Source organism: Nannobrachium achirus (assembly GCF_963921795.1).
Source record: "Nannobrachium achirus genome assembly, chromosome: 14".
In the NCBI taxonomy this organism is placed as follows: Eukaryota; Metazoa; Chordata; class Actinopteri; order Myctophiformes; family Myctophidae; genus Nannobrachium; species Nannobrachium achirus.
The window spans coordinates 40,691,252-40,835,430 of NC_137821.1; the positions used below are offsets into that span (position 1 = coordinate 40,691,252).

The 144,179-nt window shown below is 41.7% G+C and overlaps 3 protein-coding genes across 3 annotated transcripts; all 3 read left to right on the plus strand.

The window, feature by feature from the left end:
• The first annotated feature begins 12,947 nt into the window (after positions 1 to 12,947).
• On the plus strand, positions 12,948 to 26,772 carry kiaa0232 (KIAA0232). Its single transcript, XM_080742103.1, has 8 exons — positions 12,948 to 13,097; positions 17,261 to 17,854; positions 18,098 to 18,238; positions 21,721 to 21,790; positions 21,913 to 21,997; positions 22,128 to 25,476; positions 26,128 to 26,233; positions 26,647 to 26,772. Exons 2-8 carry the CDS (start codon positions 17,615 to 17,617, stop codon positions 26,661 to 26,663), a joined length of 4,008 nt encoding a protein of 1,335 aa, XP_080598229.1. The 5' UTR covers positions 12,948 to 13,097; positions 17,261 to 17,614; the 3' UTR covers positions 26,664 to 26,772.
• Positions 26,773 to 32,756: 5,984 nt separating this feature from the next.
• On the plus strand, positions 32,757 to 103,705 carry tbc1d14 (TBC1 domain family, member 14). Its single transcript, XM_080742370.1, has 16 exons — positions 32,757 to 32,947; positions 37,728 to 38,014; positions 39,077 to 39,306; positions 40,296 to 40,664; positions 59,812 to 59,935; positions 82,243 to 82,370; positions 89,025 to 89,107; positions 92,004 to 92,121; positions 93,382 to 93,488; positions 95,742 to 95,828; positions 96,735 to 96,823; positions 97,377 to 97,448; positions 98,467 to 98,595; positions 99,325 to 99,434; positions 102,406 to 102,664; positions 103,525 to 103,705. Exons 1-16 carry the CDS (start codon positions 32,896 to 32,898, stop codon positions 103,579 to 103,581), a joined length of 2,301 nt encoding a protein of 766 aa, XP_080598496.1. The 5' UTR covers positions 32,757 to 32,895; the 3' UTR covers positions 103,582 to 103,705.
• A 3,735-nt stretch (positions 103,706 to 107,440) lies between these two features.
• ccl36.1 (chemokine (C-C motif) ligand 36, duplicate 1) lies at positions 107,441 to 110,115 on the plus strand. The gene is made up of 3 exons (XM_080742021.1): positions 107,441 to 107,582; positions 108,308 to 108,419; positions 109,670 to 110,115. The coding sequence occupies exons 1-3, from the start codon at positions 107,510 to 107,512 to the stop codon at positions 109,755 to 109,757; spliced, it is 273 nt and encodes a 90-aa protein (XP_080598147.1). The 5' UTR covers positions 107,441 to 107,509; the 3' UTR covers positions 109,758 to 110,115.
• The last annotated feature ends 34,064 nt before the right edge of the window (positions 110,116 to 144,179 follow it).

The following is a 144,179-nucleotide window of genomic DNA, read 5'->3' on the forward strand; positions in this document are numbered from 1 at the left end:
GACTAAAGGTGCTGTAAGTATGTGAGCCATCCTAATGAATGGAAATCACTTTAGTGTTGTTGACTGTGTATTTTGAGGACTTCCCGTGAAAACAGCTCTCAAAGTTGTATTACAGCAACGCTTAACTGTCAAAGTCACAGGGTTCTCTCTCGCGCGCTCTCTCTGTCTTCTGGGTGTTTCGAAAGCTGTTGTGAAACGTGCCAGGCCTGTAATCGGCTTGCAAGGTCATTAAGCACAGACTCTCCTCTCACATTCTCTTTCTCCCTCTCTCTCTCTCTCTCTCTGTCTCTGGTGCATTATGGAGGCTTATCTGGGGATTAGGCGTCCAGAGGGGGGTGGAAGGCCGCACAGGTGGTGTTAGGGTGGTGAAGATGAGGAGGAAAGGAAAGGGGTACGATGGGGGGTCTCATAGCTGTATGGGATAGCGGGGGACAGACACATTGGTTGGGGTTGGCACGCCATAAAATCTGGAGTGTTTACAAAATGTGCTGTAAACCACACACACACGCACGCGCACGCACGCACACACACACACACACACACACACACACACACACACACGCACACACACACACACACTGACACACAGTTTCTCCTGTCCCTGGCAGTGTGTGGTGACAGTGGGTCACTAGGGCCTCGCATTGTTTTGCCTGGGAGCCAAACATAGTGAAAATAGCAGATCTACAAGTGCACGACAGGTCGCTTCACACCACGTTGTGAGCTTGTAGATTGGCTATTTTCACTACTTCTTAATTATTATTAATATTTTTACATTCCTGGAAATTGTTATATGTTTTACAGTAGTTTGTTTGTTTTAAAATGCATAAATGTTTGTTATTAAAAAATGTTTTGGGTAGCGGAAAATCTTTTGAAATATATATATATATATTTTTAAATTAGGAAAAGAAAATTTTTACTCGAGTCGAGACCCATAAACATTGGTCTGTTACCCACAAATGGGTGTTGTCCGGCTTCTGTGGCAGGAGGTCACGGCCGGGCAAAGACGAGGACAGGATGGATCTACTCTACTTTAACGAGGACAAGAGGAAATCCTGGCCATGCCTTGCTCTGCTGGATCGCTGGGTCCTGTAATGCTCTTGTAAGAAGCTATACGGACTAGTCTTGCGTGGCCCAGACTGTTGCCTCCCACAATTTTCAAATGCTTCCATCATACAGTCTGCTCTGATCATAAGAGATGAAGCGGATGAAGCCTCTTCCCTCCTTCCGTTTCTTTACAGTGACGCGAAGTTATCCTAATATAAATCAAAATCATCTAAGCACATATAGATTAAATGAAATCAATGTAAAGATATTTTAAAATATATTTTCTTGAATGGAAATGCCAGCTTCCTCTCTCGGATTTCTGGCAGTGCAGTTCCAGTTCTAGACTCTATATAGCATTCAGAGATTGTGGAATATTGTGGAATTGTGGCTATACGCAAGACTATATACGGACAGACTTGTACAAACTGTGCAACATTACAAAAGCAGGCCTATGTGGGAGTGGGCTTGTGAAACGATGTATTATGCAGACAGAGTTTCAAAATAATGGATAGATTATGCAACAGAGAGGACCTCTGTTACCTATATTTGCCCAGTTTGATTGACCGTTATTCATGTATTTATTTATTGAAGTATATTTGTTTATTGATTCAATTTTTTACTGAACATTTTCTACTCTCAGCATTAGTTCCACCTGTGGAAACAGACATGTTTGGTGATAACATGATGGGCAGGACTCAGGAGCAATGTGTATTAGTGCAATAGAGACCAAGTGCAATATATACAGTAAGAAGTGTAAGATATACAATGTTGAGTGAAGTTTGGAAGCTTAACAGTTGGGAGGATGTACGTCTTTCCCAGCCGGTGTTTACTCCAGGGGGAAAGGGGTTTGAGGTTAGGTTTAGGGTCAAGGTTAAGAGTTTTAGTGAAGTTAAATGTTAGGGTTCAAGCGCAGTCAAGGCGAAACACCAAAGAAAGAGGGAGTCTCCTGTTCAAGTTGTGCTATTCTGTTCCAGAGCTGGACCAAGTCACGATAGCAAAGCGGGGTTGTGATGTGTTTTAGAGTTGCTTATGGTTTGTTTGTGAAGAGTACTTTTGTTGTCAGCAATACTTTTAATATACTTGTGTGGGGGTTAAGGGTATTCAAGTATTTATGGTGTGTGTGTGTGTTTATTTATGCTCATTAGTTCAGCTAGAGTTCAGTAGAGATCTACATGGTGAATACTAGGCTAAATACAACCTTCTGGTTGCAACCAACTCCATGGCTCTCTACTGATTCCAGACAGTCCCCCCAACAGATATGGATGGCTGGATGGACCTATCTATGAATATGAATGCCAGGTGGCCTTGTTTATTCACAATAGCATTTGCTCAACACAAACAAATTAATTAGATTGGAAGTACAAAAGGCATTTATGCAAGTAAGCAGTGAAATGCTTGTGTGATATGCTCCGCATGCTGTGCTAATAATATTATATATCAACAAGATTGAATACATGTCTTCCTGGTTGTAGCCTACACTGTGTTGCAAGGTTCATTGGTACAGTAATATGTGTTTATCATCATGCCATGTTGACCTACGCAGCAGTACAGGAGAAAGCAAGACTGACATGAAACCTTGAAACGTGACGTCATTTACAGCTTGGCTATCAATGTAAAGAAAACAAGTGCATCCGTGTCACGGATGTCCTTTGTGTGCGTGCGTGTTCGTGCGTGCGCGCGTGTGTGTGTGTGTGTGTGTGTGTGTGCATTAGCATTTTACTGCACGCCAAAGATGTCTTGCCATCCCAGATTTGACCATTCTGGTGGCCCCATCTTCACTGTTGTACTGCGTTCTGAGTACTGGAAGTATGCTCGTTTTTGCCAACTAACCTAAGCACAACGGTGGGGGCACGGGGGTGTGGGGGGCAAGCAGGGGTGACAGAGGCGACCTTGATCCATGTGAGACACCGCCGAGCGAGCGCTAGCGAGTCGCTTTGTCGAGCGTTGCGAAGGTTGCATGAGGCGACTCAGCGCCGCAAGAAGTTGTAAACCAGAGTGCCAGAATAGTATGCCTTCATCCCCCTGACTTTCAGCCCCCACCGTTGTGCTTAGGTTCGTTGGCAAACACCAGGTCGCGTACGGGAAGCCCTTCCCATACTCTTGACCCCTCATTGGCTGGCCTTTAGCCAATAGGGAGAAAGTGAGAAAGTAACAAGTAAGTGACGACTAGTTGCAGCGTCTGTTTATTGACAGCTTTGCCAAGCAGTAACAAGGTGTAAACTGGGAAATTGCAAGAAATTGCACTAATAATAAAGCCCCTTCCCTGTGCATTTGAGACTGTGCGAGAGAGCAATACTTTCTGTCCCCAAAAAAACTACTCATGCTCAACTTGCTCATGCGTTTCCTTTTATACAGACATTCCATGACAGTGACTGTCGTAGAAAAAAGGCACGTCATGTAACATCTACAGTATGTGTTCTATTGTTAGAACAACAGATAAGAGGCCCTTTTACCTCAGCTGTCGCCGGTGTTGTGCGGGCTTACTGTTGAATAACAGTAGCTAAAGCCATACAGGGCGTCGACTCTCATTTTAGAAACATTTGCCAAGTGAGTCACCATTATCTGCATGACTGCCGTCAGTTGTGCACAGCAAGTGTCATTATCAAATCAAAATAAAGTTAGGCTCTGTGTTTGTTTATTGTCCTTAAAAACGTGTACCAACACCGGCCTGTTGTCTGGCTCTGTCTCTCTCAGTCTGTGGAGGTAGTTGTGTATACATTCTTACAAGAGGATGCAGGGAGATTAAGTCACCATGACACGACAGACAAACAAAGTTCCACCCATACCATACATTCCATTCAACTGGGTGTCGACATGGCCATCGCTGTTAAACAGGCTCCAAAGTATCTGTCTGTCTGTCTGTGTCTGGAAAAAGAAAAAGAATGCAGAGTACTGCATTCACCTTATTAGCAATATCAGTCTGCCATCAAACATCACTGCCTGCACGTTTCACATTGTGTGTGTGTGTGTGTGTGTGTGTGTGTGTGTGTGTGTGTGTGTGTGTGTGTGTGTGTGCGCGCGTGTTTGTGTGTGTGTGTGTGTGTGTGTGTGTGTGTGTGTGTGTGTGTGTGTGTGTGTGTGTGTGTGTGTGTGTGTGTGTTTGCGTGCGTGCGTGCGTCCGTGCGTGTGTGTGTGTGTGCGTGTGTGTGTGCGTGTGTGCGTCCGTGCGTGTGTGTGTGTGTGTGTGCGTGCGTGTTATCAACTTGGCTGGTAGCCCAACGCGTCTCTTTGGTCTAATAGTGACGAAAAACAAACATGACAGCCCCGTCATGCATCACCTTTGACCCACATTACATTATAAATGGGATCACAGTGCAGTCAACTATAACTAAGGTTAGATAATTCACTCTTTTAGATTTAGATTTATTTTTTCCCTTTTCCCATCAAGTCATCTGTAGCCTACATGTAAAATAATTCTAGAAGTCTATAATGTGTAGTGTAATCAGTAATATGATCACTTTCCTCTCTGACATCACACTCATGTTTGGGCTCTCACAGCATATCTCCATATACAGTACATGGATCTCTATATATGGGTATCAGGGGTCTCCTTATATGGGTAACTGGTCTGATGGCCAAGACATGACCTCGCTTGTCGCCCTGAGGTAATGTTGTTTCTACATATATAATGTTGGCACATTATATACCTAAATGTATATCTACGACGAGGCGTTACGTATATTTGACATCGTTTCTTTCTCTCTCATGAGAAAGAAACATGAACTATATCAGGAGCTGCCACTCTTTTACACCTGCTGTGTACTTGTGTTGTGGTGTGACAATAAAGTTGAAGTTGAAATACATAAAATATAGCAATATAGCAAAAAATAGATCTATACACTCGATGCATCTGCTGCGCTGCTTGTAGATCAGCTGTTTTGCAATTTTCGTGTGACACCATTTCAACTTCTATCCCTGCCATGCATGTTTGAGCCCTGTGTAAACTCAATATGTTGAGCTTAATACAGCCAACCACACTCCTTTGATCCTCTCTGAACTGCAAATAGGTTGATATAGGCAGATAGAGAGCCCTGACAATATTTGCATTGAGAGTAATGCTGAAGCTTGTCATGCAATAACAACAGTGTCACTGTAGCTATGGCTCTGTGTAAGCAAGACCACAGCGGCGTGTGGAGGCCGGGCTGTGATGCAATCACAAGTAGCAGACAGTCTCTATCTCTGTTTCACCCCTCCCCCACGCCCGCACGCTTATTAACACTAGACTCTAACATTTCGTCACTGTCGGGCAGAAACCTTGTATCTCCAAGTTTCAAAATTGTATGTTTTTTTTCTCAGAAAGTAAAGCCCTGCCTCATCATACACAAGTCTGTCTCTCAAAACTAGTGAAAATAGCAGATCTACAAGCACACAACGCCTCGCGGTGCGAGACGTTGTGTGCTTGTAGATCAGCTATTTTCACTAGTTTAAATCATTTGTAAAATGATAATTACAGAACTGACCGTTTTGGACATACAAGGTTTCCACCCGACAATAACGATTTGCATGCGTAAACGCACGCACACGCACACTGTGCACACGCACCGTAACATCAGAGAGAAGTCAGTGAGAACCCCACGACCTCATGTAGACTTTGTCCTCCTTTTATCACCAAGAGTCCTCAGAAGGCCTCCAGTACTAACAGACACATTTACATTGTAGACCAGAGATAACACACACACACACACACACACACACACACACACACACACACACACACACACACACACACACACACACACACACACACACACACGAACGAACGAACACACACACACACACACACACACACACACACACACACACACACACACACACACACACACCATGGCATTACATCACAAGCACATATTGAAAGTCAGCCACCGCCACCACACCCAAAAGACTGAGGTCAGTGTTTTAAACAACGCATTTCTCTGCAGGTCTGACCATAGAGTTATAATATTAAGGGTCTGACTGGTTCGAACCTGGGATGGAATGATTAGGAAGTGGTAGTAGGCGTATAATGACCGGTGGTGCAGGAGGACGGTGTTGGCAGCCTGCCCGTGTTGTGACAGCAATAATCAAACCACTGTGCAAAGACAAAAAGAGTTGCTGTATAATGAGACGCAGTGGATGTTTAGGTCCCTCCAGGTAAAGAATTGGGTTGCTGCCTGGGTATTTTGAGGACAACACTTGCACTCCTCCAGAATTTAATTATGCAAAGCTCATCGTTATATTTTTCACTTCCTCACTGATGGGGTGGGTGTGCGTGTGTGCGTGCGTGTGTATGTGTGTGTGCGCACGTGCACATGCGTGCCTGCCTGCCTGCTTGAGTGTGTGTGTGTGTGTGTGTGTGCGCGCACGTTGCTTTGATATCCCCAGCACCCAGCGGTTTGTGTATGTGACTGCAGGCTACTTCATTCATCCAATCCGCTTTAACCGAGAGACTAGAGAAACAGGGAGAATCAATGACCAACATCACGTCAACTCCTTTTTGATCATGGAGAACTAAGCATTTCTCTATGGTCCAAGAAGAAAAACCTAGAATGAGAAGAACTGTTTCAAAGAATGTAGCTTTATCAAAGCTGACAAGCCAGTCTGAGTGTACTCAGTGACCTTGTATGTGAACAACTCTGACCTACATGTACAGAACACAGAGAAGAAACAGATTATTGGATCTCTGGCACGCACAATAAAAAAAAAGGCTCTCACTGACATTGCTAGAACATAAATACGTACATGAACTTAACAACAGAGGTTGTGCTCGAACATTCCACCATTCCCCCTTTTATTGATAGCTACTAAGCGCACCTGACACATACAGTAGTAGCATGCAGTATAGTGCCTCTTTTCTATGTGGAGGGGGGGGATTCCCTGTTTATCAAAATCATATGAGAGACATGTGAGAGGGTGATATTAAAAGCATTGTGAATTCCTCCCAGGACATATGGGGCGCCTGCCTTACAGATTACTGTGTGGAGTTTGTGTGAATATAACGTGACGTGACATGGGTTCACATTTGTCACGCGTCCATCCACTGTATTCAGCCGGTCAGTTGATCCAACATCTGATCTCATAATAGATGGTTGTGTTCATTACCAGCTAGGGCAGGGGTGGGCAACTTTGATGATGGCGAGGGCCACTATATTTCCACCTTCACTCCGGAGGGCCACATAGCATATTGCTATGTCCTACTTTGTCATTCTAGCATCTCATAGGCCTACAAAAGAAGCAAAAATAGCAGATCTGCGATGCGTTATGAGCTTGTAGATCGGCTATTTTTTGCTTCTTTTGAATTGGAATCCTGAATAATCTTTTGTTATTTTTTAATTGGAATCCTGAAATGTAACATTTCGATTTTTTATTTCAAACGCATTTAATTATACTCATGTTATCTTTATGAAATTGAATACAAATACACTGAACTTAAAAAAAAAAAAAAAAAAAAAAAACATTTTAATACTACTATAATAGTCATTAAGCTACTGATATAGACTGAAGGAATTAAAGCAGGTCATGTTTGGAATTGTAACAGCTGAAATCAATACTATATCAGTATTCCGGTATCAACCTGCAGGCCGCATTAAGTGAAGGTGGGGGCCGCATGTGGCCCCCCGGGCCACCAGTTGCCCATGTATGAGCTAGGGCAACGAGTCTTGATAATGTTGTAGTTAGTTATAGTTAGTGTTGAACTTGAAGTGTGACTATTACCTCAGCAAGACACAGCGGGCTGCAATAACAGGTTAAAGAATGTTGGAGAGTGAGTTGGTTTGTTGGCAGTGCATGTAAAATACAATCAATCAGTCATTGAATTCAAAGGGTTTTTTCATTTTTATATATCTGTGTGTCAGTTTATCATTCTTTCTTAGTGCCCTGAGGTAGGTCTGGTTGTGCCGGGTGGGTGCCAGATGTGGTGATAGATGTCTTGCGCAATTACAAGCACAGCAAAAACGAGAAGCAGACAACTTCCTGCAAAATAAATCATGTGTGCACACACAAAAAACATAATGCACATGCATACATATGCATTGCATGCACACACAAGCATGCACATGCACGCACACACATACAGTACACACACGCACACACCATATAAAGAGACACACAAACTCAGGGTGCAGATAGTAGAAGCACTGGCACCCATCATGCCACTGGCACACACAGACAACACACACACACGCGCACGCGCACGCACGCACACGCACACGCGCACACGCACACGCACACACACACACACACACACACACACACACACACACACACACACACACACACACACACACACAGACAGAAGGAAAAATAACCACACAAAAAAACATGCCTCCTCTCAACCCTCCCAGACTGCAAGACAAGAACTGGTCTCAGACAAATCTCATTTGCAATTGGTGATCTTCTAGTCGCAGACTGCAGTCATATGACTTTTAGGCTGTGTGAAATGACTTGTGACCTGTCAAGTCAACAACAGGGGAGAAAGGAACCAAGTGGTGTAAAGTAACTAAGTACATTTACTCAAGTACTGTACTTAATTAAGTACAGTTCTGCTTTTATTTCCACATTTCAGTACTTTTACTTCTACTCCACTACAATTATTTGAAAACTTTAGTTAGTAGTTACATTATAGATTTTGATTAATGTTACAAAACGTACATTAAGCACTTCAGCCCTATACATTTTGGCCACTTGAAAATAGCAGATCTACAAGCTTGTGACCTGTGAAATGACTTGTGACCTGTCAAGTAAACAACAGGGGTGAAAGAAACCTATGCTGGTGCATCCCACTTCCAAGCCCATTCACGCCCACTTTGCATCCACTTCAATTCAACTTCAACTCAACGGTAGGGAGAACGTAGGGAATAATACCGCCCATAACTCTATCATTGGCCCCCCGTTGCCATGGTGACCGGTGACCGCCGTCCATTGGCTCGTATTCCCAGCTATGGGACCGGCGGATCCAATTTCAACCGAGGGGGGCGTAGCCAGAACACACACACACACACACACACACACACACACACACACACACACACACACACACACACACACACACACACACACACAAAAATAGCTAATAGTTAGCTCACAACTTTCCACTTTTCTCTTTCACCTCAATCGCAGTAACATCCGTATACACCACTTGGCTAGGACTGATCACGTGGCACACGGAGTTCTTAACCGGAAGTGCGTCCGGCGGTCAAATATGTCCGACACAATTTATTTTATTTTTTATTTTTTTTATTTTATTTTTTTTTATTTTTTTTTATTTTTTTTAACTTTAAAAAAAAAAAACTTTTTTTTTGGAAAAAAAAGTTTTTTAGTAAAGAAGCGGGCGTGGACTCTAGATGTGAGCCGCGAACCTCTAGTGTTATCACATCATTCCTATTGTGTGCTGGGACATGTGACTACAGTTAAAACAAGGACGTGATCAATGACTATAGTATCATCATTCATCAGCCATGTACTGTATCACAGGTTACAGAGCAGAGCTGACCCAGAAACCCCCTCTTCTGAAATGGCATCAAATCTACAGCGATCAAAGTTTTATATTTTCTTTTTCTCTCCTCTTTTTCTTTTCTCAACAAAGATTAAGTCATTTCTAGTTTCAACAAGGCATGGCATATTATATATAGTGTCCTGAAATAACCTATCCCCAGACACCACACAATTTTGCATTTCTGGATTTTGAAAAGAGACTGCTTCATTTATATTTATGGGAGAATGTTAGTCGTCATTCGCAACTGACAATTTTGAGCACATAATGTTAATCGCTTGCTGTGTATAGCACTACAATATCGCTGTATTATTTTCTAACTCCTGACATTAAGGAGAAGAGTTTCAGCCATGTTTCACTCTCTCTGCAGTGGTAGTTAAAACCCCTGTGGCCTGACGATTCACACGCCAGGAGAGAGGATTATAGTGGGATCCTTTAACTGTGCCATCTGCTTTGAATTGACTTTCAATTAACAGGGAAACGTGCTGGAAGTGTGGGCGGGGCGGGCGGGGCGGGGGGGGGGGGGGGGGGGGGGGGTCAGCACAGGACAGAATTACACTGTTTCAATCCAAAGTGTCAAAACAGGTGCTAAAAGTTGAAATGCGATTTCATCAGTCACAGCCAGGAAGAAGTGTGTGTGTGTGTGTGTGTGTGTGTGTCGTGTGTGTGTGTGTGTGTGTGTGTGTGTGTGTGTGTGTGTCGTGTGTGTGTGTGTGTGTGTGTGTGTGTGTGTGTGTGTGTGTGTGTGTGTGTGTGTGTGTGTGTGTGTACTGTGTTGACACACAAACTTCCCCAGTTTGTGATGGTTGAATCAGTGTTTGTGGGCTGTTGGCTGCAGTACTCTGGTTTCAGGTCAGTTGAACCTATGCTGAGAGCAGCAACCTCTGTAGCAGTCTAGTTCCCTATATCACTGGTTCCCAAACACTGGGTCAGGACCCATTTATGGGTCGCGGACACATTTTTATGGGTCCTTTTATTTTTTGTCACAGCCAGGTGTTCCAGTGGTTCCGGTGGTTGGTTCCAGCTACCTGATGATGACTACAAGAAATGACAACCTGACGTAAAATTATAAGTTTATACATTTTAAGTAAATACTATTGATCCCGTAGCCTAGGGTCCCTTCACCTTTCGGGGTTTGATCCGGTTGGGAGCGGAAACCAGTGACCACTTTACGTCATGTTGTAGTCCTAAACGGACTACACTTTTGCCGGAACTATCGGAATCAGTTTTAACCCAAAATATTCCCCTGCACTCAAGGTCATACTTTTAGGGCCTACCTAATGAACCCCTTGATGCGGCGTAGTTTTGCTTTTGGAAAATTTGTTTGGTATATGCATTGTTTAGTCCAACTCGTAGCGACTGGCAAGACTACACTACATTTTAATAGGGATTGTGGAAACAAACGGGGGAAACAAAACAAAGCAACACCGCTTCTTCTGCTTGTGGTTTCCGCCTAGAACGGATCAACGGCCTGTTGTAAACGAACACCAGGCTTTCTCGGGGGAAAGCCTGGTGATGCGAGGTTATTGATCCCGGGCTACAAAAAGTCGACGAACATTCGACCAGGGAGCCATTGGGGGGGTGGGGGGGAAATGGATGGACATTAGGGGTTAATTTGACTTATTCCCAGGGGCGTCAACCCTGCTGGGTCAGAGGACAGCTGTCACAAATGTGCCACCCTGACCCCAACATACCTGCTCGGACTAACGACGGGGGAAGGTGCTCAATGCAAACTAAAAGCAGCACAACACCACCCCTGCACTGAGATGGTAACACGTTTCACACCCATGGCTGCTTTGACATATTAATATCATGGATGATACACCCCAACCACCAGCACCACCCCACCATGAATGAACCCAGAAAGCTGCAGCAGTTTCCTTTTCCTGGGTTCACCCAACAGACAGAGCCACACACAAAAATGTCTCTAAAAGATTAGGATATTTCGCTTTCTGCTCATAGGCCAACTAGCTTTGTAGTGGGAAATGGACATTTTAAATAATAGAGTACAGGATGTTCTACTTCAGTTAAACATGTTAAACCCTGTTTGGGTTTGTGTACAGTGTCTGAATGGATGCATTTATCCCTACTACATGGACAGTAGAATTAAATGGTATACTGCTAACTACATTATCCTCCTCTCCTCTGTTCTATCTAATATTTGAATCTGGCATGCCAGAGCCCAGTAATAAACATGTCATATCTATCAGTTTGTGTCATTTGTGACCTCTCTAAGTAGGAACAAATTATGTATATATACTTCCTCAAGATTAGATTATAGTCCTTCCATCTCAGGAATGTGTGCCAAATCTGGATGCATTGTTTCATCTATATAATATGCCATTCTTCTAAAGAATAATTAAGGTATATTCAGTAGCCTAAAAGCGTCTAAAACATTAATATATGTTTTAAAATATCATTTTATGTTATTATGTCTACTTTTAAATTACCGTTTCCTTCCACTAATTAATGTTTATGATTGTTATTTATATATTTTAATCACTAAATCCCAGACTGTATCAAAAATATGAAAGTAAGTACTATTTGAGCTTCTGATCTGATGCAATACCTTGCGGAGGAATAAAACCTAGTGCCAGTAGAACGTCGGAGGTTTGTCTTGTTGCCTAGATACCAACGGAGAGGGGAGGGCGCACTGCTAGATATTTTTCTGAATGAAACAGACGTCAGCCGGACGCCATGTTGGCTCCGGGAGACCCCATATAACTCTATGAGGGAGACCCGTCCCCTATCCATGGTTTGTTACATAATTATTATCTCTATTTTATAAACTGAAACTATTGATCATTTTGTATTTAAACTTCGGCCTAATGGTGAGATTTCAGGAGGACGGCTATATTATTAGCGTTTTAAATAGTAAATAAATAAATCCTACATTATTTCAACTCAACAAGACAATCAAATCATACTGTATGGAAACTGGAAAGAGGTATCTAGATGGAAAAAAATTAGCCTAATATTAGCCTAAAAATGTATTTATTTTTAAATAAATATTTTTTTAGGCTATGGCATGCCATCTGCATCCACTTTATAAATAAAACTATTTATCGTATTTAAACGTTTAGTGTGTGTGTGTGTGTGTGTGTGTGTGTGTGTGTGTGTGTGTGTGTGTGTGTGTGTGTGTGTGTGTGTGTGTGTACCGTCACCGCGAATAAACCCAAAGGGAGACCCTTCTCATTAGGAGCCGGAATGTCGTCCAGTTTCCCCCAACTGCCTGGGACGGCTCGATCTCGCGAGTGTCACTACGCCATAAAGAACCCAAACTCCCCCTCCTCCCCTCCCCTTTCAACAGATCTACATCATCGACCCGCAGGCGAACGACGCGTCGCGCGAAGCTTGTAGATCGGCGATTTCCGAAGCCCAGCGACACCGTCGTACCGCACACATCACAACTAAAAAACAGCGCCATTGCCCGTCGTCGGTCGGTCGCTGGCGTCCATGATACGTGATGTTACCGCAGCGCCGGAGCTCAGGCGGCTCGGAAGGAACAGCGGCGGCGGCAGCGGGAGAGAAGTAACCGCTCCCCCTTCCTTCTCTCCTCCTCCTCGTTACTTCAACTAAACGGCAGGTAAGAAGCGAACATAACAACAAACAAACAAACGCACACCGGCGGGGTGAAGGGAGGGAGGGGACGGGCTGGTTTTTGTTTTTAAGCCGGTTGGGACGGTTTAATGGCGCACATTTTTGAAGGGAAAGCGTCCGAGGCGAGCTAGCGGACGGTCGGTCACCGTCGCTCGGCTGGCTGGCCGGGTCTGGTCCGCTCTGCCCCGGACCGGCTCCCTCCCTCCCGTCTAACGACCACAACAACCCCGGCAAGAATTATAGCTAATGCAAGGTGCCATGTTTTATTTATCTCTATTTGGAAGTTTTGCTCATGTCAAGGAACAGGGCCGTGTTTAGAAGAACGAGTAGTTTGCATGTTGTTGTCGGTTTGAGCTGAGCTGCCGCTCGGCTCGATGCTATCTCTGGTTGCTGCTCGCTTATGTTTAAACCCCGTGCAGTCGTACCGTACCGTGGTGTTGCGCGGTGGGGCGGGGGCAGATCTATATGCTCACGACTCTACGCCAGCACGGGACGCGCGTGAGCTTGCAGATCGGCTGTTTTCGGCGGCTAACGTGCTAATAACGCTAGCTCCGTCGTTCTCAACGAACGCAGAAGCGTCCGTGTTATTTGTAATGTTGCCGTTCGTTTCACCTGCAGCCCCCTGCCCCAAAGTATCCCGACGTTTAATGTCAACGTTATTTATTTACGTGTTCGATTACATTGCATATGAAAACACCCCGAATGTTTGTTGCCATCAGTTTTATTTACTGGATTCATTGAAGGCTGTTTGTTGTGATCGTTACGTTCAATGACACTGTAATGAGCCCGTTCTCTGCGGTTAGCTCGTTAAGCTAAAGGTCGGTGCTTGAGCTAACCTTGCCGACCCGCTGCTTACTGCTAGCTGACTGTTGTTGTTGGGTTTAATGATAACTGGCGTTGTAGTTATCATGTTATGAATGCGTTTAGCTTGTGATTCTTCAGGTCAGTTGAGTTAAGTGTCCCGAATATACCGTTCTAACTGGACCCCCAAAAGCCTAGCGAGTGAACATCAGCTTTAGTTTCATCGCATTTGACATATTTATCGTAAATGCCCATGCTAGGTAGTAGCTGAGGGTATGCATTATGCTGTCTTATTTTCTTGATAAGACATGGCTATTTAATGTGTTATAACTACAGTCTTTTGCATTGGTTGAACTTGTATGCTTCAGAGCCAGCCTTGTGTCCCATGATCAGAACAAGTTGGAGTTGTAGGTTATAGCCCGTGTATAACAATATGACATACTACATATTATTCGGATTTTATTGAACAACCTTTCAGGTGTGGTGGCGGTGCACTTTGAGGGTAGAATGATCAGAATTGTCATAATTTAATGTGTGTGCGTTCTGCGTGCGCAATCGCCGGTTTTGACAGTTGAACCGATATGGTCATGGAACGGGTAAAGCGCCTTTACTGTGCCCTTTCGACGCCTGTAACTGGTAGCTCGTAAAATGCCACCGCTGAGTGACACGGGCGTCAGCCAATGGGATGGGTGCAGCCTCCATTTGCTCCTCACGTTGGTTGCCTGCCTAATCCACCGACTACAGTACAGGCACTATGAAACACAGATGCATTTGACAGCCAGTGGTCTTACTGTGCTGCCTACAAAACTTTGATATATGTATATTAGAATAGCATTTATTTTGACTTTATGCTCGACTACACTGTTCCACAGCGCGTCTGGACTGAAAAATGCTACCGTTGACTTTGTACATTTCATGTAAAGTACATCTGTCTGTTGTCACTCTGTAGGAGGGAAGTACAATGACATTGACAACTTATTTATACAGGTCCTTGTTGGAAAGACCTGTTTTCTCAGCACCTGCACAGTTTCACATCTCAATATACTTATACAAGTATTATACTTTAGAGTATTTTCAGTTAAAGGGATACTTCACTTTAAAAAAAAAAGTTTGTCTAATCAGACTTTTAGGAATACATGTGACAGTTTTTTAATTTGCTCGATTCAGTATTTAGATATTTGATATTTATTTAATCAGACACCCCCTTCCTATACAAACCTAGCTCTGGTCCATCGCGTCACCTTCCGGTGACGCTCTGACAGACCCGTCGGGAAATGGCTAGACTCCAGTATCTCAGCCCCTCCGAGCACTCAACATCAGTCAAAATAAACTAAACTACTTCAGTACTCACCAAACCAAAGGTAGTTTTGCGTTGTTGAAAATCTATTCTCCGCGGTGGTAAACCTCTCTGCACCCCACCGACTCTGTAAAATACATTATTTTTGTCATGAAATAAAACGCACCCACCTCGAGCCACCTAGCGGCCACCGCAGATACAATGGTTCACAACCCGGAAATAAGCGGCGGTCGAGTTGGATGCACTTTATTTCATGCCAAAAATAATGTATTTTACAGAGTAGGTGGGGTGCTGAGGGGTTCACCACCGCGGGGAATAGACTTTCAACAACGCAAAACTACATTTGGTTTGGTGAGCAGTGAAATAGTTTTGTTTATTTTGACTGATGTTGAGCGCTCGGAGGGGCTGAGATACTGGAGTCTAGCCATTTCCCAACGGGTCTGTCAGAGCGTCACCGGGAGGTGACGCGATGGACCAGAGCTAATACAAACCATTGTAACTTCAAACTTCTTTTTAACATAATCGATTCATCAAAACACCTGATCTTGGTTCCAGTGACTCATACTGTCCTCCTAATCCATGAGCAGGCTGTTTTTTTTTTTTTTTTCCTCCTCCAATTACCCTTTTCATTTATTTTTTTATAATTATTTTTTTGTATTTTTTTTTCAAATAAATCATTACAAAATACAAATAAATGAAAAGTAATAATAATAAAAAAAAAAGGCATGCTCACGTTGTCGCGTATTAGGAGGACAGTTTGAGTCACCAGAACCAAGTGCGGGTGTTTTTGATGAATCTATCACCGTGGTTAAAATGGAGTTTGAAGTTACTATGGGTTTTTATAGGAAGGGGGCGTGTCTGATGAAAGGAATGATCAAATTATATCTTAACTCATTTAGTGCCACCCTTTCACCACTAGAGGGCGCCCAGTGGCCATAGAAAATCCCATAGAGATATGCTGGTATATGCAGAAGCCCTGCAGCCATGACTTGCCTGAACACTTTCCTTTGTGCATGTACAGGAAGAGGATGAAGTTAGCTTGAAGTTAGCTATTGGCTACCAAGCATTTTAGAAGCCTTATTTTCGTCAACTTAGCCATGATTAAACCTTGCACACCTCATGCATGGGAAAAAAACAGAGAAGAATGAGCTCTAAAAAGTGGATTTGTGCAGTTTGTTCACAGCTTTCAAACAAAAAAATCCGATTGGAAATCCGTTCAGGCATTCTTGAGATAATAGCCATTATGTTTTACATGTTATGTAAACAAAAATGGCTGCCCTGTATGTTAGATGGGGTTGTATGGGGGTGGAACATGCAAAATCGCGATTGAAATCATGTTCACCAGATTTTGATGGGGTCCAATCAAAAAAAAAAGTTTTTCAATTTTTTTTTTTTTTAAAGCCGAACTAGTTCGGGATCGGCACTCTGCGATACGCTAATAAAGCCGAACTAGTTCGGGATTGGCACTCAATGAGTTAATACTTAATCGAGCAACTTAAAAAATTGATGAAATATCCCTTTAAATGAGACGCTTAACCCTTTAGTAGACTGGCATTTTGACAAATCATAAATGGTAACATCCTATTTAACCTCCAAGTCGGCCATACCACCCATGACCAAAATTTGCATTTTAAAACAAAATGCCAGAGAATTAACTGTTCATTCCACTTCTATGGCTGCTAGCTTCATTTGTAACAGAGCGTATGCTCTGTCTGCTAGGAGCCTACTAGTTTACTCATGTCAGATAGTGGCATTATCAACCCAACTGCCATCAAAAACTCATTGGGGACTCAGCAGAAGGCACATAACTTGTTGACAGCTCTAGGAGGGCCGTCGTCATCCAGATTTATAACAGTAAAGTATAATATGATTTTTGTTGCTGAAACTGGTGACTTGGTTGGAATACCTTGGCAATCCTATTTTCTGCCGTTCTTCTGTGGCATTTTTGGACAACTGAGGTCATTGAGTGTATTTTGGTGCTGTGGGATACTGTTTTCTGAAATCGAAAATGTTTCACTTAAAGTGACGAAAGTCTTCTTTTTCCATTTCAGGTCGTGCCGGAGAAGTACGCTGTACCCCCACAATGGACCCCTCTAACTGAGACGCAAACACAATTTGTGTTTTGCACAAGAGCTTGATGGCTTTCATCAGCCTAAACCATGCCTGACGAGTAAACTTACCTTTTTTTTGTTGCTAAAAGCAATTAAAAAAAAATAAGCAGAAAGGAAACGGAGCATCCCACATGCCTCCCCATGTAGAGCCCCGTCAGGGCGTCCTGCTGGAGTGACCCCCATCATCCAGATAGGCTCTGCCTGTCTTCTCCCCACCCACCCCCCCCCACCACCCTACATCAACAACCTGTCATGATGTTGCGCCACCTCAAAATGGCCAACACCTGAGGTCCCATGCGCCCAGTGAGCGCCGATTCAGACGGTCCCGCTCCTCCTGCAAACCTGTCTACTCACCCCAACCTTCCCGTGGGCCCCCTGCCTACCTCAGAGATGTCCCTGCTTCAGTCACTGGGCCCAGTGCAAAGCTGGCTGGGCCAGGAGCTCGAGAAATGCGGGATTGACGCCATGATCTACACCCGCTATGTCCTTAGCCTTCTCCTGCATGACAGTTATGACTATGACCTGCAGGACCAGGTGGGTCCCGGCAGTCACTAGGACACATTCCCTTGAATTCGCTTGTCATCTGTGTGTTGCATTATGAGTATGCATGCTTGTGTTAATATTTAGGAAATATTGCATTGTCTCTTCTTTTAACTTTAGTTACTTTTCTCTTTTCCATTTATTTTTCTTTTTTTAATGATATAGCTGAAATGTATGTGTATATTATTGCAGTAGCTTATTCTTAATGAGTGATTGATTTTGCTTTGTATTTGGCAGGAAAATGACATCTTCTTGGGTTGGGAGAAGGGAACCGGGAAGAAATGGGGCAAGAGTAAGAAGAGAGGAGGGACGGACCTGAGCCTGGAGGAAATGAAGAAGCAAGCTGCTGTGCAATGCCTGCGTTCTGCATCTGATGAAGTGAGTATGGTCCTGCCCTGGTGTTGAACCCCATTAATGTGCTATATTCACGTGGGGTTGAAAAAAACCTGCAGGGCATGAAGATACAATGGCAAGATGGTGCACAGTCATGAAATGACGGTAGTGGTTTCTAGGCAACCACAGACAAAAAAAGAAAAAACACTCACATGGTCCATACGCCATATTTCCACTCAGTTTGAAGTAGGGATACAACTATGCCAAAAAAACCAAATAGCAAATAGTTATAGTTTGATTGATTGAATATATTATTAGACAAAAATGGAGAAAAGTACAAGTATAGTCAATACAATAAAAAATGTTGTACAGTACATGTACAGTTAAACACCCTTTTTCTTTTGTATACTTTATTTTTTAACGTGGGCACCACAGTGATGCAGTCATACAGTCAGTCAGACTACAAAGACAACACGAAATACAAAACAAAGCAAAACATTGAGAGACAAAATATGACCTCAGTAAAAAGGAAATGAAAGAGAAATAAAGCTAAAGCAAATTACAGAGGCTCAAAAACTAACCCATGTTTTAGTTTATATTCTTTACAGCTCTTTTTCTCAATGTGTTTGTTTGCTGGCCCCCATCATCTGTCCCACCACAAAATTGGACAAATAGAACATTGTTGTGAATCACTTCAGCTATTTTTGTCCTAAACTTTGGAAGTTTAAGTATGTTCTGTCAAGTGCATAGTTTGGTGCACATTGTCTTGATTGTGAAGACAGCAGTTGGCTACACTTTACATATCTGTGTATTTACGGAGATATAAATAATCAATACTTTCCAGGGGTTGACACTAAGGTCTCAGAGGCACTTGCCCATCGGGCAAGTACAAGTCATGTTCTACTTGCCCGAAGGTAATGCCCACTTGCCCGAAAAGTAAATCGTCCATTATAAAATGATAGGTACGATTTTAACCTCCAAATCCAAATACCAAATACTTTAGCTATGATTGAATACGTCTATGGTTTCACACTTGTTATTTTATATTTTTAAATGTAGCAACAGTAAAAACAGCACATTATAGGTAAATAGAGCTCTTATTTTACATTCCACAGACCAGAAGACACTGCGCACTGGCCACGTTCAGGTGTTTAGACAGATATCTCGTGTTGTGTTTATAGACATTTGTGTCCCCTCTCAAATGAGCCCTGTCGGGCAACCTGAAATGCCCTGACGTTTTATTTACCTGCCGAGGGCAGGTGGGCAAGCCTTAGTGTCAATGCCTGCTTTCTATATTCAGATTTTGGGTGTCATGTTGTCCTTTCGTTTCCTAACATTACAATTGAATTGGCTGTGGCCTGTTTGTTTGAAGCTTGGGCAAGTGATCTTCCACATCTTGCATCAGACCTTTTATGAATTGCATTAAGAATTGAGAAAGGACTCATGTGAAATGTGTCAAAATGTATTTCTGTCAGAACATGCTACTGTATGTATGAATTGTTGCTTATTGATGTTCATCCATGCAGTTTGTAATTGCATTATAATAATTGCAGATGGTAATTGCATTTATGATGAATAGTCTCTGCCTAAAGCTGAGCGTATTTGAGAGGTTAAGTGGTTGAACTAGGGAAAGACCTTCATAATGTTTGCAGGGTTTTCATATGACCTCATTACACGGGTCGCCTCATTTGGGTGTTGTTGTGCTAGATTGTCAAGACATATAATTAATTCGTTATCACTGGCAAGGTTATAAAAAGGTCAGCTGAATAAAGTTTTATTTGATTATTAACAATTACTCTTTCCAGTGAAATATGGTATGACCTGCTAGCGTCTTTTGCATCAAAGCGATGATGAGAATTAGAAACTTGCATTGTTTCATACCCTTCTATGTAAAAAAAAAGGGGGAAGAAAAGAGATTTGCTGACATTCTAGTGAGTGTGTCAGTAGTATGGTAGGCAGTCCGTAGTGGAGCTGGAGGGTGTGTAGGGGGAAGGGTCTGTTGGAGGAGGAGTAAGGAGTGTGCGCCCCTCTCGGGGGACTGGACGCTGCGGTCTATTTTTTAACCAGCACACCCTGCACGGGATTGCAGCAGTGAGCAGCAGAGCCGCTGTCGGCCTGTCAGCTGACCGGCATTAGCACAACGATGCAAGAGGAAACGGCAGGGCATGGGAGAAAACTTTGCTTTGCTTTTCACTGAGCGGCATGGTAAGAAATCATACTTTCCGGCAGGGGAACGGCACGTGTTGGTTGAGGATTCCGGCTGAGCTGGTACTTGAGAACATGGCTATGACGCTATGTTGTTGATGGCTATCCCACGAGCATGTTAGCTTTGGCAGTGCCTACATAGTCTGAGGAAGCGTTTGGACATGGCTGCCTTACTTCTTTGTGACCCTAGTTGTTTACATAAAAACAGGATCATGTGTTTTCTTTTTATGCAATACATAACAAACTTTAAAGAAAGCGGTGGGATATATAAGACATTGTAGTAAATATTACATGTTTAAATTTCATGCTGAGGCTCTAAATAATTTTTCCTTTTTTTTTTCTTTTTTTTTGATGGCATGTCTCTCCCATAGCTAAATTTAACACACGGTCATGGTAGAGCGTGTCTAAGCTCTCTGAAGTCAGCTGGTTTGATTTCTGTCTACGCCATTCCTTTCAATCTTACGATGGGATAGATGTTTGAAACATCCACTCGTACCTTTTGACGTTGCATATTTACTTTGACGCAGGGCCGTTGGTACTTGTGAGTTGTGTCTAGTCTACTCTATACCAGTGATGTTGCTAGGTTTTTGATGTAATAATGGGTCCTGGCACCCGAGGATGGTTTTTCGGATGGGTCCCAGGGACATTTTACGAGTCCCACAGAGTCATAATGTCATTTTTGACAAAGTGCAGCGTTTAACTCGTTTTTCATCTTATATGGTTATAATATGGTTATAGTCATGTAGAAAATGTGTCTGAAAGAAAGTTAACTGTTTTAAATCTTTAGACTTTTTATATTACACAATACATAAAAAATAAAAATGAATGAAACCATCTAAACTATTATAGTACCTTGATATGAAAAAGAAGCACGGATAGATCATCATTAGAAGTACATACATTTTACTTGGGTTTAGAAAATAGGCTTGCTATTTTCTGTTGCCCAGCAGCAAGCCAGCAAGCTTCTAAATCTTCTTTATTCGTATTTTAATATGGTGGCATTAGTGGCATTTTACACCACTATATTTTTAATTCAAGACATTTTCGGCGACTGCAACTGGTTTCAGCACTCAAATGTTTACAGTCAGGTCTGCACACGACTGCAGACGACACAGAGGAGACACGTTCAGCTTTTTGAGGAGGCATTTTAACGTTTCACAAATGGTACAGGATGGACATTGTTAACTAATGGTTAATTCTATTACAGGTATCTGGCCATGCAGGGCTGTTAAAGCTGTCTGAAAGTACAGTTAGGAGTAGACATTTTAACGGTTAGCAAATGATACAAGATGATTGATTCGTTCCTTCCTTCTTCTATACAGAACTCTGGAATTGAGAGCCTGGTGGAGGAGCTATGCTCCAAACTCAAGGACCTCCAAAACAAACAGAAAGGTTTGATTTGATCCTGTTTATTGGCACATTTAATGCTAAACGTTTTACTTCTAACTAGTGAGAGAACATGACATAATACCCTGCCTTATATGTAACGTTGTTGCTCTACAATGTCTCTGCAGAGGAAAAACCAATCAGGAAGAAATCTGATGGCTCTCAGTCTCCAGAACGAGCAGAGTCCCCCTCATCAAAGGATCAGGTTGAAATGTAAGCGCCATCATGGCTATCAGTGTTAATAAAATGTCATGGTCGTGAATACTTCTGGAAATAAAGCATGGCCATGTACTGTTATCAATACCACTGCATTTCATTCACGGTTCTCTCTTTGTGGCTTTAGGTACTATGAAGCCTTTCCTTCTTTGTCAGAGAAACCTGTTTGTCTCCAAGAGATCATGACGGTGTGGAACAAGGCTAAAGCCTGCGCATACTCCAGTTCCTCCTCCTCTGCTGCGCCACAGACCAGCACAGACACCTCCTCCCCAAAAGATTGCAATAGTGATGGTGAGGCTGTGAAGGAGAGAATCCCAGAGTCAAGCAGCAACGCCGCCGCCAGCAACGAGAGGGCCCAGCAAAAACGTAGTAAGAAGGAGAAAGAAAACCGATACCATGGCGCCTCGACAGCGGAGGACAGATCTACCGTCTACTCCAAGAGACAGACGAGACACAGGTCTGAGGGCAAGTACCGGCCCCGCTCCTGGTCGTCGGGCTCTAGTGAGGCAGGCTCGAGCTCAAGTGGGAACCAAGGCGACTCCAAATCATCCAGCAGCAAGGCAGTTAGAATCAGGCACAAGTCCAGGGAGGCAGTAAAGGGCAAGAGAGTGCGCAACAGCGGGCAAGTAAAGCTAGCTCTGAAGGTCATCGACAAAGACGAGCGAAGGAACACAGGAGGCAGCAGCAGCAGCACCACTGGCGGACCTGCCAAACATTCACAGCTTTATAAGAAGGGGAAGAGACCGCTGAAGGAGATTCGTAAAGATCCAGGCTGGGGGGAAGTAAAAGAGCCCGGCGTTGAGGCCAAAAATGAGTACATGGAGGAGCCCCTGTGGTACACAGAGCCCATCACAGAGTATTTTGTACCCTTCAGTAGCAGAAGAAGTAAGCTGGAGACAACGTATCGTAAGGCGGACTCTCCAGATGACTTCACCTTGTCTACAGACATGGAAAGGCTTCCAGAGAGAATCCAGGGAATCTGCATTGCCAACGAGAACTACCAGAGGACGTACCTAGCAGCAGGCTCATTTGTGGACGGGCACTTTGTGGAAGGGCTGGTCGACGCAGAGGAAGAAGCTGCCGAACTCACTGGGACCTCAAGCTGCCCTCAGCCAGAGGATAGTAAAGATTTAGATGATGAGCATCTGTCTGAATTCACTCACTTCTATGAAGTTGACATTTATCAATCCATATTGGATACTAGTGCCTCAGACTCGATACAAGAGAGTCGAATCCTGAGCATGATTCGACAGAAAAGCAATGAGCAAATAGACCTTGAGGCAGAATGTTGTTTAGTGTTAGATGGCCTTGAGCTGCAAGGGGAAAGTGCAATAAGGGCAGACTCACAGGAAGCTTCAGGATCCGAAGGATTCTTGATGCAGGATCTTGAAAACATAGCTCAAGTCTGGGGATGTTATTCACCCTCTAGCTCTGAAGACATAGACGGAGAAAGCTTTGTAGGAGATTCTCCCATTCGGCTCTCCCCCCTGCTAGACAGTGTTTCGTTCACCCTGAGCAAGTTATCCGGAGACCTGGAGGAGGCACATGTCCCTGAAGCGGCCAGTGAACCACCCGGTCTGAGCTCGTCCTGCTTCTCCCTTTTCGAGCTGCAGTACGAGAGCCCCACTTTTCCCTTTCCCCGCGACTCACTCACAGTTGGTCAAGAAAACAACACCGATTCAAGTAGCTGTCTTGATCCACATTCAAACAAGCAGTCTCGTTTGCTGATATGGACCAAAAATAGTGCCTTTGATGAAACTGAACACTGTTCAAACCTTTCGACGCGAACCTGTAGTCCATGGTCACATTCGGAGGAGACGCGGTCCGACAACGAGCAAGGAAATGCTCAAATGGAGGATCCTGCTCAAATTGGCAATGAAGAGATTAATTGTATAATCCCGCCGCTCTCTGGTACTTATCTAGAGGAAGAAATCCTGGAGTTTTTGCAGGAAGACACTGGCTGTCAGTGTGAAGAGGTCAAAGTTCAGACCTTAACCAAGAAATCTAAATTGGAGTCTATTTGTGGCATAGCTTTGGAAGAGGATGAAAGCAAACAGTATGACACTGGCATGTTTTCAGACAACACAAACCAACAGAGTGATGAATACAGCTCAGGGATAATAAAGGATATTTGGACTGCGATTGGAGATGGCCATTCTGAAATGTCACAGCAAGGGGCAGAAAAGTCAAGCGAGGGACTGTTCTCCGAGGAGGCGAGCAGCTACCATTGCGGCTGTCTTGAGGTGCACGCAAAAGGAGGTCCAGCCCAGGGTCCCCAGACAAAAGCTGTGCAGCGGTCCGAGTATCACCTGTGGGAGAGCAAGAAGGAGGAGCAGGGCCTAGCCAAAAACAAGCTCTCCAAGGTAGACGGTGCTGGTGATTACATGACTCCGTCCAAGCCCTGGGACATGAACGCCGACAAGGACAGCACGTCATTCATCCTGGGAGGGGTGTATGGAGAGTTGAAGACGCTGAGCGGCGACAAGAACTGGGCTGTCGTGCCGCCCAGTGAAACGCAAGGCAGCCTGCTTCAGTGTGCTGCTGCAGCCGCATCTGCTGCCGGCACGGACATGGTCACCATCACTGGCACGGACGTGTTCATGAACGCCGGCAGCTGCTTCGCCCCTGGACATAGGCCCCTGTGGAGGCCGCTCGTCTCCTTTGGGCAAAGTGACCAGGCCATTAAAGGAGGTGCGGACGCATTGAATAAGGGATTTTCTTTCATCTTCCATGAAGATTTACTTGGGGGCTTCCACGGCGATGAACGAGGAGGTTTAGACTACCCGTTCTCATCCTTCAGCCTGAACAATCCCTTCTCGCAAGTCCTCCACGTTGAGTGTTCTTTTGAGCCTGAGGACATGGCTTCATTCAGCCCGGGGTTCAAGCCCAAATCGATACTGTGCTCCGACTCTGAGAACGAAGCCTTCCACCCACGACTGTATGGCATCAATCGGACTCAGTATAGGGCCATCCGTATTTCCCCCAGGACTCATTTCCGACCAATATCGGCCTCGGAGCTGTCTCCTGGTGGGGGGAGTGACTCTGAGGCTGAGTCTGAAAAAGAGGAGATACGTCTTCCCGTCCTGGCGCCGGTGGACGTCTTTGATGATCCTCAGGCGGACCTCAAACCTCTGGAGGAGGATGCAGAATGTGAGGGCCCTTATTATGGCAAGTCAGAACTGGAATCTGGTAAATTCTTACCCAGATTAAAGAAGTCTGGCATGGAGAAGAGTGCCCAGACCTCTCTGGATTCACAGGAGGGCTCCAGTGCTCTCCTTCCAATAGCTGAGCAAGAGATATGCTTAGACTGCGAAATGGCCGCAGCTGCATCAAGCGCAGGCGGACGGATGGAAGTTCCTGTCGGCAAGATTCGAAAGGAGGAATCTCCAGGAGACGAGGAGACCTGTATATGCGCCCCGTCAGGTCCAGCCCCCAAGTATGGGATTGCCTGTGACTTTGTTGCAGATGTTGCGGAGGTACAAATTGATAAACAATTATGGTTTTAATTTGTTAAAGTGTGTGAGAATGTTGATTAACGACTTTTTGTATAATTTGGCTTAGGGGTGGGCGATATGGAAAACCACAATATCACAATATTTTTCCAAGCGGTATCACGATACACAATCTTATCACGATTCTTTCAAGTTACTTAACAGTACAACCACCTACAAGGTAACAAAAACTAAAAGAAAAAAGATCCTTTTGGGAGGTCTAAATTGACCCTTACAAGTATGTAACTCTGACAGTATACAAATGAAACCAAATGGACCTGTAAGGGTACATTTGGATTCATTTGTATTCTGTCAGAGTTAAGTGGAGACCTTGACATTTAAAAGTTTTGAGAACTACTGATTTAGACCAAAATGCAGATTTAAATCAATTCTGCAATGAATCTCTGTATTAACAATTCAACAGAGTTTTTTTTTTATCAGGCTCTCCTTCATTGTATCACAATATATAAGATATCTCTGAAAAGGTATATTGTGGAGACATTGTATCGTCTCAACGATATTTTTCACCATATCGCTCACCCATAATTTGTCTGTAAAATAATTTGTTTAATACAGATTTTTCAGATTCTCTCTGTTGTAAATCACTTGACGTTTTCTCTCCCCTCATTTCCCCAGTTCCCTGTGAACCTAAGTTCACATGGAGGAGCGAGCGACCAGCAAGATGAGTCCTGGTGGCAGAACACGCTGTGTTCCCCCCTTTTCCCTGCATCTCAGTGTACAGGTAAAGATGACAACTATGATAACATTAAATTAGTGCAATGGCATTCCTATTGATGATTAGGTCACTGTATTTACACATTTACAAATGTGGTATAACTGCATTGCAGTGAATTTCTTTCCCCTGAGCTTCCTTATCCCATTTAGGCCTAACCTATAGTTGGGCCTAAATCAGAATTTAGCCTACAAAAACAAATATGTTGCAACATACTGTACATGTACTGTAAGCCCCTCCCATACACTAAAATGTGTACCCGGCCTGAATGGGTTATGCTACCAAAAATGTCCATAAGGTTGCATACTCTCTACTAGTCTGCATCAGAAACATCCTGGGTGAAATCTCCCCCCTGAATGTTTTTCTTTTTTTGGTTAAAATAATTTGTGCTTAATGTAATTTCATCTTGTATTGCTGTACAGGGAGAAGCAACATTTGAATACTCCAGTTTTGCAGTGGAAGCCTGTCATATGTCATTGAGAGGAAAGTGCCTCTCCTTTTTTTTGTGTGACTGGACCTCTACCAGCAAAGATTCAGGGGTACCTCAGATCGAGATCACCTACCGTAGGCTTCTGTTCTGAGCAGCACCCCTCCACAACCCACCCTAACCCTGCTGAGTTTCATTTACTAACTTAAAAACATTGTGTAATCAACAATCAGATCAACAAATAAGTGAGCAAAAATAGAAAAACTCATGTTCTCCATGTTTTTTTTGCGTGATGCCATGTGAGAACATGCATTTTAGATTTGTTTCAGTTAATTCTTCCATACATTGATCTTTGTTCAAGACTCACAGTTATTATTAGGGATGATCTGTTTTGTCAGTTTTCTTGCCACTTTTTTTTCCTCCTCCCCCAACTTTTGAACTAGGGATACTGGTAGGTGGTGGTGTCCGAATTGTTGTGCATGTGTGTTTGTCTTAACTAGTCTCACTCCTCTTTTTCTAGTTTAAGCTGCAGCCATCTCTGTGACCTAACTGTGATGTAGCTGCTCTTGTTCATAATGTGTGAAACGACTGCTATTGCATCCTCCATTTTTCATCTGCAGTTCAGAAAATCAGCGTAGGGATGTGGGGTATTTGAGTTAATTTAAATAGCCTGGATGCCTTTCTGAATGTGTAGTACAGAATGCGTGCAGCTTTCTTTAAACGAAAAGGAGGGAAAAAATCAATTCCCCACAAGTGTGAAAAGTTCTTCTTAATGAGTCTGATTTTGAATGGCGATAGTCTTTCAAAACCTAATTGTAGACATAGTATGGGTTGTGAGGCAAAAAATATATAAAAAAAAGTTTGTTGGCAAAAAAATACTAATAAAAAAAATCTACTTAAAATGCAATGCTATAAAATAATGAAAAAAAAGGAGAAAAGAAGTTTGCATTTTGAGGAGAAAGGCCCATCACATAAGACAATTATAGCCATTTCCGCATTGACATGAATGGCACAATTGATTGGAAGTTTTTGTTATTTCCATGATACAAACAATTGGTGCTATGAATATGTTTAAACCTTTTTGAAGTTGCAGTTACATTATGGCTGTGATTGAGTAGATCCTATAGCCTAGTTTTGTTTGTAGCCCAACAGTCGAGATCCATTGATATTTATTTTTGAGAAATTCTGAAAAAAAAGGTTGGCCTATCACAGTTCTTGCTTAATGTGTCTTGGTTTTTATTTCAAAATAAATTAAACTTCTTAGTTGGGAGGCCTGTCACATAGCTGAAAAAATAAATACTTGCAGATATTTGAATTTCACGTTTCCCAAAATTCTTCTAGGCAGTTTATTTTCACGGTCAGTCTGTGGGTGAAAGGATAAAATAATTTGTTTAAAATGTATTTCTCTTGTCAATGAAGATGCAACTAAAATATGTAACAAATTGAATGATAATAGTTCAAACCAAAAACATGACAAATACAATAAGATAAAAGTGTTTTCTTTTATTTCTTTTTTTTTCTTTTCTTTTTTTTTTGAGGTGAGGTGTGTTCTTTTTTGTTTTGTTTAAAATGTAACCAGTTGAAATATCCAGTAATGTCTCACTGTGTGTGCGCGTGTGTGTGTGTGTGTGTGTGTGTCTGCATTGAACTCGTAAAGACACTGGTTCAAAATGGGTGTGCTAGAACATGCAGTTTATCTTTAAAAGTGAATGTATACAACATGTACATTTACAAAATGCATTTGTGCCCTGCTAAATTAGTGATGCACCTGAAAAAAGAGGGGAAAAAGGACGTTTGTTCCCTCAGGCATCCCTTGAAGTGTGTCTGGATTAATGGTTTATTTTGTGCCCTGTGCATCAATAATTAAATTATTTAGTTGCATATCTGCAGATAAAGGCATTGTGCATTTCTTTGTGCACATCTTGTAATCCCTGCTCGTTCCAGCTTTCCCCCCTTTACTTTTTTTAACAAGTTATGAGGGCGACAGCAGGGTAATGTTTTGCCTCATACCTTGAAATTGAAGCACAGATGACAAAAGTTAACCATGCCACCATTTTTATTGTGTTCATTGAGCAGAGCAAAATTTGTCAACAATGTATGCAGACTTGCTGCAATGCACTGTCGCAGGTCATGGTTTGTTAGCATGGCATTCGAAATGTTAACCCATTCGAAAATCTTGGCTGTAATGTGCAAATGGACGGAGTCCAGTTTAACTCATAAAGGACCTCATGTCTGCCCCATAGCTATAGTGTTTTTCTTTTGCTTAGTTTTCTTTGGTCAACTGCTGTGTAAAACTAAAACATGAATGAAAGATAACTCTGACTTCAGGCTTTCTTTATGTCAAATACTCAGGAACACTTTAATACAACTACAACTTGAGCTACTCTCAAATCTGTGACAGTGCATTCAAGCATTAGTGCAAAAATATTTGATCGTAGAGCTGAAGTTATGGACAGTTCATTACTGTTGAGCTAACCAGAGTAAAGCGATTCATTTAGAGGTAGTTTTAGAGCAAACTAAGCCATCGGAGATTGCATAAACAATGTGAAGGGGATTTTTGGGGCCCTCAGTCCTATGCAATACCGTGGCGCATGTAAAACATTCAAGAGTAAACTCATTCAACCTTTTGCATGTAGATTATTTTTTAATCAGGGAAGGCTAGTGAGAGGGAGGAAAATACCTCATAAAAAGCAGCATGCAAACATCACACTCCATCTCCTTATGTTAAATACAACACACAAAAAAAAAAAAGATTTATTTTAAATAAAGGACGCGTAAATTTAAAGCAGCAATTGAAAGAATATATATTTTGTGACCAAGTGTGTACATGAGTGTGTGCGCATCTTTGAGTCAGTGAACATGCGCAAGAAGCAAAGTCATTTTACCAACACAACTAGCGGAAAGGAATGCATAACACCTTTCTCCATAATAATCTTCCATTGTTAGGCTGCGTTCTTTACAACCGCGTGATGAGTGCATTCAGCATCGGCAGGGCCTAAACAGTTCTGAGCACTGATCTGAAAGTACATTCTCCAGCACTGACGAACCTGACTTTCCTCGTCTGTCCATTAGAAGTCACCCCTTTCAACCCCCCCCCCCCCCCCCCCCAATGTCCTATCTAACCTGTGTCCCAAGTGGTTGTGTTCTGACTTCATGTACACCCTGAGTAAATTATTTTGTTTCATTGTGGAGTTTAACATCTAATAAAGGAATAAACCAAAAGCCTGACCTTTTTTTTTCTCCATCTAAATTTAGACCCATCTATCTATATTTATCTAGTGGTCAAAAGTTTACATACACTTGTGAAGAACATGGCAGTTTTGACTTTTCATTCATTTAAAAAAAAAATCATATTTTTCTGAGATAATTTGATTAGAGCAAATACTTTATCACACACACACAAAATAAATCACAAAGTTGATTTATTTTCAGGAATTTATTATGGGTTTTCTGTTTACATATAAACTACATGTCCCCATTGAGAAGAGTCCACGGTGCAGAAACCTGCCCACCTGCTTATTTGGCTATTCATTGCTGTAAACGTATAGTAAAGTGTTTGGTTTTAGTAACAGGGCATTCCCTGTCTCCTGCTCTTTTGCCTAAAGAGAAAATACATATTCAGGTGGGACACCCAATGGCAATTTCATCCGGACAGAACCCATTCATCAGCCTCAAATGTATCGTGTTCAGTTCTAGTTGTGTCTGCTCATTAGTTTAATCATCACTTCCAGTTGCACTTGTTTATCCTGTGTATATGAATTCTTTCTTCTTGGATGAAAAGTGTTATCCCAACCTGAAGATATTTGATATTTACTAAAAGAGCTGTGGAGACTATAAGAGACAGTTGTAGAATTCTGGATCAATCAGTAATCAATGAGGCAATTAGGAGACCAGACAATATTCTAGGTGGTGATGCTTTATGTACATGATATCATACACACAGAAAAATAATGGTTCTTAAATGGTTCTTTAAAAGGCTATATGGTTCTTTGAAGAACCATCACCTACTAAAGAACCATTTTATTTAGCAAATGGTTCTTCAGGATCCTCATATGGTTCTTTGGGATTTAAAAGGTTCTTAGGCCTATATGGGGGTTACAGTATGTATTTTGCAACTGTAAATTATAATCTACATAAAACAATTACAATTTTCAATTTAGGCATTCAGCAGATACGGAGATGGAAAGATTTATAAAAAACAATATCCTATAGGAAGAAGTACAGTAACACTCTTGTCAGTGGTACGGTAGTTCTGCCAGGAGGTCACAGTTATACTGCTGCTTCAAGGACAAACTGAACCATAACAAGATAGGCAAATTGTGATCCCAACCTGGAAATGTATGTATGTATGTTTACTAAAGAGCTTACTAAAGAGCTCTCTAGAATTTAGTGATTGCTATAAGAATGTAGAAAGAAAGAAAAATCACTTCCATCACCTTTAAGGTAGGCCTATACTACAGAAATCATGCTGTTCTCTCTACACTTAGACTTCCTGGTTATTTAGTAAGACAAAAGAGCCACATTTGTACACATTTGACAGATTTATTTGAGTTATAGGCCTATGTCACTGCATGGATACATTAGTCTCTCCACTCGCCATAGCCTCACTGGTGACACTAGGGGGCATGGTGGTGATACCTAAATCAACTATAGGCTGCTACCTTCTGAAACAAACTAGGCCTACATGTAAAAATAATTGTACATGTCATATTTAAATATAATAATAAACAGGGGAAGGGGGGGGGGGGGGGGGGGGGCATTTTGGATGGGTCACCAACATTCTCTGGCATGTGACATCTGCCACATTGACTACTTCCCAATGTTATTTTTCATTTAATACTGTATATATTTATTGATTTTGACTCAAACGAGAGTAATTTATTTAAATATTTTTAAAATGTTTTCTGTAGCTTAGTTATGGTGTATGTTTCTTGCCTGAGTTCATAAGCCTACTCATTCCCAAATTAACTTGGTAGAATAACAAAGTTGTATTGATTATTATTATTATTATTAGAAATAAAATAGCTATTCAAATGGAGGCTGTAGCAGACTGACCCCTATGAGACTGACAGACAGTGTGTAAATAATAATGACTGGAGTTGATTATTTCTGCCTTCGGGGCAGCAGCATCATCATCATCCTCATCATGATGACAGCAGGTGAATCCATCGACTCACGCGGACCATTCTTGGCTCGATTACGCCGCACTGTTGTTAAGTTTGTTTTAAGATGGCGGCGGATGCATCGGCTCAGGTAATGTTTTTACACAGTAGTGTGTTTGTTGATGGGGGGGATACGGACTCAAGTCTAAAGTGTTAGTTTAACTAAAGAAACAGAACAAATACAGAGAGAATAGCGTGAACGCATTTCGTCCTCCGCTAAATAAAATAATGTAAAGCGTGGTGGTTTCTCATGGCTGCGATAGAACAGGCAGTTATTAACCGTTTATAATTCAATACAGTGCTGCTGATTGAGGAAGCGCTGGCCGGTGTTAGGAGGAAACGACGGGGGGAACAAGTGCACTACTTTTACGTTTCTTTTTATAGCTTTTATTATACACACCTGGGGGCTTTTTTTTAGTGAAAATTAATTGTTTTAGCCTACATTGCAGTGGTTCTCAAACTTTTACATTTCAAGGTCTTCCCTATACCTCTGACAGTATACAAATGGAACCAAATGATAAATATGCACCCTAAAGCAGTGGTTCTCAAACTTTTAATTTGAAGGTCTCCCCTTAACTTTGACAGTGTACAAATGGAACCACGGGTCCATTTGGTTCCATTTGTAAACTGTCAGAGTTACAGACTTGTATTGGTCCATTTAGACCCCCCATAAAGGAACCCACATTGTCCCTGGAATCCACTTTGAGAAACACTGCCCCTAAAGGGTCCATTTGGTTCCATTTGTATACTGTCAGAGTTAGAGACGTGTAAGGTTCAATTTAGACTCCTCATAAATGAGTAATGCACATTGTAAAGCGCTTTGGATAAAAGCGCTATATAAATGCACCATTTACCATTTATATATCTTTTTTAAAGTCATCCCCTTTTTCCTTTGCACCCTCCTAATACATCTCTAAAAGCTGCCCTGAGGAGGAGGTGAGGTTGGTGCAGCCACAAGCCGCCAGGCGCATCACCGTTATCATCATCTTAAGTCATGATCATCATGGACCCTGAACCATCATCATCCAGCCTGCAGCAGCTGCAAGCTTCCCACCTGTAGCGTCATAAACCAGCCTGCCAGCATGGCACATCACACTGCCAAGGACCGGGGAGAAGGAGAAGAGACACAAAGTGGTAGGCTATACTGTCTGTGATTCTTAATCAACAGTAGGGATGGGACGATAATTATTAATAATTATTATTAATAAACGATCATTATTATCGTTTATCGGGTTTAAAAAACACTCACAATAATCGTATTGTGGAGATTTTTATTGTGAAATTGTCGTCATGCACTGGGGTCAATTCACGTTTTTATTTGCCCAGCTGCATATCCGGTACCATTTAAACCCTCTACAGTCTAATTAGTCAAACAGACCTGAAATTTAGTGCTTAATACAGTATTTCTTTCACTCTCTAACAAATCTCTTTGCCAAAAAATAGCTGATCTACAAGCTCACAATGCGTCGCATTGTGGGCTTGTAGATCTGCTATCCACCCCAGGATAATGGATGTTGGGGATATTTTGATTATTGTGATAATATCGGACATCACAATTTCTTTGGTAACAAAGAAATTTTCAATAATCGTGACATGAAATTTTCATGTCGTGCCATCAACAGTAATCAACAGTTTACATTTCAAGGACCCCCTGATTTGATAATGACACCATTAAGACCAGAGGCTGATTCTGCACCTGCCTTCTTAAATACATTTTTGAATAGCCAACACCAAAATCTAAAATGACACAGATGCTCTCCTGGTTTTTAATGGGATAAATAAATACAAGTATGGAAACCCCGATCTAAGAAATGTTATTGTTTAAAGACTTGGATTTCGTGTGATATAGTGTTTGTGATATCAATTGTGGCCAGGAAATGCACCCAAGCTGTTCCCTAGCAACGCAATTCCACAAACAAAGGTCTATAAAGACAGCATTACCAGAGTAGTCTACTACTGAATCTAAAAATGACGTCAGACGAGCATGGATCACAGCAGTATAACAAGTTACTTTTAACCTCTCCTCTCATTCATTTTCATGATTGAAATCCTGAAACCTCCTCGGTTTTCACGATTTCACAAGAGTTTTCACCTCTGTTTTTATGATTGAAAAAATACTGCAGGGATTCCGCGAAATTGTTGCTTGATTAAACAAGAAAATATTTGTAATCTTTAAATATTTTTAAAACCATTTCCACATATGTAAAAAATGTATCATGACTCTAAACATTTTGAATAGCTTGTATACATGATTACTGTTTGTTCTCAGTTAATAAGGCATGTTTAGAAATAAATGGCAGTGGTACGGTCGGCCACCCTACTAAACATAGCATGAATACCCCCCACCACCACCACCACCATACAAGGTGGTAGGGGGCTTCTGCTCCATCTCCCCATCAGTTTGGGGGTCCCTGGCCTGAAAACATTGAAGGCCCCTCCTGGCCAGCAGAGGTTACAGCCTTGTTTTTGTAGCAGTGAAGGCTTTCTGAGTGATACAGGGAAGATGTAACTGGAGTGAGACAAGTGTCATGATGAGTCATGACATTAAAGCAGCGTGTGGTATGTGAGCCACGTAACAATTACAATAATTGCTAATGATGAAGATAATCGATCGCAGGCGCCGAGTCCGACCTTTCCTGGCGAGCAGAAACCTTGTATCTCTCGTATATTTCAACTTTTCATGCTGTTCTGTAAATTAAAGCCGTACTTCATTCATCAGTGTTCTACAAAAGTAGTGAACTTCTGCAACGGGTCACAAAATTAGGCATGACACAGTCAAGGCCTGCCAGAACACATTTTTGTCGACAAAGTCAAGTGCAGATTTAGTCAACTGAAATCATATAATTAATATTTAGTCGACTAAAACAAAAAACTTTTCAGACGACCAAAACATGACTAAGACTGAATTAAATTTGATTGAAAGACTATGACTAAAAAACTAACAAAAGATTTCTGTCAAAATGAACACTGTGACATACGAGGTTTCCACCAGACGCCAGCAACAATATATTCCTGGCATCTTGTGCTGCGGTGCAAAGTCTACCGTGGGGTCACATGACATACTGCTGCTGCTCAGGGTATAAAGCCGAGACCACAGCTGACGGCTTAATTCCCTTAATCACATGAACCCCAGTGTCCCTGTTCTGTGAGTGTCATGATGGGGGGGAACATGGCCAGTGGTGGAAAAAGTATTCACATGCTTTTCCTTTTAAATGGAAGTATCAAGGCCAAAAACAAATAAAAAAATAAATAAAAAATGGAAGTATCAATACTGCAGAATGTAGAAGTACTCTGTTACAAGTAAAAGTCCAGAATCCAAAAGAGTTACTGAGTAAAAGTACAAAAAGTATTGGTATCAATCGAAATACATTTCTGACTGTTACCACTTTATATATTTATATAAATATATCACATTGTACTTTAGATAATCCACAACTCTGTTGCTCTCTTGCTTCTGAATGGCATGCCCCCCCTGATGTTTGGAGCTTCTTTCCACTTGCAAAGTACCCCCCCCCCCCCCCCCCCTAACTGTGAGGCAGAGGCTGCGTTTCATATCCAGCTGTAAGCAGCAGGTGGTGCAGTCAGGAAGCGTCTGTGTGTGTGCACGTGCGTGCGTGCGAGTGCGTGCACGAGTGCATGTGCTGCTGAGTGTGGATAAGCCATTGTATCCCTGCTGGAAACTCCCTTGTAGCTCATCTAGATAAGACAGAGACCCAGCCACTGTGATGCTGCAAGCAAGCATATAGACAGTAAGCTTAACAAGTCCACCAAGTGTGTGTGTGTGTGTGTGTGTGTGTGTGTGTGTGTGTGTGTGTGTGTGTGTGTGTGTGTGTGTGTGTGTGTGTGTGTGTGTGTGTGTGTGTGTGTGTGTGTGTGTGTGTGTGTGTGTGTGTGTGTGTGTGTGTGTGTGTGTGTGTGTGTGTGTGTCCGTGTGTCCGTGTGTGTGTGTGTGTTGACAGGCTATCATCCTCCTATGTTTTGTCTAGTGTATAATGATCCTGTCAGATGGATTTGACTCGCATTGAATCGGGGAAAAAAACTGAAAGGACACCCAACTATTCCCTCTGTGAAGCTCTCTGTGATATCTTTATCAGCTAGCTGTGGCCTCATGCTTCCCAGCTGGTGTTAAACGCATAGGCCTGATGTAGTGTAGTAGGCCCACTAGGGACATGTTCACATTTCAGCCCGGGTTCCAGTTACAGTCTGGTTGGTTACTGCTGGATCAGCTTTCAGCTCCGTGGATTTCCGGCTGCATTGTTTGGCCCTTTTTACTGTCCTGGTGTGTGTGTGTGTGTAGCCGGGGTTTTCCGGTCCAGACCTGCTTGAACTGTAGAATAAGCCTAGATGTTGAAACTCAGACGTTCTGTGAGTCCACAACACACAGAATGAAGCCCCCTGGTCAATTCATTATCTGTGGAACATTTCAATGTTTAACACACGCACTGTGCTGAACCGTATATGAATGACACGTCAGCTGTAAAAGCATCCTTTACAGGAGGTTGCAGGAGGTTTCACATTTCCCTCAGACTACCCTGTAGTTCAACCGTAGCCATTTAAACCCCATACATACTTCATTTAACGGAGTCCCCCAGGGGTCTATACAAGGACCCCCTCCTTCTCAAACGTTCACACCAGAATAGGGAGGCTACTCACGCTGGGGCCCATGTGGTGGTTAATGGTATTGGTAAGACATATATGCAGAAATAAAAAAGACATACATTTATTACAGATTGACTAGTCAGCTACTTAATGCAATATATCCGGGCAACATACCAACAGAACTTTGGAGCTAAAGACATTAATATCTTATTCACCATTTGTTTGCAACTAGAAGGGTGATGATGATGATGATGAATACAAAGCCCTGAAAAAGATCACAATGTGTTCTCAGGAGGATCCTACATATGACTCCTGTCTTGAGAATGAGGAAAGGAAGTGGTTGACATTAATTGACTAATATCGGTGGACACTACTGGGAAAAGGCATTTATCACAATGGTTCTAAACCAGTGGTCCGGGGAACACCAGTGGTCCTTGAGGGGGTTCCAGGTGGTCCCCAGCTAAATGATGGGGAGTTGGTAACCAAATGGACCTTTATAGATCTTGAACTATTGAGAGCGTGAAATGAAACCCTCATGAGTTAAATTATGGTTAAACTTCTGCATTACTTAATTCACGTCTACAAGTAGAGAATGTAGAAGATAACGTTGGCCTGTTATCTCTCCTATGGTACCAACATCAATACAGCATGGAATTCTGAACAAACTCTTATCCAAAGATAAAAAAATATTCCAAGTCATGCTGAGAGGTCTGCAAGGTTAAATCTCATCAAACGATGGTTCGTGCCGTGGCTCAAATGCAAAATAAATAACGTACCTTGATATGAAAAGAGTTGAAAACCACTGCGTTTATCATAATGCAGGGTTCCCCAATTAGTTTTCCCCAAGGGCCAAATTATGTCTTGGGTACCAAGCCGAGGGCCACAACATTGCAGGAGGCGACGGTGGCGTTCCCGCTACTCCAGCGACAGTTCAGATATCGTCGTTGTCGGGTAAAAACCTTGTATGTCCAAAACCGTTCGTTTTGCAGTTATCATTTTAAAAATGATTTAAACTAGTGAAAACAGCTGATCTACAAGCACACAACGCCTCGCACCGCGAGGCGTTGTGTGCTTGTACATCTGCTGTTTTCACTACTTTTGTGCGACGGCCTTGTTTGATGAAGCAGAGCTTTACTTTGCGAAAGAACGTACACATTTTGAGATACAGGATTTCCACCCGACAATGACGATATACCAGTGTTGTTGCTGCTCTTATACCACCATTATTACTGGGGTTGGTGGAGGCCAGACAGTAGCCGGGCCGCCTATTGGGGAACCCTGTCATAATGCTTTGAGCGTTTGTCGTCTCTTTCAGGCGCGTCCGGAGGAGGAGGGGCCATCATGGAGAATGGCTCGGCGGTGAAAGAGCAGACCCCCGCCGCCGCGCTCCCCGGCCCCGACACACACAACAACCACGTCAACCAGCACCGCTGCCCCGCCGAGCCCCCCAGAGCGTCCCCCGCCTGCGTCCAACAGCACTCCCGTCCCAGCTACAAGCCCTTCCCCTCCCCCACGCCCATCTACTACTGCAGCCCCCAGAAGAGCGGCGGCAGTGGCGACCAGAATGCCACCGACCCGGACAACCACAGCCTGGCCTCCCAGGTAGAGATGGGACGATATGAAAATGTCATGTCAACGATTATTGCGACCAAAGAAATCGCGATAATCAAAAATATTCCCAACATCCATTATCCTGGGGCGGAACATTTGGCAAAAAATTGGCCGATCTACAAGCTCACATTGTGAGCTTATAGATCAGCTATTTTTTGGCAAAGAGATTTGGTACAGAGAGAATAAAAGATTGTATCAAGTACGTTATTTCCAGGTCCGTTTTACCAATTAGAAGTTCTAAATGGTACCGGATATGGAGCTCAGCAAATAAAAGGTGAATTGATCCCAGACCGTGAGTAACGCCTCAATGTCTATAGCTACTGACCTGTTTGTTGACATTGTGACATCACATTGTTGTGACATCACCTTATCAAAATATCAAACCCTGGATATCCATACATGGAGACGACTACAGAGACCTCTACATCTGATTCCCAGATATGCCCTGTTAGGGCAACCACACTAATAGAATCCCCTGGGAATGCCTTACAATAGAATCCCTTTTATGCCATCAATATTAAGCCCATGCTTTTTGCCCTTAGGCATCTTACTGGTTATTATTATTTATCACAATAAAACAGGGTTCCCCAAGGGCCGAATTATGTCTAGGGTACCAAGCCGAGGGCCACAACATTGCAGGGGGCGACGACGTCGTTCCCGCTACTCCAGCGACTGCGACAGTTCAGATATCGTCCTTGTCGGGTGAAAATCTTGTATGTCCAAAACCATTCGTTTTGCATTTATCATTTTAAAAATTATTTAAACTAGTGAAAACAGCCGATCTACAAGCACACTGCGAGGCGTTTTGTGCTTGTAGATCTGCTGTTTTCACTACTTTTGTGCGACGGCCTTGTATGATTTGCGAAAGGACGTTCAAATTTGGAGATACGAGATTTCCACCCGACAACGACGATTTATTAGTGTTGTTGCTACTCTTATACCACCATTATTACTGGGGTTGGTGTGGGCCAGACAAATGGCCTGCGGGCCGCCTATTGGGGAACCCTGCAATAAAACATTAATAACGATTATGGTCCCCATCCCTGCTCCCAGGATTCCGGCATCCCCACCCTGGAGATCAACAACCCGGAGCCGCTCTCCCACCCGCACCTAGCGGGTGCTGGAGGCCTGGGCCGGGCCTCCTTCCTCCCAGCCCCCCCTGGCGGCAGTGACAGCCCCCCCGCCACCCTGGCCCTGGACCAGCCCACCGAGGCCCTGCGCAAGTCCTCAACCTTCCCTCGCAGCGGCTACGACTCCGCTCGCCTCTTCAGCCCCGCCCCCAGGTACTAGGGCTGGCAGTGTTGCAACATTTTAAGTTGACCATTAATTGTCACGCGAATAATTGCGATTTAACTGTTTTTGACACATTTTATTTCGTTTTGGTTTTCGAGGCTTCATAATCACAAATTGCACAGGGCAGGTATGCATATTTGCTATTTTAGCAATTTTCTCTAGAAATGGGCAATATAATCGATATCATTCTTGCCAGAATACCCATCCCTACTATTTTTGGAGAATGTTTGAATGTGTGTGAACTGTGAACATTTTTCGACACAGAAACAATTGTGACAATTATTACGGTTATGCAACACAATTGCCATTATCTCAAATAATTGCAGGCATTCGCACTAAGGGTGGAGTTTGTTTTTAGGTTGCCCAACCGGGCAAATGAGTTCTCATTTGAGAAGGGCTGCAACCACCTATAATAAACTCAACATGAGATATCTTTCTAAACACCTGATCGTAGCCAGAGCGCTCTGTCTTCTGGTCTGTGGAATGTAAAATAAGATCACTGTTTTCTTACAATGTGCTCTTTTCACCGTTGCTACATTTAACACAAAAATATAAAAATAACAAGTGTAAACCCATAGTCATATTCATAGCTATGTGTGTTATTGGCCTAAAAATTGAGGTAATTCAAATTGAACTCATAATTTTATAATGGAACGATCTACTTTTTGGGGCAAATGGGCATGCCCTTTGGGCAAGTAGAACATGACCTGTACTTGACCTGTAAGTGCCTCTGAGACCTTAGTCTCAACCCCTGATAGCGATTAGGCCAGTGGTTCTCAAAGTGGATTCCTGGGACTCTGTGGTTGGGTTCCTTTAGGGTCTAAATTGACCCATACAGGTCTGTAACTCTGACATTGTACAACGGGTCCATTTGGTTCCATTTGTACATCAGAGTTAAGGGGAGACCTTGTAATTTGAAAGTTTGAGAAACACTGGATTAGGCGATATCATGTGATAACTGTGACGGGCCCGCCCCCAGGTCGTCAGCGGCGGTGACAATGGCGTGTGCGGTGGCGGGCGGAGCGCTGAACCGCAGCGACGACATCTCGGTGGGCAGCGTGTCGAGCCTGAGCACGGAGCTGTCGGCCACGCTGTCCGTCTCCAACGAGGACATCCTGGACTTCATGGTGACCTCCGACTCCAGCGCCATCGTCACCCTGGAGACAGACGACAGCGTCGGTGCCGACCGCGACCACTTCTCGGACGTGACGCTGACGTCTCTGTCGCCCGGCGGAGGAGGAGACCTGTGGAGCCCCACGCGGTCGTCGTGGTCCGCGGGGGGGCTAACGCACTCGGAGGAAGACGGCAGCCGGAAGAGGCTGGGACCCCTGGCTAGTTTCTTCAACAGGTTAGTTTTAAAATGACTACAGTGTTTGTTGTTCTTTTGTATTTATTAGTGTTGTTGCTATACACAACAACACACTACCTCAAGGATCAAGGATCTCCAAATTAAATTAAATGCATTTGGACGCTGACCTGCATCTCAAAATATCTTGTTCCAGGGACCCCCCAGAGAAAAAGCTTTGAAAATATATTCAAATATTTGCACGTATATATGCTATCTTTGAATAGCCAAAGTAGAAAATATGTTTAAAACGAGAGCAGAGTCAGCAGACCAACAGTATGTATTAACATTTGACAACGGACAAATACAATGTGAGCAGTCAGCTGACATGGAGAAGTCTGGATCCTCAGGACAACTGCAACGTGAGTCAGACAATAAATGAGCTGTTGGCACTGTACATCAGTGGTCCTCAACCAGTGGTCCGGGGACCACCAGTGGTCTTTGAGGGGCTTCCAGGTGGTCTCCAGCTAAATGGAGATATGGTAACCAAATGGACCCTTTTAGATATTTAACTCTTGAGTTTAAAAATGAAATGGTCCATTTGGTTTCATTTTACGCTCTGAATATTTAAATTATTGTTAATCATCTGTGTGAAGTTGGCCGACGGCCTAGGCTCCAAGAATGGCTCAAGATGTTCTTTTACAGCTGTTTATTTCACCAACCTCCACCTCCGATGCAGTGTTGTACAGTGCAAACCATAATTCCAAATGCAAAAATAAAGTTGGCCAAAAATCAAAAATAGAGAACTCAAGAACAAAAGGCAAAAATCAAGAAAAAGGGAAAATAACAAACTGCACTAGACTATGCCCATGAAGGGCCCTGGCAGCTCTTCCACAGAGGTGTTCTCACCTCGCTCTCCCGAGCATAACTGAGTTGCCCAGGTTAGCAGCCTTCCTCTTAAAGGAGTGGATCGTACCACTAACCCGGGAACTAATTAACAGCAAATAGCTGATCTACAAGCTTACAGTCTCTTCTGAATACATTAACATACTAATAAATGTTCAAGTGTGTTACACTACCCATCATTTAGGTTAGAATTCATATATAGAGACAATAGGAAACCTTTGCTCAATGTTACAGTCAAACACCCCCACTGCTCTACAGTACTGGCCCATCCCCCCCCTATTTATGTGGAATGGTACAGTCCTGATCTGTTTGTCTGCCCCACATTCAACAGAGCACAGCCAGCACTGCAGAGGAGCTACAGGTGACCAACAATGAGCTAAATCACAATAAGCATGTTCAATAAACATTTCAGAGTCATTTGTGAAACCACACCGTATCGACATTTGTTTACATAAGCCACGCAGCACATACACCTCACAACAGCGCTCCCAAACCGGCCGGTGTTCTTAATTAGTATTTGGCGCAGCTGTGTGGTGTGTGTGTGTGCGTGCGTGTGCATGCAATGTCTTTAAGCAGAGCGCATCTTCCTATAGGGCACGGGCTGCCCCGTGACATTTCCCCCCCCCTCTGAAGGCGCCCCCTGTGGCGTCCTCGACAGGAAGTCAGCGGTGCAGTTCTCGGACCCCTTCCTGTACCGAACCACAAAGTCATACGGCTGCATAGCCAAGAACCACCTAGTGATTCGGGAGTTAGTGTCCTTCATTTCTTTCAACCAGGCCAATGCCCGGTGGTCCGTCTCCAAGGTGAACTCTCTCCCCAACAGATAGTACTTCAGGGAGTCAAGTGCCCATTTTATGGCAAGGCACTCCTTTTCCACCACCGAATACCGCACCTCATGGTCCATGAGCTTCCTGCTGATGTAGACGATGGGATGGAGGTTACCTGCTTCCCATTGCAGTAACGCCGCCCCTATGCCCACATCCGAGGCATCAGTCTGGACCATGAACGGCTGTTCGAAGTCAGGGCTTTTCAGAATGGGTTCTTTGCACAACAAGTCTTTCAGGGTGTTGAAGGCCACCTCACAGCGCTCCGTCCACTTCACCTTGTTGGGCAAGTTCTTTTTGGTGAGATCGGTGAGGGGAGCTGCGATGGTGGATAGCCTGGGAATGAACCGGCCATACCAGCCAATCAGGCCCAATACGGACTTGACCTGAGACTTGGTGGTAGGTCTCTCAGCCAACCTGACAGCCTCGAGCTTCCCAACCTGTGGCCGAATTACCCCATTACCCAGCACATACCCCAGGTACTCCGTCTCATGTTTGGCAATGGCACACTTGTCTGGACGGATGGTCAGGCCCGCCCCCTTGAGTCTCTGGAACACAGCTTGTAGATGGACCAGATGTTCTTGCCAGGACCTGCTGTACACCACCACATCATCCAGGTAGGCTGCTGCAAAGGCCTCTGTGCCCACCAGAACTCTGTCCATCAACCGTTGGAAAGTTGCAGGTGCCCCATTGAGACCAAAGGGCAGGACAGTAAACTGAAAATGTCCAAACGGCGTTCTAAACGCGGTGCACTCTTTGCTCTCTGGGCTGAGGGGGACCTGCCAGTAACCCTTACACAGATCAAGGGTCGTGATGTAGTGTGAACTGCCAACCCTCTCCAGAAGGTCGTCAATTCTTGGCATCGGATACAAGTCTCTCTTAGTGACCTTGTTCACCTTCCTGAAGTCGAGACAGAACCTCAGAGTTCCATCTTTCTTTGGGACCAGGATGATTGGACTGCTCCACTCACTGGACGATTGCTCGATGACACCCAGCTCCCTCATCGCCTCGATCTCCTTCTTCAGGACTGGCAGCAGGCGTTCTGGAACCCTGTAGACAGGCTGGCGAAGGGGATCTGTCTCTTTCAAGGCGACACGGTGTTGAGTGACATCGGTGCGGCCTGGAGTTAACCCAAACAGGTGCTTGGGCAGGATCTGAAGAAGCTCCTTCCTCTTCTCCTCCTCCAGGTGGCTCAGCTCCAGCTGTGGCTCCCCCTCTGGCACTGGTAGGTACTGCTCCGGTGTCTCCTCTTCCTCCCTCACAGCCTTCACATACAGAGTGTGGCTTGCTGGTGGCGGTGGGGTGGGACGAGGATTCCATTTCTTGAGCATGTTGATATGGAATGTCTAACGGCCGTCCGCGGTCAGGCATGTGGATCTGGTACGTCACCGGACCCATTTTCTGCTTGACCTTGAAGGGACCCTGCCACTTTGCCAACAGCTTCTGCTCTGAAGTCGGCAACAGCAACAAGACGTCCTCACCCGGCTGGAGACTTCGCTGCCTGGCTGACCGGTCATACCACTCTTTCTGCTTTGCCTGGGCTTGGAGTAGATGTTCTCTGGCAATGGTGGTGGACCTCATGAGCTGCTCTCGCATGTTTAGGACGTAGGAGAGAATGTTCATGTCCTGTGCTTTAGCGGGACCCTCCCAGGTCTCACGGAGCACATCAAGAGGCCCTCGAACCTGGTGGGCGTAAAGCAGCTCAAAAGGTGAAAAGCCCGTCGAGGCCTGAGGGACCTCGCGGTAAGCAAACAGAATGTATGGCAGCCATTTGTCCCAGTCTTTACCAGTCTCTGATACAAATTTCTTGAGCATGCCTTTCAAAGTCTGGTTCAGGCGCTCTACTAGCCCGTCAGTCTGAGGGTGGTAAGGGGTAGTCCTTATTCTCTTAATCCCTAACAGCTGATAGGCCTGTGCAAGCGTACGGCTCATAAAGTTCGGACCTTGGTCACTTAAAACTTCCCGAGGAATGCCCACCTGGGAAAAGAACTTTAGCAGAGCCGATGCTACTTGCCTAGCCGTCACCTCTCTCATCGGAATGGCCTCAGGATATCTGGTGGCATAGTCGCTGATAACCAGAATAAACCGGTTTCCTGATTTGCTTCTCTCCAGGGGCCCCACTACATCTACTCCTATTCTCTCAAATGGAGTACCAATGACAGGAAGTGGAATAAGGGGTACAGGGGCTGTAGCTTTCCCTGCTGTTAACTGGCATTCTGGACAGGTTTTACAATACTCCTTGACCTGGGTGTACATTCCTGGCCAACAAAACCTCTTAGAAATGCGCTGCAGGGTTTTCATAAAGCCCAGGTGACCCGCCCAAGGAATCGTGTGACCCACCCTTAGCACTTCCTCTCTACAGGATTTGGGGAGTACTAGCTGTCTCCCATCTTCACTGACTCTGTACAGAAGATCATTTTCAATGACATAGTGCTCACGGTGGGACAAAATGCCTGTGTGTTCCTTCTCTGCTTCTTTGAAACACTGCCCCAGAGTGGAGTCCTCATGCTGACATTTAGCAAGATCACAGGGTAAGGTGTCTAACTGCAGCTCTAGCGCTGGCACTTCTGGCTCTGCCTGCTCTATGAACTGTGGCATAAGACCCTCTGCTTGAACTTGCTGTCTGCGCCTCTCCAATCTGTCCTCGTGTGTAACTGTAGGCTCCCCTACCTCCTCCCCATGCAACGGCATTAACTGCATTAACATGCCTGCCTGCGTGTCGGGTGTACCAGGTAGGTGTGCTGTAACTGACACTGGCTCAAGTGTAACAGGGGACCCTGCCTGCTGGATTACAGATGAAACTAGTGGCTGTACCTCCGGCAATGGAGCCTGCCTGGCTCTGGCACGTGTCACTACCCCACAAAACCTTTCCCTGCTTTCATCAATGAGGTCATACAGGACTGGAAAATCTGTACCAAGCAGGATGGGGTAGGGCAACTCTGGGACAACACCCACTTTCATCAGGTACACCTGCCCTTTAACCTCAATGTAAATGTCAGCAGTAGGGCTCCGTTCTTCATGGCCATGGACACAAATGACAGGGATTGAGTCTCCATCATTCCACAGTTCTTTAGCAACCAAGTGAGACTGTACCAGAGACTGTGAACAACCTGTGTCTAAGAGAGCAGTGTAAGGCTTGCCATTTAGCTTAACAGTGGTCAAAGGGGAGTCTGGCTGCTCTTCAGGGTGTACCGGGAACTCAGGCCTAGGGACATAGCAAAGACTGGTGGACTTGGGCTTTTTGAGGGGGCACACGGGGCGTGTATGTCCTACTTTACCACAATTATAACACACAATCTCTGGCCTGACACCTATCACGTAGGTGTCAACGAGATCTGCTGCCTCTTCCGCTGTCTCAGGATCCCGCTCTTTGACCCAGACCTTGACTTCTGTGTAGAGGACCCTGAGGTATTGCTCAAGGACCACCTTCTCAAGGATGTCCTCTTTGGAGGCAGATGAGAAGTCAAACCACTTGCTGCATAGGTCTTTGAGCCGGGTGTACAGCTCATGAGGTGACTCGTCTTCTGGCACATCGAGGCTCCGGAAGCGCTGGCAGTACAAGTCTTTGTTCACCTCGTACTTTCTCAACACTGCCGCTTTCAGCCGGTCGTAGTCTTGCGTGTAGACTGGGTCCATCGCTACAAACGCCGCTCTTGCTTTGCCTGTCAGCAAGGGAATCAGCCGGATGGCCCACTGCTGTCGTGGCCATCTGTACACCACCGCCAGCCTCTCAAAGGTTGTAAGAAAATGTTCAATATCATCGGAGTCTTCCAACCTCACCAGCCTGGGGTCCCCCATCGGCACTGGTGCTGACCCTAGTCCTGCTGCTGCACCTCCCATCACTGGTCCCGTTGGCGCTGGTCCCGTTGGCGCTGGTCCCGTTGGCGCTGGTCCCGTTGGCCCTGTTGGCGCCCTCGGCAGCGCCCTGGCTGCCTCCATATCTAACTGGATCTGGGTTATCTGGTGATTAATGACATCGAGCCTCTGCTCCTGTCGTTGCCGGTTGTTGTCCTCCCTTCTTTCCTTCTCCATCTGAGATTGCATGTACGTTTCGAACATTTTGGCCAGGCTGGAAAATGTTGCCTCTTGGGAGGTGGTGGTGCTCACTCCGCTGTGGACTGGTTCCTCCACAACTCCTCCTGTGGCACTTTCTTCATCCTCTTCCGAGAGCGCTGCTTGCTGCTGGTGGTTTCGTAGCACTGGTTTTGGAGGCATCTTGAACTTTTCTTCGCTTGCTTCTGACACCACATGTGAAGTTGGCCGACGGCCTAGGCTCCAAGAATGGCTCAAGATGTTCTTTTACAGCTGTTTATTTCACCAACCTCCACCTCCGATGCAGTGTTGTACAGTGCAAACCATAATTCCAAATGCAAAAATAAAGTTGGCCAAAAATCAAAAATAGAGAACTCAAGAACAAAAGGCAAAAATCAAGAAAAAGGGAAAATAACAAACTGCACTAGACTATGCCCATGAAGGGCCCTGGCAGCTCTTCCACAGAGGTGTTCTCACCTCGCTCTCCCGAGCATAACTGAGTTGCCCAGGTTAGCAGCCTTCCTCTTAAAGGAGTGGATCGTACCACTAACCCGGGAACTAATTAACAGCAAATAGCTGATCTACAAGCTTACAGTCTCTTCTGAATACATTAACATACTAATAAATGTTCAAGTGTGTTACACTACCCATCATTTAGGTTAGAATTCATATATAGAGACAATAGGAAACCTTTGCTCAATGTTACAGTCAAACACCCCCACTGCTCTACAGTACTGGCCCATCCCCCCCCTATTTATGTGGAATGGTACAGTCCTGATCTGTTTGTCTGCCCCACATTCAACAGAGCACAGCCAGCACTGCAGAGGAGCTACAGGTGACCAACAATGAGCTAAATCACAATAAGCATGTTCAATAAACATTTCAGAGTCATTTGTGAAACCACACCGTATCGACATTTGTTTACATAAGCCACGCAGCACATACACCTCACAACAGCGCTCCCAAACCGGCCGGTGTTCTTAATTAGTATTTGGCGCAGCTGTGTGGTGTGTGTGTGTGCGTGCGTGTGCATGCAATGTCTTTAAGCAGAGCGCATCTTCCTATAGGGCACGGGCTGCCCCGTGACAATCTGCATTACTTAATTTTTGATCAATGTTTGCCTGTTATCTATCCTGTGATGGTACCACATCAATTCAATAGAGCATGTAATGTAATTGTGTTCAAAATCTTATCCAACAACAACAAAATATTCTAAGTCTTGGGTCTGAGAGGCTAAATCTCATCAAACGGTGGCCCAAATGTTGAATAAATAATGGACCTTGATACGAAAAGGGTTGGAAAAACACCGGTGTACTTGATGAATAGAGTGGCAACAAAATATATGAACATTTCTCAATCCAGTGGGCAGTTTGCAAACATGCACAAGTGATGTAACCATCCAGGAATCCACTGCACTAGTAAGGTGGGCACTTGCATGGAGAGGAAGGAGAATTGGCAAGCTGGCAAGTGTTTGCCACCGCTGGCCGTATATTAGACTAATTGCCAACATCACCACGTACTCTTTACTTTGTCATGGTTTACTTTGTCAGTTGTCGTTGTTGATAAACGATCATGTTTCCAGTTTGAAAGTCCTTGTTTTTCACAAAACAATGAACTTCTATTCATTATGTAGTGGCAAATCATTGAATCCCTGAATGCGAGTCATTTTTATTACCAGTAGGCCTGACTGTGCAGTATGCCGTCAACCGCTCCTCCCCCCCCCGCCCCCCCAAATGAGAGTCAGTCATGCTGCACTTAGCCTTGTTTGTGTGCAAGGTTGGACTCAACTTCACTATCCAAGAAGCATATTCTTGGATAACTATTGCAGGGTTACATTTATTGCTCTGTTACAAAGAAACTGCAATGCTTAAGGTCATTGAGTTTAAATGTATAAATCGCTTGCCTTGGATATGAACCCCTTGCATGTGTCAGCATAATGACACTCGCCCTGTAGGTCTCCTCTGAAGCAGCAACGCTTCAGTGGGCTACAACAACTCTGCCACTCCTTCATGTAATTGGCCCTAAAACAATGGGAGGAAAGCTAATGACTCCTAAAACCAGGTTCAAAGGAGGGTACTGGTTTTAAAAGGACAAGAAAGAACTTCACTTACAAGGGTTGGGTCTTTTAAAACCCTACAATAGCCAAGGGATGTAAATCATTCTCTATATGTTAGGTACACAAGCACCCACGTGTATGAATGCAAACGGCTTGCGAATGAAGCAAGCCTAATGCACCTGAACTTTGTCCCACAAATCACACTGTGCGTGCAGTGCACAGTGACCACGCTACATGCACTATAAAGTAGACATTAGTACAGTGGTTCCCAAACTTTTTAGCCCGTGACCCAAAAGGGAAATTAGACATTTGCCTGGGACCCAAACTAGTGAAAATAACAGATCTATGGGCTCACAACGCACCGCTTCGTGCCACATTGTAAGCCTGTAGGTCGGCTATTTTCACTACTTCTTAAACATTTGTTTTCTAATTTAATTCGATTTTTATTTGATTTATTGATTAAATTAATTAGAAAAATCACCGCATTCTTTTTAAGCATGAAAAATGTTGCTTTTTTGTGGAAAGGTTTTTGAAAATGTTTTGAAATAATTATTAAAAAATCAAACCTCGGTTTGAAGTGGAGCGGTGAATCTGAGCAGCTATACCCTGTGTGTGTGTGTGTGTGTGTGTGTGTGTGTGTGTGTGTGTGTGTGTGTGTGTGTGTGTGTGTGTGTGTGTGTGTGTGTGTGTGTGTGTGTGTGTGTGTGTGTGTGTGTGTGTGTGTGTGTGTGTGTGTGTGTGTGTGTGTGTGTGTGTGTGCGCACAACAGCGCCCCTCCTTTAACTTGTGTGGCCACTTAAGGTATTGCCAGGCTACAGACATAGCCAACCACATAGCCACATAGCCAGCCACAGACATACCTGTCTATTGGGAGCGCTTTCACCGCTCCAAAAACTAAATGTAGGAAACTATGTGTTTGGAAACCAGTGCACTAGTACATCAGAGTGCCCAACAACACTACAGCGCCTAAGGCTATGCATGAGCTTTGAGTAGGAGGACAGACACCTGTTTGTAACCGCTGTCCCAGGACACTGGAGGCAACAAGGGAATTCTCTTACGAAAAACACTTCCCTATACATGAGTCTGGAAAGTGGAGATGGACAGGAACCAGGGAGAGAATGAACGGAACTCGAACGGGACGCGATGCGTCAGGCTACCTTAAGAGCCAGGTGCTCGGATCGCTATGCCCCACGGTCCGGACTGTACATCTGTGCCTGTTTACTTTCAATAAAGCTTTTGGTTTTTAAGTTGCTGGATTCAGTATTTAGATTTTTGATATTCATTTTATTAGACACGCCCCTTTCCTATACAAGTCCATTGTAACTTCAAACTCAATTTGAATCATGATCGAGTCATCGAAAACACCCATCCTTGGTTCTGATGACTCATACTGCCCTCGTGAGGAGGATTTGGTTTCATTTTTAATTTTTTATTTCACTTTTCATTTATTTGTAATTCTTTTGGATTTTCTTTTATACAATACAAATAATATTAAAAATAAATGAAAAAAGGAATTAAGAAACCACGGCCTCCTCACGTATTGAAAGTGAAATATCCCTTTCAAATGTTAAGGGAAATGCTTCAGTTCCCTTTGCTAAACAAACTGAAAATGAAATGGCCAGCATGCAGTTGAGTCACTAGCTTGAGCAATATCCCAATAACGGATCTCTCTACAGTAAGACACCTTCCTCACATGAAATTGGGAGGAGGGCTGGGGGTTGCATTGAAAGTGTGCAGGGTGCATTTCTAAGAGTCATTGTAAAGGCTCCCTCCAAGTCCCAAGTAATCAAGGAGTTGCCTAATCATTCGCATATTTAAAATCCATATGTATAATCAGCTAACCCTTGGAGCAGATTCGATTAGTTCTCCTTTTCTTGTGTAATACAATTACTGTAATCCCATTACATGCTGTTCATTCTGCACATTGTGTGTGTGTGTGTGTGTGTGTGTGTGTGTGTGTGTGTGTGTGTGTGTGTGTGTGTGTGTGTGTGTGTGTGTGTGTGTGTGTGTGTGTGTGTGTGTGTGTGTGTGTGTGTGTGTGTGTGTTCTCTTTTTTCCTCTCACAAGGGTATCCAAAAACCACTTATACTTTGTTGACTGGTTTCCCAAGGGCTCTACACTAAGCGTCTCCTGTTATCTCACTCACAACGGCTGCTATTTTCGCAGAATATCCCCCCAGATCCGAGACGCTGTGGTTCATGATGTGGCACTGGGTTTGTTTATGTTGGAGTGAGGAGGGAAACGGTAGTGTAGCCTGTAGGGAGGGACCAGTCAGGTCCCAGCCCGCGTTCACACACACACACCTCATCCTGCCTGTGATCACATCAGTGCGTCAGCCAGCTGTGGCCCCCCCCTACCCTTAAATTAACATTATTATTACATTAGGTTGACCATCAGTGAGTTTCAACGGCTGCTAGTAGATACCACTGTGTGGCCGCAGGCATTTACTGTACATATAATTCAACAGTCACTTGTCTTGACCACTGTTTACTATAAACAGTGGGTCGGGACAGATTTTTTTTTGTGGGACACGACGGGTAAATGTTTCCTACATTTAAAAAGATAGCTTGTTTCAAAAGATTTTAAAACGTTTTATAAAAAAATCACAACTTTCCATCAATTAGAAACGAGCGCGTGTGAGCCTGTAGATCTGCTATTTTCCCTAGTTTGGAGTTTGGACAAGGCCAAACTTCTAATTTCTCTTTCGGGTCTCGGGCTAAAAAGTTTGGGAACCGCTGGTTCTTGACCATCGCTGCTTGTAATGAGTTGAGTTTATGTGCGGTGAGTGGCCCATGATGACCTGTAGAGTTTTAGATCGGGTCAGTCAGCTGCCCGTACTTACACGCAGTGCCAAAGTTGACATGAGGCTATTTCAAGCTCTCTGCACTTATTTCTGCATAGCCAGCACTCGGACCGTGCCAGCCAGCTGATCTTTTATTTTGCTCCTTCTTAAGCTGTGCAATCATTTTTTTATTGCTTTCATTTCCTCTCACTTGTATTTCACAATTCCTCTCTTCCTTTGGAAGGGGCTTCCTCCCCACCCCCACCCCCACCCCCCTGTCAGCTCAGCGCTTTACAGGGGCTGGAGGAGGAGGTGGTGGTGGATGGTAGCTCTGCTCCGTCCACCTCTTGTTTGACCAGGCGCCCGGGTGAAAGCCCCTGTAACTGTAACCTGATCCTCGCTGTGTGTTGTTTTTATGACGCGATTGCGTGTCTCAGCCATTACGATTCAGAGATTTTCAAGTGTGTGTTTTGTAATTCCAAGAGGTTCAAGGTTTCATTCAAGGTTTTCCCAGTCCCAGAACACCGTGTTACCGTGCCCTCCCTCCCTCCACCATTGTTTCTCCCGTATGCTCTCATCCTCCTCCCTCTGCCGTCGCTCACTCATGCACGTGCACACACGCGCGTGCGCGCGCTCTCCGTCCCTCCCGTTCAGCTGAACCTCCCACCCTTTCACCCAGGAGGGAGGCGGGCAGAGGCCAAGTAGCTGTCTGCCGTTGACAGTCTCTCACACAACACACAGTTTTGCTCTGAGCTGTGAACTGTTTGACTGAGTGTGTGAGAGTGTGTGTGTCTTCCAAAGGTCCTACTTTTCCAGGCTGTCCCCAGCACTACTGCTACGGGGTGGATGGGGGAGGGCAGGGAAGAAGGGGGGAGGAGGTATGGGTTTAACTTTGAGTCTCTCAGATTGAGTTGACAGTTTTGACTTCATCAGGGGTTTGTCATCTTTCTTTTTTTTCCCGTTCTATTGTCTGAGACTCATAGAGAGTGAGTTACTCCCCTTGGATATCTTGTTTCTCTCCCTCTTTTTACTGGATTTTTCGTGGATTAGTTTGGGACAATAAAAGGATGGCGGCCCCTTCACTTCTCCTCTATATTGACAGGTAGGCTGGCAGAGGAATTTATTTAACCAGCTTCTTGTAATAGTATTTGTTTGTTGTGCCTGTGAAAGTTATGCTAGATCATTGACGTTGTCAACGTATATACAAGTCTCCTCCTGTGCTTTTGCCGAATGCGTACGCACGCATGCGGGACGGTGCATGATTATTAGAGGCATGCATGTACTGTAGTATACAGTATGTGTTTGTGTGCAAGAACTAATCACTATTGTTCTTGTGATTGTCCCATGTGTTCAAGAGCATGTTTCCTGGAAAGCTTGAAGCAGAGCATCCTCCTGGTTTGCTAGCTGCATTGTTGTGGTGCAGACAGTTTCAATCTAGATTAGGAGACGTCCTGGACAGGAAACGAGCAGCTGTACTGTACCTACCTCGGCTCCTCAAACACTGAATGATCCCGTCTGTCCACTTTTATTTACTTTTATTTTTTTGTATTCTTTATTTAGTGCAAACAATCAAACAGCTCAATTATAAAACATCATATTTCCATTGCAGACAGACAACCGCCGTCTGTCCTCCTGATGTCTTTCACAGCTGTGAATCTGTGTGCACTCTGTTGCTGGAAGTGCCTAAAAGTTAAAATGCTGAAACACAAACGTGTTCACATCCCTAAGTTCTAGTACTTAGAACTGGATGGATGGATGCTCCAATGGTTCAGACACAAACACAACTCACCCAGACCTAGGGTATTGGTGGCCCTTTTTTATGGCGTGGCTCTGCAGGAGTCTAGGCTATCTTTATAAGAGGGTCTGCTACTAATCTCGCATACTTCTGGACTCTGGACTGATACGTTTTTTAAATGAAAGGTCACTCAATTGCTGCTGCCCACAGTGTCCTGTTAAAAGAACACTTTTGAACGAGATTGCTCACAGATGTTTAACCATAAACCCTCTGCACTGCCCTGAGAAAGGACTAGGTTCTCAAACATTTTTGGCTCTGGTCACTCCTGTAAATAACCTTTTCATCCATGGCACCCCTGAAATACATTGTTATATTACAATACCTTACATTTATGTCAAATATGTTGACTCCTTCCCCCTAAGATACAGTATGTCACTAGGAAAATTTGAGAGTATATCTGTTTCCATTAGGTCAGATCAAAAATAACTTTTATACTTTAAAGCCCAGCATCCCTATTCACCAAAAATAGCCGATCTGCAAGCTCACAACGTGACGTGTTGTGAGCTTGTAGATCTGCTATGTTTGATGAAGAGACTTGGTGTACTGTAGGCTGAAAAAGAAAGTACAGTGTATCTTGGGAGTAAGTGTAAAAGTATAAGTGCTGAAACTGATACATTCTGAATATTATCAAAGTATCCTGCGGCACCCACTTTGAGAAACCCTGGTCTAGGCTAATTCAGTGTTTTCACTCACAGTCCAAACACTGTTGCACGTGTGCAGAGTTGCATTCAAATAGATGACTAGTCAAATGGTTGTAAGATGTTTCAGCCTATGCAAAGTGTTTGGACTGTCTTGGTGACTTGCACCGTGTGCCCTTGCGTCGAGCAAGGTTTACTTTACATTTACAGGGCAATAATTCACTTTATAGTAAACAATTGTACTTATGTTGGTCCCGTGAAGGTTGTAAACCTTCCATTTGAGTATTGTTGTGTGATCACCAGGGCCATTCAACAAACACGCTAAGAATGTTTTTTTTTCACATCTACGAAAAGTCTTAAACTTAAGACCGCTGTACTTTGTCGTGCAATGAATAGCGAAAATACCGTTTTAATATATAATGACATAATGCCTGGCTGAATGTGAAAGGAACAAGTAGTTCAGTAATCTGGCTTCTGGCCTAATCTGCCACGTCAAACCTTTAGTCCTTTTACTCAAGTTTCCACTCAGCAGTGAGTGAGCCATGTCCTCTATATTTCCTCTGAGTGGCATTCCTTTATGACGGCTCACAGGGTTACTGCCGTTCAGCAGCGCTATGCACAGTTTAACAAGGGGGCTTGAGGCCCTGTGGTTACACTTTAACCCTCCTGTTTTCACATCTATACCGTTTTATTTGTTTCCTCTTCACTGCTCTCATATATACTGTATAACATTTTAACTGCCTTCACATTCTCGTCATGTGTCCCTCACAAGGTTCGAGGAACCTCATGCTTTTTCAGTTGTTTGTCTCTCTTTTTTTGACTGCCGGTGTTGGCTATTTTGATTAGGTATTATTTATTTTTACTCGAGTTATATCTTATAGTAAAGAACGTACACACACACACACACACACACACACACACACACACACACACACACACACACACACACACACACACACACACACACACACACACACACACACACACAGTTTTGTCAACTGCTGAGTCAAGTGACTCAAGTCAGGTTCACACAAGTTAAATGTTCAGCCATTATAATTATGGCTTCTTTGCAGACTCGGTTAAAACGTAGTCTACGCCACAAAAACATCTATTAACTTGCAGCTGTCTGGATAGTTGCTAGACTAGACAAGCGAGATCTGTTACTAACGTGATGTTTGGTTTCTTTGTGATTTAGATTTGTGATTTATGGTGCAGTTGCCTCAAGCCTATTCGTGCTCGGCTAATATTTGCAGTCTCACTCTGTGTCGCCCTGTACTGTATGCACTGTACACAATCTGTACAGTAGGTGCTGTTTTACCACACAGACTGGTTTGAGTCTCTCTTCCCTCACGTTTGTAGCTTTTAACTCATTTCCCCTCCATTCAGATCCTCTCTCGCTTCACCGTCCATCTGTTTATGTATTGCTGCCTCCTCTCATGCCCTCAGCTTAGAAGAGAAGTGATGGAGAGATGCTTTGTTGTGGCCTCCCGCGGTGTCTGTTTGTGTCTTCTCTGGCCAGTCCACATCAATGCAACTCCATGCAATAAAGCCGCTTTAACACATTATTCATTTCCCGCCGGGAAGTCTTTATGACATGCTTTATTTTATATCCCATTTTTCACCCAGTGCCAATTGCCTAAGCTGTAATTCTGGGCACTGCTCTCCCTCTGCCAAACTGGAGAGTGCCCCGAACTGAGCTCATGCTTCCTTCAGTGCATGAGGAGTGAGCAGGCCGCTTCTTTTCATCTGACAGGGGGAGCTTCCCCGGTTGGACGTGGCACGTGGAAGGAACACATTATTCCAACCAGTTCCATTTCCCTCCATCAGGCGCCCTGGCTGGCCAGGTGGAGGCATTATAGAGACCAGGATTACTGCATGTTTTTGTGAGTCTATCTACCCGAGGAGACACAGGGAGAACATGCAAATTCCACACAGCAATGTCCTTTCGCCAACCCCACCTAGGTTATGGGCATTGATGGCGCATAGGAGAGACCACACCCCTGGCACCCACACTGTCCCCTAGCTGTGACTGTGAGACGACAGCACTACCGACTGCAACGCCGTTCCCCTGATGATTTTACCTTATTTTGAAGAACCCACGGAAGTCACGGGTGTAACCACGATGAGTGTACACGCATGTTTGTAACATCCAGTGATCATGTCTTCTTTCGCCTGGTAAAGAAAAATTGCGACCACGACAATCCGTTCTTTGGTTATGGTCGGTTGAAAAATAGCGTCTACTCCAGATCATCCGAGATAAATCCACTTTTCTGAATTCTCTACTATTGGTCTGAATGGAAAACCGGATGTCCGGGTGGCCTCATTTCCTGAAGGATCATGGGAAATGTAGTCCCTGCATTATTAAACCATGATGTTAAACAATGAAAGTAAGCCATTTACCAAGTGAGGGAGTGGGTTGTTGAAAGAATGAAAGAAAACACAATTGTAACTTGCAAGATCTTGGAAATGTTACAACTGCAACACAACAGTGGGCGGGGTCAATGAGCCAACTCAAGGTTGTTGACTGATTTACCACTGTTTTAAGCCAATCAGAATCCAGTATCTGAACATGTGACCACAAAAAGTGGTAGAAAGACATATTTACGTGTTTTGGTGTGTATCGCGGCCAAGTGCGGCTAAATCTGAAAACATGTTTTGGTGTAGATGGCGGCCAAAGTGTTAAGGCCAGTCCAGTCCACACCAAGGCAGCTCCTTGCAGCTGCCATTATTTGGGATAATGGTTGCAAGTAGTCGCATGTTTCGAGTAGACACGGTGTCGCAAATCGTTGTTGTGGGCTGGCCTTAATTAGTACAATAGATTACCACCAGTAATCCCTTTTGCGTCATTCACATCGCTCCATTAGCCACTGACTGGGTGAGCTGGGTTTTGTTTCAACAGGCCCCATCTCTGGTTTTGACATGTTCTAGTTGAGTATTGCATCAGGCCTGTTCCCCTCACCTCCAGAGGGGCTGGCTGACCCTCCCCATGGGCTTGCAATAAAGACATGATGGACTCTGCCTGGACCTGATAGTGTTTGGCCTTTCATAATGAGATTTTATGGCTGCTGTGTGCAGAATTAGCCACCCACCCACCCACCACAAACAGATGCTTTTTTCTATTATTCTGATTGATTGTACTGCTGCTTGTTTTCCAGCAGATGTGATTGACGATGGCGTTCGTTCACCGGTGCTCCCACGTTCTAGGAGTATCGTTTCCACTCCCAGTCCCTTGTGCACAATACGGCTGCCCCCTGCTCACATTAAACTTTTGAACTCGCAAAACGACTGTACCGCTGTGTGCATTGATTCAGATTAGATAGCATGTGTTTGAGCACTGAACGTGACATTCTTTAGGCATTTCTTGGTGTGCATGTGTGTGTGCGTGCAATCCGTGCATACCCTTTTTTCATAAATGAGCAAAGTCACCAGCAAGGAATTCCTTTCACCTTTTTTGCTCAGTCTGTCAACAAGACGAGAGCAAGCGGCAAATATGCAGGTGTCTGTTTTTACATGGGGGCGACATGTGCCACCATCTGATTCCGATCTGTATGAACATGGGGGTGGCGTGTGCTACTACACGGTGCCATGACATCTGTATGAATACGGGGCAACGTGCCACGGTGCGACGCGTTTTTAACGTTTGTGCCGCCAGCCATGATGTTTTAATGTTGGGGAAGAATCATTTTTCACCACCGTCTCATATAAAAGCATTGTGGTCCAAAAATAATAAACAAACTGGCCCAGCAATTTGTCTGTATCTCTGACAAGTTTACGGTAGTCAGTCAATCATATTTGATACAGACTGTTTCTCACGAAAGTTGAACTAATTTGGCGGCATTAACTTTAGCGCTTGCCGTCAATTCATTATCATATCCATATTAGTCTGAGGCATTAGGGATATAAAATGGTCATTTCGTGCTAATCAGTCTAAAAGCGCCAAATTTTGCACAGATGTAGCCCAGGGCATGCTCTAATGATTTAGCTAGGGCGCCTGAGTCTGCGACCTTCGAGGCCGCCACAATGGTCAAATCAAGTTGGGCTCTCATTGACTTTCTATACACTATACTACAGGAAGAAAATACCCAGAAACAAATCTGCTTTAAGTAGCAAGTGAGGGGTCTACCTTACATTTATATCATATTACGGTACGCAAATTTGGAAATATTCCTCCCTAAGATAAAGTATGTGTCACACGGAAGACTTGTGTGCATTTGTAGTTTCCATTAAGATAGCTTGAACATAACTTCATACTTGACATTTAACCACTTGAACCCCAGCATTCCTATTCTGGGATTACAAAAATATATATTATTCTACAAAAATATCAGATCTACAAGCTCACAACGTTGTGATGCTTTGTGAGCTTGCTGTTTTTGGCAAGGAGGTTTGGTGGTCCGCCATACTAAGTATAGGGGGTTTAAGTGGTTAAACTGAAGTGATATTGATGAGTTTAATATTATCGAAGCATTTTGCGGCACCCGTGGACTTGCGTCACAGCACCCCAGTTTGAGAAACCCTGGGCTAAATGTACTGTAAGACTCTTCATAGACTTTCTGATTACCATGCATTGTTTATACCATACCATCTCTGCTTTGCCTCCAATTTATACTAATATATACTAGGTATAATTATCATTTTGGTCATGTGTTAGGCATTATTTTTACACTAAATTGTTATATACAGTTATATATCAACAACCAAATTAAACCAATTAAAATAAATAACTATCATTTGGTTGTGCACACTGCCCTTCAAACTCCAGTAGTCACACAATGCCTCAGACCCGCCCTGTTTTTGTTTTGTGGTGTAACTTGTTATTTCCTCTGTAGTATAATGCTTTTCCTGTTGAGTATGATGTTTCTGATCAAGTAGTATTTTTCTGTCCACACCTTGAAATGGAATTTGGTCCAGCTGTATACCTGGATATGGATGAATGACTAAACTTAAAACCTGGTTTACCATTTTGTTTATGAAGCAGTTTTTTCCTTGTTAGGGAATAGGGACGTTCATTGTTAGCTTAATAAGGCTGTCTATCACACTCACTGCAAAGCTTTTAACTCGACAAAAGGCAAACCGGTCCTTTTTAATTAGTGGACAAAAGCATTAGTTCATTGAGCGGAACCTTAGTGTGACTCCATTGACAACTCAAGGTTGAGCAGGGAATCAATTGTAACCATTATTGATCCGATGGGTCTTGGCAAATGATGGCTTAAGCAGTAATGTAGTCCGTGGGAATGGACTGCCGTACTGCTGCTGTGAAATCACCACATCACAAAATTAAATATACAGTACTAGTAAATTACAGGAATTTCATTATGTGTGTGGGGAAAAAGGAGTTGCTTGAGGTCTCTGCCCGAATCTCAGCTGTGACTTGTGTGCAGTGGTGTAAAGTAACTAAGTACGTTTACTCAAGTACTCTGTACTGATTGTAACATTTTGAGGTACTTTTACTTCGACTCCACTACATCTCAGAGGCAAATGTTGTACTTTTACTCACACTTGTAACTGTAGTTAATATTTACTTTGTAGATTTTGATTATTATTACGAAACATACATTAAACACTTCAGCCCTATATACGTTTCCGCCATTTGAAAATGTCAGATTTTGAGCTTGTAGATCTGCTATTTTCAAAAGATTGTATACATGTTATACATTTGAAAACGTGTGAAACGGCACATTCTGCATAATGAATACTTTCTGCTTTTGTACTTTAAGTACAATATTTTTTATACTTTTACCCAAGTAAATTTTGAATTCCGGACTTTCACTTGTAACAACAGTATTTCTGCATTACAGTATTGGTACCTTTAAAAAAGTAAAAAAAAATACAGTATTTTTACCACCATTGCCTGTATGTGTGTGGGTCCTGGGACCAGGCTGGCTGCCTGGTCTCCCTGCAGACTGGGTGGTCTCTCTCAGCCAGGCCCAGGGCTTTGTTCCTAAATCCAGATTCCTCTTGTGCACTTCTTATCTTGCCAGTGCACACGGCTGGCAAGAGAGACACGCACTATATTGTGGCAGCTCTGGGGGCCCCGCAGTGACCTGGAGGAGGCAACCACAGTAACAAAATGTGTTCCACTTTTTGGTTCTGCTTATAATGTCCTCATTTCTGTCTTTTCTTCTCCTATTGTTCTCTCTCTCTCTCTCTCCTTCCCCCCTTTTCTTTCTCTCTCAGGAACCTGTTTGCTAAGAAGGTGAAGGACAGTCGGCCAGTGGAGCAGAGGGACCCAGGCTGGAAGCTCTTTGGCAAGGTCCCGCCCCGCGAAGGGCCCGTCAAGGATCCCAAGAGAATCCAGAAGGTACAGGGAGACTTCATTAGCATTCTGCTGTTCTGACCTGACATAATGGAGCTTGTTAAGGTGTTCTGACCTGAAATAATGTAGCTGATAAGGCGTTCTGACCTGAAATAATGTAGCTGTTAAGGTGTTCTGACCTGAGATAACGTACAGGGGTGCACAATGCACATAACAGTAACTGGTGCGCATGCGTGGTCAAAATAAATGTTGCGTCGCAGATCAAACTAAATGAAGCGCTCTTGCGCACTGCCGCCGGTGCCCAATTTGTTTTTAAAATGTCGGTTACTAGCTCTGGTGTCACATACGTACTTCCTGTAAGTAGACTTACAAATACAACTAGGGTTGTTGACTAATCATTACAAGTGCCGTTTTTAGAGGAAGTCAGTTTGCTGGCTTATATTTGCTAGTGGCTACCAAGCTACCAAGCTGCCATGACAAGTTGTAATGATGCCAGGCTCGTTGGGAAAGTAAACAAGAACCCACGTGGATTAAACACAAGATTTTAGCCAGAGTTCATATTTACAATATGAAAACCATGTACATACATTGGAATTACGTTAAACTCTCGGAACCGCCGCAGCCTGTGAGTAGTTCATTTCATCTGTCTCATGCTGGTTGATGTAATGTTGTGGTCGAGGAGAGGTGTCAGATCAGAGCTGTAGCTTACTGTCTTTTCTCTATTCTCTTCACTATTTTATATTTTGTCTCTTGCACGAGTGACTATTGGATGTGCTCAACATATCTATTTGATACAGTTGCATTTCTCTCAGAACTGCATTCACAGTCTGTAGTCTGATAGAATTTCGTCAATTAATAATACATTTGTCTGCCGTCATATGTAGTTCTCTATCTATTCATTGCTTTTAAATGTGCCAAAAAAACGTAACTATGTAGCCTCCTATTTGGTCATGACTCATGATGACCTATATATTTGTATATAAAATGTCAAATATTCTGCAAAATCTTAGGGTGCGCACCAAGCTACATCTCCAGGTGCTCCCCTGAGTACCAGCCCCAAAAGGTTATGTGCACCCCTGCTAATAATGGTGTGGCCTCCCTTTGTAATCTGTAGCAATGGATAGCAAATGACTAGGTGTGCAAAGCTTGGCCTTGTGGTTCGTTGAATGCATGTAGCAGCTTGAGGAGAGCTGTGATTGGCATAGCAGCATCGGCTAAGCTGTGTCTGATTTGCTGTGTAGTTCTTTGTGATTGGTCTAGATACAGAGGGGCAAAGATTCAGACAAATCCTGTTCTTGACGTTTGGCCCCTTCAACACTAAGCTGTGAAAAAGTGTGCGTTGTCACACTTTGGCAGGACTCAGCACTTGCCCAATAAGAAAAGGGTAAATTATTTGGACGGCACACAGAGAGAGAGAGAGAGAGAGAGAGAGAGAGAAAGATGCATTGAGGCAGAGAGCCGAGTGTGTTTGTGAGAGCGAAAGACAGAGGATGAGAAAGAGACTTCTGTCAAAGGACTGTCACATTTAATGTCAATCTTATGTTTCGAACAAAACTCATTTGTAAAATCCTGGCAAAGGCAGGGGTGTGTTAACCAACTAAAAGAGCTGCATTCATTACAGAGTCATTACATTACAGAGAATTGCCTTTTTATGAGGAAAGGTGGGATATAACATTCATTCATATTATATTATTTTCTCTCAAAGAGGTGCAGAACATCAGCTGATAGTCAACTGTGGTCTAGTCTGTGCAATGTGTTTTTAGCATCTTTTACTACAAGATGTTCTCTGTCGTCAGACTCGTCACCCAGTCTGGTCTGCTGTGTATTCAGGAGATATCAGGACAAGACAGCTTGGACTGCCTTATGTTGTACTATCTCAACTGAAGTGTTGCTCTTGTACTATGTCAACACCTGATGAATGTCTATCTGACCCTAGTATGCCTATTCTCTGACAAAGCATTCAGCGAAATACAAGATTGCTCTTGTGAAGAGTTGTGAGCTTGTAGATCAGCTAGAGTGTAGAGGGAGAAAAGGTGCTAGGGACCTGATGGTTACATAGGTTTTGGTTAATGCAACAAGCTGGCACAGGGGTTGACACTACAGACTGCCCGTGGAAAGTAAATAAAATGTTTGGGCAGGTGGAGTTTGCTTTCAGGTTGCCGGCAGCCCGATGGGCAAGTGCATTGGAGTGGGGAAGCAACTGTCTTTAGTTTGCTATAAACACAACACAAGATATCTGTGGTATGTAAGTCATATTGTATAGCTATGCCTATTGAGGCATGCCCTGTCCAGAATTTGCAAGTGTTTTTTTTTTCTTTTTTTGTAAAGTGATAAAATGAACGGTAATTCAAATTTTACCTCTCTATTTACTTTTCGGGCTCATGACCTGTACTTGCCCGACGGGCAAGTAAGTGCCTCTGAGTTCTTAGTGTCAACCCCTGTGGCATCAGTTTAATGCATTCAGCAGCAGGGATCCTGTGACCCTGCGGTTCAGGTATGCAACGTACAGCTGGCCTAACTAACACAGCATCACAGCCATCTCAGTTACACTGAGGCACTAGACTAGACATTGATGTGTTTGTTCACTGTTCAGTGCATGTCATCTCATAAATCACCATCGCCTTTGGTTGTCCTCCTTAGACCAAGTTGCAATGAAGCTACAATAGATTTTATTCACAGATGTTACTGTTAAATTGGACGCTCTGAACTAACTCATTCATCAGCACGTCTGTTCAATAACCTTTATTTAGTTACCACCGCCCTCTGACTTTCTCTGGTGCCGTATCCACTTAGATCAGTGGTTCTCAACCTGTGGGTCGGGACCCCCAGGGGGATCCCCAAATCATTTTGGGGGGATCCCCAGATGATTAACTTAATGTGCAACATTGTTTTCGCACTCAACAGTAAAGAAACCAACATAAAGTTTAAGTGTATAGGTATCTGTACATTTCTAAAGTGACAATTCAAGGACCTTGCTCCCAAAGCGAGGCGGTGTGAGCATGTAGATCTGCTGTTTTCACAATAGAACCGTGTTATACTAAATGTAATGTAATGTTCTTAGTGCTCGTCAGGGTGGGGAGGTGGTCACAGTTAAAATATGATTATTTTGTGGGACGCGGCCTGAAAAGGTTGAGAACCACTGACTTGTCTTAGATCATCAGCATTTATATAGGCAGTGGGTCGGCCACAGTGGCACGAGTTAGTTTTCTCTTATCTTTATTGTATCATGTTCAATAACCTAGCTTGGTGCAAATATTGATTCAGCATTTCATTGATTTTTGAAACAATCATGCTAGATTAAAGAAATCTGTAAAAAATGTTGTGCTTTGTAGTACATTATTATTATTACCACTTGGGTGGTTTTGGTTCTGTCTGCTGAAACGGCACGGTCGTGGTTCAGAGGTCATTCGGCTGAGTGCCCATCAGCTATAGATGTGATAAAAGCTTTTAGTGTGGGTGGCTGAGCTTATGTGTCTTTGCACCATGCTATACTGTTGCTCAGTGGTTCTCAACCTTTTCAGCCCGTGACCCGCAAAATAATCATATTTGAACTGGGACATCCCCCTCCCCCACCCTGAAGAGCACTAAGAGTCGAGGCATTACATTTTGTATAACACGGTTCTATTGTGAAAATAGCAGATCTACATGCTCACAACGCCTCGCGTTGCGAGGCGTTGTGAGCATGTAGATCGGCTATTTTCACAATTTCTGCCTCAAATGTTAGACAATTTGGCCAATGTTTAATTTGTCATTTTAGAGGCTAAATTATCACTTGAGAAATGTGCAGATACACTTGGTTTGTTTAATGTTGAGTGAGAAAACTACCTGTTGAGTGAGAAAACTACCTGTTGAGTGAGAAAACTACCTGTTGAGTGAGAAAACAATGTTGCACGTTAAGTTAATCACCTGGGGACCCCACAAAATAATTTGGGGACCCCCCCTGGGTCAACAACCCGCAGGTTGAGAACCACTGCTATAGATCCACATAAAGGAGAGCGGCTATTATAGCCAATCTCCTCTTCTGTAGGGCACAGATGCTATCTGCTGACATGTCTTTTATGTAACACGACTTAGCTGTAATAGGTGTGTGCATGTTAGTTCAGGGTGTGTTTAGGGCAATTTAACCCTACAGCTTTATTGTTATTTTGTAAGAATACCATTGGGCTGAAAAGAAAACAGTGTTTTTTCCTGCAATCTTTTTCTATTCTTTTTGAGAATGTGTACAGCGTTCAGGGGTGAAATGTGACACGTGCAGGCGTTCCATATGAGCCATACTTTTGTTTGGAACAAAGATGCCCCCATGGCGTTTCCTGGTACTTGTCTCTTGTGCAACGTGTGCGAGTGTGTGCGGTGCGTGTGTTGGTGTGTGCACGTGTGGCGGTGTGTGTGTGTGTACACAATACAGTTTGAATGGCAATCAAAGCCTTGTCCAGCTGCACGATCAAAGAGAACACCTGTCCTGGCCTCAGAACGACAGAACACACAGTCAAATAACGCGGTGTTTAATTCACTGAGAGTGTACACACGGAGCCTTATTATTAACCCCCATTCTACTTCTATCTACACATGGCTGTTTGTTTACGTCTGCACCTGGCGTGAGCCAACGTGAGCCATGCCGTTTCCTCTTTTTTTCCTTTTTGGAGCTGTGTGGAACACAAGCTACCCTATACGTGGCCGTGTGTGTAGGTATGTGGGTATGTGGGTGGGTGGGTCTGTGGGTCTGTATGTAGCCTGTATGTAGTAACCCTGGGTGACCAGAGAGGTGCTGTTGAGTCTAGCCTGCCCTGAGCATCAACTGCAATACACACACACACACACACACACACACACACACACACACACACACACACACACACACACACACACACACACACACACACACAGCTCCACTTCGAACAGAGGTTCGATTTTACATGGAGACTGGACACAGAGCTTCTTCAAAGATTTCCACTCTGAAAGGTGGTTTCACTTTTTTGCGGATTCAATCCCTGAAAACGCTGTCGTCTAAACTTTAGACGACAACTTTAGTAAAATGTCAGATATGCAGTCCCTTTAGACTCTAAAGGACTGCATATCTGACATTTTACTTTGCCGTTTTCTATTGAGACCGTCACAGTGTAAATGTGGCCTTAGAAGCACACAGGAGGCAAAAGCCCAAATAACGTGGCTTTTCGTGCCGAGTCAGATTTCCTGAGTTAATGGTCAATACAAAAAATTCTGCTTCATATTCTTTATTACACTGGTTAGAGTAGCTACCGTAGATATAGCTTGACTCAGTGACTGACTGACAATGCCTTAGTACTTTTCAGAATCTTGAAAGGAAAATGTTAAGTTGCACTAGGCTCCTAACAAAAGGCAGGTTGAAGTATGCTCAAGGATGGAGACATCAGGGTGTGTAATCAGGGCTTGGAGAAGCCCGTTATTATACAACCATTTACCCAGGGAACTCGATGACACGCAGGGCCGGCACATTCCCCTCTCTGCTCTTTGTGCAGTGTGTGACTTGTCTGGAAGGCCTATTATTAGGACCCCTCAGCCCTTCTCCATTGCAATTTGCTGGATTGATCAGAAATTGAAACCCGTCGTACGCTGAAATGTTTTTCCTTTTTTTTTTTTACTCCACGGATGCGTGGGGCTGTGCGAAGACGAGAGGCACGCACGCCTCTTAAATCCTACGCCCGCGTTGTTTGTGGTGGAAACCTTATATGGGGCCTCGGGGGTCAGTTAACAAGGATAGACTTACAGTGCCTTTGTCTCGCCATGGCAACCGCTAGCAGCACGACTACCCTGCAGGAGAACACTGTGTGTTTGCCTGTCATGCTTTATTGCCTCCAGGAGGAGGAGGAGGTTAAAGGGATAGTCCCGTTTTTTGTTTTTTTAAATCGGCACTTCAGTTACTGAGAAATGCCCACTTGAGGCTTGTTGGTATTTCGTGGCAATGCTAAATATGGGAGTCTGAGCTATTCTTGAAACCACCACAAAGGATGTGGTGTTGCCTGTTACTTATGGATATAGCCTCGCTAAGACAGGAATTCAAGTGTAAATATTAGAATCTAATTTTGCAGGTTGCACCCGTATGACTGGATTGTGCGTCGACCACATAATCCGCTTCTGTCTAAATAAAGGCAAAAGACTGCCTACATGTGTGGTTGGAAAAACAAATAAATAGATTCTGTTACGTCCTGGTCCGTCACATGAAATCAGACAATATATACCCAGCGCCAGTGCAATTCCTGGAAGCCAGTGATGTTCCACAGCCCACCCAACATCCCCCCAGCCACCCCCAATGTGGACCGGTCAGTCACAGGACCTCTGCCTTCTATGGAACTCCCTGGGGAACTGTATGGGAAATTGACTTGCTGACGTCACTATGTATGATAGAAACTGGTGGCCATGCCTTGTCATCTATGACGCATTTATGACATATCATTACAAAGCTGGATAAGATTTCAGCCTGAACTGAGCCCCTTTGACTTCCATTATAAAATGTATATTAAATATTAGCAAAAAGTGTAAAACGTGGGAAAAACTACTGTGCCCAAGAAATCTGGCACTGATGGGTGCAGACCAGCAGTTTGCAAGATTAGCTCCGGTCAAACACTCACACAGACCGCCCCTCTTGGCAGAGCCACGCCGTAAAAAAAAAAAAAAAAAAAGATGACTGGGAGAGAGAGAGACGTGATCTGACACACTGCCAGAGCAGTCCTATTCCTGAGCCCAGACAGAGGGTAGATTATGGCACAGAGCAGAGGGCTAAGCAGCCGGCTCCACAACATCCATTTCTCCGGGGTTGATTTAGAATGGCTGGCATCGCACGCACAGGAGGAGAGCACCGAGCTCGTATTATCCGGCGCAGCGATGGTGACTAATGGTGCGCGGCGGCTCTGATTCGCTGACACACTAGTGCTGGCGTCTGCACACACACACACACACACACGCACGCACACATCCCAGCGAGAGCTCTGATCCGCTGCACTCTGCGCTGATGCGGAGCCTCTCAGTCATAGCGTCGTTGTGGAGAGGGAGGGAGGAGGAGAGTGCTAGAGTGCAGAGACAGAGACGGAGGTAGAGGGAGCCAGGAAGAGAAGAGAGGAAGGTATATCATGCTGTCGCATCGCCCCGCCGTCGGACGTCTCTCCGTCCCCCTGCCCGCGCGCGTCTCCTCCTCCGCCTCCTCTAGTCCTCCACGGTCGCCCCGTCGGCAGGAGTGAGCCTGGCTGAAGAAGCCATGACGCTATTAGGCTAGACTTGGAAACAACCCCCGCACCACCACAGACACGCACGCACACATAACCCCCCTCCCCACACCGCAATATACCGGAGAGGTCTGTCTGTCTGCCTGTACGGAATCGCAGCTTTCATGGTGAGTGAGCTTCCACTCTGCGTGCGTGTGTGTGTTTGTTTGTTGGGGGGGTAAAAACAAGCGTGTGTGCTCAGTGGTCTACTGTCCTCGCACGCTTGTCTCCTTCCCACAGAAATGGAGCTAATTGACAGTGTGTCAGAGCGTGAGGAAGAGAGGATGGCCTTGGGGGGGCTTGCTTGACATAATAGCCCCCTTTCAAGTCAGTGCTCTTGAAAGGGGTGGGTGGGTGGGGGGTGGCATGGAGGATGCCTGCCTATCTTTGTCCGTTTCCTCTCAGATAATTAACAGCCGACGGAGAGAGGTCGTTGTGTTCCGTGCGCAGTCAAATATGTCTCTGGTGGATTGCGGTGTTCCGCTGACCCCGTGGGGAGTGCGAGCTCAGCGGTGTGGGACACCGCCGTTCAGTCTGGCCGTCTCGTTTTAAAGTTTGGCATTATTATATCTAGGTCAGCGCTGATGGGTTTTCCATCTCGCCCTTGTCTCGCTGAATATTGTATGATTCTCTCATTGTTGCCTCCACGAACCGCTGCAGCGGATCGCCTCCTCCTCCTAGGCTCGCTTGCTAATCTGTCCCTGCACGATCCTAACGTAGAAACAGTGTTTATTTTCTTCTCACAAATTCTCTGTCTTCCTGTCCCCGGGCCAGAATGATGATGTTGTATCCTCTGCCGCCCCTCCAGGGAGAGAGCAGTGACCTTTACACCGTCGGACACCACGCGACAGCCGGGCTGTGACTTCTGTCTCACTCTCTCTCACGCGCTCTGTTGCACACAGACACTCACTTCATACCGATTACATTTTTACCTTCTAAAATTGTAATCGTGTAGTCTGTCAGTCAGTCAGTTTAAGCTTAAGCGTTTTATATTTAGTACAGTTTTTTTTGGAACAGTGGCACATTCCACCTAACGATGATCCTTGGACGTGTTTTGGATTGAATGAGCATCGTTGACCACCAGGCATGTTGAGGATGTAATGTAGTGGAAACAAATGATTTTAAGAGGCAGGGAAGAAGCTGATTTTAACATGAACTACTACTGCAGGCTTTCCACCACCAAGCATCTTTGCACACGCCATTTCAAGTGAAACTTAGCCTGAGGCCAAGTTATTGATAAATATCTGCCTGGGATATTTCGACCAACCTCATGTCTGCCATCGACGAGTCCATTTTAGTTGGGTAGATCGGCTATCTGGTAATCAGCTGGATGAAGCGTCTCCCCGTGGGATTATAAGGTATTGATCGTAAAAGTAGATCTCTGAGGTTGTGTCAGTGAAAGTAAGTGACATGTCTCCAGGACAGTTTAGCTTGGTCTCACACACAATCATGCACACAAGAAAACAACAACGGCTGACTTGCATTCTATTGTTCAATGTTGCTATCCTGGTTCTATCCTGTGGATAACCACAGGATATAACCTCATGCGGTGTTGAGTTCAAATCAGCGGTGAGTCGTGAGTAATTTAGCGTCTTGTAAAAGACCCAGGCAGAACGCCATGTGCTTCTGCCTGTGCCGTTATTCAGTTTACACGAACAACAAACCTTAATGTCATCTTCACAAGGCCATGTCGACCAGGCAATACGTTGCCCCAAAGCTCTTGTACAATTTACATCGAAATGTATTTAAAAACATAGTATTTTGTCATCTGTGTAGTTTTGATACCATCTGTGAAACTTAATCTAAATTGTCTGCTATGTATGCATTCTGCTAAGGCTTTAAAAATGTTTCCATCTCGTCTTGTTGGTGCTTTTGCAGAGTCCCGTTTCATTGTCGACTTAATTTATTTACTGAGTTCTGGTTCGCGGTGTCAAGTCTTTTTTCCCTTAAAGGTCAGTCAAGTCAGTTTGTCAGTCAGTAAAGTCAGTCAAAGTCAGTCAAAGACAGTCAGCGACAGTCATTGAATCATTATCAGGAAAGCAGAGAGGTTTTCCTAAACCTGGCATGACAAAGCAGACTCCCATCGGTGAAACGTTGCCCTGGGACACAGTTGCCACCCAGAGCAGCTAAAGGCACCTCCCCACTGTATAGTTAGTTAGCAAGAGGCTAATGTAGCCTTACTATTAGGGTCCTTTAACGATTCCTATATATTCCTAATATGTTCTTAAAGTGAAGTACAGGGGCCCTCTAATGCAGGGTTGTCAAACTCATTTTGGGTGCTGGGCCACATTGGCCAAAAGGTGACTTGAGCTTGGCCGGCAGTGTCTGTATGACTAATGTCTGTAACTCTGAGAGTGTACAAATGGAACCAAACCTGAAAAGTATCCACCTGTTTCCAACGTCCCATCGTGCATTGCGCAGAAGGCGCACGGCATTTCCGGCGTCGCAGCCGAGTGTGATCTACAAGCTCACAGCGGTTGCATCTGTGACGCGACGTGAGCTTGTATGTCTGCTGTTAACTCAGCGGGTGCCCACGCGTCAAACTCTTTGATGTCGCTGGAGGCCCACAACGTGTTTGCCGCGTTTACTGTATTTACAGTATTAACTTTAAATCTCAGCGTAAGGTCGGGGCTACGCCGGGATGTAGCCCATTCACAGCGGGTTGCTTCGAATCGACGCTGAGAGCATCCCGCGGCCGTTTTTTCTCCATATACTCCAATGCATTTCCCCATCTTTAACGCCCTTTATCTCTGATGTTTGTTTTATGGCTAAAACTGTGGCAGGCTGCGGCAAAATGACCAACTTTTGATCGGCAAACAACAGCTATGATCAACACTAGCCCATACAGTATGTTACACAATTACATCCTGTCTGCGGTCATGTGACCAAGTGACGTCATGACGCATGCATTGACGCAGCAGGGCCGTATTCAATACAATGGTGGTGGGCCTGGGCATCGAGAGGGGATAAATGGGGCTCAATCTTGGGGCACCCAATGTGTTAACCGGATGTGTCCCACTAATAATTCTACAGTAAATTCTGGCGGAAACAGGTGGATACAATTTGGTTCCATTTGTACACTCAGAGTTATGGTAGTCCTTGAAATAAAAATGTCTGAGAACCACTGGTATTGAAATTGTTATAGCCTGCTCTCTGACATTGTGGTTAAAAAAAAAACAGATTCCAGAAACGGTTCCAAAACAAATTGATGTGACTGATTCCAGTTCCTCAATGTTGGATCTGGATCCCAACCCTACTTACTACACATTCACAGTCTCAACACTACTAGCCAGTGCCAGGGCTTTGCAGAGCCACCCGTTTGGAAAATAAATGGCCTGAAATTGCAATATAATTATACACTAATGCTTTTCTTAAAGAGAGAGACCCCCACATAGCCCACTACAAGACGTCTAGCTTTGTTGATGCTTTAGTGATGGCTCGGTATGAATTGTGCTGAATGGCAGTTGAATGGGATTGTGGTTGTCTTTGGCTGGACTTAACCTGTGTCACAACCTCCATCTGTAATGAATATATTTTACAGTGAAAAGGTCGACATGTTGAAGAAGTAGTAGCAATAATAATATGATCTTAATGTATTGATTCCTCTGGGTGGTACTGGGTATCCCGATCCGTGTTTGGTAAATGGGAGAGATTTCCTCACCATAGCATAGCATACCCAAGTGCTTTTGATATAGATGTGATTGTGTACTCGTCGTGACTCACAAACATGACTCACACTCGCACGCCCTTAAATCTGTTAGAGTGCAGCACGTTCTTCTTATCTTTAAAGAGCCGTCCAGACCAAGAATGATGACCAAAGATAAATACACGCACCGATGAACGATAACTTTCTGTAAACGTGTGGAGGTTGAACACGAACATTTTAACTAGTTCACAGCCAAATCGCCTTCCATCGCCATTTTGAGGAGGGTGAGGCAGCCAGATCGCCAAACGTCGCCTTGGGGATCATTTTCTGATCATTTTGGTATTTTCTTGACATTTTTTGAGCTATAAATGACCTTTCTAGCTTAATTTTAGTCTAAAGTTACATATTCGAAGGAAGTGACATCATCGATGACGTAACCCGGAAGTCGTTCGGCCATAACATAGAATGGGCCTTTTTACAGCATTGAATGTTGACGTTTTTCTTATCAAACTTTACCATATCTAGACCGATTTTCATTCGGAAAAAAATGGCTGGACTGACAGATTGGTCACTCAAGAGCAAAAACGAGTGTAAATGGCGTGTGCACGACGTTCGGATCGTGTTTTATAGCTCCCGTTCGGCGGACCGGGAGACATAATGGCCGCCAATGGGCGCCGCCATTATGGGTCTACTGCTGTCCACTCGCTAGTCCAGACTCTAGGAGATTATCGTTGGGCACACTCTAGTGGATAGTACTATTACTACATTCTACAACAATATGATCCCTGTTGGGTTAGATTAAAGCTAACTTGGAAATTAATAAAATTCCTGGCAGTATAGGCGCACAAGCCTATTGTAAATGGCTGGGAGAGAGTTAAGATGGCTTTTTTATCGGCTGTTTTTGTCATTCATCAACTTGCTCAGAAAGTGATCCTATAACGTTATCATTCGCCACTGTCGTCGTCGTCATAGTTGTGGTGTGTTCTATGATAGATTTATAGTTATCGTTCCTGGTTTGGGCAACCCTTAACAATCAGACTGTTCCTTAATTTACACAAGGCTCCCACATACGTGCTTTGTTCTCATTCACACCCTCGAAATGTAGTAGCATAGACACGCACAAACAGCTTTTTGTTCTGTTTCACCTTGCTCTAGTGACACCTGCAGTGCTGCTGAAGTGCCAGGTTTCACCCCCCACTTTACTGCCGTTCTCCTGCTCTCTCTCTCTCTCTCTCTCTCTCTCTCTCTCTCTCTCTCTCTCTCTCTCTCTCTACACTATGGCTCCAGGGCCGTCGAGAGTATTTTTGGCAAGGGGGTCAATATCAAAGAGCTGGCCGGGGCCCCCCTCCACGCGGGCCCCCCTCCACGCGTGCCCGTATTCGTGTTTTGGCCCGCGCGCAGCGCGGGCCGAAATAACGTGTATTTCACAGGAAATTACTCATTTTCAAAGTAAAAAAATGGTTAAAAGTGGTTCTACATGGCGGCATAACCGTTCAGAGATTGTGCTAGGGTTTTAAACTGGGTTTTAAACTGTTGATCACTGTAACTGGCATGGTTAAAATTTACCGGACATCTGATAAAAATATCGGTCATAGATATTTGTATGCATTAATGACAAGCAGGTCTGTGTAATGTGCCAATGTGAACCAGAGACATCGGTACATGTTGGATTGTACTGTTTGAACATAAGTATGTACACAAATGTTAGGGCCATCTTGCACAAATACATTAATTAACCATGTTACCATTTGCGCATCGGCGTGCGTAAATGGTTGCTCAATAACCTGAACATTGCATTACTTTGAGAACACATTTCCTTCATAATAAGAAACAAAGCATATAGCCTGCTGCACATAAATATGTATTTCAGATTAATCCTTCAAAATATGGCTCAGCTTTCAGCTGACATAAGGTAATAAAGTATATAGGCTTAGGCTACTCACAAGCTACTGTAATAGATAAAGGTGTCCCTGCATCTGGTTTAGGACAGCTGTTTGGGACAATTCAGTTGATAAGCATTTGTGCCTCCTCGGATATATTCCACTCAAGCCACGGTGACATTTTAACGTGTCCTCTGTCCACATGATAACGTGTTTCATCTTTCTGGATGGAACAGCCCAGTCCATTTTTTTCCATCTTCAAATAGGTGTGCAGTGGCTGGACAACTTAGCCAACTTTACTCACACAAGTGCCCTCTTGTTTCAAAGTGTCTGTAACATACTCTAACTAATAATACAGATTTGACTGTCCATCGTCCACGTGCAACTTAAACTGTGCCCTATTTCAAAGCCTTATTTTAGCTTATTTTACTCAGGTTAATATTAAAAGGAAATATGTACTGTATAACTTATTTTGTGCAACTTCGCTTCGCTTGCGTCTCTCTGGGAGGGAGAGAGAGAGAGAGAGAGAGTGAGAAAGAGAGAGAGAGATGTCGCTGAACTGCCGCTCCAAACATGTACAATTATGCAATATATAAGGTGCTCACCGCATTGTTGAAACTCTTTCTACCGACCCGCAAACTCCTCGTCCTCGCCATGTGTTAATCCATATGTTTCCAATAAATTAATGTTCACTCAAACTTGTCTCGGAGTCGGCAGTCGGCACTGTAGCTTCTTCCGCAAACAAAGCATGTCCTAGTATGAGAGCGAATAGCGAAGGAGATAAATGTCATGTGGGCCATCTTGACCCAATGAGATTCCAAGATTCCTGCCTACCGTAACTGACAGTGTAAGTGCGCCCTCCAAAGGCCCGGGCCGGAGGGAGGGGGCCCGGGCCGGGGCCCCCCACCCACGGGGCCCCCCCACTCCCGGAACGGGGTAAAGAGTACCCTTTACCCCCCCCTATCGACGGGCCTGTATGGCTCTGTAATATCTGTCCTCAAGCCTTGCTACTTTCATAATAAAGGCATATCTTTTACAACCTGTGCACGCTGCTGCCGGCTGTTGAGCGAGTTATGTCAGTGTTCCTTGTCCTTCCTGGTGTTTGCATGCACGCTGGAAATGCTTGAAAGTGATTGCTAGAAATGGCGCGATTACACGTGTAAAAGAGTCGGGTGAAATGTTTCTTTTTGTGTGCAAGCTCTCAGCTATAGGAACATTAGCATAGGAAAAGAGAATGGAGAAGAAAGGAACACAGAACAAATACAACAGGAAGGCGCAGTCAAATCAATATACCAAGGCCGGTATACCTGGTGCATGGGTGGGGGATGTTACATGGTGCATGAAAAATTATTGATGGATAAATGGTAAAATGGTGCATTAATTTATATGGCGCCTTAACTCTTATTCTGCCAGATGTTGTTATTTATTATTGGGTTTTGTGCCAGCAAAAGCTCCTTACCTTTGCGATGATATAGACAAAGGTGTATTATTTTTTTTTTTGAAATGTTCTCTTAAAGAGTGTGCCGTGGCTCTACCAGCAGTAGGGGGCAGCCTCATGCAAGAATTAATGTGAAAATGGTCTCAGCTCGACGCTTGCTTGTCAAGGCTGTTCAAGGCTGATGAGTCGCTACAGAGCAATAGATCCAGAGAAAAACACATGGAACAGTGTTGTGACTCCATTGATGTTAACGTCCAGTTGGATTTTAAGAGTACTTTTATGGGAGCTGTTTCAACGGTAGACACCCGCGCGACACCTCAACAGGTTACAGACATCAAACCAAGGTACAAAAGAACGAGCCAAAGAACGTACAATTGGCATTATCGTGCCGTCAAAAATGGGGCGAACGGGAACGTTCAAAGCAGTATAAGAGTTAATAGCCGCTTGACTTCCTCCTGAGCTTCTGCCGCCACCGGCAGTGATGGCAGATGACACGAAATGTGGAAAACATATCCAGCCTTATAAAAAATCGAACCTCTGTTCGAAGTGGAGCTCTGTGTGTGTGTGTGTGTGTGTGTGTGTGTGTGTGTGTGTGTGTGTGTGTGTGTGTGTGTGTGTGTGTGTGTGTGTGTGTGTGTGTGTGTGTGTGTGTGTGTGTGTGTGTGTGTGTGTGTGTGTGTGTGTGTGTGTTGCAGTTGATGCTCAGGGCAGGCTAGACTCAACAGCACCTCTCTGGTCACCCAGGGTACTCAGGCTACACCAGAGGCTACATACAGACAGACAGACACTGAGCGGTGGTTTACCCACCTCATAGATCATGTGTACCGATTTTTGTGACATTTGAAGAAAATATGTAGGAAAAGGAGCAAAAAGTGTGTTTTGGAGAAAATTCAAGATGGCGGAAAATCTATCCTGGCGCAAATGGGCGTGGCCTATATGGGGACCCAAGGAATCCAGGGAAAAAATAATTTTAATTTTCCGATCTACGGTTCAAGAGTTATGGGGCAAAACTTAAAGTGGGCCGTTATAGCGCCACCATGAGGCCGAGTGATGTAATTATTTTTCGATTCATTCTTAAAATCATTATGAACCTCATTATGAACCTCCTCTCCAAGTCTTGAAACTGTAGCCCCTATGGTTTGCGAGAGAAAAATAATTGAATGTGAGTTTTTGCGATTCCCATTATAAGTCAATGGGGAAAATTAATTCACTAATAAATTAATATCAATTAAACTATAGAACCTTTCTCTTAGCAAGTTACTAGCACACGATTCCCGAGTAAGCCGGTCGATTTGACATATGGCGCGAGTGTGTGGTGCAAAAACTGTGGGAGGAGTAGCGTGCCAAACTTTAGGCTACATACAGACACGGACGGACGGACGGACGGCCACACACACGGCCACGTATAGGGAGCTTGTGTTCCACACAGCTCCAAAAAGCAGCAGTTAAATGAAAAACGGAGCATTGCCCACCTAACCTTCGCAGGTAAATAAAACCTTCGGGCAGGTGGAGTTTGTTTTCAGGTTGCCCGACTGGGCAAGTGCTCGTTTGAGAGGGAACGCAAGTTCACGCAACCGTCTATTCACGATATTCCTGGCCCCGCCCCCGGCTTCCTGTTCATATCCTGAAAGAAAATAAAAAACATCATTTGGTTTCCTGTGTCCTTGCATTAAAGTGTCAGTAGAGGCGCTCTGGGCTCTTGGCTCTGAATGAACCGGTGTTGCCATGTCTGCTTATAATAAGCAATTGGTGTCGTTGTTTATTGGGCTTACTTTCTAATATTTTTTAATCCAGTGGTTCCCAAATCTTTTCATATCAAGGACCCCAGATTAACAGATTTGTCCACAGTCGCAGACCCCCATCTGAAAATATGTGGTGCCAGGGACCGCCACACTGATTTGTGTTGTTAAAATGTTTCAAAAATATTCAAATTATTTTCGTTTTTTCTTTCCTCTATATTTTTTAAATAGCAAATATACAAGCTCACAATGTGTCACAATGTGACACATTGTGAGCTTGCTGATCTGCTATTTTCAAATGTAAATGTAAAGTAGTAAAACTGAACCTAGTTAATTCTATTGGGCTTATTATTCATAGACCTGGCCGCTTGTCTCTGGCAATATCTGGCAACAGACAATTCCCTGTCACTTCCTTGGGATCTCTTGTTCTTCGACTTGGGAGGAAGTGAAAAGATGTTTAAAAATGCTCCAGCGCCCTCTGTAAAAGGAAAATGGCAGCCTCCATAGAATGGCCAGGAATATCGTGAATAAACGAAACACAAGATATCTGTCTGAAGACCTGAACGTGGCCAGCGCTATTGTGTGCTGTTTTCACGGTTGCTACACTTAAAAATATAAAAGAACAAGTGTGAACCCATTGTCATATTCATAGCTACAGTATGTAGGTATTTGGCATAATATTGAGGTATGATATTTTTTCATTGCACAGCCCCAGAAGGTAAAAATATGTACGGTATTAAAATTTGTACCTATCATTTTATAATTTTTATAATGACAGTTTACTTTTCAGGCAAGTGGGCATGACCTTTGGGCAAGTAGAGCATGACCTATACTTGCCCAATGGGCAAGTGCCTCTGAGACCTTAGTGTCAACCCCATTGCAATTATAGAAAAGCTCTTTATTTGACAGTACAGAGTTCTCTGGGAGACTCTGAACCTGCTATTAAACATGCAGACAGTAGAATTTGTGCATCCATTGCAGTAATCAAATGCAGGGGGGTTGGGGGGATCAGCATAAAACATATTAAACTCTGCAACACTGTTGGACTTACTGCTACAATGTTCATTGCAAAATCAATGCTTCATCAGCATCCTAATGAAGTTTGAAACGTTGATCGTGTCAGCAGTAACTTTAAAATATGCCTGCTCCGACCCAGCGCCTTTGTTCATTAGGGCCAAAACCGGAGCCCGGCGATAACACTGATATGAATGCTTCTGTACACAAAGCACTGGACCGGAGGGAAAGACACTTGAGGTGCAGAAAGAAAGGAGGTGGATGTGAGGACAGCCAGAGCAAGGAGGAAGCAGTAGAGACTCATCTCTCTCTCTCTCTCTCGCTCTCCCTCCTCGTGGCTCAAAAGGAGTGACTCATGGTCTTGCACTTTCTGTAATCCACACAGTCACAACAATCAATCACCTCAATCCAAACACGAAGAGTTTTCTGTGGGTAGATCTGCTAGCCGACTCTGACACTGGTCAACTGTCTCTTAAGGCGTATTCTTTCTTTCTTCATACACTGTTACTGTAGCTCTTTTCGCCATCTCCCCCACCATCCCTCCCTCCCTGTCTTTCAGTCCTTGAAGGCCATGTCTCAAGAAACATTGGACGGCTAACCACCAATACCTTGCCGCCGTATGATATACAGTATACTGTACGTCATTGCTACGTTACCATTCAACAAAATCGAATCTCCTGTCACGGTTTCAATCTTGTTCCTTTTAGATAGATATGAGCTTGAGCTTCAAGATTATTCAATGAATAAAAAAGTAATGAATACTTATGAAGAGAACAAGTAGATGGACAGCCATGGAAGTAGATGGACAGCCAGCTATCATTCAAGGCACACATTGCATCAGTCACCCGGTCCTGTAGGTTCACACTCTATAACATCCGTAAAATCAGACCTTTCCTCACCCAGGAGGCAGCCCAGCTCCTCATCCAGACATCTGTCATATCAAAACTTGACTATTGTAACTCTCTCCTCACTGGTCTCCCGGCATGTGCACTTAAACCTCTCCAACTGATCCAAAATGTCGCGGCACGACTGGTCTTCAACCAGCCTAAGTTCTCACATGCCTCGCCCCTTCTCCGCTCCCTCCACTGGCTCCCGGTTGCGGCCCGCACTGAATACAAAACACTGATGCTGACCTTTAAAGCAGCCAAAGGTATGGCTCCTCCATACCTCCAAAACCTGATCAACCCCTACACCCCCACCCGTTCACTTAGATCAGCCAACACAGGGATGCTGACAGAACCCTTGCTAAAAACCCCAGGGCAAAAATCCACTCGTCCGAGACAGTTTGCCCTCCTGGCCCCCAAGTTGTGGAATAAACTCCCTGTCGCACTTAGAACAACAGACTCACTCGCTAGCTTTCGCTGTGGACTGAAGACTCACCTTTTCAGACTCCAGCTAAACCCATAGCACTACTGAAACACTCAATGACCATACATGAAGCTAGTTAGCATTTGTTTTTCTTTACTTTAACCTTTTTTTTTCTTTACTGATTATATTGTTTTTTTTTTTTTTCGATTGATATTCATATGAATTTGTTATATTGTTGTTGATGTTCTGACATATTATCTTGTTTATTGTAGTGATGTAATATCTGCTTATTGTAAATCGCTTTGGATTAAAAGCGTCTGCTAAATGCCTAAACTGTAAACTGATGTGACCGGTGGCGCCCGGCTCCTTCCTGTATATATTACTCTGACTCCCTCTCTCTCTCGACCACAGCCTCGGTCCCATCACTCCCTGTCCCACCTCGAGTTCCCCCTTCCCTCTGCACAATCAAATTCAATTACGTATATTCTTCCCCCGGGTGGGGCGATCGAAGCAGCGGCGTGCCGGATAGAAACACAATGTCAGATTAATAACCCAGGCTGTGTCGGTATAGCAAACATGGGTCATGATTCATGCTTGGAGGGGAAGCACACAATGCAGCCAGTGCCACCCACCCCAGCACACTCACACCAATATTGCAGAGAGCTTTTCCCAAGCGGCCTCGGGCCCAGTGTGGACGACGTCCCTCTCTCCAAAGCTCTGAGCGTAGCAGCTTGCATCAGCTTGCATCATTCATTACTCTGGAGATAATGTGTGTGTGTGTGTGTGTGTGTGTGTGTGTGTGTGTGTGTGTGTGTGTGTGTGTGTGTGTGTGTGTGTGTGTGTGTGTGTGTGTGTGTGTGTGTGTGTGTGTGTGTGTGTGTGTGTGTGTGTGTGTGTGTGTGTGTGTGTGTGTGTGCATGCGTGTCAGTCATAAAGCATGTGCGCGCCGGGCTTACGTTTAGCTGCCCGATTAAAACTGTAAGGCAACAAACAGGCAGGACAGTGCTCCCCCCCCAAAAAAATACTCATAATTGACTGGGAAAGGTGGTTGGGAACGGCAAGGCCAACGATCCGGGCCAGACGACCTATATATATATTAGAAGAAATCGTATTTTTTTTTACATATATAGTAGGTCTTCCCTGACCTACATTGTTTAATGCTCCCAAGTGAAGTGAAGCGCTGCCATTGGGAGTGCACACTGGGATTCAGTCAGTGAGTGCATCATATGCACTTTTATTTTGTTTTAGCTTGGAGTAGCTAATTATTATCTCTCAATTTAATTGTTTGCCACTACCGCCTGGCTCACCTAAGGCTCCACCAAGGAGATGATGGCTGTGTAGCCCCCCAACTACAGGCTTAACCCTGGAACCACTTCAACCATTATTTTATGCTTTAACTATTACATTATTATTATTATTATTTTTAAAAGCAAACATTTATAACTCAAATATTTGCTTCTGGGGGGTCCCTGGAACAACATATGTTGAGGTGGGAGTCCGTGGCCAAATACATGTAATTGTGGGGGGTCCTTGACATGAAAAAGTTTCGGGTTCGGTAACCACTGATTCAGAAGAAGGATTTAGAAGACATTTATAGAATCGGGTCAAAATATTCGAAGACTCAAAAATGGCAGATCTACAAACTTGCAGCGCGGCACTCGGTGCCGCGTGTGAGCTTGTATGTCTGCTATTTTTTTATAGTTAAAGCATAAAATAATGAAGTCTAATGTGTAATAATGCGTTCCCGGTCTAAATGGGTCAAAGAGACCCCTCACACTCATTAGATACACCCTGACAAAAGCTCAGAGGTCAGAGGAAACCTTCTCACCAGGACGTGAGAACATTCTCCTCAGTGAGCGCGTGTGAGTGTGTATGAGTAGTACACGAGTACTGTACTGTATTCTCTCACCATTTCTTTGGTGCCTTTTTAAGCCTTTTTTGGTGGTGGTGAGAGACAAGAAATGCAGAGAGAAAGAGAGAATAGGGGAACCGTATGCACCAACTATTCCAGCCTGCCGGAAATAAAACATGGGACTCGCTGAGGCATTTAGCGTCCATAAAGTATGCGTCCAACAAGGTCAAAACCCATTGCACATAAGCATATAATAGGTAACGGCCCTAACGGGATATATTACATCTGAAGAAGGTGGAGAAAGTGAAAACTATTAAGAGACACTGAACCAACTACTATCGAACTGAATCTCTCAAGTCGTGTTCCTAACAAGTCTGGGAACCACCGGCAAAAGGATATCACGCAAAAAAGGCAGGGAATAACAAAAAACCTTTGGGAATTGGACTAAGGAACTTTTAAACATGGCATGTGAAACACTTTCGTACACTGCAAAAAAAGAAAGAAGAAAAGGGTCGCCCTGCATCCGTTTTTCAACCAAGTTTGGGCTTCCTAGCTTCGCAGCCATCCATTTCTCCCGGTGATGATTTCCCCAGATGGGATTCTGCATGCATCAACCATCAGTCTTTTTCTGAAAAGCTGTAGCACCAATGTTCTGATTTGCTTGTGTGTTTGTGAGAGAGTTATTACATTATGTTGGGACTCATCATTGCCAGCGGATTTGAGGCTAAACAGAGCTCGGCTGACATTGAGCCTGAAAGCGAGTTTGATTCCCTTAAGTTGCAAATCTAACATCAAACTCGACTCAAATTTCATAACTACCACTGCTGTGTGAGTTGGCAATGGCATTTGCACGATGATGTGACGCCAACGTGGCAGAATAAGTTACAGAGCAAAACACCGTCCGCAACAGAACCTTGAACGATGCTCTGATGGACATTCATATCATGTTGCGTCCAGGGTTCCATTTGCATAAAATAAATGGGTGGGAGGGAAATGTTTCGTATCCATTTAAGCCCTATATACAGTACTACTACTGACAGATAGCAAAAATAGATCGGCTATTTCTTTTATAAGTTCGTAACGTGTCACATTGTGATTATTTGTTGTTATTTTTGAATAATTTGAATTATCTTTTAATACAATTCCATTTGCTTGTCAGAGTGGGGAGGTCCCAGATTTAAATATGATTATTTATTTATTTATTTTTTTGGGGGGGAGGGTTCACTGCTTGAAAAGGTTGAGAACCACTGCCTAGGGCTGTCACAACTCACAATTATTACATAATCGTCTAATCATGATTATTTGACATTATCGCAATTATTTTGTCATAATCGTTATAATCGTGAATGTTGAAAAATGTCAGAAATAGTGGAAATAGCAGATCTACAACGCGACGCGTTGTGAGCTTGTAGATCGGCTATTTCCACTATCAGTGTTATTTTTTAAGTAGTAAGTTGTCAAATATGTCAGTGATTTCTTCGTGTATTTAGGTTTTGTGTCATATCTGCCATGTGCAACTTCAAAGCCTAAAAGCCAAACAGAAATGTAATTGTCAATGACAAGAACACAATTAAATCGTTAATCGTTCAATTATTTGAGTGACAATTAATCGTCATGTAAAATGTCATATCGTGACAGCCCTACCACTGCCCTCAGGTACACCCTGGTAGCTCATTACATTTAGAGGGAACTCCTTGGCTGGAGTCCATTTGAGGGCACGTCTGACTCTCTCTCTCCCCCACAAGGATGTCGGATGAATTGCGCTCAGGCCTCTTGTCCTGACCGATTGATTTAGTCCATTCCATGGCGCCGATTAAAAGTGTACCGGCAATCGTGTCTTCTTCTGTTGTTACCCCAAGGCTTTAGAACAGTCGATCCCTTTGTATTAGGCCGAGGTCTTCTTGTCCTTCTAGCTTGTCTTAAGTCATGCGCTTTATTCCACAGCTCACGCGTCTGCTCAGGATTTTATTTAGGTCTTAATGTTTGTCATGTGTTATATTTTGTGCATTGTGTGGATATTATTATTATATATATATATATATTTTTTTAGATCCCCATGCTTTTTTTTTTACTGATTTGACTTGTCAATGTTGGTCAACGTTTGTTCTTTTTAAATGCACATTATTAATACATTATCGATCTATGTACTCGACCCACACACCTGCTATTTTTGAATACGCAGACGTTTTCCCGGTTTTAATGGGTTTTAACGTGTGTGTGTTTTCTGTCCCGTTCTCTAGGAATATGAAACCAAGAGTGGCAGAGCTGGACCAGGCAACCCTCCCTCCCCCAGGCTGCAGGCCGTGAGGAAGAATCTGGACTTTGAGCCCCTCTCCACCACCGCACTTATACTGGAGGACAGACCTGCGTAAGTCCACCTCTGACATGGAGCCTGGCATGGCCAGACTAATATCACTACGTAGATATTATTAGTCTGGAATCTCTGTCTGGAACCTGCATTTCCAAGGGGCGGATTTAACCCCTTTTAGGCCTAGTATTATTGAATGCTTTAACCAGTGAAAAATAGCAGATATACAAGCTCACAGCGCGGCACCGAGTGCCGCGCTGCGAGCTTGTAGATCTGCTATTTTTGAAAAAATCTTGAAAATGTGTGCAAATCTTTGAATATATGTATTTTTAAAGCGAACATTTGTAACTCAAATTTTGCTTCGGGGTGGTCCCTGGAACTAAATGTTTTTAGATGGGGGTCCGTGGACAAATACATATCATTTTGGGGGTCCTTCACATGAAAAGGTTTGAGAACCACTGACATAGTAGTCTCTCAAGAACAGACTAACTGAGCTCCAGTTAAGTGAAAAGGACCTTTTCTTTGATGATGGCTAGCCAGATTGCTGACATGGAAACATGGGTTTTTCAAAAAAACTTATAGGGATTCAAAAGACACTTATAGAATCGGGTCAAAATTCAAATTTTCACGATTTTTAAAATAGCAGATCTACAAGCTCGCAGCTGTGAGCTTGTATATCTACTATTTTTCAATAGTTAAAGCATAAATAATGATACAAAATAATGTGTACCCGTTCTAAATGGGTTTTAAAGAAATGCCTCTGATGATAAACCCACCTCATATTTGCATGCACACTGAGCCCTGATTGGTCCCTCACTACTTCGGAGGGAGTGAAATCCAATCACAACTGAGCGATATACCAGACCAAATCCAAAGCGTCATTCCCACCGGGCACGATAAAGATAAAGCTATCGTTTTAAAAATCGTTCTCCACTCATGGTAGCGTCCACACAACAACGATGACGCCGATATAATTGATGTGAACGCCGACATCGTTATAGTTATCTTTATCGTGCCTGGTAGGAATGTCTCTTCTTAACGAGGGCAATCCTTTTTAACTAATTTAATCAATTGTATTGATCGGCTATTTTCACTTGTTGCATGACACCGTCGTACAAAGAAGAATAAATGGACAAATGCAATAAATTAGAAATGGTTGATTACACTTTTTACCCCTTTATTATTTGATTAATTTATTAATCGCAAAGGAAGATAATCAATAAGTTGCGGCCCTAGTCTGTTTTGTTTCTGTCTCTCTCTCTCTCACACGCTCTATCTCTCTCTCCATCTCTCTCCTGGGTCATTAGACTCCATTCAGTGTTTTTCCACTTGGTATGTTTCTCCTTGGATCACAGGGAGGAAGCCTAGGTTGAGAGAGAGACAGAGAGAGGGAGGGAGGGGGAGAGAGAGAGAGAGAGACAGGGAGGGAGGGAGGGAGGGAGAGAGAGACAGAGGGAGGGAGGGAGGTGGAGAGAGAGAGAGAGACAGATACAGATGGAGGGAGGGAGGTGGAGAGAGAGAGATAGAGAGAGACAGAGGGAGGGAGGGAGGGGGAGAGAGAGAGACAGATACAGATGGAGGGAGGGGGAGAGAAAGAGAGAGATGCTGCTGAAAGTTTAATGGGTCTTCCTAAGGACGGGCTCCATTACCCTCCTCCATAGCGTTTCTCACTTAAAGGTATAGTTCACCCAAAACATTTACTTATTTTCCTATTGGTTACACACCCCATGGAGACTTAAATTCATGGAGGTTTCTTTCGTTTTCGTCCTAAGTCCTAAGCCAATCATTTGATGACCAGCAGTGGATGCCTGTGGAGACACAAAGAGCCTGCTTTGTTTCCTATGGAGAAACAAAGGAGGCTCTTTGTGTCTCCATAGGAAACCACTGCTTCCCATCAAATGATTTGCTTAGGAATGCGACAAAAGCAGTCTCCATGGAGGTCAGTAATTGATGGAAAATGTTTCATTTTGGATCATGTGAACTATACATTTAACACTAATGCTGCCATAGTTTTGCCATAACTAGATTATCTGCCATGGATTTTTCCTATTGTATTCACCTTATTTTCTGTGGCACCGTGCACGCGGCGAGTGCACGTTGTGCGCGCGGCGGCTCCCGTTCACGGCCCTTCAAAGTCTTTTCTTACACACGGAGAAGAAGAAATACCACCACGATGATCTGTGTGTGATAATAATGTTAAAAGGAGCGGAGATATATCCGTGTTTGTGCAGCCAGGATGTATACAATGCAATGCCGAATGTAGTATTCCGCGAGGCATCATGGGAAATTGAGTTTTTTTTTGCTCACTCCGAGCCACCACAGCGCAGGGTTTCTCAAACGTTTTCACGTCAAGGACCCCCAACCAAACTGATTTGTGGTATTTAGCATCGGACCCCCGTCTAAAAAGGTTCCAGACCAGGGACCCCCGAGAAGGACCACTGGGGGGGCCCGGACCCCACTTGGAGAACCACTGACATAGGCCACATACTGTTTTTATTTTATTTGTGTAGTTTTATTAATATTTACATAATATAATCATTGGCCTGTACCTTAGCTTCGACCCCCTGTATCATTCAGCTTTACGAGATCATTCCAAATTCCTAATATAGGACCTGACCACTGTATTGTGTACAACCTTTAGTTGTCTGGCCAAGTGGCCATTCATTGCAATGCACAAATCAACGGTACATAGATATTTATAAAAAATATGCTTGGTAAGCTTTTTATCCACATAAATGGTAAATCTTAAGTCTGACGTTCTGAAAAGTGGTTGCACTGAACATTACTGTTTGCAGGGGTGCAGAATTATGTACGTGCTCCCGGGTGCTAAACCCGAACCAAACATGTTTATGGCCGTTAATTAAACGACCATAAAACATCAGTAACAACACACTCTCCCAGCCTTTAACTCATACCCTGCCAAAAAAGACGTTTTCTATAATAAAAACGTCTTTTTAACTATGGACCTCCCTGCCAGACGTCTTCTGGACGTCTTTTTTTTTTCAAATAATAAAAAACGTTTTTTGTTTTTTTTGAAAAAAAAAAATTGGACCTCCAACAGTGTACTAGCCATGATCGCGATCGCGAAATTGCATGTTTAACCCCATACCAACCCCATCTTCAAACATGGCAGCCATGTTTGTTTACATTTGAAGAAAACATAAGGGCTGCCTTCTCCTGAATGCCTGAACGGATTTCCAAGCGGATTTTTTTGTTTGAAAGCTGTGAAAAGCATGCACATGCATAGTGCATGATCTGTGCACGAATGTGTGCACCAGCGTGCACACTATTTTTTTAACCCTTTGTTGGCGAACCGGCAATATAAGAGGTCCCACTTTAAATATGGCACTGAAGAAGTTAACAGCACCATAATACTGTGTTGATGATGTACTGGTTCTGTGTCAACTTGCGACTTGTAGCAAGTAAGCGCGCGTGCACACACACACACACACACACACACACACACACACACACACACACACACACACACACACACACACACACACACACACACACACACACACACACACACACATCAATTAGACAATAAGATATCAATTGCCTATGCCTACCTAACAGACAACTGTACTTAACAGGTCACACTTGGACCATTGATATGCACGAGTCGGCTCCACTAAATGTATATGAAAACTTTAGTTACTAGTTACTTTGTAGATTGATTATTATTACAAAACGTACATTAACCACTTAAACCCTATATACATTTCGGCCATTTGAAAATAGCCGATCTACAAGCTCTGTTTTCAAAAGATTTTTATACATTTGTAAACTTGAAATGGGACATTCTGCATAATGAGTACTTTCTACTTTTTGTACTTTTAAGTACATTTTGATGCCAACACTTTTGTACTTTTACTCAATTACATTTTGAATTCCGGACTTATTAACTACAGTTTCTACATTACTAGTAAGATGCCTCAGGGCGACAAGCGACCTCGCCCTAAACACACCACAGTGATGTGGACATCACTGTGAGCTTGTTCTATGACAAAACTGGATTCACTCCTCATTTCATTACCAGACTTTTGAAAGTCCTAAGGGTCGATTCACACTCTTATAGTGAGCCTAACTAATTTCGGTTCGGCACTGGCCAGACCCAAATATGGGTTTCCCCTCCCTGTTCGGGGGGGCGTCAACCGACTAAATTCGGCTCCACGGTGCTGGCGAAATGTTGTGACTTCCCGACTTAATTTCGGTACTCAACGGTGTCTTCTCATTCATTCATCCCGGCTCCAAGTTCATATGCTCGGCTGTGAAGCCAATGAAACAGCGGTCGTTTGGGAGGGAGGCACGCCGACTTCCAATGCTTGTCTGGCCGTGTATTGATCGTCGCAGAGCGGATACATTGACAGCTGATTCTCGCTGGGAGGCGCGCGCGCGAGACACACACTGACACTCATAGCTTTGCTGCGTATATCGCTAACGCGTCGCCGACCGTTTTAAAGACAAAAGAAGAGCTTAAACACAACTTTGCTAGTGTTCCGTGTTGATAGGTTTTCCACGACGAGTTGTGACTGTGTGATGACATGCATGCAGCAAGGGAGGCGGCACGTCTATAATGTGAGCTTGTAGATTAAATGTTTTTGACAGAGCTCGATCGAGCGTTTGTGAGTGTGAGTGAGAGAGAGAGAAGAGACCCCGCTGGTGCTGCTGCCTACTGGAGCTGCTACTCACTGGACCTCCAGTCATTCAGCGTGCAGCGCGAGGGCAAGTCAAATATGTATCCGCCCTGCAATGCTCATTCATCGGCCACAAACGTTGTCATGCCACGGACCTCCAATATTTACAAGCGACTTCGGCACTAGCCGTTAAGAAAGTATGGATGAACTCCCCCGAACCTAAATAATTTCGGGTCGGGGAGCCCTCCCGAACCGAAATTAGTTAGGTTCCTTATTAGAGTGTGAAACGACCCTTAGTCGTGTTTTAAACCCTGTAGTAGTACTGATGCTGTACTGTATGGTAAAACACATTAAATAGTTTATTACTTTAACTTTACTAAAGTGTTGCATACTTCTGTAACTGTTGCATATTTTTGTCAGTTGCTTTTATACTGCTTTGGCCAGGTTTCACTTGTAAAAGGTTTTTTTAACCTCAATGTGACTTCCTGCTTACTAGAACGGTGGCAATCTATGTTGTCATGTGACACCTTGTGAGCTTGTAGATCTCCTATCTTTTCCCTTTCTTTCTTCACAATAACGACAGGCCCAAAATAGTGATGCCAGGCTGGAAGTTGTTAAATCTACTTACAGTAGTGAATGGGTTGGCGTGTAGTACTTGGGGGGCTATAGTAGAGTTCAGGCCATAGCTGAATGGGTTGAGAGGATAGCCTGGGAAACAGAAGGTCCTCTGGTATGCACTCCAGCTAGGGCTGTCATGATAATGACATTTTACATGACTATTAATTGTCTCTCAAATAATTGCAATTAATTTAATTGTGTTTTAGTTGTTGACAATTACATTTCTGTTTGGCATGACACGTAACCCAAATATACAAAGAAATTACTGACATATTTGGCAACTTTATACTTAAAAAAGAACATTGATAGTGGAAATAGCCGATCTACAAGCTCACAACGCGTTGCGATGCTTGTAGATCGGCTATTTCCCCTATTTTTGAAAATGTTTGAAAATATATGATAATTTTTCAACATGGAAACGATTATGACGAAATAATTTGCGATTATGTCAAATAATTGCGATTAGACGATTACCGGTATGTAATAGGGCATTCACGAATAGTGATTTTTAGTATTTGAATTATTCGACCTCAAAGTATTCGAAAAGTCGAATATTCGACAGGACTGGCCAAACTGTCAAATATTAAGTAAGCAAGAAGCGATCATTGTGAAAATAGCCGATCTACATGCTCACAACGCATCGCGTTGCGAGGCGTTGTGAGCATGTAGATCTGCTATTTTCACAATATTTATCTGCGGAACCGGGTCACATTAAATGTAATACCTATAATTCCAAGTGCTTGTCAGGGTGTATAGACTCAGAGCATTAAAAATTCATCCACCAGGGGCATTGACAACTCATTCTTATGACTTCCTATCTAGCCAAGCTTTATAAACTATATTTTTGAAAGAGAAAACAACGTCAAATAGTGAATTTGATATTCGAATATTTGGTGAATGCCCTAGTATGTAATAATTGTGACAGCCCAAACCCCAGCCCCAGCCTGTGTTCCTGAGCAAGACACTTAACCCCTAAACTCTGTCTCGTCATGACATCTACTCTCCTATCTCACCTTTCTTGTCTCCTTGATGTGCTGGCTGGTAGATTTAGAAAGGTAATACCAACTAATTTGCATAATGCAGGTAATAAAAACGAATTTGCATAATGCAGGGAGGAAAAAATATATCGTAAAAGTGGCATGTACATCATTGGCTAACGTACAGACTTAACACTCAACAATCATTCACCCAGTAAGCCCAAAGTCACTGAAGGGCTCCCCCCTGTGTGTGTGTGTGTGTGTGTGTGTGTGTGTGTGTGTGTGTGTGTGTGTGTGTGTGTGTGTGTGTGTGTGTGTGTGTGTGTGTGTGTGTGTGTGTGCGTGTGCGTGTGCGCGTGTGTCTCTTCCTCCCTCAAAGTGCCACAAGCTCAGCCGTGATAAATAATGCAAGACGACCGGTTCTGAAACCTTGCACAGCCTTGCTTAACCATTTCTCTATGTTTGTGTGTGTGTTGCAGTAATCTGCCTGCCAAGCCAGCCGAAGAGGCCCAGAAACATCGACAGCAGTATGAAGAGATGGTGGCTCAGGCCAAGAAGAGAGGTGAGCACTGAGCGAGCAGTGGTGGAAAACAGTACTCAAAATGTTAACTTAAAGGAGTAGTTCACCCCCAAAATGACTTTTTTTCTATTGATTAGTCACGCCATGGAGACTAGAGATCAATAATATGTTTTGTTTTTTTGTCGCATTCCTAAGACAAAAATGTGATAACAATAAATTTACCCCCATTCGTTTTGGGGGTAAATTTACTCCAATCAAATGTTTGTCTTAGGAATGTGACAAAAACCAAAAAATACTATTGAATAGTTGTATGTAGCATTACACTTACTCTGTTACAAGTAAAAGTCCGGAAAAGTACAAAAGTATTGGTATCAAAACGTACTTAAAGTACCAAAAGTAAGTTTCAAGTTCTCAAATGTTTAAAAATCTTTTGAAAATGGCAGATCTGCAAGCTCACAATGCGTCGCAGTGTGAGCTTGTAGATCGGCTATTTTCAAATGGCCAAAATGTATATACTGTAAAGGTGGTTGCACACTGCTGCGTTTTCCGTTGCGAAATGCGTTTTTCAGGACAAGGAAAGAGAGGGAGATAGAGAGAGCAAGGGACTGAGTGGTGCGCGAAACGGGCGGCAGTGTGCAAACGTGACTGACACAACGTGAGGTTGATTTTCTTATTTGCGTGCTCCGAAATTCACTCCGATATTCGGCCCGAAAAACGCAGCAGTGTGCAACCAGCTTAAGGATGAAGTGGTTAATGTATATTTTGTAATAATAATCAAAATCTACAAAGTAGCTAGTAGCTAAAGTTCTCAAATAAATGTAGTGGAGTACAAAGTACAGTATTTGGATCCGAGATGTAGTGGATTTGAAGTGAAAGTATTGGAAATTGGAAATACTCAAGTAAAGTACAAATACCTCAAAACGTTACTTACAGTAAGTACAGTGCTTAAGTAAATGTACTTCATTACTTTACACCACAGGAGGTGAGTGAATGACAACGGCATGGCGGGTATGAATGAATCCCTACTATGACTCATCATGACACGTAGCACAACTCATTCCCTCTCTGTCTGTTTCTCTACTTTCTTACTTCTGTCAAATTAACCTTTTGTGCCTCAGAGAAGCTGCCTGTCGGAGTGTTTGGGAGTATTCTCGTTGGGCCGGTCGCTTTCGCCTTCTCTTTGTTTTGTTTTTCGGCAGCCTCCGTTAAATATAAATGACATCCCGATCCCCAATCAAACCTGCCAGCACAACTGCAATGATTTACGAGTTTTCTGAGTTGATTTTCCTGTGAGATTAAAGTAAAATTACTTTTTTACACTTGACTGCATGCTCGATTATTGGCACTATATCGTTGCTGTCGGGCAGAAACCTATTTTCATATTTTAAAGTTTTGTGTTTTTCATAAATGAATGCCCTACTAGGACATACTACAGCGTCACTCAAAAGTAGCACATCTGCAAGATTTGCCATTTTTGAATTTGAATCCTGAAAAGTAATAGTTTTGGACAGACGATAGTGTCACTTTGGACGGAAATGGAGCTCCCATTCTATCTCTGCGTTTGATCACCAAAAGAGATCAGCCGGTTTCCACCACCAACTCCCCAGCTGTAAACAACCCTGCCTGCCAGGTTTTAGACCAGACTGTATGCTGGGAAGAATTCTGTGGCTTTGGGGCAAGGACTTTGAGATAAATCTCTCCTCGCCCTCTTGGAGATACATTCCTTCCTCCTACCTAGCTGTATAAATACTGTTGTCAACACCTTTCTTTTCACTTGCAGGTACAATATTTAATATTTTCAACCGTGTCAACTTAAAATAACATGGAAATATCTTTCCTGGAAAGGTTTTTCCAGGTTATGGTTGTTTACACTTTAAACAAGTTGAACACAAGCACCATCTAGTGGATAGAATGACTTCAGCTTTTCAGCTTTTCCAGCTAAGCATAAATGAGCATTGTCACTTTCTCCCTTGTCACTTTCATTCCTTCTCTTATAGGGATGGGATGATAAGCGATATTATCGTATATCGCGATAAAAAGCACCCACGATAATCGTATCGTGGAGATTTTTATTTATCGTGATATCGTCCTCTGTCATGCACTGGGATCAATTAACCTTTTATTTGCAGAGCTGCATATTCAGTACCATTTAAACCCTCTGGTAAAAGGTACTTATAATATATGTACTTGATACAGTATTTTTTTTCACTCTCTATCAAATGTCTTTGCCAAAAAATAGCCGATCTACAAGCTCACAACGTGTCGCGATGCGACGCGTTGTGAGCTTGTAGATCTGCTATTTTTTGCCAAATGTTCCGCCACAGGATAATGGATTTTGATCGCGATAATATTGTAAACCGTGATTTCTTTTGTCACAATAATCGTGATATGACATTTTCATATCGTCCCATCCCTATTCTCTTATTCTTCTTCTACAGAACATTGACATTCTAGTCGCTCAGCTCTTATCAGGAGAGATTTATAGCAGCTTATAACCAAGGAGAAGGTAGCGGTATCGCGTCTTCTTCGAGGTCCACAGGATATACTGTAATAAGCTGAGCCTGGGGCCTTTCAGTTTCCAGGAACCCTCCCTCGCTCACCCTCGTCATCTTTTTTATGTACTGTATGTACTGTAACTAGAGCCTTGACTCTCAAAGTGGTGTCTGGAGCTGCCCAGGGGTCCTTTGGGGGGTTCTAGGGGGTCCCCAGAAAAAGTATTTAACATCGCATCACAATCATCTTGACCTATCCATTTATACGTTGGCTGATGCACTGCTAGCTGGTAGATCTTGTACACAGAGATAGCGGTCTGGCCAATGTATCGGTCATCATTTGACAACAGCATGTACTGTTCTAGTACTGTATGTACATATGGTTACTGTATGCATGTCCTTCCTCCTCTTACCATGGCTGTCTCTCCCTCCCTCCCTGCCTCCAGAGATGAAGGATGCCCAGAAGAGGAGGAAACAGCTGGAGGACCGATGTCGACTGGAGGAGAGCATCGGAACGGCCGCCCAGACCTGGAACCAGGAGATCTTACCCAACTGGAGCACCATGTGAGTACTGCAGGGCTCATCAATATGTTGTAAAATACCACAAATCACCATGGTTAATCATACATTAAAAGGTTGGGCTTCCAACTAAATACAGTAGCCGTCTTAACTGTGGTTTTCAAAGGGACACCCTGGAACCCCCTCAAGAACCATTAAGGGTCCCCGGACACTACTTTGAAAACCATCCAGACAAATTACGTTCAGTTGAAATAATTGTGACACAAAGCATTTACAAATAGCTATTCATGGGTTGCATTTGTAGTCCTCCACCAGCCATTTTGAGGACCACACAGGTGTTTTGATTAACGTAGAACATTGGTTCTATACCAATCAGACAAATTGAACACCTGTGTTGGTCCTCAATATGGCCGGTTTAGGACTACAAATGCAACCCATGAATTGGCCGCACAACACCACCCCCTGGCGCTGGTGGTGGTGGAGGCTGGCCCGCCAGGCTAATTAACAATATTGTTGCGACCATAGGTCGCATTTACTACCAAAACCTCCACCGGCTGTCTGTCTGTCTGTCTCTCCGTCACACGTCACACGTCACACTTTTGCCCTGCTCATATCTCCACAACCGTTGCCCCCATCCATGCCAAATTTTGCACACACACTCCTTACCTGCCAAACTACAACCTCCAAGGACCCCCGGAGCTTCAGGGACCCCCAGGTGTAAAAAATGACCAAATGTGCAAAAATGACCAAATGACCACCCCAACGGGGCTGCTCACGGGGAATTCCTGGGGACCACCCACTCCTGGTGCTCCAGAACGGATGCAAAAGTGGTGGCGCCCCCAGTGGAGGACCCCCTCCACTGCAGCTCACATAAAATGCCGTAACTCGGGCTAGGAGCCTCATTTCTCACATGGCCCTCTTCTAGCGCCACCTTCAAGCCGATTTTTAAAACACATTTTTGGACACTGCTCCTACAGTTTTTGCCCTAAAATCACGCAAATCGCTACACAGTATGTCTACACTCATCCCATCAACATGAATCTGTCCCATATAGCGCCACCTTCAGGCCGATTTATAAAAACACATTTTTGGACACTGCTCCTACAGATTTTGCCCTAAAATCACGAAAATCACTACACAGCATGTCTACACTCATGTCATCAACATGGATCAGGAAGATTTTGGAAAAACAAATTTTTGCCCTATTTGTGGAGATAAGCGACCTATGGGATTCTTACTGGTATATATAATATTATATAATATTGTTATGTCACATAACATCTTCCTCTCTCTCTCCCCCTCTAGGTGCACTTCTCGGCGGGTCAGAGAGTTGTGGTGGCAGGGCGTCCCCCCCAGCGTCAGAGGAAAGGTCTGGAGCCTGGCCGTGGGCAATGAGCTCAACATCACCCACGGTACACACCTTCACTGTTAACTATGACGAAAAATGTTCGTAAATACTCCGATTTATAAGCTCACGTGTAGATCGTCTATTTTCGGCTCTTAGCTAAGTATAAATCAGGCATCACAATACCATCACGGCCCACCAAATACATTTCAGTTGACTAAATCAACCGTAGATTCAGTCGACTGAATCTTATGATATTTAGTTAACTAAAACTGACATCTCAGATGCTAAAACGAAAGGAATTTTATTCAAAAGACTGACTAACATTTGCTCAGTTTAGCAACAAGAGCGATCTCTTCTTGAGTCCCGTCCCCACCAGGGGATGTAGGTTAGCATTTCACCAGGTTAGCTTTCACCAGCGTTGGCAGGTTAGCATTTCACCAGCGTCCTCCCATGGGGACGGGAGGGCGCGTCCCCGTGGGGGGACGGAGCGTCGGCAGGTTAGCATTTTCACCAGTTTTACTCCGGTTAGGGTTAAAGTAATATATTGTGCGATTGAGTATAAATTGGGCTTCACACATAATTCACACTTGGGACTTAAGAGTGTACATTTAAAGTGACAGGTTTGTCTCTTTACTGGCCTGTTTTAGTCGTTGCAAACAAACAATATTGGTTCATCCATCAAGTGCGTACACACACACAAACACACACACACACACACACACACACACACACACACACACACACACACACACACAGAGAGATCGACCCTGCACAGGCACAATGTTTGTGTGTGTTTGTGCACTCTGTATTAGGTGGATATGTGGACCAATTTGTTTCAGTCGTAGTAATTGAATAACAAGAGGAAGGGGAGAGAGGGACCATTATGAAGCCACATGGTTCCACAACGCTTTCCTTAGTGGAAGAGAGAATGAGCAGCATTTCAATGATCTCAGTAGCTCTGGCTGGAACACACACACGCACGCACACACACACACACACACACACACACACACACACACACACACACACACACACACACACACACACACAAGCATAACATATTAAAGAGTGTTTTTTTCATAGATTTCATGGACAAAAAGAGTAAAAATGGCAGATCTCCAAGGTCACAATGCCTCAGGATGCGAGGCGTTGTGAGCTTACAAATCGCCTATTTTCTTTTTTTCACTTGTTTTTACAATGACTTTTAGACATACAAGCTTTCCACCCGACAGTGACAAAATAGTATATAGTGCAAATACAAAATGGACAAAGTTCAATGTGTGCAGGGGGTTTTGTCATAAAAAAAAGCCAATGACATTTGACCTGGTAGTTGACCGGTAGTTTTGTTTGTTTTGCTTCATCAGTCACTGTTCAGAGCTCTGGTAGCCTGAGAGTCTCTTTGTGGTGACCCTGTGGTACCAATGAGCTTTTGGTGGTGTTGTACATCCACAAAGTATCAAAACAGTTACCCCTGGTCACCACTTGGTGCCGCCACAGTACGCAAAGTGTGAAAACACTCCAGCGATGCTTTGAGACCATGGGAAAGCTGAGATGGAGGCAGGATCTGTCAGGATTTAAGGCTCAGATCAGTACATGTGATGTATCTACAGGGTTCCCACGGTCATGAAATTCCTGGAAATATTTTGAAATTAGAAAAATATTTTTCCAGTACTGGAAAAGTTTTTTGGAATTGATCAAGGGTCCTGGAAGGTCCTGGAAAAAATAGCTATGCATTGTCTTTGGTTATTGATTTTGTTAATACCTCTGAAATGACAGATTAAACACGGGCCAAATTGTCAAATATATAGAGGCAGAAATTGTGAAAATAGCCGATCTACATGCTCACAACGCCTCGCAACGCGAGGCGTTGTGAGCATGTAGATCTGCTATTTTCACAATAGAACAGTGTTATACAAAATTCCTCAACTCTTAGTGCTCGTCAGGGTGCCGGGTCCCCAGTTAAAACATGATTATTTCAGGGGGTCACGGCCTGAAAAGGTTGAGAACCACTGCCATACACTACCTGTCTTTGGGCATTGCACATAGGAGTAAGCGACTCGTTATTGAGCTGAATTATTGTTATATAGTACTGGAAATGTTTTGGAAAAGTTTTGGAAATTAATTGGTAAAAATGTGTGGGAACCCTGTATCTATCTACCCTCGATACCTGTGATTCTGTGAGGCGCTTCTTTATACAACCTAGCAGGTCACTCAGTAGTAATCACTAATCCCGTCCAATCTCTTTCCTCTTCTCTCTTTGTCTTTCACTCTGACATCAACTCTGCATTTGTGTGTGTTTGTGTGTCTGTCCCTGCAGAGCTGTATCACATCTGCCTGTCCAGGGCCAAGGAGAAGTGGAAAGCCATGCCAGCCCCCAGCACCCCAAACAGCTCTGACCATGAAGGTAACTCTCCTCTCCTCTCCTCCTCTCCTCTATTTACAAACCCTGACTGTTGTCAAAATGCGAGTGTAGTGGAACACTATGTAAACCTCCTGCGCTTGGTGTCATTTCTTAGGTTTAATTTCCACACAAAACAAGTAGATTTGATGGAAACCTTTTATTTAATCTCAAAAAGAGCATTGAGGTTCACCCTCATTTGCAACGCTGTCGAGATTATACACACAAAATAAATCTGCAATTAAGACATACAGATATAAAACACAGAAACAACTAAACAAAAACATTTCTTTATGCCCGATAGTCCCGAGATTATTTCAATGTCTTTCCCCGCCAGGCCCGATAATCCCGAGGAGAAAAAAAAAAAAAAAACATTTTTTCAAAAAAATGGACCCCAAAAACTTTAGTAGGCATGATAGCAATCGCGAAATTGCATGTTTAACCCCCATAGCAACCCCATCTTTCAAACATGGCAGCCATCTTTGTTTACATTTTAGGAAAACATAATGGCTGCTATCTCATGAATGCCTGAATGGATTTCCATTCGGATTTTTTTGTTTGAAAGCTGTGAGCAATGTGCAGACACGTGGTGCATTATCTAGGCATGGGTGTGCATGATCCGTGCACTATGAATTACATGGAAGTCTATGGAGACAGAGGCAGGGGAGAGTAACCCTTTTCATAAATTAAACACAGAAGAATCTAACATTTTTCAAAATAATATCGTAAATGCAATCAAACAAATCAAATAAATTCCATAAATTAGAAGTCTTCAAGCTCACTATTTCCACTGGTTTGAGTCATGTTGGGAAAACACCAAACTTCTCTTTCTCGAGTTGAAACGTTTGGTAACCACGCACTGCGTTAAGTTCTTTTTCCTTTCCTTCCTCTTCTCTGTCTCTGTGCATCCAGATGCAGGTTCGTCCGACAGGGAGGCCAGTCTGGAGCTCATCAAACTGGACATCTCGCGCACGTTCCCCCACCTCTGCATCTTCCAGCAGGTCAGCCTCCCCACAGAACGCATCATGCATCACAGCAAACTTCAACCCAAACCATGACTCTGCTCACTCCTTGTGAAGCTTTTAGGGGCCAGTCTTTAGCCCCGCAAACCACATGAACCCCATTTGTTTGAGCAGTGTACCTCAGGGCTCTATGCTAGTATATTCTGTTTTCTGTTATTGTGGGGAAGGCTTTCGCTGAAAATAGCCGATTGACAAGCTCACAGCGCTACGCAACGTGTCTTGTTGTGAGCTTGTTGTTGCACAGATGCTGGAGTTTAAGTGTTTAAACCTTGTATACATTGAGTCTGGAAATTGACCGGAGTCCACCAGCGATCTATTCTTAGCCCCCCACTTTAAAGTGAATGTCTTTGCCAAAAAATAGCTGAAAGCTCACGATGCATGTGCTTTTTGATCTGCTATTTTCACGGCATGTTCGTTCCAGAAGAGCATGGTTAATTTCTTCGTGTTGTCTGCTATTTCACATCGTCTAATACCTGTGTGTGTGTGTGTGTGTGTGTGTGCGTGTGCACGTGCGTGTGTGTGTGGTCCTCAGGGCGGTCCGTACCATGATGTGCTACACAGCATCCTGGGAGCGTACACTTGTTACCGGCCGGATGTCGGCTATGTAAGTCTCGCACAAAAGCAGTGACATTATTCATTTATTTTTGATAAACAGTTTTTTGCCGGTGACATTCTTGTGCACACCATATCTCAGGAACACCTTGAGACTTGAACAAATTAGATGTTGCTGGTCAAGCTTTGGCCATAACTCAAAATCATATTTCACATATTTCTCTGATTAGAAGACTTTGATGTTAGATGGTTATAGACACAACATATGCGAGTTCACTCCTATACTGAAAGCAAGTTCAATCAAGGCTCATATGTTACTGACGTGTGTGTTGTTGAGTGTGAGAGAGCAGAAGGTTGCAAAAACCCACGGTGTTGTTTTAAATGCTGAGGTTTGCACTGCAGCACAGCCACATGCTGTGGAGAGGAGTTCAAGCTTCCTGCACTGACCACCAAGCGGTGATCATACGCACACGCACACACACCTAAACGCCAGGCTTATACTGTACATGCATGCATGATTCTGTGCATGAGGTGTTTTTTAATGTTTCCTTTTGCACTTTTCCTGTGAGGTGTAAGTAACCATAAACAGGTGGCTGTTGACAAATCCGTACAGAGCCCTGTTTTCTGAAGCTGTATCTTTATATAAGCTTAGAATCATAATATATATACCAGTGCACTAGAGATGCTCCGATTGCAATATTTGGGGCCGATACCGATCAACTGGAATCAGTATCTGCCGATACCGATATTCCCGATCAGAGCGGCAAATCCATAAATTATTCTATTTATTGTGTTACTGTAGCAGCATTTATATATTTAATGATTCTTACAAAACATCGACACCGATACCGATCAAAGCCATTAGAAGTCCGATCGCGATCACTCACCGATCAATCGGCACATCTCTACAGTGCACTGGAAACTGGTGTGATTTTTGTCTACAGTAGTAAAAGATTGTTACTCTTTGTTTTTGTGTTGATGCTTGTGTTAATTGAATGGCCAATTACCAGCATTTGTTCTACGTTTTCATGCCACTGAACTACTCATGTGTGTGCGCGTGTGTGCTGTAGGTGCAGGGCATGTCGTTCATTGCTGCAGTGCTCATACTGAACCTGGACACAGCCGATGCCTTCATCGCTTTCGCCAACCTGCTCAACAAGCCCTGTCAGATGGCCTTCTTCAGAGTGGACCATAGCCTTGTCAGTGAACACACACACACACACACACTCACATGCCCTAACCCTAACCCAGAACAGACATATAGTATATCGCCATTGTCGGGTGAAAACCTTGTATGTCCAAAACTCTTCGTTTTGCGTTTATCATTTTAAAAATGATTTAAACTAGTGAAAACAGCCGATCTACAAGCACACAACGCCTCGCACCGCGAGGCGTTGTATGCTTGTAGATCTGCTGTTTTCACTACTCTTGCGTGGCAGTCTTGTATGATGAAGCAGGGCTTTACTTTATGAAAAAAACATAAATATTTGAAACTTGGAGATACAAGGTTTCTGCCCGACAGTGACGATATGCATACTCCAACTCAGAACCCTGCAGTGAATACAGTAGATTGGCATGCAATTATTGAATAGTTCAACAGAAGATATTGGGATATTGAAAATATTCACCAAAATGATCTCCTCTCTTGCTTCCTTTTTAATCTGTGTTATTCTGAAGTCTGATTGGAATAAATAAAGACATGGAGGCTGGTACATTGAACAAATAAAACGTATCAAGTCAAATAGCATACATTTATGAATGCTTTTCATGAAAACCACTGTTGACACATCGATACTACTAAAGATGCTATACCGTATATTAATCAAAGTGTTAAGTTAAGAGAGAGGGAAAGCGAGAGAGAGAGAGAGAGAGCATGCACGCGCATGTGTTTTACTCAATGTGATTGTTTTATTCTCCCCTCTCCACAGATGCTGACGTACTTTTCAGCGTTTGAAGTGTTCTTTGAAGAAAACCTACCAAAGCTCTTTGCACATTTCAAGAAAAACAGCTTAACCCCTGATATTTATTTGATTGACTGGTGAGTCTGGCCTCCCGGGAACGTCTTTGCGTTTCCTTGCCCACATTTTGCCGGTGTTGGACTGGCAATGCAAAATGCTAGATTTCTTTATCCGCGATATTACGCAATGACCATGACATTAACAGCTAAACATGTGGTTTTTCTTAGAAGACAGGATGTGTATGGGGGGAGGCGGGGGGTTATGTGTATATGTTGCTGATCTCTATCCTACGCTACAGAAACACCTGCTGTTGAGATAACAGTAAAGAGGAAACGTGTGCATCAGCTTTATAAAATATACAACGTTCTGCCTCATGTAGCATCTAACTTTTCCCATCTTTCTTTTTTTTCTATCATATTTTGTACAGAAAATAACTATTCACCTAGCCTGGCTCAGCCCCTGAATAATGGAGTGAAATGAAAAGAAATTTCAGAGTGTCACCCACTCTTTTACAACCACTCTTTTACAACTTGTAATCTGAGCGTAAACTTAGCTGAAGATTGAGGAATAAATGATATACCTGGCTGCTTATATCTAACCTTTATATTTACCTTCACGTATAATACTTCTACAATACATTATGATTTGGTAGCTTGTAAGAGCCTAGATGTCTCCACTAGGCCTGATACAGTAGCTATTGTTTTGGTACAGCCTATCTTTGTTATGGTTCATCTATCTAGGTCGTCCTCAGACGAGCCCTCCATCGTTGTTTCCAGTCATCTCGGTTCTCCATACATCTGGCCAGCTCATTGGTGTTCTGTGTCCCTACGTCTTCCTTGAGTATGTCCACGTATGTTTTTGTGGGACGTCCTCGCGGCCGGTGCCCGTGTGTTGGCTCCCACAGTACCAATTTGCTGGCTGGAAGCTCCTGGTGTCTTTGGCAGTGTCCTGCTAGTCTCATTCTTCTGGTGGCAATTTTTTCGCTTACCTTTGGTATTCCCTCATACAGGCTCTCGTTTGTAACATGTGCACTCCTGTTGATGTTGAGTACTGCACGCAACATTCTAGTGTAGCACCCGTCTAGAGACTTCTGCAGGGTTGGCTTCAGGGTCCAGCATTCACTGCCATAGAGGAGAACAGACTCCACCGTTGCAAAGAAGAAGCTAAGTTTGATTTGGCGGGGGAGGTTAGAGTTCCATACACTGTTCATGCCGTTCAGGGCCCTCCAAGCGAGTGCCTTCCTTACTTTAAGGTCTTTCTCAGTTGAGTCGACCCATGCGCCCAGGTACTTGAAGTCCTTGACTTCCTTCAACACAGCTCCTTCTGTTGTTGTCAGAGGTGAGTGATCAGGTAGGTTATAGGTGATAACCTCAGTTTTCTTAGCGTTTAGCCTGAGACCAACTTTGGCACACTCTATCTCCACCCTGTTCAGGAGTTCTTGTGCTTGTTCCATGCTGTCGGAGAGCAGGCTGATGTCGTCCGCATAGTCCAGGTCTGTCAGAACTACTGCGGGATGCCGTCTTGACCTCCTTGGTGTTAGCGTGAAGCCAAGCTCTTGTTCCCGTCCCCCTATGGCTTTCCTGAGCGCATAATCTAGAACTATGATGAAGAGGTAGGGGGCTAGGGTGTCTCCTTGCATTACCCCAGCTCGGATGTCAAACACCTCACTGCTGCCATCTGGGGTCACCACTTTGGCCCTTGTTTTTGCGTACATGGTCTCGATAGCCCGGAGAATGTTGGGAGGGACATTGTAGGCCTCAAGGATCTTCACCATCTTGCTTCTGTGGATAGAATCAAAAGCCTTTTTGAAGTCAATGAAGCACAGTACAGCTGCTAGGTTGTTCTTTTTCACCTCCTCTATTAATCTCCTTAATGCCAGGATCTGTGCTACGGTTGTTCTCTCTTCTCGAAAACCATTTTGGTTCTCTCTCAGGTGAGGGTCGATGGCATGCCGTATCCTGTTCAGTATCATTCGGTTGAAGACCTTAGCAGTGATACATGTCAGGCTGATGCCTCTGTAGTTGTCTGGCTTTGAGAGGTCTCCAGCTTTAGGCACCGGGATGATATTAGACAGAGACCATATTTCAGGTTGCTTGTTGTGCTGTAGAGCATTGTTGCAAAAGTCTAGGATGAGGTTGTCTAGGTCGCAGTTCTTCAAGACCTCTGGGGGTATGCCATCCGGCCCAGCACTCTTTCCCTCTCTTAGGGTGGATTTTGCCCTGGCGAGCTCGCTGATTGTGAAGGGTCCATCGTCGATGTTCAGGCCCTGGAGGACTGTCGGTATATTTTCCTCCTCTCCCTCTTCCACTGATGTTCCCAGGAGCCTCTGGAAGTGGTCGAACCATGTTGCCACCCTCTCCTCTGGACTGTGTCCCTCCACCTGGCCCTCCTTGGCCCTCTTCCGCCCTGTCATTATGGTTCAGCTTGTTCTTGAAGCAGCTACAGTAGAACTAGGATCTCTACCCTGTGCTCTTGGAAGAACTGCCGTTCCAACTGACCTGAGCGTTGTTGTATTTCTCCCCATGATATCATGTACATAAAGAATAACCTTCACCTCCTAGAATATTGTCTGGTCTCCTTTTTTTCTTTTTTTGGCCCGACATCTTCCTTCCGTTACAACAGTGGTTCTCAACCTGTGGTCAGGACCCGCAAGGGGGTCCCCAAATTATTTTGGGGGATCCCCAGTTGATTAACTTAATGTGCAACATTGTTTTTTCATTCAACACCAAACAAACCAATGTTACGTTTTAAGTGTATAGAGAGAGGGTTTATGCACATTTCTAAAGTGACAATTTAAGGACTTTTTATTGTCAAATATTAGAGACAGAAATTATTGTACATGCTCAAAAGAGCATGTAGATCTGCTATTTTGACAATAGAACCGTGTTATACAAAATGTAATGCCTCAGCTCTTAGTGCTCTTCAGGGTGGGGGTCCCCAGTTAAAATATGATTATTCTGGGGGTCGCGTCCTGAAAAGGTTGAGAACCACTGCGTTACAACACTGCAAACGGAGTGAACTTTTTTTCTCCGCCACCCGTCTCTCTTCCAGGATCTTCACACTGTACAGTAAGCCCCTTCCCCTGGACCTGGCGTGCCGCGTGTGGGACGTGTTCTGCCGTGACGGCGAGGAGTTCCTGTTCCGCACGGCACTGGGCCTGCTGCGCCTCTACCAGGAGGTGCTGACCTGCATGGACTTCATCCACATGGCCCAGTTCCTCACCCGCCTGCCCGACCTGGTGCCCGCCGAGCAGCTCTTCCAGAACATCGCCGCCGTGCACATGAACAGCCGCAACCGCAAGTGGCCGCAGGTATAACCACTGGAAAGATGTGTAGAGCAGTGGTTTTCAACCCTTTTCATATCGAGGACCGTTTTACCCATTTAGGCCTAGAATTATTGAATGCTTTAACCAGTGAAAAATAGCAGATATACAAGCTCACAGCGTGGCACAGAGTGCCACGCTGCAAGCTTGTAGATCTGCTATTTTTGAAAAAGTTGTGAAAATGTGTGCAAATCTTTGACTATATGTATTTTCAAAGCAAACATTTGTAACTCAAATTTTGCTTCTGGGTGGTCCCTGGAACTAAATATTTTCAGATGGGGGTCCATGGCCAAATACATATCATTTTGGGGGTCCTTCACATGAAAAGCTTTGAGAACCCTGACTTAGTAGTCTCTCAAGAACAGACTAACTGCGCTCCAGTTAAGTGAAAAGGACCTTTTTTTACGATTGCTGTCCAGATTGCTGACATAGAAACATATAGGGTTTTTCAAAAAATCTTAAAAGGATTCAAAAGACACTTATAGAATCAGGTCAAAATTCTAATTTTCATGATTTTTCAAAAATAGCAGATCTACAAGCTTGTATATCTGCTATTTTTCAATAGTTAAAGCATAAAATAATGATACACCATAATGTGTACCCGTTCTGAATGGGTTAATTACTCTGCATTGGAGCACAATTCCATGCTGTATTCATGTGGTACCATAGGAGAGTGGTTCTCGACCTGTGGGTCGGGACCCCCAGGGGGGTCTCCAGATTATTTTGGGCGGTCCCCAGATGATCAACTTAATGTGCAACATTGTTTTCTCAATCAACAGTAAACAAACCAACATAAGGTTTAGCACAATAACACAATGAATTCCTGTTCTCCGCTCATATGTCCTCAGGTTCTGCAGACCTTGATGAAGGAGCAGGAGAGAGGCAGCCCTGTTCTGAAGCGCTGACCAGACGAGAGCACATCAACACGAAGGAACCGCCACTACCGCCCCCCCCACACACACACACACACACACACACACACACACACACACACACACACACACACACACAATGACTCCAAGCTCCAGCACTAACCCAGTTGTCCTTCAACCCAGAGTCACTGGAATCTGAACAGGCCGACACAGCACGCATCCTGCGTTGGCGGCGGTATACTTGAACCCAATCTACAGCTGGGAGAGAGGTCTAGAACAGTCTTCTTTTACCCCCCAGGGACATGTCTCTGGTTGTAGACTGGCTGCCTGGGTCTAGCAGACAAAACGAACCCCACTCCACCCCACCACACACGCACACCCCACTCAGTCACTCTGGTTCACACCGGAGCCTTTCTCCCACAAACTGGGTGGCCGGCGCGTCTGGAGGCGGGAGGGGCCTGCGAAAAGACACCGGGAGGCGAAGGGTGGAATGAGGCCTTACAGCTCCCCTCTCCAGCTCCCCCCAAACTACACCCAACACTGTGCCCCGCCCGAGCTCACGGCCTGGGAGACTGTAGCAGGCGGAGCCCGAAGAATGTATCCTGTGTGTAATGTACTGTACTGTACTGTATGTACGACGTACGTCATGTATGTCTCTGGTCTTCTGCCACTGACTCCCCCCCCATGGGACACAGTCGAAGTATCGACTAACCTCTCCATTTCTGGAGAGAGCAGTCCTCTGTGTCTCTCTGTCCCCCCGCGTCTCTCTCCGTCTCTGACCTCTGACCTTCTCACGGCCTTTTCTTCTCGCTCTGCCTTCTTCTCTTTTCTTACCCGCCCGCGTCTTTCCCCTCCGAACCTCTATCGTCACAGAGTTGTCGCCGTGTCGTCGCCGAGTTGTCGCCTCTCGTACGGGTACGGCGAGGTTCTTTATCGAAACTCGTCGGCCGCCACGACTTTCACGCGTCGTTCATGTCATTTGGTTTTACTTTATGTTTTTCTACGCCGTTCCATGAAGAACATTTTTCCCAAGGACCAAGCCGTAGGCTGCTATTTATTGGATAGAAGCTCACTCACTTGAAAAGGAGACGGAAGGGTTTTAGGAACCTTTTTTTTTTTTACATTGACGATCTAAACGGATGTTCTCTTGTGTCTCGAAGAGCATCGCAATGTTACTTTTTAAAGATGTGTTTTTAAGCCTCTTAAAAGAGGGCCTAAGCTGCCTGGATAATGGAGTGATTTTCTGCTGGTGTATTTTTACGAAAGAGGAAGCTAGAATGGGTGGTTGGTTGGACAGTGTGCTTGTGCGTTCCTCTCGGACGGTTAAAACTTCACAGCATATATCAGGCCACCTCTCTTTTCATGGGTCCATTTCAGATTTTTATTTTGTCTTCATGTTTTATTTCGCTTGGGTCTTGGTCTTGACTGCGACCTCTTTGTTATGGAGTCAAGTTCCTCACTTTATACGTTTTATTTATTTGTAGCAAGACTGAACTGAAACAGGCCTTGTTTTGGCTGATGTCTCATACTATAATTTAACTAACCTAACGTAAAAAAGAAAGCCGAATTTAACGAGCGAGATTTACACTTTGTCGTACATTTGCTGAAAGTCTGTCAAGCAAAGTGATTGTACGCTGAAGTATGATTCGGCCGTTAATCTGTTATAGGTGATTGTGAAGTTTGTGACTTTCAGCATCAGGGGTAGAGGAAGGAGTAAGTAGTTGTCCATTTACAGGGGCAAGTACTGGTCAATACTGTATCGGTGACAATGTCACTTTTGACGCGCACCTTAACGGAAGGATTATAGGATTTCTGTAGTCAGCCTGCCATTGCTAGGGGGGGCAGAGCTAGCTGTGTTTTCCAACAGCCCAGCAGCACCCAAGGTTTCACTCACATCTTAAGTAAAACATATGAGCCTCTGGGTTTGGGGTGTGAGGTGCAGTAATGTATCCATAAATTACATTTAGCTCTCCTCGATGTCTACTCCATTCTTAAATAGCTAGAGCTCCAATAGATGGTGAATGTGTGTGATGACGATTACTCCAAATCAAATGTACTGGGCCCTCAATTGTCATTTTGGCTGCTAGCATACAGTGTATAGGCTACCGTACACAAAAGAAAAACCCTTAAGTTATTTTAATCCACTATGTTGCTGGCAGTAGCGCTGTTTGTGCTTGAACCCATGTAGACCTGGAAAGCCTATATGTCATTGTTAATATATATACCTATTCAATCCGGGAAAGCATCCGTGTCATTTTAGTTGTTACTATCTGTATATTGACTCTGTCGAGCAGAAACCATCTCCAAGTTTCAAATGTGTGTTTTTTTAACTCATAAATTAAAGCCCTACTTCATCACATATGAGTGTCGCACACAAGTGATTAAAATAGCAGATCTACAAGCGATCTATTTTCACTATTTTAAACGGTTTTCAAAATAATAAAAAAAAGGAACGGTATTTGACATACACGGTTTCCACTCGACAGCAACAAATTATAGCAACGTGATTAAAAAAAAACATAATTAGAATCAGAAATAAAAGATTTTTCAAAAAAAAAAAAATATATATTTTAGAATCAACGTGTTTTTAGAATCTGTGGGTCAGTGGGTTAAATAGCCATAGCTCACTCCAAATCATAGTACTGGTTCATTTTGTCTGCGAGCAAGCCGAGCATACAGTAAAAAAAAAACTGTTATTTTAATCCATATGTTGCTGGCAGTACTGCTGTTTGTGCTTTCATCACATGTCCTCCTGCACACAGACGTTTGGATCACTTTTCTCGATGCACTCCTCTCTCCCCGCTCCCCCGGTGTGGTGAGCACTGCATTACTGCAATAAAGCTGTTTGCACACATGCCTTTATTTGTGCCTCATGACAAAGACACAGTGTCATCACTTGCAATTTAAATTAACCATGGTTTTAGTCTTTTTTTCTTTTCTTTTATTTTTTGCACGTGACTAATTCACAATGCAAATGTGTGTTGCTTTTGAAATGTGTGTTTGTGTCTTAAGTGACATTTCTAAGAAATGAGAAAGGCGATGTACAAAAAAAGTTTGTTACTCTTGATTGTTACAGTAAAGGCTGGCCTATGTATGAAACGACCCTGCCCCCGCATACTAGCCAACAGTATATGTCCCCTCAACACCTCGTATCACAGAAATGACAAACGGCATTCTATCGTACGTCGTCAACAATGCCCTGTTCCGCTTGGTTAAATGTGCAATGACACTTCTTAAAATTGTTTGTCTGATTTGTCTGTTATTTTTCTTGGGCAATTTGTGTTTTGTCTTTTAGATTTTCTTGGGGCCCCATCTCTGTTTGAGAGGATTGGACTGATAGATACGTATATACTGTAGTTGGAAAGGGGGCAGACTGGTAAACACTGGATCTGTGTTTTCACTTGAAGTGTGTACATATTATATATATAAATATATTACAGTTTTATTAAATAAAGAGCTGTACATATTCAACAAGAAGAGCAGTTGTGGCCTCGATTTGTCTTTACAAATGTTTTAATGTCCCGTGTCTTGATGTCCTTTGAAGCAAATGGCTTTCTAGTAAATAAGAATTGTCACTGACAATATTCTGCCTTCCCTTTGTCGTCTTTCACTTTGTCATGCTTAGAATTTAACATGCAAAGAGGTATCAATAATGTGAACGGAACGTGAGCTTAACCACACGCGCTTCCTTTGCGAGATACACAGGGTCTTTCTTCTTTTTTTTTGTTCTGTTAACCTTTTTGAAACGAGTGGAAATTGTTTGTCGCATAAAGCATCTTTCCGCCCCCTTTGACCACAACACCCCACCTCCCACGTCTTGCTGTTGCTCTTTGTTCTTGATAAACATCAGCACGGACGATCTTTTATTTAGACACCTTTTGTAGTGGCTGACGAGAGCTGTTGTCTTGGTCTCCGTTGCATCCATCCATCCATCCATCCATCCTCTGCAGAATTTGTGACCATGAGAAGCCGTCACATCGCCCTGCTTTGCATCCTGATTGGAGCTGCTCTGTACTGCTCTGTGACCGCCAACAGTAAGTTAAACCATTAAGAAAAATACCCAAAAAATAAATCTCTTCTAAATCCTAATGGTTTTCTGAGAAAAACATGTTTCTTTATCACTGGTGCTCAAATGTTGGACCCTTAGAATGTTTTTGACCACGGACCCCCCATCTCAAAATATTTTGTTCCATGGACCCTGAGAAAGAAAGATTTGAGTTACAAATGTTCGATAGATTCAAAGATTCACTAAAATGTTCCTGATTTTTCACTGTGAGCTTGTATATCTGCTATTTCTTTTAAAGTTAAAAGCATACAGGGGCGCCTGGTGGCCTAGTGGACCAGGCGCATACCATATAGGCATTGCCATTTCGGCATCAATGCCTGTCGGTGTCGCCGGTTCGATTCCCGATCCGAGCGACCTTTGCCGCATGTTGCTCCCTGTCTCTCCCCCATTTCCTGTCAGTCTACTGTACTATCCAATAAAGGCAAAAAGCCCAAAAACAAATCTTAAAAAAAAGGATACATTAACGGTTAAAGTGATTAAAATCTAGAGTGACACAGATCTAAATGGCTTAATGTACATGTTTTTTCTTTTTTTGTGTCAAAGTTACAAATGTGTTTTTGTTCTTGACAAAAGAGCACAGTGTTCATTACAGGTACACAGGACAACACTGACTCTTTTCAGGTCGCGTCATAAAATGCAACCTTTTTAGCGATTTTTATATGATTTATAATTTACACCCAATATTTCTTGCAGATGCAAATGGGCCTTTTGACTGCTGTTCCGAATTCTACCCAAAGAGAGTGAAGATCGACAAACTGAAGTATTATTACATGGCTGATCGCAGGTGTGCAAAGGCGGGAGTCGTGTAAGTGTTGGATTAATGTACACAATATATGCTGTGTTTGTATACTATGTGTGTGTGCGCACACACAAGTATTTTTACTTTACTTGAGTACTTCCAATTTTCAGTACTTTTCCTTCCACTCCACAAATATAGGCAAATATTGTACTTTTACTCTATCACATTTATTATTTGAAAACGTTAGTTTATAGCTACTTGGTAGGTTTTGATTATTATTACAAATCATACAGTACCCACTTCAGCCATACAATTCGGCCATTTGAAAATAGACTCTATGGGATCAGGATCACAAGTAGGACAGTAGACTAACATGAAAAGGGGGGAGAGATGGGGTAGCGACACGCGGCAAAAGTCGTCTGGATTGGGAATCGAACTGGCGACGCCGCCAGGCATCCATGCCTAATGTGGCGATGCCTAAGTGGTATGCGCCTGGACCAGTAGGCCAGATCTGCTATTTTCTAAAGATTTTTATACATGTCATACATTTGAAAACCTGTAAAATGGGACTTTCTGCATAATGAGTACAATACTTTCTACTTTAGGTACTTTAAAGGGATATTTCACTTTCAATAAAACGACATCGGGCAACTCCCCAATGGGCTTCTCTACATACACATCCATTGTAACTTCAAACTCCATTTTAACCATGATAGATTCATTAAAAACACCCATTATTTTTTCTGGTGACTCATAATACCCTCTTAATACGTGAGCAGGCCGTGTTTTTTCGATAACTGTTTTCATTTATTGGTTTAAATGAAGTTTGAAGTTACAATGGGTGTGTGTGGGGAGAGGCCCTGGGCCTGGAGGGCCTGGTAACATTTACATCAAATATCTAAATATTCAATCAAGCAAATTAAAAACTGTTCAGGGTATTCATAAAAGCCTGATTAGATGATAAAATTACCAAAAGTTTTTTTGAAAGTGAAATACCCCTTTAAGTAGGCTACATTTTGATACCGATACATTTGTAAATGTTTTATTCTGGACATTTTACTTCTAGTTTTTGAGCTTTATGGCGTTATTAATAGGACAGTAGACCTGACAGGAAATGGGGAGAAAGATGGTGAGTGACACGCAGCAAAGCTTGTCGGAAACGGGACTCGAATCCGTGACACTCTGTCAGGCATCAGTGTGGTATGCGCCTGGACCGCTAGGCCAGCAGGCATCCTGGACATACTGTATTACTTCTAACATGTATTTCTACATGGTGCTTTTTCCACCACCAATAACATATTTTCTTGTCTTCACAGTGTGGTCACAGTGAAGTCTACACGCCTCTGCATGGACCCTGCTCTCGCCTGGGTCCAGAAGACCATGAGGACTCTGGATGACTTGTAACAGCCGAAATCTGCTCAAAGCATGAGAAAATAACTGCATTTGAAAGACATTAACCACTTAAAGGGATAGTTCACACGCAAATGTACTCCTCTGTCATTCTTCTAATTCCTCCTCCTCTGGTTTATATACTGAAGAAATGTTGGTTGAATATGTTAAGATAGGTTTTTAGTATTAGTGCTAATAATTTACTCTCATAGCTACTGTAGGTAAATGTGACAAATTTAAGAGCTGTGTGAATTCTGCAACTTTGCTAGGCTTCTCCTTTTTACATTTTTATATAACCTACAATGTATAGGTCTACAATACATTATACATGCATAATGGGGCATAAAATGGCTTGGTAAAATATATTGTCATATTTCTTTCCTGATAGGGAACTCATTATATGGGTGTGTTTCATTAACCACACAAAAACTTGATTTTTGGTAGTGGATCTATAAATATCAGTTGCCAAGCTAAATACAGTACATATTCTGCTGTGTCCTCTCAAATGGAAAATTACCTTTTTGAAACAATTTCCTATATGGTTAATGATTCATTATGAAACAAAAAAATTGCATCTGTGCGAAGTAAACACGACACACGTGCATATCTCCTTGCATGGGCCGTTCTGTCCATGACATCAGCTGTGGTGATGTCGGTTTCTGCGTACGTTAGCCAGAAAGCCAGACGTAGGAGCGGTTAGCACCGCTCAAAAATACAAATTATCACTGTTTTATTCTTTGAACTTAAATGAAACATTGGAAGTTAAATTGATTCAAACCATGTGAGAATACCTCAATCTATTTTTTTTTTTAAGATTTGTTTTTGGGCTTTTTATGCCTTTATTCGATAGGACAGTAGACTGAGAGGAAATGAGGAGAGAGATGGGGAATGACATGCGGCAAAGGTCGTCCGGATCGGGAATCGAACCGGCGACACCAGCAGGCATCATAGCCTAGTATGTGGTACGTGCCTTGACCACCAGGCCAGCGGGCGCCCCCACCTCTATCTATTTTTGACGTGTGTTTTTCTGTGAAACTGAACTGGGGCTGGTGGATGTGGTCAGTGGTTTCCAGGGAGTAGTCACATCTCATGGTAGAGATGGAGCACACAAACTAATCTGATTTGAATATTTCCACTGTGGTCCCTTTACGCAACTTTGAAAAAATAGACAACATGAATAAAGCAGATAATACAACATTTAAAAGTACTAGCAAATAAGACCTACCTTAAATTCTTTGTTCTAAAATAGAAATAAAAGTGCTCAGAATAACCAGCAGTGCTACTGCCGCTCTATACCTCCTAACTCAAAACATTTTGAAATGGTTCAAATAGCCGATCTACTGTACAAGCTCACAACTTGTAGATCGGCTATTTGAAGTATTTTAAAATGTTTTTCACAATAGTCAAAAAAGGCAAAGAAGTTTAGGCATAAGGTCTGAGTGTCTTGCCCTGAGAATAATTATTGTTCTACAGCAGTTCTACAGCAGGCTTGCAGCACTGGCCACCAGATACTGTCCATCACTCAAAATCCCTAATTAATTTGTCCCTCTTCTTTGTCACTCTTCTCACATCACAATGAGTACTGCTTGTATCTGAGCTCAAGGGGTAATGGCCACCCTCTATATAGTGCTTGGCTGTGTGCTCGTTACATCTCACTGATGTCACAATATGTCATAATATGAGTAGGCCTACTACATTAGACTGATGCCAGCACTAGATGTCTTTGCTGGATCCATATATGGAGCTAAAGATCGTCCGGGTCCAAATATGGAGTCCATTGAGGTCAGACCCACATAATTCTGTAGTAGGCCTAATATGTCAGGGATCTCCATATATGGGGCTGTATCCTATCCTACTAGCCTTCTGCTGAGCTGGGATGATATTGATGAGGGTTCTCCTGATGATATATCCTATATGCTTCTGCTGGATGATATAGCCTATATGACATCAGGGATCTCCATATATCAGGCTATATCTCCATATACTTATGGGGTTATATCCTATAGTCTGCATGCGCCCATGTTCACAACCTCGCCCTTCAGGGCGAGGTCGCTTCTCGCCCTGATAGGGCGTCTTACTGGTATGTGTATATGCACCCATATATCCTATCCTCCCAGTTCTATAGTATACAACATGTCACTTATTTGTAATACAAAGTCACATTAACAACTCAGTCTGCAAGTTTGTTGCAGACTGCCAGGACCTCTGGTCGAAAAGTTCCTATCCCACTAACTACAAACTCTATGAAAACTCTGTTAGTGGTGGAACAAGTGTTAAACCACACAGCCTAGCAATGGAGAAGTGATGCTGCTCTTTCTTTCTGTGTGTGTGCTTGTGATTGTGATTGTGATTGTGCGTGCATGCATGCGTGCGGCTTGTTTTCATTGGTGGAGTGTGACTGAGCTATCATACAGTATATGCAATAGAACAGTAGTTTCTACGTTTAGGGCACTGATACATCTTCAGGTGTTGTGAAGAGCTAGACCAAATAACTGCATAAAAAGTCAGGTACAAGGGTACAAATGGCTGTAGCTAGGCATTCTGATAACATTGAGCTCCAAGAGGAAGATATAAACTATGAGAATGAGACCATTACAGCAAGAAGAACTGAAGCAGAGGGACATTATGAGAGCCTTGATCTCCAAAAGATAGACGACGCGGTCTATGAAGATCTTCTGACCAAGAAGGAGAAAGATCTACAAAAGATACTGCAGTCTGGTAAGGTTACCATTACTAAAACAAAACAAGTTGGATATTGGCCTACAATCTCAGCGCGTCACTTTGTGCCACGTTGCGATACATGTAGGTCTACATCTGCTATTTCTTTTTCCTTTTTTGAATTATCTTGATAGTGTGCAAACTACTGATTTAGAAAGCAATTATAGAATCGGCCTCTGGTCTTAATGGGATATTTCACTTTAGAAAATGTTGGGGTCATTTTATCGTTTTACTCTGGCTTTTGGGAGCACTCCAGAGTCCAGACAGTTTTTCTGTTGCATACTGCCCTCCTATAATACGTGAGGGGGGAGTGTATTTTCAATTACTTTTATTTTCAGTTATTTTTAATATAGGCCTAAAAAAAGTTAAAGAAAAAGAAGAAGAAAAATAAATAAAACTAATTAAAAACAATTATTGGAAAAACAAGGCCCTCTCATGTATTAGGAGGGATGGGCAGTATGAGTCACCAGAAATCAAAGACATGTGTTTTTGACAAATCTAACATGGTTAAAATGGTTTTGAAGTTTGAAGTTACAATGGGTTTGTAGGGGCCATGTCTGATATTGAATATCAAATATCTAAATACTGAATGAGACTATACCATTACAGCAAGAAGAACTGAAGCAGAGGGACATTATGAGAGCCTTGATCTCCAAAAGATAGACAACGCAGTCTATGGAGATCTTACGACCAAGCCTGGTAAGGTTACTGTTACTAAAACAAACAAACAAAAAATGGCTATTCAAAAAAAACCTACTGGCCTTAATGGGATATTAGGTCTACTTAAAAAATTGGCTTGAGCCACTATTGTGTTGCTACCTTTTATTAGTGGCCAAGGCCAAGCCAGAAGGGCTTGAGCCTCTTGTGTTAGTAGTCTACTTATCTTTCTTCCGTTTATAATTGCCGTATTATCTCTACGGTGCAGTCGCTTTTTAGGAAACTTCACTCAATTGAAAATCCAAAGTTTGAACAGGTATAAGCTATAGCTCATGCCCTATTTGACTTACAGCCATGAAACATCAATGCACATGTGTCTCCTCATAACGAACAACTTTCACACTCTGACCAATGAACTTTAGATCTCCCACCATTTTTAATTTTGAAATTGGGATTTTTGTGCAATGAGCACGAAACATTTTACACATGAACTTTGGATCAATTATATCAAAAGGTGTATTATTATTATTGTATTTGAGCAGATTTTTAAAAAAGCAAGTTATGAGACAATGAGTATTACAGTTTTATGAAGATTATTCTTCCGCCCCTAACACATACAGATCAATCTAAAAAGATTAGAATATTGTGTAAAAATACATTTTCTTCTGTTGGGGCCCCGGGTTCAATCCCCGCTTCCGCGCATCACTACAATTTGGCGTTTTGATTGATTGATTGAAGACTTTATTAGAAGTTTGCATAGGAAAAGGTACAGTTTCATGACGGTACAGTTCACTGGTACAAGGTCTACTAAAAGGAGATCCATGAAAAGACTAAGCTTATTTCCACAGGAAACCATTAAAGTATCTCATATAACATTATAGCAGGACGAGGGGCATGATATCCTTGTGTGAGGGACATGAGGGACGTTGTGTGCGCTGGTCTGCGGCGTGAAGTGTGAAGTGCGAGGACACTCTCCAAAGATTTGGGGGGTGATTGTATTCCCCATAGTTACAGTAGTACAGCCATGAACCAGCCCACAACAGTCCTGCCAATCGGGCTCTTGGTACAATGGTTTTGCATTGGTCTGGTGAGTTGGAGTCCCAGGTTTAATCCCCGTTTCGTGTATCACTACAAAGGCAGTGAAATATTCAAAACTTTTTTGTTTTAATGTGGATTTTTATGGCTTACAGCTCCCGAAAATCAAAAAATCCATCTCAAAATATTAGAATGTTACTCAAAAGAAGGATTTATAATACAGAAATGTCCAACTTCTGAAAGGTTAGGTTAATATGATGCACTCAGTACTTGGCCTGTAATACTTTTGAACAAAATGTCTTCATCAATAGGGCGTGGCATGAAGGTGATCATCTGTGATACTGATGGGGTGTTATGGAAGCCCAGGTTTGCTTTGATAGAGACCTTAAGCTGGTTCTGGTCAAGCCAGTTGATAATCCAATACCTTGACAAAGTTGTCGGCTACTTTCACATAAAGTAACAAGTAAGGCACCCATTTAAATTACAGTGAATGTAACACCACTACAGAGTTAGAAAAGTTAACTAGTTACGTTACTAGGAGGAATACCACAAAAGGTAGTTATCTCGTTAGTGTTAGTCCCAACTCCCAACACTGATTTTAAGCCCCACTTTTGTTAATCTAAGACTGCAAGAATTACAATGTTGGTCAGTTCAAAGCACTTTCAGTTACAATAGGTGTAGCTATAGCAGGGCTTTGTTGGATACAACAATAAGACTAAGTCATTGCAAACTTATGGCTGTATTTTTCCATTGCAGGACAGAGCTCTAAAACAGTGAGAAGGCCTCTCATTGTTGCTCTTTGTGTGTGGATGCTGTCTCTTATACTGCTGGTTGTGTTCATGGGCCTGGTCGTGCACTGTGAGTATTTCTGCAAAATGGTCACAAAAAAAGAACTACCATAAAACTAATTTCTACAACAAAAGACACCACAGCATTAATTCAAACACCTTTTTATATTGGCTTTTTATTAGTAGGCTACTTGTGTGAAGAAAGCGATGTTAAGAGGTTGTGCAAATATATACTGTATATCATTGCGCTTTCTTTTCCTTTAAAGCAAAGCAACTTTTCCAAGAACACGTACAGATGCTTGACTCATAAAACAGTAGCAACAGCAGTGTTTATAATCAACAATGTTTGGCCCTTTGCAGATAAATTAGCCTACGATCAGTTACAGATCAACAACAACAACCTGAGACTGAAGAGAAATGAGTTACAGACCAACTATGATAACCTGACCCTGGAAAGAAACGACTTAAAGAACAACTTTGACAACCTGACCCTGGAAAGAAACGACTTACAGGACCAATATGAAAACCTGACCCTGGAAACAAACCACTTACAGACCAACTATGACAACTTGACCCTGGAAAGAAACGACTTGGAGAAAAGCTGTGACAACTTCACCCTGGACAAAACCAATTTACTGACCAAATACAACAACCTGGGAGGTGAGAGACGGTACCAACCGTTATGAAGGAATATTAATTAATGTATTTTGACTTTGTTCATTATTGACATTATATTTATTACTTATTATTGAGATCAGGCTTTGAAATGACGACTGGTTTGCTACAGTATTGCATTACTTATTGCAGATTTCTGAATTTGTACTTGTCACAATGTATTTTTTAATATACAAAATTGCATTAAGAATATCTGGAATTGTTTTTCATTTTGAATATATGAATGATTGTATACATATCTGAAACATTCTTATATTGGAGATATCTAGAATGTTGCTCAATGCACATGAATGTTAAAAGTGGCATAATTATTCCTAGGAAGAATTACATCATGGATATCTGAAATCATGGATTTGGAATAATGTAATTGTGGATATCTGAACATTTTGACGATGAAGTACTGAAATACAGATATCTGGAGAGACTGGAATAAATATGTATAGCTACTGTATTAACTGTTAAAATGGCATGCCATTACTCTCCCTCATTAGACCTGCGACCACAAAATGTGAACGTTACCTTCGTGAATGACTTCTGTCTAAAGGCGACATGGGACCCACCAGAGGCCATCGATGACATGGAAGTTTGCAAACCCCTTCAGTATGCATACTGTACAACAATACCATGCCCTTTTTTCAAGGTTATTTTCATTTCTACACTTTATACTTACATTTGACTTTTCCGTTTACTGTAGAACCGTATCTTAAAATCTCTTGAATCTCAAATCCATTAGGAATGAAAGTATGTTCTTTGTCTTTGTTCTCAGTACAGCGGAACTACTGGGTCATCTGCTACTTTTGACTCAATGATAGGGGGAGGAACGTTGAAATTCTCTCTTCAGCCCCTGTTTAATGGTTTGCTTAAGGGTGAACGAGTGGTTGTTAATGTCACCACCAACCCAGGTAAATAATGTTAATCCTTTCCATAACTATTGAAATGTCCAGGATTGATTTTTGAAAAATAATATAACGTGCTTATTCTGGAACTTTTAAGATCATACAATACAGTACATAGACATTGTGATTTATAAGTAAGTGTGTGTGTGTGTGTGTGTGTGTGTGTGTGTGTGTGTGTGTGTGTGTGTGTGTGTGTGTGTGCGTGCGTGTGCGTGTGCGTGTGTGTGTGTGCGTGTGCGTGTGTGTGTGTGTGTGACCCTCTTCTCAGAGCTCGTGCACGATTTCCAGTGCGTTCTCTACTCCTCCACAGACGCTAACTGTTCCTGGACACCGTCCAGTTACAGTAATGTTCCCGATCTCCGCTTGTTCTACTGGTAAGAATCCACTGAGCTTTTCCTGTTTATCCTTCTCAGGGAGAATGAGCGGTGAGAGTTTAGGAAATAGGTGTTACATTCACAAATGTAGACAAATCATCTGCTAGTAGCTGAGCCAATACTTTCATCGAAGTCATAAAGACCCAAATCCATTCAGACAGTGGCTTGACTTTTATACCCATTCAAAACTGTTATCTAGTAATTAAATTAGTTACTCATTAATATACCAATCTGCATAAAATGTAAGCTAGTTATGTCTGTCTTGCTTTCTCAGGATAGGATCCATTAAGAGGGATTCTCAGGGGGTCTGTGGCCCACTGAGCTTAAAGGAGTGCGTGACCTCCCCTCACCCAGACAATGTGAAGTGGGTTTGTCACATTTCAGAAGACGACCTTTCCAGCAAGAAAATGTACTTCCTCTTCAATGGAACACAGGACAATATGTCTGTGAGGAATACCTTCAGCAAGCTGATGCGTGAAAATGGTATGTTGGTAATGTGCCATGCTTTATGCTTTTTATAGCTACTAATGGCAAGTAGCTATAATTTTTAATTGGTGCAAACCCGAGAAGACTAGATCACTCTCTGGTAGCATGTGGGGGGTCAATATAAAGAAGAGTAAATTATATTGTTGTATACTTTGTCTCTCTCACTGTACAGTTAAACCCCCTGCTCTTAACTGGACACTTGTTAGAGATGGAGACCACCTCAACATCAGCTGGACTCCACCTGAAATATTCACAGACAGATATACTACTACTACTACTACTACTACTATTATCAACTACACTGAGTGCAATGAAAGAAAGGTATATAGATATAAACCCTGCCATTACCTAACATGAAACAATAACATATGCATGCATATGCCTTTTGATTATTTTAACATAATTATTTGGCTTGTGAATTTCACTGTTTGCTTGCTGATTAAGATGTGTGTTGTTATGTCCTCACAGAATCAAAGTGTAAAAGCTGGAGTAACATCGTGGTCCATAACCTATGACTCCCACTGTCAGTACAGCATTAAGCTGAAAGCCACCATGTCAAACGGAGAGACACCATGGAGTGACGAGAAAGTCTACGGTAGATAAGGTATTTTTCTCTCTCCTCCTTCTTGCTTGTCTTTGTTTATTTATTGACATACATGTTTGACCATTTCAAGAATTGTTGCATCGTGATGCATCATAACGGCAGGTTCAAGGACAATACTGGTAGTCTGTAATATTTATAAAATACCAGAGCCAGCAAGAGTTTGGTCAGTTTGAACATAGAATGAGGTTTTACCTCTTTATTGATTCATTTATTTAAATAGGATTAGGGTTAGGGGTTATACTATAATTATTTAATGATAACAATACAAATATTTATAATATAATTACCTTTTTCTTTTGTAGGTGTGTAACATTTCCTTATAGGCCCGCTTGGTTCTATGTGGTTCCAGTCTTACTTCTTACAGTGCAGACGCTCTGCATCACCCATCTGTTCCCTCCAGACAGAAAACAAAGCCACAGGAGGAGAAAACTGAATTTATTTTTAAGCGGTGTAGGTCATTTCTACAAGTTTGTATGATTGCACGTGTGTGCTGTACACACACGCACGCACATACAAACGCGCGCGCACAGACAGACACACACACACGCGTTACTGCGGTCACGCTATCCACACTTCAGGAAAAGCTGGTCGCGCTATCCTCACTTCAAAATATGGTGCGCTTCTACACGGCTGTTTACGGTTTGACAAGGGGATGGTGCGTTCATGCTAGCTGGTAAATTAGAATTTCTAGACTTTCGAGACCAAGGGTGTATAAAATATGGAACTACATACTATTCAATCAACAGATGCTTTAAATTAGACCCCCCCCCCACGTAGTGATGTCAGTAGCTCATATACTGAATGAATATGATGCATAGTAGTGATGTCTGTAGCTCATACTGAATGAATATGATGTATAGAATAGTGATGTCTGTAGCTCATACACTGAATGAATATGATGTATGGAGTAGTGATGTCTGTAGCTCATATACTGAATGAATATGATGTTTAGAGTAGTGATGTCTGTAGCTCATATACTGAATGAATATGATGTAGCTCATACACTGAATGAATATGATGTATAGAGTAGTGATGTCTGTAGCTCATATACTGAATGAATATGATTTATAGAGTAGTGATGTCTGTAGCTCATATACTGAATGAATATGATGCATAGAGTAGTGATGTCTGTAGCTCATACACTGAATGAATATGATGTATAGAGTAGTGATGTCTGTAGCTCATATACTGAATGAATATGATGCATAGAGTAGTGATGTCTGTAGCTCATATACTGAATGAATATGATGGCATAGAGTAGTGATGTCTGTAGCTCATATACTTAATGAATATGATGTATAGTGATGTCTGTAGCTCATATACTGAATGAATATGATGTATAGTGATGTCTGTAGCTCATATACTGAATGAATATGATGTATATAGTAGTGATTTCTGTAGCTCATATACTGAATGAATATGATGTATAGTGATGTATGTAGCTCATATACTGAATGAATATGATGCATAGAGTAGTGATGTCTGTAGCTCATATACTGAATGAATATGATGCTTAGAGTATTGATGTCTGTAGCTCATATACTGAATGAATATGATGTATATAGTAGTGATGTCTGTAGCTCATATACTGAATGAATATGATGTATAGAGAAGTGATGTCTGTAGCTCATATACTGAATGAATATGATGTATAGAGTAGTGATGTCTGTAGCTCATATACTGAATGAATATGATGTATAGTGATGTCTGTAGCTCATATACTGAATGAATATGATGTATAGAGTAGTGATGTCTGTAGCTCAAATACTGAATGAATATGATGTATAGAGTAGTGATGTCTGTAGCTCATATACTGAATGAATATGATGTATAGTGATGTCTGTAGCTCATATACTGAATGAATATGATGTATATAGTAGTGATTTCTGTAGCTCATATACTGAATGAATATGATGTATAGAGTAGTGATGTCTGTAGCTCATATACTGAATGAATATGATGTATATAGTAGTGATGTCTGTAGCTCATATACTGAATGAATATGATGTATAGAGTAGTGATGTCTGTAGCTCATATACTGAATGAATATGATGTATAGAGTAGTGATGTCTGTAGCTCATATACTGAATGAATATGATGTATAGTGATGTCTGTAGCTCATATACTGAATGAATATGATGTATAGAGTAGTGATGTCTGTAGCTCAAATACTGAATGAATATGATGTATAGAGTAGTGATGTCTGTAGCTCATATACTGAATGAATATGATGTATAGTGATGTCTGTAGCTCATATACTGAATGAATATGATGTATATAGTAGTGATTTATGTAGCTCATATACTGAATGAATATGATGTATAGAGTAGTGATGTCTGTAGCTCATATACTGAATGAATATGATGTATATAGTAGTGATGTCTGTAGCTCATATACTGAATGAATATGATGTATAGAGTAGTGATGTCTGTAGCTCATATACTGAATGAATATGATGTATAGAGTAGTGATGTCTGTAGCTCATATACTGAATGAATATGATGTATAGTGATGTCTGTAGCTCATATACTGAATGAATATGATGTATAGAGTAGTGATGTCTGTAGCTCAAATACTGAATGAATATGATGTATAGAGTAGTGATGTCTGTAGCTCATATACTGAATGAATATGATGTATAGTGATGTCTGTAGCTCATATACTGAATGAATATGATGTATATAGTAGTGATTTCTGTAGCTCATATACTGAATGAATATGATGTATAGAGTAGTGATGTCTGTAGCTCATATACTGAATGAATATGATGCATAGAGTAGTGATGTCTGTAGCTCATATACTGAATGAATATGATGTATAGTGATGTCTGTAGCTCATATACTGAATGAATATGATGTAGTGATGTCTGTAGCTCATATACTGAATGAATATGATGCATAGAGTAGTGATGTCTGTAGCTCATGTACTGAATGAATATGATGTATAGAGTAGTGATGTCTGTAGCTCAAATACTGAATGAATATGATGTATAGAGTAGTGATGTCTGTAGCTCATATACTGAATGAATATGATGTATAGTGATGTCTGTAGCTCATATACTGAATGAATATAATGTATAGAGTACTGATGTCTGTAGCTCATATACTGAATGAATATGATGTATAGTGATGTCTGTAGCTCATATACTGAATGAATATGATGTATAGTGATGTCTGTAGCTCATATATCTTGAGTGGGACTTGGAATAACAATGTCTGGCTTTTGTGGGGCCTTCGCAGCTCCACTCGCATCCGACCGAGGGGCCTCCACCTCGGACTCCAGAGTGGCAGACCCTTCACCCGGGGACCACCTCCAGGGACCCCTGGCGATATACCAGCGCCCCTGGGGATATAGAGACTGAGAACCGGGTGGCGAGGGGCCGACGCCGCTCCTTCTCGCATCCGACCGAGGGGCCTCGGCTGAGGGACCAACCAGGGACCCCCTGGAGCTCCGGGGACCCCCTCGCGCCGCTCTGATTTTTGGACCTCCAATGTTAACTACGATCGGACAATTATTTTTTTAGAAATTCGGGACTTTGACTACGTAGACCCCCTCCAGGGGACCCATGGAACCCAGGAAAATTGACAGCGCCCCTGGCACTGCAGCGCACAAAAATCGACAAATATTACCATAATACATTCGCTATACAGCAAATAGTATAAAATCAGATAAAAATTAAGAAGTTTGTTACCATAAAACAACTATGTCACCTTGTTCATGATGTACCTAAGTACCTCTAAAAATATTCCCAACCTGTTTTACAGTGACAATAATTTATAATAAATTCGACAAATATTACCATAATCCATTCGCTATACAGCAAATAGTATAAAATCAGATAAAAATGAAGAAGTTTGTTACCATAAAACAACTATGTCACCTTGTTCATGGTGTACCTAAGTACCTCTAAAAAAATTCCCAACCTGTTTTACAGTGCCAATAATTTATAATAAATTCGACAAATATTACCATAATCCATTCGCTATACAGCAAATAGTATACAATCAGATAAAAATTAAGAAGGTTTGTTACCATAAATCAACTATATCACCTTGTTCATGATGTACCTAAGTACCTCTAAAAAAATTCCCAACCTGTTTTACAGTGCCAATATTTTTTAATAAATTCGTCAAATATTACCATAATCCATTCGCTATACAGCAAATAGTATAAAATCAGATACAAATTAAGAAGGTTTGTTACCATAAATCAACTATATAACCTTGTTCATGATGGACCTAAGTACCTCTAAAAAAATTCCCAACCTGTTTTACAGTGCCAATAATTTTTAATAAATTCGTCAAATATTACCATAATCCATTCGCTATACAGCAAATAGTATAAAATCAGATAAAAATTAAGAAGTTTGTTACCATAAAACAACTATGTCACCTTGTTCATGGTGTACCTAAGTACCTCTAAAAAAATTCCCAACCTGTTTTACAGTGCCAATAATTTTTAATAAATTCGTCAAATATTACCATAATCCATTCGCTATACAGCAAATAGTATAAAATCAGATAAAAATTAAGAAGGTTTGTTACCATAAATCAACTATATCACCTTGTTCATGATGTACCTAAGTACCCCTAAAAAAATTCCCAACCTGTTTTACAGTGCCAATAATTTTTAATAAATTCGACAAATATTACCATAATCTATTCGCTATACAGCAAATAGTATAAAATCAGATAAAAATTAAGAAGTTTGTTACCATAAAACAACCTTGTCACCTTGTTCATGATGTACCTAAGTATCTCTAAAAATATTCCCAACCTGTTTTACAGTGCCAATAATTTATAATAAATTCTACAAATAATACCATCCATTCGCTATACAGCAAATAGTATAAAATCAAATAAAAATTAAGAAGTTTGTTACCATAAAACAACAATGTCACCTTGTTCATGATGTACCTAAGTACCTCTAAAAATATTCCCAACCTGTTTTACAGTGCCAATAATTTATAATAAATTCGACAAATATTACCATAATCCATTAGCTATACAGCAAATAGTATAAAATCAGATAAAAATTAGGAAGGTTTGTTACCATAAAACAACTATATCACCTTGCTCATGATGTACCTAAGTAACTCTAAAAATATTCCCAACCTGTTTTACAGTGACAATAATTTATAATAAATTCGACAAATATTACCATAATCCATTCGCTATACAGCAAATAGTATAAAATCAGATAAAAATTAAGAAGTTTGTTACCATAAAACAACTATATCACCTTGTTCATGATGTACCTAAGTACCTCTAAAAATATTCCCAACCTGTTTTACAGTGCCAATAATTTATAATAAATTCGACAAATAATACCATCCATTCGCTATACAGCAAATAGTATAAAATCAGATAAAAATTAAGAAGTTTGTTACCATAAAACAACTATGTCACCTTGTTCATGATGTACCTAAGTACCTCTAAAAATATTCCCAACCTGTTTTACAGTGACAATAATTTATAATAAATTCGACAAATATTACCATAATCCATTCGCTATACAGCAAATAGTATAAAATCAGATAAAAATTAAGAAGTTTGTTACCATAAAACAACTTTGTCACCTTGTTCATGATGTACCTAAGTATCTCTAAAAATATTCCCAACCTGTTTTACAGTGACAATAATTTATAATAAATTTGACAAATATTACCATAATCCATTCGCTATACAGCAAATAGTATAAAATCAGATAAAAATTAGGAAGGTTTGTTACCATAAAACTACTATATCACCTTGTTCATGATGTACCTAAGTACCTCTAAAAAAAATCCCAACCTGTTTTACAGTGCCAATAATTTATAATAAATTCGACAAATATTACCATAATCCATTCGCTATACAGCAAATAGTATAAAATCAGATAAAAATTAGGAAGGTTTGTTACCATAAAACAACTATATCACCTTGTTCATGATGTACCTAAGTACCTCTAAAAAAATTCCCAACCTGTTTTACAGTGCCAATAATTTTTAATAAATTCGTCAAATATTACCATAATCCATTCGCTATACAGCAAATAGTATAAAATCAGATAAAAATTAGGAAGGTTTGTTACCATAAAACTACTATATCACCTTGTTCATGATGTACCTAAGTACCTCTAAAAAAATTCCCAACCTGTTTTACAGTGCCAATAATTTTTAATAAATTCGTCAAATATTACCATAATCCATTCGCTATACAGCAAATAGTATAAAATCAGATAAAAATTAGGAAGGTTTGTTACCATAAAACTACTATATCACCTTGTTCATGATGTACCTAAGTACCTCTAAAAAAAATCCCAACCTGTTTTACAGTGCCAATAATTTATAATAAATTCGACAAATATTACCATAATCCATTCGCTATACAGCAAATAGTATAAAATCAGATAAAAATTAGGAAGGTTTGTTACCATAAAACAACTATATCACCTTGTTCATGATGTACCTAAGTACCTCTAAAAAAATTCCCAACCTGTTTTACAGTGCCAATAATTTTTAATAAATTCGTCAAATATTACCATAATCCATTCGCTATACAGCAAATAGTATAAAATCAGATAAAAATTAAGAAGTTTGTTACCATAAAACAACTATGTCACCTTGTTCATGGTGTACCTAAGTACCTCTAAAAAAATTCCCAACCTGTTTTACAGTGCCAATAATTTTTAATAAATTCGTCAAATATTACCATAATCCATTCGCTATACAGCAAATAGTATAAAATCAGATAAAAATTAGGAAGGTTTGTTACCATAAAACTACTATATCACCTTGTTCATGATGTACCTAAGTACCTCTAAAAAAAATCCCAACCTGTTTTACAGTGCCAATAATTTATAATAAATTCGACAAATATTACCATAATCCATTCGCTATACAGCAAATAGTATAAAATCAGATAAAAATTAGGAAGGTTTGTTACCATAAAACAACTATATCACCTTGTTCATGATGTACCTAAGTACCTCTAAAAAAATTCCCAACCTGTTTTACAGTGCCAATAATTTTTAATAAATTCGTCAAATATTACCATAATCCATTCGCTATACAGCAAATAGTATAAAATCAGATAAAAATTAGGAAGGTTTGTTACCATAAATCAACTATATCACCTTGTTCATGATGTACCTAAGTACCTCTAAAAAAATTCCCAACCTGTTTTACAGTGCCAATAATTTTTAATAAATTCGACAAATATTACCATAATCCATTCGCTATACAGCAAATAGTATACAATCAGATAAAAATTAAGAAGGTTTGTTACCATAAATCAACTATATCACCTTGTTCATGATGTACCTAAGTACCTCTAAAAAAATTCCCAACCTGTTTTACAGTGCCAATAATTTTTAATAAATTCGACAAATAATACCATCCATTCGCTATACAGCAAATAGTATAAAATCAGATAAAAATTAAGAAGTTTGTTACCATAAAACAACTATGTCACCTTGTTCATGTTGTACCTAAGTACCTCTAAAAATATTCCCAACCTGTTTTACAGTGACAATAATTTATAATAAATTCGACAAATATTACCATAATCTATTCGCTATACAGCAAATAGTATAAAATCAGATAAAAATTAAGAAGTTTGTTACCATAAAACAACTTTGTCACCTTGTTCATGATGTACCTAAGTATCTCTAAAAATATTCCCAACCTGTTTTACAGTGCCAATAATTTATAATAAAGTCTACAAATAATACCATCCATTCGCTATACAGCAAATAGTATAAAATCAAATAAAAATTAAGAAGTTTGTTACCATAAAACAACAATGTCACCTTGTTCATGATGTACCTAAGTATCTCTAAAAATATTCCCAACCTGTTTTACAGTGCCAATAATTTATAATAAATTCTACAAATAATACCATCCATTCGCTATACAGCAAATAGTATAAAATCAAATAAAAATTAAGAAGTTTGTTACCATAAAACAACAATGTCACCTTGTTCATGATGTACCTAAGTACCTCTAAAAATATTCCCAACCTGTTTTACAGTGCCAATAATTTATAATAAATTCGACAAATATTACCATAATCCATTAGCTATACAGCAAATAGTATAAAATCAGATAAAAATTAGGAAGGTTTGTTACCATAAAACAACTATATCACCTTGCTCATGATGTACCTAAGTAACTCTAAAAATATTCCCAACCTGTTTTACAGTGACAATAATTTATAATAAATTCGACAAATATTACCATAATCCATTCGCTATACAGCAAATAGTATAAAATCAGATAAAAATTAGGAAGGTTTGTTACCATAAAACAACTATATCACCTTGCTCATGATGTACCTAAGTAACTCTAAAAATATTCCCAACCTGTTTTACAGTGACAATAATTTATAATAAATTCGACAAATATTACCATAATCCATTCGCTATACAGCAAATAGTATAAAATCAGATAAAAATTAAGAAGTTTGTTACCATAAAACAACTATGTCACCTTGTTCATGATGTACCTAAGTACCTCTAAAAATATTCCCAACCTGTTTTACAGTGACAATAATTTATAATAAATTCGACAAATATTACCATAATCTATTCGCTATACAGCAAATAGTATAAAATCAGATAAAAATTAAGAAGTTTGTTACCATAAAACAACTTTGTCACCTTGTTCATGATGTACCTAAGTATCTCTAAAAATATTCCCAACCTGTTTTACAGTGCCAATAATTTATAATAAATTCTACAAATAATACCATCCATTCGCTATACAGCAAATAGTATAAAATCAAATAAAAATTAAGAAGTTTGTTACCATAAAACAACAATGTCACCTTGTTCATGATGTACCTAAGTATCTCTAAAAATATTCCCAACCTGTTTTACAGTGCCAATAATTTATAATAAATTCTACAAATAATACCATCCATTCGCTATACAGCAAATAGTATAAAATCAAATAAAAATTAAGAAGTTTGTTACCATAAAACAACAATGTCACCTTGTTCATGATGTACCTAAGTACCTCTAAAAATATTCCCAACCTGTTTTACAGTGCCAATAATTTATAATAAATTCGACAAATATTACCATAATCCATTAGCTATACAGCAAATAGTATAAAATCAGATAAAAATTAGGAAGGTTTGTTACCATAAAACAACTATATCACCTTGCTCATGATGTACCTAAGTAACTCTAAAAATATTCCCAACCTGTTTTACAGTGACAATAATTTATAATAAATTCGACAAATATTACCATAATCCATTCGCTATACAGCAAATAGTATAAAATCAGATAAAAATTAGGAAGGTTTGTTACCATAAAACAACTATATCACCTTGCTCATGATGTACCTAAGTAACTCTAAAAATATTCCCAACCTGTTTTACAGTGACAATAATTTATAATAAATTCGACAAATATTACCATAATCCATTCGCTATACAGCAAATAGTATAAAATCAGATAAAAATTAAGAAGTTTGTTACCATAAAACAACTATATCACCTTGTTCATGATGTACCTAAGTACCTCTAAAAATATTCCCAACCTGTTTTACAGTGCCAATAATTTATAATAAATTCGACAAATAATACCATCCATTCGCTATACAGCAAATAGTATAAAATCAGATAAAAATTAAGAAGTTTGTTACCATAAAACAACTATGTCACCTTGTTCATGATGTACCTAAGTACCTCTAAAAATATTCCCAACCTGTTTTACAGTGACAATAATTTATAATAAATTCGACAAATATTACCATAATCCATTCGCTATACAGCAAATAGTATAAAATCAGATAAAAATTAAGAAGTTTGTTACCATAAAACAACTTTGTCACCTTGTTCATGATGTACCTAAGTATCTCTAAAAATATTCCCAACCTGTTTTACAGTGACAATAATTTATAATAAATTTGACAAATATTACCATAATCCATTCGCTATACAGCAAATAGTATAAAATCAGATAAAAATTAGGAAGGTTTGTTACCATAAAACTACTATATCACCTTGTTCATGATGTACCTAAGTACCTCTAAAAAAAATCCCAACCTGTTTTACAGTGCCAATAATTTATAATAAATTCGTCAAATATTACCATAATCCATTCGCTATACAGCAAATAGTATAAAATCAGATAAAAATTAAGAAGTTTGTTACCATAAAACAACTTTGTCACCTTGTTCATGATGTACCTAAGTATCTCTAAAAATATTCCCAACCTGTTTTACAGTGACAATAATTTATAATAAATTTGACAAATATTACCATAATCCATTCGCTATACAGCAAATAGTATAAAATCAGATAAAAATTAGGAAGGTTTGTTACCATAAAACTACTATATCACCTTGTTCATGATGTACCTAAGTACCTCTAAAAAAAATCCCAACCTGTTTTACAGTGCCAATAATTTATAATAAATTCGACAAATATTACCATAATCCATTCGCTATACAGCAAATAGTATAAAATCAGATAAAAATTAGGAAGGTTTGTTACCATAAAACAACTATATCACCTTGTTCATGATGTACCTAAGTACCTCTAAAAAAATTCCCAACCTGTTTTACAGTGCCAATAATTTTTAATAAATTCGTCAAATATTACCATAATCCATTCGCTATACAGCAAATAGTATAAAATCAGATAAAAATTAAGAAGTTTGTTACCATAAAACAACTATGTCACCTTGTTCATGGTGTACCTAAGTACCTCTAAAAAAGTTCCCAACCTGTTTTACAGTGCCAATAATTTTTAATAAATTCGTCAAATATTACCATAATCCATTCGCTATACAGCAAATAGTATAAAATCAGATAAAAATTAAGAAGGTTTGTTACCATAAAACAACTATATCACCTTGTTCATGAGGTACCTAAGTACCTCTAAAAATATTCCCAACCTGTTTTACAGTGCCAATAATTTATAATAAATTCTACAAATAATACCATCCATTCGCTATACAGCAAATAGTATAAAATCAGATAAAAATTAAGAAGTTTGTTACCATAAAACAACTATGTCACCTTGTTCATGATGGACCTAAGTACCTCTAAAAATATTCCCAACCTGTTTTACAGTGACAATAATTTATAATAAATTCGACAAATATTACCATAATCCATTAGCTATACAGCAAATAGTATAAAATCAGATAAAAATTTGGAAGGTTTGTTACCATAAAACAACTATATCACCTTGTTCATGATGTACCTAAGTAACTCTAAAAATATTCCCAACCTGTTTTACAGTGACAATAATTTATAATAAATTCGACAAATATTACCATAATCCATTCGCTATACAGCAAATAGTATAAAATCAGATAAAAATTAAGAAGTTTGTTACCATAAAACAACTTTGTCACCTTGTTCATGATGTACCTAAGTACCTCTAAAAATATTCCCAACCTGTTTTACAGTGCCAATAATTTATAATAAATTCGACAAATATTACCATAATCCATTAGCTATACAGCAAATAGTATAAAATCAGATAAAAATTAGGAAGGTTTGTTACCATAAAACAACTATATCACCTTGTTCATGATGTACCTAAGTACCTCTAAAAATATTCCCAACCTGTTTTACAGTGCCAATAATTTATAATAAATTCGACAAATATTACCATAACCCATTAGCTATACAGCAAATAGTATAAAATCAGATAAAAATTAGGAAGGTTTGTTACCATAAAACAACTATATCACCTTGTTCATGATGTACCTAAGTAACTCTAAAAATATTCCCAACCTGTTTTACAGTGACAATAATTTATAATAAATTCGACAAATATTACCGGCTCAACGCAGAGACAAGCCCTCCCAATCCCGGGTCCAGTTAGACTAAACACAACCCCCCCCCCCCAAAAAAAAAAAAAAAAAAAAAAATATATATTAAAAATATATATATATATATTAAAAAATAAATAAAAAATATATAAAAAAATAAAAAATATATATAAAAAAAAAATATATATATATAAAAAATGTAAAAAAAAAAAAAAATATATATATAAAAAAAAACGCCCCTTTAAAAACGGACCGGACCTACCTGTAAATAGCCCCCCCCCCCTCCACTTTCACTTCCCCTTTCCCCACAGGCCACGATGATGCTACTAGCGGAAAACTGCCGGCGGCACAGTCCGCTGTGGCGCGCCGCTGCTGAGTGGCCTCATTCTCCCCTCACCCCCTCCCCCTTCCCCCCAAGTCCCCCCTCGACCTCGAACCCGGAACGACGCCGGGACATAATCTCCCAAAACGCGTGAGGGCCGCCGTTCGCCCCACGGCGCCGCCGAGTGGGTTCATCCCAACCCCCGACCGATACCCCACCCCGAACCGGGACCGACGCCGAGACACAAACCCCGAAAACGCGTCGGCGCCGCCCGCCCGCGTCTCAAACTCCCGATCCCGCACGCACGCCGGAACACGCCTGCCGCTCCGAGACCGCCGCCGGGACCACGGGACGACGGCGCCGCCCGAAACCGAAAAACGCGCGGGTGCCCTCGACACCGCCTAGCCGGGCCACCCCCATCCCCCAACAACCGACCCCGCACCTCCAAACCGGACCGACGCCGAGGCCACGACTCCGGAAAAACGCGCGGGTGCCGGCGCTCTCCCCACGAAGTCGCCAAGCCGTACCGTTCCAGTCCCGAATCCCCCCCTCCGACTTCCAACCCGGACCGAAGCCGGGGCGCAAACTCCCCCCTAACCAAACGCGTGGGCGGCGTCGTTCGCCCCACGGCGCCGCCCAGGCGGATCGTTCCAGTCCCCCGACCCTCAACCTCCCACTTCGAACCCGGACCGACGCCCAGACCCAAAACTCCCCCCTACCAAAACGCGTGGGTGTCGCCGCCCGCCCCGAGACACCGCCGAGCAAGATCATCCCGATCTCCGAAGTCCACGGCCGAGTCGGTTGCTGTCAGTGAGAGCGCACTCTCCGGGTGTCCGAGGCGGTGCTACACTGTTTTTTCCCTTTCCAATCTTTCCGTTTTTCCTTTTTTCTTTTCGGTGGGCACGCTGAGGCACCAGGGAGCCCCCTCACATAAGAAAAATATTTTCAGGGGTACTTAGGTACATCATGAACAAGGTGACAAAGTTGTTTTATGGTAACAAATTTCTTAATTTTTATCTGATTTTATACTATTTGCTGTATAGCGAATGGATGGTATTATTTGTCGAATTTATTATAAATTATTGGCACTGTAAAACAGGTTGGGAATATTTTTAGAGGTATTTAGGTACATCATGAACAAGGTGATATAGTTGTTTTATGGTAACAAACCTTCCTAATTTTTATCTGATTTTATACTATTTGCTGTATAGCGAATGGATTATGGTAATATTTGTCGAATTTATTATAAATTATTCGCACTGTAAAACAGGTTGGGACTTTTTTTAGAGTTACTTAGGTACATCATGAACAAGGTGATATAGTTGTTTTATGGTAACAAACCTTCCTAATTTTTATCTGATTTTATACTATTTGCTGTATAGCGAATGGATTATGGTAATATTTGTCGAATTTATTATAAATTATTCGCACTGTAAAACAGGTTGGGAATTTTTTTAGAGGTACTTAGGTACATCATGAACAAGGTGACAAAGTTGTTTTATGGTAACAAACTTCTTAATTTTTATCTGATTTTATACTATTTGCTGTATAGCGAATGGATTATGGTAATATTTGTCGAATTTATTATAAATTATTGGCACTGTAAAACAGGTTGGGAATATTTTTAGAGGTACTTAGGTACATCATGAACAAGGTGATATAGTTGTTTTATGGTAACAAACTTCTTAATTTTTATCTGATTTTATACTATTTGCTGTATAGCGAATGGATTATGGTAATATTTGTCGAATTTATTATAAATTATTGGCACTGTAAAACAGGTTGGGAATATTTTTAGAGGTACTTAGGTACATCATGAACAAGGTGACAAAGTTGTTTTATGGTAACAAACCTTCCTAATTTTTAACTGATTTTATACTATTTGCTGTATGGTAATATTTGACGAATTTATTAAAAGTTATTGGCACTGTAAAACAGGTTGGGAATTTTTTTAAATGTACTTAGGTACATCATGAACAAGGTGATATAGTTGTTTTATGGTAACAAACCTTCCTAATTTTTATCTGATTTTATACTATTTGCTGTATAGCGAATGGATTATGGTAATATTTGACGAATTTATTATAAATTATTGGCACTGTAAAACAGGTTGGGAATTTTTTTAGAGGTACTTAGGTACATCATGAACAAGGTGATATAGTTGATTTATGGTAAACCTTCCTAATTTTTATCTGATTTTATACTATTTGCTTTATAGCGAATGGATTATGGTAATATTTGACGAATTTATTAAAAAATATTGGCACTGTAAAACAGGTTGGGAATTTTTTTAGAGGTACTTAGGTACATCATGAACAAGGTGATATAGTTGTTTTATGGTAACAAACCTTCCTAATTTTTATCTGATTTTATACTATTTGCTGTATAGCGAATGGATTATGGTAATATTTGACGAATTTATTAAAAATTATTGGCACTGTAAAACAGGTTGGGATTTTTTTTAGAGGTACTTAGGTCCATCATGAACAAGGTTATATAGTTGATTTATGGTAACAAACCTTCTTAATTTTTATCTGATTGTATACTATTTGCTGTATAGCGAATGGATTATGGTAATATTTGTCGAATTTATTATAAATTATTCGCACTGTAAAACAGGTTGGGAATTTTTTTAGAGTTACTTAGGTACATCCTGAACAAGGTGATATAGTTGTTTTATGGTAACAAACCTTCCTAATTTTTATCTGATTTTATACTATTTGCTGTATAGCGAATGGATTATGGTAATATTTGACGAATTTATTAAAAAATATTGGCACTGTAAAACAGGTTGGGAATTTTTTTAGAGGTACTTAGGTACATCATGAACAAGGTGATATAGTTGTTTTATGGTAACAAACCTTCCTAATTTTTATCTGATTTTATACTATTTGCTGTATAGCTAATGGATTATGGTAATATTTGTCGAATTTATTATAAATTATTGGCACTGTAAAACAGGTTGGGAATTTTTTTAGAGGTACTTAGGTACATCATGAACAATGTGATATAGTTGTTTTATGGTAACAAACCTTCCTAATTTTTATCTGATTTTATACTATTTGCTGTATAGCGAATGGATTATGGTAATATTTGACGAATTTATTAAAAATTATTGGCACTGTAAAACAGGTTGGGAATTTTTTTAGAGGTACTTAGGTACATCATGAACAAGGTGATATAGTTGTTTTATGGTAACAAACCTTCCTAATTTTTATCTGATTTTATACTATTTGCTGTATAGCGAATGGATTATGGTAATATTTGACGAATTTATTAAAAGTTATTGGCACTGTAAAACAGGTTGGGAATTTTTTTAAATGTACTTAGGTACATCATGAACAAGGTGATATAGTTGTTTTATGGTAACAAACCTTCCTAATTTTTATCTGATTTTATACTATTTGCTGTATAGCGAATGGATTATGGTAATATTTGACGAATTTATTATAAATTATTGGCACTGTAAAACAGGTTGGGAATTTTTTTAGAGGTACTTAGGTACATCATGAACAAGGTGATATAGTTGATTTATGGTAACAAACCTTCTTAATTTTTATCTGATTTTATACTATTTGCTGTATAGCGAATGGATTATGGTAATATTTGACGAATTTATTAAAAATGATTGGCACTGTAAAACAGGTTGGGAATTTTTTTAGAGGTACTTAGGTACATCATGAACAAGGTGATATAGTTGATTTATGGTAACGAACCTTCTTAATTTTTATCTGATTTTATACTATTTGCTGTATAGCGAATGGATTATGGTAATATTTGACGAATTTATTAAAAATTATTGGCACTGTAAAACAGGTTGGGAATTTTTTTTAGAGGTACTTAGGTCCATCATGAACAAGGTTATATAGTTGATTTATGGTAACAAACCTTCTTAATTTTTATCTGATTTTATACTATTTGCTGTATAGCGAATGGATTATGGTAATATTTGACGAATTTATTAAAAATTATTGGCACTGTAAAACAGGTTGGGAATTTTTTTAGAGGTACTTGGGTACATCATGAACAAGGTGATATAGTTGTTTTATGGTAACAAACCTTCCTAATTTTTATCTGATTTTATACTATTTGCTGTATAGCTAATGGATTATGGTAATATTTGTCGAATTTATTATAAATTATTGGCACTGTAAAACAGGTTGGGATTTTTTTTAGAGGTACTTAGGTACATCATGAACAAGGTGATATAGTTGTTTTATGGTAACAAACCTTCCTAATTTTTATCTGATTTTATACTATTTGCTGTATAGCGAATGGATTATGGTAATATTTGTCGAATTTATTATAAATTATTCGCACTGTAAAACAGGTTGGGAATTTTTTTAGAGGTACTTAGGTACATCATGAACAAGGTGACAAAGTTGTTTTATGGTAACAAACTTCTTAATTTTTATCTGATTTTATACTATTTGCTGTATAGCGAATGGATTATGGTAATATTTGTCGAATTTATTATAAATTATTGGCACTGTAAAACAGGTTGGGAATATTTTTAGAGGTACTTAGGTACATCATGAAAAAGGTGATATAGTTGTTTTATGGTAACAAACTTCTTAATTTTTATCTGATTTTATACTATTTGCTGTATAGCGAATGGATTATGGTAATATTTGTCGAATTTATTATAAATTATTGGCACTGTAAAACAGGTTGGGAATATTTTTAGAGGTACTTAGGTACATCATGAACAAGGTGACAAAGTTGTTTTATGGTAACAAACTTCTTAATTTTTATCTGATTTTATACTATTTGCTGTATAGCGAATGGATTATGGTAATATTTGACGAATTTATTAAAAATGATTGGCACTGTAAAACAGGTTGGGAATTTTTTTAGAGGTACTTAGGTACATCATGAACAAGGTGATATAGTTGATTTATGGTAACGAACCTTCTTAATTTTTATCTGATTTTATACTATTTGCTGTATAGCGAATGGATTATGGTAATATTTGACGAATTTATTAAAAATTATTGGCACTGTAAAACAGGTTGGGAATTTTTTTTAGAGGTACTTAGGTCCATCATGAACAAGGTGACAAAGTTGTTTTATGGTAACAAACTTCTTAATTTTTATCTGATTTTATACTATTTGCTGTATAGCGAATGGATTATGGTAATATTTGTCGAATTTATTATAAATTATTGGCACTGTAAAACAGGTTGGGAATATTTTTAGAGGTACTTAGGTACATCATGAACAAGGTGATATAGTTGTTTTATGGTAACAAAGTTCTTAATTTTTATCTGATTTTATACTATTTGCTGTATAGCGAATGGATTATGGTAATATTTGTCGAATTTATTATAAATTATTGGCACTGTAAAACAGGTTGGGAATATTTTTAGAGGTACTTAGGTACATCATGAACAAGGTGACAAAGTTGTTTTATGGTAACAAACTTCTTAATTTTTATCTGATTTTATACTATTTGCTGTATAGCGAATGGATTATGGTAATATTTGACGAATTTATTAAAAATGATTGGCACTGTAAAACAGGTTGGGAATTTTTTTAGAGGTACTTAGGTACATCATGAACAAGGTGATATAGTTGATTTATGGTAACGAACCTTCTTAATTTTTATCTGATTTTATACTATTTGCTGTATAGCGAATGGATTATGGTAATATTTGACGAATTTATTAATAATTATTGGCACTGTAAAACAGGTTGGGAATTTTTTTTAGAGGTACTTAGGTCCATCATGAACAAGGTTATATAGTTGATTTATGGTAACAAACCTTCTTAATTTTTATCTGATTTTATACTATTTGCTGTATAGCGAATGGATTATGGTAATATTTGACAAATTTATTAAAAATTATTGGCACTGTAAAACAGGTTGGGAATTTTTTTAGAGGTACTTGGGTACATCATGAACAAGGTGATATAGTTGTTTTATGGTAACAAACCTTCCTAATTTTTATCTGATTTTATACTATTTGCTGTATAGCTAATGGATTATGGTAATATTTGTCGAATTTATTATAAATTATTGGCACTGTAAAACAGGTTGGGATTTTTTTAGAGGTACTTAGGTACATCATGAACAAGGTGATATAGTTGTTTTATGGTAACAAACCTTCCTAATTTTTATCTGATTTTATACTATTTGCTGTATAGCGAATGGATTATGGTAATATTTGTCGAATTTATTATAAATTATTCGCACTGTAAAACAGGTTGGGAATATTTTTAGAGGTACTTAGGTACATCATGAACAAGGTGACAAAGTTGTTTTATGGTAACAAACTTCTTAATTTTTATCTGATTTTATACTATTTGCTGTATAGCGAATGGATTATGGTAATATTTGTCGAATTTATTATAAATTATTGGCACTGTAAAACAGGTTGGGAATATTTTTAGAGGTACTTAGGTACATCATGAACAAGGTGATATAGTTGTTTTATGGTAACAAACTTCTTAATTTTTATCTGATTTTATACTATTTGCTGTATAGCGAATGGATTATGGTAATATTTGTCGAATTTATTATAAATTATTGGCACTGTAAAACAGGTTGGGAATATTTTTAGAGGTACTTAGGTACATCATGAACAAGGTGACAAAGTTGTTTTATGGTAACAAACTTCTTAATTTTTATCTGATTTTATACTATTTGCTGTATAGCGAATGTATTATGGTAATATTTGTCGATTTTTGTGCGCTGCAGTGCCAGGGGCGCTGTCAATTTTCCTGGGTTCCATGGGTCCCCTGGAGGGGGTCTACGAAGTCAAAGTCCCGAATTTCTAAAAAAATAATTGTCCGATCGTAGTTAACATTGGAGGTCCAAAAATCAGAGCGGCGCGAGGGGGTCCCCGGAGCTCCAGGGGGTCCCTGGTTGGTCCCTCGGCAGAGGCCCCTCGGTCGGATGCGAGAAGGAGCGGCGTCGGCCCCTCGCCACCCGGTTCTAAGTCTCTATATCCCCAAGGGCGCTGGTATATCGCCAGGGGTCCCTGGAGGTGGTCCCCGGGTGAAGGGTCTGCCACTCTGGAGTCCGAGGCGGAGGCCCCTCGGTCGGATGCGAGTGGAGCTGCGAAGGCCCCACAAAAGCCAGACATTGTGATTCCAAGTCCCACTCAAGATATATGAGCTACAGACATCACTATACATCATATTCATTCAGTATATGAGCTACAGACATCAGTACTCTGTACATCATATTCATTCAGTATATGAGCTACAGACATCACTATACATCATATTCATTCAGTATATGAGCTACAGACAACATCAGTACTCTATACATTATATTCATTCAGTATATGAGCTACAGACGTCACTATACATCATATTCATTCAGTATATGAGCTACATACATCACTATACATCATATTCATTCAGTATATGAGCTACAGACATCACTACTCTATGCATCATATTCATTCAGTATATGAGCTACAGACATCACTACTCTATACATCATATTCATTCAGTGTATGAGCTACAGACATCACTATTCTATACATCATATTCATTCAGTATGAGCTACAGACATCACTACTATGCATCATATTCATTCAGTATATGAGCTACAGACATCACTACATCATATTCATTCAGTATATGAGCTAAAGACATCACTACTCTATGCATCATATTCTTTCAGTATATGAGCTACAGACATCACTACTCTTTGCATCATATTCATTCAGTATATGAGCTACAGACATCACTACTCTTTGCATCATATTCATTCAGTATATGAGCTACAGACATCACTACTCTATGCATCATATTCAGTCAGTATATGAGCTACAGACATCACTACTATATGCATCATATTCATTCAGTATATTAGCTACAGACATCACTACATCATATTCATTCAGTATATGAGCTACAGACATCACTACTCTATGCATCATATTCATTCAGTATATGAGCTACAGACATCACTACTCTATGCATCATATTCATTCAGTATATGAGCTACAGACATCACTACATCATATTCATTCAGTATATGAGCTACAGACATCACTATACATCATATTCATTCAGTATATGAGCTACAGACATCACTACTCTATGCATCATATTCATTCAGTATATGAGCTACAGACATCACTACTCTATACATCATATTCATTCAGTATATGAGCTACAGACATCACTACATCATATTCATTCAGTATATGAGCTACAGACATCACTATACATCATATTCATTCAGTATATGAGCTACAGACATCACTACTCTATGCATCATATTCATTCAGTATATGAGCTACAGACATCACTACTCTATACATCATATTCATTCAGTATATGAGCTACAGACATCACTACTCTATACATCATATTCATTCAGTGTATGAGCTACAGACATCACTATTCTATACATCATATTCATTCAGTATGAGCTACAGACATCACTACTATGCATCATATTCATTCAGTGTATATGAGCTACTGACATCACTACGTGGGGGGGGGGGGTCTAATTTAAAGCATCTGTTGATTGAATAGTATGTAGTTCAATATTTTATACACCCTTGGTCTCGAAAGTCTAGAAATTCTAATTTACCAGCTCGCCTTGAACGCACCATCCCCTTGTCAAACCGTAAACAGCCGTGTAGAAGCGCACCATATTTTGAAGTGAGGATAGCGCGACCAGCTTTTCCTGAAGTGGAGATAGCGTGACCGCAGTCACGCGTTCACACACAGACCAGCACTAATTTACGTGGATTATGCGTTCGCCACTTACTGACAAGTAAATCATGCATACATATACATCTGCTGCTATGCTCACACACCAATTTAGATCAGGTATAGCCTATTATGTGTACCCCCCCCCCCCCCTCCTGATGGGAACTATGCACAAAAATGAATTTCACCCACTTTTTTATTTCTGTAATAACAATAAAGCGTATTCTGATTCTGCTGTGTATTTGTACATGCACGCACATATGAACACACACAGGGACGCAAGAACACGGGCATATGGTATGTTTTTTATATTGATGTTATGGGATGTCTTTACGTTTCTTTACATTGAGATTGGGATGTCTTTACATTGAGATTAAGGGATGTCGTTACATTGAGATCATGAGATGTTTTTACTTACATTGATAGTATGGAGATGTTTTCACATTGAGATTAAAGGTAGGGCAAAGAACTCATGAATTCCATCGGGATGGAGAGGTTGACATATAAAGTGTGGGGTAGACAGAGTGATTTTGAACAGCTGTGGGAGATGTATATGAATGCCATGGAAATAAATACCTATAATATATATATATATATATATATATATATATATATATATATATATATATATATATATATATATATATATATATATATATATATGGTTAAAGAATATCATTGTGAACAATGTATGGGAACTATGTATAATTATCAATATTACTTTAAATAGACATGTGTAGGTGGTATGTGTGTGAATGTGAATGTCTTTGTTTTTATGTATTATGTAAAAAAAAAAAAAAAAAAAAATATTATTAAAAAAAAAGGTAGGGCAAATTAAATGTTGACAGTTTATTGAAATGACTACAACAGTGTGGAGTTTATTTCCTAGTGAGGGGATGTCACTGATTATTATGCCATCAGGAGGTGACGCATGCAGAACCAGAGCTGTGTCATCTACTTTACCGGCAAGAAACCAATAAATGTTATACTGTTTAAATATACAGGGTTGATTCTTCTTTCATTCAAATCAAATGAAATGGTATTTCAGCGATGGGTGGTTTACCAGGCTATAATGTAACTGCAATGGTCCAACGTGAATTAAATTGGTCAAGGACAGTACCAACTCAAAAGGAGAGATCTAAATACTACTTCTAAAAGTCAAGAAATACAGTATACATAATTGAATTCAATAAACTAGAGATGTAGGCCCCCATTGGGGGACCTCACAATTTCAACAGATTTAGGCTACAGATCGCTGCTCCAGTGATGAATTTACAATGGGTTTATATAGGAAGGGGAGCCCCACACGGCCGTCAAGTATAAAAAAGGGATAATGAATAACATGGTGTGGTGAAATCAGAAATGAAAAATGTTGGCCAATTCTAGGTTAAAATGATAATAGTAGGATGGATAAACAATGTGAATCTTGACAGCGCTGAGCGCTGGCTTTCTTTCCTCTTGGGAATGCTGTATAGAGTTGGCCCGTGAGCGAACTGTGCCTGTGGATTTCCAAAATGTTGTGATATCACATCAAGCATTCTCGCCCTTATGGCGTCTTACTGGTAATAAGACGCCCTAAGGACGACCCCATATGGCGATAGCTAATGCCATGCCTGTGGATTTCCAACATTTTGTGATATCACATCAAGCATTCTCGTCCTTAGACTTAGCTGAAAGCCTTACTTAAAGGACAACTTTAGTTTTTTACAACAAGGGTTCATATTTTAGATTGTAATTAAAGAATATAAAAGATAAGTGTTAAAATTATTTCATTTACTTCTTTCTATTGTTTTAGATATTCTTATTTCAGTGGTTGGGGGCATGCGTACAAGTGGCTAAATATGTCATTTTACACAGAATAAGCCCATTCTCAAGATACAACGCAACCTTTCATGGTTGGATGTGACTTATGGGGGCAAGAAGTGTTACTGTAAATAGCAATAAAGAAACTGCTGGCTCATTGTGTCTAAAAAGTCATATTTAGCCACTTGTACGCATGCCCCCATGCGTACGCATGCCCCAAATTTTAGCACGGTAAACGCGATAAAACAATAGAACGAAGCAAATGAAAACATTTTAGCACTCACTTTTTCTTTTCTCTAATTACAATCTAAAATATGAACCCTTGTTATAAAAAAACAAAGTTGTCCTTTAATAAGGAGATATTATGATGTGAAGCGATCTTGTGATGTCACAGGCCATGCCTCCGGTGACATTGTGATGTCACATGAAGCATGGTGATTTTGTGATGCCACGGTCTATGTCTCTGGTGATATTGTGATGTCACATGAAGCATCACAACAACATGTTGTTAAAAGTTAAATACTCATCATGTAAGTCTATTGAAGGTAGGAAAGGTAGCCTATAACGTGCCCATGCCTCTGGAGAATATTATGGGTGAAAACCCAGTTGATTTTGAGTGTTCCTGTGCTCGCCATCCCGGCACAACGAATTGGGGGACCCTTCTCGGACTATAGTAGTAAGATACAACCCATAAAATGCAATTGTCCATCTGCCACCTGATTGCAGTTCCTAACTTGGTTGCAACCCAGTCGTAAGCAAAAAAGTGAATGATACTGCAGGGCAACGTGTGTGTATGTGTGTGCGTGCGTGCGTGTATGCATGTTGGGGTGGGTGGATGGGTGTTTGTGGATTTCTATCTTACACTTCCTTATTGCAACAGATTTCGCTCAACCAGCAACAGAGCAGGAATCACATTTAGCAAAAAAGTGTAATTGTCTAGTAGTGGGGGATAGCTAATCAAGCCAGTAGAGCAATATACAACATAGCCTAAAGATGTCTAAACATATTCATGCCTCACCAGACCAGACAAAGACGGTGAAAACTGTAAGAAGACTGAGAGGTGAAAACAGAAGCCAGAGAGTTGACACTGAGGACAGGGAATATTTGAATGTCAGGAGACCGAAGGAGGAGAGAGAGGAGCACATCTATGAGAGTCTGGACGATGTTAGAACCTGCAACATCATCCATGGACCACAGGAGAACACAGCTGGAAGACAGACTCAGAGTGAGTTTTAAAAAGTTGTGAATTGTTGTCAAGCTGATTTCTCGGTTTCAAAGTGGAAAAATAGTTCAGCGTACTAAAACAAGGCAGTTTCTTTCCTGCAGCAGGGAAAGATTATTTCAAGGCAACTTTATTTACAGGCCTACAGCACTTTTCTTTCATCACCAGGACACCAGGACAACTCAAGGTGCTTTAAAAACAAATGCAATCAAAGTGCAACAGTGCACTTTAAGAGAGATACAAAATAGTTAAGATAAAAATATATACAATTGAGTAGAAAAGTCTATCTGTCTGTCTGTCCATCTTTAAGCAGCTAATCTCGAGCACTGCTGGACCGAATTTTCAAATTGGCCTGTTATAGTGCCACTATGAGGCTAATAATGAGGATTCCACAAAATGCCACAAATCATGCACGCAGCATCCGATTGCAGCAAAACTTGCACACACACTCCCACTAGGCTACCCTACTAAGTTGGGTAAAAAATGGCAGTTCCGTGACCATGGAGAGCAAAGGTCCGTTTCTCAATGGATTTGTCATCTTGAAGGGTTATTAAACACATTTGGCCGGGGTGTCTTTTTTAAAATGGCTGGGAAAATGTTTGACAGCTAGGGTAATTTTCAGTCTCATTCACTTACTACACTATACTATAAAGGAAAAAATTACTCCCAAAAAATCTGCTTTAAGTGGGATGTGAGGGGTCAAACTAGGGGTTTTTAATTATTCTGAATCCATTGCAAGCATTTGTTTGGCATGAAAAACATTCCTTGGGCTAAAAACGGACACCAAAAGACTGGGAAAATTGATGACTCATCACTAAACCATAGTTTTGTTGGCTGTTTTTAGCCCAACTAAGGAATGTTTTTCATGCAGAACAAACGCTTGCAATGGATTCAGAATAATTAAAAACCCCTAGTTTGACCCCTCACATCCCACTTAAAGCAGATCTTTTGGGAGTCATTCACTTACTATACACTACACTATAAAGGAAAAGATGACTACCAAAAAGCACCCCTAGTTTGACCCCTTACATCCCACTTAAAGCAGATTTTTTGGGAGTCATTTTTTCCTTTATAGTGTAGTGTATAGCAAGTGAATGAGACTGAAAATTACCCTAGCTGTCAAACATTTTCCCAGCCATTTTAAAAAAGGCACCCCGGCCAAATGTGTAACCCTTCTAGATCACAAATCCATTGAGAAACGGACCTTTGCTCTCCACGGTCACGGAACTGCCATTTTTTACCCAATTTTTCAAATGGGCCTCTTGATTGTCAAGTCATGTTTTGGCCAATGGGTCCTGAACCAAAAATTGGATCCTAGGATCATACTTAATAAATAAACATACTTAATAATAAACATCAATCCTCTGAAGGCTATTTGCCTGTATTTTCCATTGCAGGGCAGAGCTCTAAAACAGTGAGAAGACCTCTCAGAATTGTTGCGCTATATGCCTGGATGCTGTGTCTTATACTGCTGGTTGTGTTCATGGGCCTGTTCGTGCACTGTGAGTATTCCTGCAAAACCGTCGCATTTGCATTAAACCCGATCGACATTTTCTTCTTAGCTATGGTAACTACAAAAAAAAAAAAACACCAGCATTAATCCAAACTTTGATGTGCCTTTTTAGTTTTTGTTTGACATTTTTCTAAATTTTATAGGCTTTTTATGTGTATTATTACTTGCATTTGCAAAGTACAGTGAAGAAAGCAGTGTTATTTTGCACTTGTGATTTTCGTACTCCCAAAACAAACAATCATTTGCAAAATTCTCCTTTGGTCCTTTGGTCTCTTTTTTTATTTATAACAAAAAAAAAATCAATATTTTTTTGTTCAGAATTAAATTAAAAAAAAAATCCTTTTTGCTTTTCTGTCATGTTCCTTTGGTCATTTTTTTTATTTGCGTCAATGGTGAAAGTTTTTCAGTTTATTAAATATTCAGTCTGATTCCCAAAAGTCAACACAGCTCCATTTTTATTTGACAGAGTCAATATTAAGCTGGGTGCACTTGTCGTTTTCTTTAGCATAACAAAGAATAATAAAGTCGGCTACACAAATGTAGGCTACTTGACTGTTTTGCATTTCTGTCTATAAATGTATTCAATCATCAATTTACTATGCTATAATACTAACTATAACTAAACAATAACACTTTCATACTTTTACTCAAATACATTTTGAATTCCGGACTTTCATAGTCTTTCTATATTGCAATTTGCAATGTTGATACTTTTACTTGAGTAAAGTATGTGAGTACTTTTTTCCACCACTGGTATTAATTATCATGCAGGGAATGGATTTACACACAGCACTGGCAAACCCTAGCCTATCCACGTTTCAAATCTACAGAAAAGAATGTTTAAAACATATGGTAATGAATACGGGACTAGGCAGTGTTACGTAAAT

Coding starts and splice junctions, on each gene's coding strand:
- kiaa0232 (XM_080742103.1), top strand. CDS start 17,615: ATGCGCCCAGTGAGCGCCGATTCAGACGGTCCCGCTCCTCCTGCAAAC. Junction 17,855..18,097: donor ACTATGACCTGCAGGACCAG/GTGGGTCCCGGC, acceptor TGTATTTGGCAG/GAAAATGACATCTTCTTGGG. Junction 25,477..26,127: donor TTGTTGCAGATGTTGCGGAG/GTACAAATTGAT, acceptor TCATTTCCCCAG/TTCCCTGTGAACCTAAGTTC.
- tbc1d14 (XM_080742370.1), top strand. CDS start 32,896: ATGGCACATCACACTGCCAAGGACCGGGGAGAAGGAGAAGAGACACAA. Junction 95,829..96,734: donor AAACAGCTCTGACCATGAAG/GTAACTCTCCTC, acceptor CTGTGCATCCAG/ATGCAGGTTCGTCCGACAGG. Junction 97,449..98,466: donor ACCGGCCGGATGTCGGCTAT/GTAAGTCTCGCA, acceptor TGTGTGCTGTAG/GTGCAGGGCATGTCGTTCAT.
- ccl36.1 (XM_080742021.1), top strand. CDS start 107,510: ATGAGAAGCCGTCACATCGCCCTGCTTTGCATCCTGATTGGAGCTGCT. Junction 107,583..108,307: donor CTGCTCTGTGACCGCCAACA/GTAAGTTAAACC, acceptor TATTTCTTGCAG/ATGCAAATGGGCCTTTTGAC. Junction 108,420..109,669: donor TGTGCAAAGGCGGGAGTCGT/GTAAGTGTTGGA, acceptor TTGTCTTCACAG/TGTGGTCACAGTGAAGTCTA.